This window comes from Aulostomus chinensis, chromosome 16 (assembly GCF_037954235.1).
Source record: "Aulostomus chinensis isolate RoL2024-O1b breed Wild chromosome 16, RoL_Achi_v1.0, whole genome shotgun sequence".
In the NCBI taxonomy this organism is placed as follows: Eukaryota; Metazoa; Chordata; class Actinopteri; order Syngnathiformes; family Aulostomidae; genus Aulostomus; species Aulostomus chinensis.
Genome location: NC_141335.1, coordinates 12221655 through 12350984, shown reverse-complemented (window position 1 = coordinate 12350984; position 129330 = coordinate 12221655). Strand labels below are relative to the sequence as shown.

The following is a 129330-nucleotide window of genomic DNA, read 5'->3' as shown; positions in this document are numbered from 1 at the left end:
TAAGTCCTTAATTTCTCCCCACGGAGATAAATAAATGACGTTTTCTGAATCTGACTCTGAATCTGAATTTGAAGGAATGCAGAATTATTGCACGACCATTCACTGTTTTTAAATGGCTGAGGACTCTGATCGCACAGAACATGAACAACAAATGTACTGCTGAATATGATGGGAGATCACTCTACGTTTGCCTTAAATATATAATAACTTGCTTAGTAAAATAACTTACTAATAACATACTTTAATAACACAAAGTTAATATAGCTAATTTTGCTGAGAAGTTAATCTTTTAGGATTAACAACCTAATAAGGTTTCCCACAGTTTAAAGAGGTGGAGGCCGAAACAAAGAGGGCATCTGCTAATGTATTAAACCCTAGCGTCATAAATAATTAAGCTTTAGGGAGAGAGGAGACAGACTTTTTTGTTTTGGTGTCGTTAATTGTCGAGACTTTCATTTTGCAGCTGACTTTATAACAAGGGCTACTTCCTGATAGAGCTCAGGTGATGATAAACTGGTTACATGTTTGCTTTGTAGAACTTATCACGTCAGCAACAGATGATGGCAAGAAGAATGTTTTTAAAAGTGAGACAAGAAAACAGCCAATTTCCTTAAAAGGACATGCCATTGGAAAACAAAAACAGAACATAACATTTGTAATGTCCGCTGTCCTCAGAGCAAGAGAAGAAAGATTCCATTCTCTCTTCTTTGCCGCATAAGGCAGCTGAGAGCAGTTGATGCTAGTTAGCTTAGCATAACAAATAGTAGCTGGTGATAAAAGTTATCATTCCTCAAAATCCATCAAATACTTCTTTTTCCAAAACCTTTTTGCATATGAATATAAAAAGGCGGCACCGTGGTGCAGTGGTTAGTACCGTCTCCTCACAGTCAATGTGAAAGTCAACTTTATTGCCAAGTGTACTATATGTGCATGACATATGGCATAGATGAAATTTCAGTCCACTTGGACCCACAGTGCAAAAACAGGCAGTGAATAGTATAAAAAAAGAAGGTTACTGGTTCAAGCCCCGGCTGGAGCACAGGATCTTTCTGTGTGGAGTCTCCATGTTCTCCCTGTTCCTGTGTGGGTTCTCTCTGGTACTCCAGCTTTCTCCCACAGTCCAAAGACATCAAGAGGGGACGAGGCTGATTGATACTCTAAACTGACTGTAGGTGTGACTGTGAGTGTGAATGGTTGTCTGTCTCTATGTGTTGGCCTTGCGGTGGACTGGCGCCCATCCAGGGTGAAGCCCACCTCTCGCCTGAAGGCTGCTGGGATAGGCTCCAGCCCCCCCCCCCCCCCCCTTTCCTCAACAGGATAAGCAGAAGAAAATGGATGGATGGATGGATGAAAACAAAAAAAGTTGTGCATATCATTCATACTGCAATATCAATTTTGAGTTATGAAAATTAGATGTCATTTCAGAATAAGACACAGTCAGAAGGTTGAGCTAACTAGCAGTCAGCCTGTTTCTGTAGGCCGCAGCTCTCTAATGCAGCACAGAGGAGAGAGGCACGGAAGAAAAGATGTGAAGTGTCCAAAAGGTTAGCATGTTCATTAAAGGAAACCTGAGCTATTGTTTTATTCTATTGAGGGATCATTAAAGATGCTTTGAAAAGTGAAAGATTTAAGTCATCCATGCTGTCTGGTTGTCAAGCAACTGCAACGTCTCTATTTAATCTTAACATGTATTTCACAATTTTTACATAACCAAAACCTGATTTTCCAGCCCCATCGTGGATCTACAGGGTCTCATCTCAAATAGCTTTGGTATGAGACTCGCTTGTTTCTGTCACAGTGTCTTATACACACACATAATATAGATTTTCACCACAGTCACAACTCATCTTTAATTCATACAGAGATGAGAGGGTATGGAGGTGCGATCTGAAGAGTGCGTCTTCTGTGAATCTTTACAGTTTTGAATAAAAATAAAGCAGAAAAACAATGTTGGATATTGGATCGTTATGATGGAGAAATAATATTTAAAGTATTTGTTCTCACAGGAAAGTATTGCTGTTGCAGTTAAATGAAGAAGAAGGCAATCTTAGGTATACTAAAATCACCATCGCACACATGCGCACCTTCCTAAAATGTTGAAATAAATGAGCGTAATAACCCACCGATGTATGTGCGCAGTTAGACTGAGCTGTGAAATATCTACACCACACAGTAATGTGTTTCACATTGCTCTGGTAATTTCTTCAGATGGAAAACCCAAGTTGTTATTTACAAAACAACGGTATGTTAAATAGGGGGAGAGAAAAAAGGTTTAAAAGACAGAGAGAGAGAGAGAGATAAGCGAAGGCAGCAGGAGGGAAAATGAAATCAGAGCAAATGTGAGACGCTGTGCGCTCTTAATGGTCCTATGTAGTCAACAGGAGATGAACTAAATAAAACATTAAAGCTGGTATTATGTCATTTCCACAGCGCTATGCAACCTCAGTGCATAAGTCAGGGGGTGTGAGAATTCTAGGCCAGCACTCCACTTAGCCCACAGTAAGGCATGTTATCTTGGCTCATGCATATTCAATGACCCTATCACTCTAACCCCACGTTCAGCTGGGAAGTGTTTCTGCAAAGGTAATCCTTCTGTTGTGCCAGGCTTTGAACCTGCTCCTGCACAAAGCATCAGCAGAGCGTTTACTCTGAATTAGCTGTTGTTGTGTTTTACAAAACACAAAGAGTGGTAACTTTACCTCACGTCACCCTGAACAACTGCATCCCAAATTAGTACCCCCGCGATGCGTCTGCCGTTGATATTTTAAAGGATACATGAGCCACAGGGGTCACATAAAGCAAAACGCAGAAGGGAGATTAGTGGTGTTCGATATTTTCTCTTTGTTTAACTGAAGTATTTGTGCACACTGAGTCACCCCTGCTGACAACCGGAAAATGAACATAGAAGAGTGGCTTTCTGGGTAAGAAATAAAAGCTGTTCCCGAATGACTCTTTGATTCAGCTGTTTAGAAGAGCAATAACGTTGACAGACAGCATTTCACTGGAAATGTGGAGCTATTTTTAAATTCCTGTACCCCCTGACACATTCAACTTCCTGCTTTGTATCCTCTCTACCTCCATGGATGACACTATCCCCACCAGTGGCTAGGCTAGCTAGGCTGTTTTTTGATTGGCTACTACCTGGTGCATTCAGGCATGTAGCATGAGATGGATCAGGGTCAGAGCCAATCAGAGAAAGAGTACAGGCAGGTCTTCACAGAATGTGGGTGGAAAAACAGAAATGCTGGGTTCTTTTGATGGAAGATTTTGAGAGGATACAACAGCTTTTGGGAGGGGGGGGGGGGGGGGGGGGCTTGATAACTGTGAGTAGCCCCGGAGGTTCAGGAAAAGATGCAGGTTTTTTGTTTTGTTTTTGCTAAATAAATACACAAAAAGACATTTACACTCTAACTTGACCTATCTGCATGGAAGTGGCTGTTACTGACAGCAATGGTGGCGTGAGCTCAGACACCCCAGAAGCAAAAGATTTCCACTTGGCTGCTCTGTTCCATGCAGCCTGTCAGAGCTTCCCTGTCAAAAATCACTGACACAATTTTGGCTTCACCGCACCCTCTGGTATTCAAGACAGTAGATTGGAGGGTAGCTTTGCCAGACTTACACAAAGAATCCTCCAAATGCCTTCATTCCTGTTCCTGAAGGAGCAGAGGTTGAATGTCATAACCTCGTTCAGTTTAACAAGTAATGCTCAGCTCAACGTGGTGAAGGGACATTGTTGTTCGTTTCATCAGAGTTTGGGGAAAGATACATTTGTAAAAGCATTTTGTGACTGGGGATGGGAATCGAAAAACGATTCTTGTTGAGAACCGGTTCCCAGTGTGTCAATTCCTTGTAATCATTTGCCAATTTTGCAAACGATTCCTTTATCGATTCCAGTGGGCGCGAATGACATCACCACGCACGTTGTGTTTCTTACCCAAGCTATGCAACGTGCATGACAACGTCATTCACCAGTGGAGCCAGCAGGAAACATGGCGCCCAAGCGGCACAAATGCTCGAAAGTTTGGTTATATTTCATGAGAAAGGATGAGAATAGGGCAACTTGCAATACTTGCAAAGTGGATATTTCTTCAAAGAGAGGGAATACCACCAATACGCATAAATATTTGTACACACAGCATGTGATAACTTTGAACGAATGCCGCGTTTTCGATCTGCTCCAGAGTGAATCTCAACCCAGCAGCAGCGGCAATGTTAGCACGTCCTCTGCAGTTAATACTGCAGATAACTAAGCAACGAAAACAGTATCGATAAGAGAATCATGAAGAACCAAATCATGAAGCAGAATCGAAAATGGAATTGGAATTGTAAAAATCGCGTCAGTTCCACACGTGTACTTTCGGAGATCATAGAAAAGTGTGAACCTGTGTGTATGTTTAGTGTGTGTTGTCCTACTGTATGTCCACAGTGAAAGTCCCTGACAGCGGCTGGGAAGACCAATCACTTTCGAGGAGTCAAGTCTCACTTTTTCAGCTGATTTCAGACGGGAAGTCTAATGTGTTTGTTTCTGTGTGGGGAAGAATGAAAGTAGAAGGCTGCTGCCAGGGGGCCTGTTGTGTGTTCTCATTTTGAATGTGACGTAAACAAATAACATGAGACCACATGGGATTGAACTGAATATTGGACATGACTGCAAATACATCCCAATGATTAAACAATTTGAAATTTCATTCAAATAAAGCTACTCGATAAACAATTCACTGTTTAGTAAACAGTACTACTGAGCTACAGTACAATATGAGTCACTGGTTGTGAAATGACATATGATTTGATTCAATATTTGTTTAAAAATATTGTTTAATAGCAGTATCTTATTGTGAAAGCAGCCGAGTGATCCATGTTTGCATTGCAGCAGCAGTGGCTGATTCATCAGTTTGTTCTAATGTCTCACAACAGTATATTTACCTGAAAATAGGTTTATTGTGAATTCAGTCTATAATTAAATAGTAAAAATTATAATTGAGAGTACAGACAATGAGGAAATCTTTCATCTCTTCTCCGTTTTTCAGCTCACATCACCGTCAGCTTTCTATCTTAAATTCTGCTGCCTTGCTGAGATGTTTTTTTTCTCTTGAGATGAACCCTGTTATGTCTCACAAACACAACTGCTGGGTGCAGTCATTTTGTTTCTCCTGCTCCAGAAAACTCTCATGGCAAAGAAAAATCCTTCTCAGATCTATCTGGGGCGCTCCTGTAGATTCTGAGAACTTTATTTTGAACTCCTCAGGACCTAAATAAGCGCAACTCCCAATCAGCTCCCCAGTCTTGTCCAGATATCGTTCTCATTAAGTTAACCACTTTTTGGCATTTTGCTTCCAAGTTTCCACAATACATTTTCCACATGTTACTTTCATCTAACCAAATTCCAAGGTATTTGAATGACCTTCTCCAAGGGTTGTCCATGCAGCTATGGATGATGGAGGAGAGGTAGGGATTTTGATATGAACAGGTAGTTGAGGGTGACATCATAGTTTGGATGAGCAAAGCCAGACTTCGGTTCACTGCCCTGATTAAAAAAGCTGTAAAACAAGAAAAATGTGCCATGTGAATGAGTTGGACTCCCTGAGCTGACCCATATGCTTTACTTCATAAAATTAAATACTGTTTTTTGTAGTTTCCACAACATTTAGATAATAAATTAACTGCAGCAAGTTGAAAACACACGGTATGACTCAGAGGTAGAGTGGCCATCTGGGAACCGAAGGTTTGCTTGTTCAATCCTCACTTCTCCCGGTGACCATGTTGAAGTGTCCTTGAGCAAGATACTGAGCCCCTCAATGCGCCTGATGGCCCGGCGATGGACAGGTGACCTGTCCAGGGTGAACGCCGCCTCCAGCCGAATGTCGGCTGGGATAGGCTCCAGCCCCCCTGTGGCCCTTAAAAGAGGGGTAGACTCCCAGATTTCTTTGTACTTTTTGTTATAATCCCTGAATATGTCATGATGTCTTGATGGCAACCAATAAACTATGATGTTTAAAAAAGGAACACATAAAGGATGCAGGGCCAAATTTACCTCAACCCAATCAAAAAGTTTAGCTGCTCATCAACAGCCGAAACCAGACTGCACCTTGGGCAGCTCGCTGAGGCCAGGATGCCTGAAGCGGCTATTAACGCCTTGTTGGACTGGTGTTGGGTGAGCAGCATCAAGGAGGACGAGCATGGACCCAGAAGAAAACTCTTCAAAAAGAAAAAGATATTTTATAGAACCAGTAATAGAAAAGAGGGAGTACGACAAAAGGCTCGTTGCAACGCGAGTGATTCTTGGGGATTCATTTGCTTGCCGGAGGAGTCTAAAAGAATCAAAAGGTTTAGCTATGGATGCATAAGTAGCAGCCTTTCTTTTGGACAGGTAAGAAACCCATTTGCAGACTTTGCTAGCTAGCTATAGAAGCTGTATATGCAGTAATTTATTGTCAATGTAGGTTGTGAATGTAGGTTGTGAGTAGGTTGTGTGTGTGCGTGGGGGGGGGGGGGGGCAAGTGGGAGCGAGGAGGGAGGGTTCCTGATCAGAGTATGATTCAAAAACCAATTCAGACAGATTTATGCCACATTATTTTCATATCCTGTTTCTTTCGTTAAATTAAAAAGAAAGAAAAAAAGCCAAAACAGGTGGCGCCTCCTGTACTGGATAAGCGGTATAAGAAATGGATGGATGGAAGCTGAGAATACAATATTGGTGCTTGAGTGTGTGCGGAAACTGACTGTTTTTGTTCATCATGTATGTCTTAAACACTTGATGTCTGCTTGCCCACCCGTTTGGTCCTGTGAGCTCTGCCAAATGTAGGGGTTCATGGGGGAGGATGACAAAGCCGTGCTTGTTCATACGCGAGGCCATGATTCTGTCACTGCTGACAGTATAAATCTTTTGCTAGGCTGGGGCCAGTATGACTTATAGACATTTGCCAGCTGGTTGTGAATGTGTTAGCTTTCCCGTGCGTGTATGAATGTGCCAATGTAGCCAGCCTCTGATCTGCACCCAAGCCAAGCCCCAAGTTCACTCAGGGTTCTTTGGAAACTGACCAAAAATATAACATTTTTTAATTTTTCAACTAAAAAATATATCAAATATTTGCTCTATCTGTTCCAAGATCTTCTTTCTTTAAAATTTTGTCCACAAATATATTTATTTCACAGGTGCAGAACATCAAGGCGACGAATAAATCCATGATCACCCCACAGGTGTTCCTGATGAAGGGGTCAACGAAAGGTCAGAAATCCCCCATATTTGACTCATCTCACTACTTTGCTGATATCACGAGTCAAGAGGGAGAGGACGAGTAGTGTGACTTTAACAGTAAAGCAGCAGTTTGGCGTGAATTGACTGCATACCAGAAGTGTCATAACACCTGTTCAGCACCAGAACCTTCAACTGCTGCATCTGCGTGACATCTAAAATCAACTTTGAACAACCTTTGAATCTTTGTGGACCCACTTTGACCTGACTGCAGTCTGGCAGGAACACACTTCAGTGGGCTCATGTTTGATGGACTTTTGCACGTTGGAGAGTCTTTACAGTTGAATTACCTCTTTCAAGGCAGCACATCTGCAGTCATGCTGGTGAGTGACGTGAATGTCAACAGAGTTGCCCACAGTGCTGGTGGGGTTTTGGGTCGGGGGGATACATATGTCACTGATAGCACACACAGCTGCAAACACATCGAAGGGACATGCTGGATGAGTTTCTGTGTCTTCATCTGTTAATACTCGTGTTGCTATGTTGTGCACACAGTCTCTAAAAATGAACCTGTTCTCCTGAGGCTCCCTGTACACCAGACATGTCCCCTTTTGAGCATCTGTGGGATGCTCTGGGCTGACCGGTACCTCAGTGTCTTCCTGTCTGGAAATATCCATGAAGCTCTTCTACAAGATGGTATTCCCTAAACCTGCAATATTAGGTAAATTTGGTTTGTGTTATTTATGCATCGAGTGTGTTTGTTCAGAAAATAACGTGCCACATGTTGCAGGGAAGAAAAGTTAAAGGTCGGACGAATCTGAGGAGGAACAGCTGGAGAAGAAGTGTGTATTGAACTTGTGGTGAATCAATTTTATCTCATTCTCTGTACTACTAAACCCTTCATCTCAGGCCTGTGTCTTATCGTGTGTAACTGTGTGTCTTGGTTGTGCTGTGGTTCTCGTGTACCTTGTGTGCATGATTCAAGTGGAGGTTCTTGCAAGTGCGTGTGATAGCTCCTGTTTTGACAGGTGCATGAATCAGGGATTAGAGGAGGAATGAGAGTTGCATTAATAAGAGGATCCATCTTCAGCTGCGTCTGTCATCCCTAAATATACTGCAGGCACGCAGCGATGAAGAGGGTGGGGCCTGCCATAGTGTAAATGTGTTCTCCAAGCTGTCAAATAGAGGTTTAATACAAGCTTCTGTGGGTATTCCAACCTGTGTGGGTTTGCATGTCAGGCAGCGAGTGTGTGAGTGAGCGCTTTTATATTTTGTTTTTTTTTTATAGACCAGGGAGCTCAGTTGTGAGTGATGAGTGTGTGAGGTTTATCTTCAAGTGGTGCTCTCTTGGAGAAAATCTACAGCTCCTAATGCACTAATGCAAGAGGCAGATGGCTCTCTCAGTGTCTCTCAGGGTGCCTTTCCTCTCCCACAACGTACAGTTCAAGTGTGTGTGCGTGCGAGGTGGCGACTTCATCTCACGGTCTAATTGAGATGACATTTTCACTCTCCAAATTAAATTATTCAGCTCCTCTATTCATTTGTTCTCCTCCTCCTTTGTTCGTCGTCCACCAACTGTCACTCTTCCTCTTTAGCTAAAAATCTGTGCTCAAAGTCTGTGACCCTAAAAACAGAGAGAACTTTTTACTGGGGGGCTTTAAGGAATTGATGGATTAGTGTGAAAGTCAGGGAGTAAGCAACTCTCCATCTATGATCATCGGTTGGCGAGTTTCTTTCCCCACAATATTTAGGAAGTGTTTGCAACTCTTTGTTGTTGACATCTATTGTGGACCACTTGCAACTATCAATCACTCAGGTTTGCAGACTTGGATAAAAAAAATCAAATTGTGTGTATGAAAATTTCATGAATGAAAGACCCTTGAGCACTAAAATCTGTCAGTGTCAGGCCTGGAGTCTAATCAAGAATTCTGTTTGTGTCTCTATTACACAAAGGTTTTCTCATCTTCCTTCTTGAAGGAACTACTAAGTTCTGATCAGTTTAGAAACACAGTGCAGTTTTGCTCAAGTTGGCTGACGTGTCAGGAATGGGTTAAACAATCCATCCTAGAAGACGTCTTATTTTGCTGCTTGGAGCTCAGCCCTGTCCTCTCCTGTGTTTTGTTCTCCCTGGCATGCGTTTGATGTAAGAAGATGTGGGACAGGAAGCCAGCACGATACTTTTGAGATAAAGGAAATACTCCAGTGCATTCTAACATACACATAAAAACCCACACGCTAGCGCACACGTTCACACCATAAACAGGCCCATATTTTTTGGCAGAGCGTGTGCCTCATTTCCTCAGAAGAGATTTGATATGTTTGTAAAAAGAGCAACTGATTAGATGTTCATGATGTGTTTTCATTTTCAATACAGAAGTGCTATTTGCATGTGGAGAAAAAAGTTTTAGACATCAAATGAGCTGTTGAGGGGCACTTCTCATTAATTCCAAAAAACAGCTGTTTTTCTCACTATTTTTTTTCTGAATTAAAAAGATGCTTTTTTCTAAAAAAAAATAAACAAAAAATAAACAAAAACTGCTCTGCACCAACATGCTTCATTAAATCAGAAAAAGTGTTGATGGAAAAACTTTTTTTCTGACATTAGCCGCTGTTTCTGGTTTTTTTATTTTTAATTAATTCAGTCATATTTTTATGTTAAAAAAAAAGAAAAAAAACAGCTCAGAATTGAGATAATGAATTTGTTCATTCAACAACAAAAAAAATAGGCGAAAGCAAAATGCATCCATACAGTTTAGTCATTATTGGTTTTATCGTCATTGTTTTTTTCTCACAATTTTATGGGGACCAATCATTCACTTTCGGCTCTCTTCCAGCGGCAGCTCTGTCCTAATGAGTCTCAGGTGTGTCTAATTAGGGATTCATATGCTGTGAGATTTTAGGTTGGGCTCCTGTTCCTGTAAATTTAGATTTTCTTTGTTGCTGATGAACTCATTTCATTAACTGTGTCTGACTGCTCTCAAATCAGCATTTGGGTCCAATTTTCTTTGATGTTGGTTCACACTCACCACAACACACACAGGCATTGTTACGTGACGCTGTGTTTCAGAGTTGCCGAGCGTTGGCGGAGGTTTTTGCTCTACCTTGTGCTTTCTAATTCATATTTGAATGTGCGGGATGAGAGTGTACAACATGTGGGAGTTGATATTTGCATGTGTGTGGAATACAATGGAACAATGGAAATAAACATCAGAAAATGACTTAGTGTGCCACATTTACTACATTTGATCAATTAATGCAAGCAGAGCGGCGATTACTCCTGAGCGATGTTTCTGGAAACCAAAGAACCTCTTTAACTGCAAAAACTGCTGTTGTACACAACGCATTGCGCATAACGGTGAGAAGCAAATGCAAATTTCCTTTACCTGTGTATTTTTGAATGGAATATTTGAATTTTGCTGAAGGCTCTGGTAAGAGACTGAGCAGTCAGGATGTGTTTGGAATCCTCAGAGTTGCTGCTATGTCAGGTTACGTTCATGGCAGGAACATGAGTTTGTTTAAAATGTGCATTCTTTCTCTCCGTCAGACTGCTCTCACGCTGTAAATAAAGTGAGCAAACACATCTGTCTGCAACTGCCTTGTTTTGAATCTCTGAAATTGTGTTTTCATTCATCAAAACATTCTTTTGATCAAACCAGCAAGAGAGACTCGCTGACGTTCATGTACGCTGGAGAAGAAGATAATGGACATGAAAAGATGAAATCTTTTAAATTGAGAAAATAAACAAGTTCCAGAGGATAAAAGTTTCTTAGTGTTATAGATTTTCATGTGGAGAATCACCTTGTGACTTTGATATGGATGGTTTATCTTAATTTATTGCTCTTTATACACAGGAACAGCACAAACTAAAGACTTTCCAAATGATATTAGCATACTGACAAACTGACTTTAACATAACCACATAAACCTGTCAGATCAGCCTTCTTCCATCACCCAAGGCCTATTCTCAGTCCCTCTGTCTGAAATGACAAGCACAAAAGGAATAGTAATGATATTAATATTAATATTATAATATATCTACAAGTACGAGGGGCAATCGATAATCTTGGTTTTAAATAAAGTTAACACCTGTTCGATGACTCTAGAAAAATCAGAATCATTATGGAAGAGTTTCATAAATGCAGCTGGAACCCAGTAGAAATGTAAAAGTACGATCTGCTTTAAAAAAAAAAAAAAACAATCAAAGAAAAGACCACCTTGAAATATTATGATAGGAGCTGAGCTGCTCTTCGGAGTGCTGGACTACTATTTGATGGCTGCCTGTGCCATAGTAGATGATCATTCTGTGAACCGTAGCAATTTCACAGAGGTTTTAGTCCAGTTTAGTGTATTTTGTCACAATATGTAATAATTTCATCATAATCTGAGGCAATAGAGTACAGCTGGAGTTCCCAAGTCGCAGTCTCCCAACACCACTGGCCAACTAACAGCCTGCAAACATAGACGCATGATGGCACGATACCAAGGTGACCAGCCACTTCACTTTAGAAACCTATGTTTCCAATACAAGGCACTGAAGATGGACTGAAATACCTTGAAAACAGCAGGGACAAGTCAAGAGTAGACATGGCTGTATTAGTAGTGCCTTTCAGGATGAATATAACAGAAAGGTAAGGACTCAGCTTTAAAATTTCATTGTTGACTTGTTTGTTGATGCCTGGAATCAGCAGGCTTTCACTTTTAATTTGAGACTGTTTTTGCCAAATGCCTATTTAGTTGCTGGTTGGAATTATTTGTTAAAGATAAAAATGGCTGTTTGCCTAGCTTTTCCCTATTCTGAGAATATGTAACATTCTACATTCACATCTCATCAGGCTGAGCAAAGACTGTCTATTGCTGAAGATGGCTCCCTTGCCCCCAGGAGTGAAGGCAGTTGTTCTCAAGAGGGAGATGAGGCCCCTGAAAATTGGAATGCGCTTGTATTGTGAGCTGTATGGTAGGTAAATTCAAAACAAGCTAGATAGCTACCACTGACCAGGGATGGTTACTGATGACCTTCATATCATATGGTCAAGCCTTCATTTGCAGCTATGTCACATAGGCCAAATCAATCCTCCTCTGAAAATTAGAGTGCACCTCTCATCCAACATTTACAGTAAAGCATGGTGGAAAAGAATAATCAAGACATGATTGAGGAAAATGCTTTTAATAAAAGTAATTAAGGAGTATCACTACATATTTCACTTCCATTGTAGAATTAGTCTAAACAATATCTGCCTGCTTCCATCCCAAAAAAATAGCCCTCATCTCATATGGTTGCAGTTGTCTGTGCCTTTTTCTTGAGTGCAGTGGGCCATTTCAGGGGTTAATTGGATAATCCAGTCCCGAGCCACCAAAGATTAGCAGCTACTCAAACCCAGGGAATTGGTATGATAGTGTTTGACCTGCGTGACCATTGCGGGTTAAGCTTTTGCATGCAGCAGCACTGCAGGGAAACACAGAAACATCAGAGACAGTGGAAGAAACTTTTTTTAACATACTTTCATAATCTGCAGATATGAAGTTTCTGCATGACCCCAGTGCTAATCACATCACAGCCTTCTTGAAGTGTCAACAGTACGTCTCTCAGCCTTCAAAGCGTCCCACCCCGTGTATTAAACTGTCTTTGTCTCCTCTTCTGATCCCGCAGTGGAGCCTTCAACATGCGCTGTTGAATGTGCTCATCATTTCTGCAGCCGTGGGTCTGTGTGCACAGTTTCCACACATGCCCAGTTGTGTGAGTGCGTCTCAGAGTCTGGCAATGCTTTAAGACCCCGAATGTGCATGTGTTGGAGCTGTCCCCCTAATCCTTACAGCAAATAAAGGGAGGCTTACTCAGTCTGGTGCACACACACACTAGAGCAGGCAGGCAAGCACAGCTACACACACTTCACACGCACTAGCATGTGCACAAGAGGCACATGCGCTTGCTTCCTTTTCATATCTTTCTTTCCTCTTTCTCCCCTCCATCTGGCTGACGCTTCATCCTTCCATTATTCCACCGCTCGCTCTCAGTCCCTGACTAAGATGCTCTCTCTCTTTTCTGGAGCTTTGTACTCCCTCCATCCCTCCATTTCTCTTCCTCCTGCTTCCCTCTCGCCCTTGCTCATACACTTGCACACAATCCCCGCTGCTCACAGTGTCTCTAGCCTTTCGCCAAGCCAATCAGAGGGTTGGAAATTGTCTCTAAAGGACATGGATTACCCTCACACTCAGGGGTGCAGCATACAATTTTGGGCTCTATTCATTGCCAGTCACTTTAGGCCCCCTCCCTCACTTCATCCATGTCTGTCAGCCATCTTTAATTTTCCTTTTTATGAATAATTGAGGCTACAGTACAACTAGTACTGTATGAATCTCGAGATACAATTGATCAGTTGATAGCAAATATGCTGCCTTTGTCTCGCATTCTCAAAAACAAGTGAAAGAGCTGCTGCCCCTCTTTCTGTGAGGGTAGCTGAAACGAACGTTTCATCTGGGGTCCGTTTATTTACTTGGGAGTTCACAGAGGTTACACAGAAATCAATGATCTTTGATGTGTTTGTGAAGTTCCCCCTTCCATTTAGTTTTTGGATTGGGGTTTACTTGAGTAAATTAAAAGTTTTGAGTTCAGATAGATAGCGGACAGGCGGCATAGCGGTGCAGTGGTCAGCACTGTCGCCTCACAGCAAGAAGGTTCAAGGTTTGAGCCCCTGCTCTGTGTGGAGTTTGCATGTTCTCCCTGTACCTGTGTGGGTTCTCTCCAGGTACTCCGGCTTCCTCTCACAGTCCAAAGACTGTCTCTATGTGTTGGCTCTGTGATGGAGTGGCGACCTGTCCAGGGTGAACCCCAACTCTCACCTGAAAGCTACTGGGATAGGCTCCAGCCCCCCATGACCCTTAACAGGATAAACAGAAGAAAATGGATGGATGGATAGCGGACATTGTGCTAGAGAAAACAAGCTGGCAGGCTAAAAGTGAGTTAAACAACAAACTTTTGCTACTTCTTAATTGTTCACAGCAGGTAATCCACACAAATATGCGCCAGGTAATGTTGATATTTCATTGTGTTGTTCAACCACTTCATCTACCTTTTGGGATCTACAAATTTCCACAATGTAGCTTTGATGGCTGTTAATTTGTCTGATCCAGAACATGAGATATACTCATCAGGCTTGTACGAGGTCCAAATCAGCATACGTTTTTGTGTATCTCAAGAGTTTTTCATCTCAATTTCATCCTGGAAATGTTTGAGTGGCACACAATCATGCACAAAGAAACAGAAACGATCAGCCAATTAGCAACTGACCTTCACCCTGATAGTGGCATCAATGTCCTTGAAAGAACAGGACGAAATCAGTGTGTGTGTGTGTGTGTGTGTGTGTGTGTGTGTGTGTGTGTGTGTGTGTGTGTGTGTGTGTGTGTGTGTGTGCGTGTCGCGCATGCTGCATGAATAGGCCCGCAAAGAGTCTGGACATCCTTTCTTTGTTTTTGACGTGTTCATGGTGACAGCAAAATAACAATCCCCTTCTGTGCAAAGTCTGTATGTGTGTTTTGTCTAAATGCTTCATCTGGGGCTATTTATTCCTGTGATTAGGTTGTGTGAATTCTAACATCTTCATACCTGCCATCAGCATTTCAGTGTGTGTGTGTGTGTGTGTGTGTGTGTGTGTGTGTGTGTGTGTGTGTGTGTGTGTAGGCACTTGCAGCAGTGTGTATCAGTCAGTGTTAGTGTAATGCGACTTGAATGAACAAAACCCAGAGGACAAAGTTGTAATTGTCTTCATCCGACACTCCACTCCATTATTAGGTGGTATGATATCAGTCTGTGTTCTCATTTCTCATTTGTCCATTGAATTCGGAGGCTCGGTGGCCTTGCTGGTGCTATTGTGATTAGCTGAATACACAGACTGCAGCAGACTCCTCAGTAGATTACAGCTGCTGGATTAACCCATCGAGGCCACAGCAAATCCATGAGCAATATACCGAGGGATTTAATCTGAGGTCAAAAAGGAAATGAAAACATTCAAACGACAATTAACTTGTCACCCCAGGTTCACCTGATCTGTCCTGAAAACACAAACATGGAAAATGACAATAAAAGTGCACATGATGGGATTTTTTTTGTTCCAAAATAAGAGGTTTGCATGGGTGCTGATTTACAGCAAGCCACCAAAAAAGGTGTCCAGTGCTATCGTTTCGTGTTGCTTATGCACATATACACACAGATCCTGTCTTGTGCTCCGATTGCTTGACACGGCAGAAGCAAGTTTCAGACGGATCTATCTGCAAGCCGATTGATATCCACGATTTGTCCGTGATGCATCATTGTAGCGATCGGCTCAAAACTCTGACTATCTCCTATGACGCCCCAGTGCCAACTTCCCCCTGAACTTTTTTTCAGCAAGCTCCAAAACCTTTCTGTGATTGTAAAATCAAGAGCTAAAACTGTAGCCTGAATAAACCACGAGAAACTAAAAGAAAAACAAACAAAAAACAGAGGCAGCAAGAGCAGCAAGGCAGCAGCTATGGCTACACGTTCAATACCATAGATATCACTCAGTTTGCAGATGGAGGTGTATGTGAGAGGAAACAACTTTGACAAAAAACATTAACCTTCAGTAGAATGTTCATGAAAATGAAAATACATTTTTCTGTCTTGCTTGTAGCTTTATGTATCCATTAAAATTGCATTTGTTGCAGCTTCATGTAGCTGTTTTTTTCTTCAGGCTGGCCCCCCTGCCCTTTTTTTTTGTCATTGTCTATTGGGGCAGTGTTGGGGGGGAGTGCGTATAGACAGTGCAATGGATTGTGATGTCTATATGCACTATCCTACAATATAATCATTGGAAATATGTGGAAAAATAAGAAATTGTTGAATTTGGGGAATATTAGCTGAAAGGATGTCTCGTGCATGACATTGCCCATAATTGCAGGTAATGGCTGTTGTTTTCTTTGTTTTTGTTTTTCACTTGTGCAATCAAAGCGTTGCCTCAGCCTGAAGTGTCGGTCAGCTGTGATTATCTGGAGTCAACCCAAACAAAACCTCAAAAGTCTCGGCTGCAGAATGACTCTCTGAATGTCAACGATGTGTTTTCCTGTTGAGTTGGAATCACAACTCTGTTTTTTCAAAACTGTAAAGTTCTTCATACACCTCATGTTCTAAAAGCTAGTAACTTCAGTGCAGACCAGATTATTTTCCATTATACCCAACAGCATCATTAGAGTTAAAGGTTCAATTTACTGTTATTGATCAAAGCGGTTTTATGAGCTCATGCTTTGAGGTTGCACTGGGCTAGTTGATAGTAAGCATTTAGTGTTTTTGGAGAGAACTGCAAAAGCATCTGAGCTCCCCTGCTTGTCACAACAGATCCAAGTGAGAGTGAGTGTTTTCCCCTCTGTGTCTTTCCTAATTTCACTCCTGTTAAGTTCATCCACATGCTCAGACACACACGCCGCCTCTTCCCATTATCCGAAAAAGGAAAATGCGAAGCTTTTGAAAGTAAATACGTATTCATTGTAATAACACCAAGGGCGAGAACTTAACGTTGCTCTAATTTTCAGCACAACAGTGAACGCTGCACACGCGCCACAGTAAGCCGCAGCTTCTCTGTCTACAAGGAGAAAAACTGGTCTCTGTGGAAGTCAGGGAGCTTCTTTGTTCAGCGCTTCATAAAAACAGCTCAAAACCAACAATCTGTTCATTTTTGTTTTAATTCCCTTGATACTTTCTAGCTACTGACTGAAAGTCTGACTCCGGTCATCTGTCATGAGCGCTGCAAGATCAAGAGGCTTGGTTTCTCAACAATTCAGCCAATCTGTTCTCCAAATGCTTTTTACTGGCCCTCTTCCAGATTCAATCGTGTATAACTACTTTTATAATATTTGATCTTCTTCTTTTGAGGCTCAGATCATTCTGCATAATACAATATTTCATATGCATATGTTTGAACCAAGGCGTTTTAGTGAGCACACATTTATTCAGCACTACTACATTCCCTTATCATTTGGTAGACCCTGGAATTCATTTCTTTTATTTCAGCATGTTTTTAATTTTCAGTGAGGCATGAATATAAATTCAGCGTCATTCCATTAGAAACCAGAGTATTTGGCATTTAACAAGTTGTTAATTTCTCTGAATTTTGAATAAACTATGTCTGAATTCCAGAGCTTTAGGGTAGATTCATGTGCAAAATGTACCTTGAACCCCTTTTTGAGGAAGCTCTGATTGAACGCTGGGTCAGCTTTCGGTGTGCAGCCCATTGCAGAGGTTTTTAAGCTTCTGCATTGGTTCTGTTTGTTCTGCACATCCTGTTGTAAAAATTGAACAATATCTATGGCAATCTTGCTATTTTTTAATGCCTGGAGGACTGTTTTGTCACATGCTGAGGAAAAAAAAAGATCTGTTGTGAAAAAAATCAAGATGTGTTGTGCGTCAAATGTGGTTAGTGTAACCGCTCCAAATGATTACAGTGATTACCAACTGCAACAACTGTTATGGTTCTCATGTTACACACAGAGTGTTTGGGGCATAACTCACATGACTGACTAGTTGTGTCCACTGGCGGCGTTTTCCTGGACTTGATCTCGGTCTCCAGACGGCTGCGACGTGTCCAACACAAGGTGCCACGAAAGAACAAATGTCCAGCTGAAATTCCTTAAGAGCTCTCTCCATGAACACAGCTACTCTGTCACAGCCATTTGTGACTGTTCCTATTTTCAAAGTTTGCTTAAAATGTGCTTGACAGATGAATGGAAACACAACTATTGATCTGTCAGTGAGGATCTGAAAATGAGTTTGCACCTCTGACGACGTGTTGGATTTTTGTTGAAGGGTGGATGATTGTTACCTGTCACTTGCATTCTATTGCTGTAAAGTTTTGAGAAAATCAACTTTGTAAATAACACCACATTTACTTTCTATGTTTGAGGATTGTTGATTGCAATTAGAGCAGGCCAGATTATTATGGAATGGATTCAGCTAAAGACGATTTGTCAGCTCAACATTTATTCCACAAGCGCTCCTCCAGCGCAGAATTATAGGGACCAATTTTAGTGATGATGTTTACAAGAATTCAGTGATATGAGGCATCTTTTGTCCTTTTCTGCGTCTCGGGAGTGGAAATGAGTCATCCTCAATATTTGTGGTGTAATTTTTCAGAATAATAAGGACAGCTGGAGAACAGGAGAGAAGAGGATGGAGGCTACACAGGGTGATTGGTTTTTTTTTCCCTCCTGGGCAATTATCAAGGCATCCCGAAATACAGGACAGACTTTTAGATTTCTATCATATGAAATGATTTGAAAAATAACGAAACTGCTTAAATGATGTCAGAAAAATCTCCCCGGAGGGAGCATGGCCCTGACCATTGTTGGATTGGGCTCCACTCCTGACTAAACACTCAATTACGATAATGTTGTTGTTCCTATGATTGATTTCGACTATCTGTTCCAACTGAAGGACCCGACTAAAAAGTTTCCAAGTAAAAGTCAGACTGGCAGCGTGAAGTTTTGATATACATGCTAATCTTCTGCATGCTCATTTTTGGCGTGGGCTCAGACTAAAGTCTGAAGTGGTGCTTCTCAAGGCTGTGTTTCGTTGACTCATCCTCTCTCCTGTGCTGTCAGATTAATCTCTGTCGGTTTAAGCCGTGTAGCCTCATTAATGATAGGTGGTGTTATGTGAGAGATGAAGGGGTGGGGTTTTTTTTTTTTTTGCCTGTGCTATTACTCCCTCTGTTAGAGCGAAGCAGCGTGAGCACCTCACAGCTCATCTTGATAACTTTAAAATTTGCCTCAAGCAGGTGCGACCAATGTCACTGAGTCTGTCACGTGTTCCTTTGTAGAAGTGTTTAAATATGACTTTGTAGAGATCAGAGTAAACTATCTGTTGTTACATAGTATGAGCTAACCAGGAAAGTCCTAGAAGTTTCTAACATGCATGTGTGAAATCTAATCGCAGTGTCAGATCCTATTTATTCCTCATATTGATCTAATCCTGGTTCTCTCTCACTCACACACGAGTAGAGCCCTTCCCTCCAGGGTTTTGCTGCTCCTTTCTGACCTTCATACAGCTCCCAAGTCTCTCTTCCCTCCTCTCTCTCTCTCTCTCTGGCTCACTGTGTGTGCTGGCATGGGGCTGAGGGAGCAGCCCTCTAATAGAAAGTCTATTGACGGGGCCAGTCACTCATTGCTGCTATAATAACTGCTGGGGCCCTCTGGACGCCAGTCGATAAATGCGCCTTGTCTCTGTTCACTGGTGAGAGGCCCCTGTCAGCACTGGAGGAAAATTAAATGTCTGATCGACCACCTTTAAGAAGTAGTTCACAGTGTGTGTGTGTGTGTGTGTGTGTGTGTGTGAGAGAGAGAGAGAGAGAGAGAGAGAGAGAGCAAGGAAACTGTGCACTTGGTGTTTCTTATGTTTTGGGGACAAATGGGTATACACTCACACTATGGGGACTCATTTCACTTTAAAAAACCAAAACAAGCCTGAATAATGTAGACTGTTAAATTTAAGACTTAGGACTTGGGCCCTGTGCGCACAACACTGATTTTAAAGTCTTGGTATTGATTTGAGGATTATCTAACTTATCAGATTCTTTAGATCCTCAGCAGCTGTGGATCAGAAGGACTTAATTTCCATGGACTTTCTTTTTAGCCTGACCTTAATTAATGTCAGTTGCTGCCTGAGTCTTAAACACTGCCTTTAATTATTTTTTTGTCAATATCCTGGTTGTGCAGCAACCATTTTGTACAAACACATGCAGGTGAGAGTCCTGTATGTGTCTTGCTTGAAGCATCACCTAGTCTCATCAGCTGGGGTGCCTGTATGGGGGGGTTATCCCTGAGGAACCGCCCCACTGTCAAGTGAAGAGATGCATTCGACGACTCCATTCGTTCATGGAGGGAGCATGCAGTCATCCACAATGCTCCCAAGAGCAAAGGAGGGCTTTTATTTATATTGTTGTATGCTATTATTAATTTGAATTTGTCTGTGTTGCTTTAATCTTGCTTTGGCTGCATTTAATATGAAATGTTCGAAATTAAAAAGCTTGAATGGAGTTTTTGCTCATTAAGTCAACACAAACTTTTTCAGGCTACGTTCAGAGAGTCCCTCAAATCTTCTAACCAACCCCGATTAAAAACGTAGATCAAGGATGTGAAGGAAGATCCACGAGGACGCATATAAACAGCATCATTCTAAAATAAAGGTGATCTTTGTCATTACAGCACATTACAGGCAGTAATGAGTCTAATAGGCACATTCATCTTTCATTATTACAGCAATAAGCTGAGCCAAACGCGTTTCCATTTTGAATGCAGCACAGCAAATGATCTAGGTCAGCCCACCTCTCTTGGTTAAGCTTTGAGCTCCACCAGCACAGTCTCACTTTCCATGACTGCCTTACACTGGGATACATTTGACTTGCTAGAGTCACTATAGGCAGGGAACAATGAAACATTTTCGGAATTCATTAATTCAGCAGCCAAGGTCTAAGGCATAATTTATCGGTGGTGATATACCCCAGTGATAGGTGAACTCATTGAAATCTGCAGTTCTCTCTTTAACCCGTAAATCCTGTGCCATGGTGCAGGTCCTTGGTATTTGGGTAAGGTCAGAGTTCAAATAGGGATGGGAAAATTAGGGTCAGGGTAACAGATGGCAAAATTAGTGGAAGTTAATGTGATGTCCTTTCAACATGTGTGTTCCTGTACCTGCAACATCATACGGATCAGAACACATTTGGAAAGTGTGTGTGTGTGTGTGTGTGTGTGTGTGTGTGTGTGTGTGTGTGTGTGTGTGTGTGTGTGTGTGTGTGTGTGTGTGTGTACCATTTCTGGTATTAATAGTAACCTTATTGGGACCTCCAGTGCCCATGGGGCCAAAGACAGCCTTAATGTGGCACAACGTATTCTCTGAGTTCTTGGTTAAATTTAGAGTTATGGTCTGATTTGAGGTTTGGTTAAGGATAGGGTTAGGGATCAAATGGGTAGTATTAGAACCAGGATTAGGGCTTTGTTTAGGCTGTCCATGTGTGTGGAAGACAATGGAATGTCCTAATAAGGATAGCTGTGCAAACTTGCGTGTTCGTGAATACCAGTGTGACCACTAACTCTCGCCTGTATGCCTGGACTGCAAACAGCTGGCACCACTCTCTTGCTGTTGTTGCTGCAGATCCACAAACACACGCTCATGCCAAGTCTTTCTAAATAAATTTGGCAGCAGAACTTGAGTCTTAAAGGCGACAAAGTGGCAGCAAATTAACTTTGCATAGATAACAAATGGACAGAAGATGTGATGCTTATCATAAGTGTTCAGTGCTGTTTATTGAACCTCTATTCTTGACACGAACTGAAATGAAAACAGACAAATATGTTCATTTTATCAAAAGAATTCAAGTCCTCTATTAGCGGAATTCCTCAGCAGGGAAAATTCTTCAACTTATCTCCTGAGCCACAGGACCAAAGTTCCTATAATTGTCTCCACACCTTCTCAACACTCACACCTTGTAATGAATGTCCTTGTATGAAATTATCTCAAAGGGAGCCTTTTGTCCCATAATGCCAAAATGTAGCTAATTAGAATAGTCCCCACATGCTGGGAGAGGTGAGAATTGTTTGATTGACAGCTCTGGCATTTAGTTTTAAGAGGTGAGACAATGTAGAAACGGCACAGCAAGGTCACTGTCAGAGGAGAATAAATATGGAGGGAGCTGCTACCTCATATATGTCTACAAATACACACACACACTTTTCTGCAGCTATCTTTGTGAGGGCATTCACTAGCCTAATGCACAGTTCCTTACGAGAACCTCAACCATAACAATTAACCTTTTTCCACTGCACACTCCTGTGTACATGCCAGTTTTTCAAACCCAGGTTCAACAGGAGTGCTGTGACGACATGACTGATGTCAGTATGAGATTGGAAGCACCAGGAGCCAGCTAAAAATTACCATGTTCACCCAGGTTTTGATTGAAAAAATACTCATCTCTTTTGCAAGTCTTAATCTCAAAACTGCCCACCAAAGGTGTCCCAGGAAACTTTAGTCTGGATCAAAATATTCTTGCTTTTCCAAAATGGCTAAGGGGGTTTTAAACTCAAATTAAACTCAAATTGTTCCTCACAAAGATGGCTGTACTCGAACACATACACACACACACACACACACACACACACACACAGCTTATATACCAAGGCTGGAGGATGAAGGATCAGACCATGGTATGCATTCTGGATGTGTAAGTGACTTTTGATAGATTGAAATATGTAACACCTTCCTCTGAACCACATGGTCCTCCCTCAGGGGGGTTCTCCTCTCAAATGCCGCTGTCCCGCCACTGACCTCTGACACCTGGTTCATGCCGTTACTGAGCAGCCACTGTGACAAGTCGAGACAAGGTCATCGCATTTGAGCGGTAATTCTTTAGCATTCAATTTCAGTGTCAAATTCCGAGTGTCAACCTTGAGCTGTCTTTGTCAGCCCTTACGCAACCTTTAAGATTCCGGACTAAAGCCACAGTTGTGGTCAGAGGAGTTAATCACAGGCTTTGCTGATGCTGTCCCACATTTGTGCTTGAGGCAGACATATGTGTGTTTGTGTGTGTGTGTGGGTGGGGGGGGGTCTAATACGATTATAGCTAATTTCTGCCAAACTGCTGGTAATGTGGCTCTGGGAGAAACCCGTCCAACTGCATAAACAGAAACACACACACCCCTGGGTCTGTGTGTGCACATGTTGCAGAGAGACAGGCAGCTGCTGATTGAATTAAGGTAAAATTAACTAGAAACTTTGTGAAAGTAGAGCTGCTTCCCCGCAGGCGACAATCCGATTAACTTCATTAGCATACCTGGCTAGAGCGTTTGTGCTTTGGAGGGAGACGTGCTGACAGGGAAATGACAATGTATGGATCTTGGTGCTGTCGGTGGTGCGCAGGGGGTAAGTGTGATGAGGCGGTAGCCAGATGGAGAGGAATAGCAGGAAGGAGGGCTGTGCAGAGTGATATCTGCAGTGTGCAGTGTGGGAAGCATGTCATCTCTCATCTAATAGGAGGCCGAAACGGAAATGGGAAAACAGACTTTCCTTTCCCTCCTTGCTTTCTGCTGCTCTGTGTGCCCACAGGGTAGCACACCCAATCAGTAACACTTCCTCTGCTGTCTCCATCCATCCGTCTGCCTCTTCCCTCTACCTGTCACAAATCCTGTGATTGGAATCTTAAGGATTCTGCGGCGGAGAAGTTGATCGGAGGCTGTTTTTGTGACAGGTCTTTAATGCAGATTGTTCAGACAGGGTAACAAACCTCTCATTCAGACGAATGCATCTGTTTACTGCTTGTTGGCAAACAGCTATCATAAAATGAAAGGCAGTGATTGGTAAAAGATGCTTGCAATTAGACCTTTGTGTTCCAGAAAGAAGGAAGTAATTACATAAACATGGCAGCACTGATGAGTACTTTTTTAAATTGGTGCAAATGATGATAAGGAATTTCACTGAGGAGAATTTTAGAAATCAGTCACGCATGAGATCAGCTCAACTTTGCAGCTGTCGGTGGAGGTCAGGATGGAGGCTTTGAACCATGAGGTAGCCATAATGCCTGTAAAGCTGCCGCTTCAGATTTAGTCACTGGGGATTTTTTGCGCCGAAAGACACCACCTGTCATGAAGTACATTTGAATGACAGCATGCAGGGTTTTAATTACATCAGTGGTCACTGTTTAGAACAATTGCCTTGTGTCCTTGTTGATCCTGCTCAATAAAGTCTTTTTTTTTTCATTTTTATTTCGATTTTTTTTTTTTTTTACTGGTGAGATTACTATTTGGGATAGGTCCCAGTTGTCATGAGGGTTGGGCTCATAATGCACATCATATCCAACTTAAGAAGGTCCACACTATTTTAAAATAGTATTTACCTTGACAGTTAATTAATGCAATATTTAACCCAATCCTGCATCATATCTTTGTGACTCCAAAATGCAGAAAGAGTCAGCCATGTATATTTAGCTTGAAGCTAATGCTGAGAGAAGGCTAACACCTACAGCAAGTACAACAATTGTGGTTCAATGCTCATTCACGGTAGCACAAAACCGGAAAGGTTATAGTTTGATTTCAGTTTAGATAAAAATGTTTTTGGATTACCAAGAATACAACTGGATAAAGGAGACGTGGATTATGCTGGACTATGAAACATTTTTGGACAGTTTTGCTTTTGCTAGCTGGGAAGCAGCATTAAAAAAAAAAACATGAGGGGCACAAGATACTTAATTTGTGAGGAGTTGAAATGCAAAATGTACTTTTTGGTATCGTTTTAAGATGGTCCACAGGATCTTAATCGCTAGAACACCTAGTTATCTTGACAATTATTTTTAGTCATCGATAATTGCAACATCCCAAATTGGGTAGCACACCTGAACACCTTCCTGCTGTTCAGAAAATGCAGTTTCCCTTAGAGGTCAAACACAAGCTGCTCAATAACGTTTCCAAATGATCACATGGTCATTTTAATATACTATAATAAAATAAATCTGAAAAAGGGAAAAATATTATTAGTTTTTGACAGCATTTATCCTATCTTACAGGTTGCATTTTTTAAATTCAAAAATGTGGTAATATGTTGTAACTGTATGTCTTCTGTCATCTTGCAAGGAACAACAGGGACTGGGGTAGAAACTAGTCCTGGGCTTTGTCGTATAATCCCTGACAATAACACCTCCAGCTCTTTCTTGTAAATTGCTGTATTTGAGTGTGTCAAATAAACTAAACTTCTGTCCAGAACAGAGTCACAGTTTGTTTTGTTGACTCTTGTGACCCACATCTGCAAAGTGTCCTCTGCCTCCACACTGATGTCAAAACAGCCACAGATTTTTGGGACAAATGACATCATTCACCCCAGGATATGTTAGCAGCTGATTCAAACCTGTGCAGCATTCTTCATCCCGCTATGATGTGATGACAGCCGCCCTCTGGTTTGTGACCTAAAAGATTATTGCTTCTCATGGGGCGTTCAGCCTAGTTAACTCCCGAACCTTTAACACTTCCCATCACAAACCATGAGTGCCGTGCAGTGATTTCCTACTTTTACCTCTAATGAAGGCTAAGTGCATTTTAGTGTCTAATGGCTCTTCATTTTCTCCCGTGTCATCTGGTTCTCTAATACGGCAGTGCCTCATTAATGCCAAGACCCATTAATATTCAACTTTAAAGTGAAGAATGGATGTGTATCGTTTAGAGAGGAGTATGATTCATCCATTCCACTGTTTAATAATTCATCTCCTGCTACCTTTCACCCATTTAACACATTAACCGTATATTAAAGGGCTTCACACTTAGTCACTAGAATGATTTAGTTGTCAAAGTTTGATACAGATACTACAGCAAGCGCCAGAGAACCACTGTTGTCACAGTAAACTCTATAGACTCTTCCCAAAACTGTAAAGCAGCATCTTGAACACATTTTTTTCCGTCCCCGATGCTTTTAAATGTACCACTGCAGAGATGCTAAAACAACAGAAAATGTGTCAGTGAGGCTTTTACACATTACTCTATTACAACATGGCTATATTTTTCTCTTTGTGACCATCTCCCCTTTCTCTCACATAATGCTGATGTATTAAAAAATGGACATCTTGTTCTGTTACTGTGCGGAGGTAATTTTCTGCTCAGCTGAAACTTTTAATTGAAATTGTAGCTTTTGTTTCTGCTTAGGAATCAGTTTTTGTCTGATTCGTCTGACACTTTACATGATTTGTAGACAGAGGGCCACCAAATGTACCTTTAAAGAACATTATATTCTCTCACAGCTCGCGTCTAATGCTACGGTGTTGGACTCTTGCCTCTCCATTTTTGTAGTTCTGTTCTCATATATTAATTTTTTTGGTTTCTTTGTGATTGCATCCTAATATAGATATTTTATCTTTGTCTATGTAAGCATTACCCTTGAGTACATACAGACATTATAGTCTTTCACTTGCTGGATTACCATCTCTTAACAGTGAGTTTTCCTATAATTCAGTCTTGGCCATAAACTTGGATCCTCTCTTTTACAGACAGATTTGAGAACTTTTTTCTCTCTGATCCATTAGTCTCTCAAGTCCCTGGTTAGTGTCAGACTCCAAATGTGTTGTGTACATTTTGTTCAGCTGTAGAAAATAATGGACCTAGCATCTTTTCTTGCGTTTACAATGCAATTCTATTATCAGAGAACATTTTAGCATGTAAAACTACAAATAACACTACTTATTATTCAAGTAACAATAGAAACGCAGCAGCTGTGGCAGCAAGCAAAAATCGGTGGACCATGAAGCTCAGAACCAGTTCACACATAGTACTCCAGCGCCAATTTGCCTCAGATCTGGCGCTACTTCTTGCCTGCAGCTGAGTTGAAAATCAGGTGCACCCTTTACATTTGATGGCATCCCAGACAATGACCCGTATAACCTATGGCCAGGAGTACATGACTTGCTAAAATGCTGCATAATATGATCTTTACTTTATCAACAGTCTTTGAAGTTTAGTTAATGCTGCCATTTTTTTGGCTGAAGAGCAGTTAAATATCATTCTTAAGAGAGAAATCAACAGAGACTAAACATTCAGCATCAGTGTGTGAGTGTGTGTGTGAATGGGTGAATGGGTGAATGCGATGACACTGTAAAGAGCTTTGAATGCCGCTAAGGTAGAAAAGCGCTATATAAATTGAGTCCATTTTCCATTTACCATATTTTAAAGAATTAAGTGTCATAATATCCTGCAATTGCAACCTGCATATTTAAGAGCATCATTTGCTGTATCATCATTTATCTCGAATGGGAATGAAGGAGCAGTGAATTGATGGGGAGACAGAGAACTACCCTCAAGCCTCAGCAAGCTAATTTCAGCTATAGACAGGTTGTCTGCGTGTGTGTGTGTGTGTGTGTGTGTGTGTGCGTGTGTGTGTGCGCGCGCGTGTGTGCACGCGCTTGTGTGTTGTCACAGATTTAAATTGCTGGTTTGGGGTTCGCTCTGCAGGCAGCAGGCAGGATGTTGAGATGACAGCAGTCACGAGGGGTGGGGGGTTGGATGGGGTGGGGGCACATCAGATGTAGCCGTCAGCTGACAGACAGACTTATTACACTGCCTGTCCCCCTCCTGAGTCGAGGCCCAGATACATACAGTATTAGACCGAGTGCTGCCTCACTGGCCCAGTTTATGACTAGCCTAGTTTGGAAGTCTGTAGGTATTCTTGGGACATCCCTGGAATGTACCTGCACCAGGCCCTTTTGTTTCATGTAAGCCAGAATGTGACAACTTCAGTGTGCCAAGAGGGGCAACATCAGGTGAGCTATTTATAGTGAAAGGTAAAGTCAGCCTTTCTTAACCACGTATGGAATTGCCTGCAGCCTGTTGATGGGTTTTATTCAAATCAAATGACTCTTATGTTGAACAAAATAGATTGATTCATTGTGAGAGTCTCCAGATGGTGAAACAGAGTTTAGATGCAACGTGCATCTTGTAATGAATTTTTTAGGGTGCAGGCACATGGCAATATATTTGCCTAAACAGACATAAATCTCCAAGCACACATACACACTTAGATTTATATCAATATGCAAATAATAACCCACCTGTACGCACACAGTCATCTACTAGGAATCCACACACACTCACAGTCACACACTCACAGTCACACACACACACACACGCACCCACCTACCGTTAATTGTAAACTGAAAGTGTCAGATCGGGGTTGTAATTAAAGCTTCTCTGGCCAGCCATGGAACAGGAACAGCGAAATGCTTTTTACTAGAGGCGCGTTTGGCACTCAGCATAGCTTCCTCATTTGAGAAACAGCAAGAGACAGAATTGGATTATTGCAGAAGCAAAAACAATATCTCTGCGTGACTGCAGCTACAGCCTTGTTGTCTTTAGCTTCTAACAAGTTTGGAAATAGTTGAGTAAATGTCAGGGTTACTTACTCATGAGATCGTTTCATCATTATGTAACGACTAACCCCGATCACAACCGCAGAGAAAACACAGATTAACACAGGGATCGATTTAAACACTGCATTTATTTTTCAATTACCATTTTACAGAGAATTCCCCTTGCGCATATTCTGATGTTTAAATTGGTGTGTGAGTCACACAAAACATCTGACCCGCAGTTCAGTTTTCAATTTATTTTGCTGATGAAATCTGTTTGATTTGAATATTTTTTCACTATGTTAGCATTATGTAAGTGTTCATAATTGATCATTTGCAGGCATTAATGGTGCCATGTCAGACTGATGCATCCCTGGACCTTGATGATAAACTTAGTGGAATCTAAACACTTTTCTTGCAGAAACTGGTGACATTCTCTGTGGTTTTGCCACTAGAAGTGGGTAGAACCAATTAGAGTTTGAGAAAAAAAACCTGCAATGTGATCTAGAGTTAGAGGGCAGCACGTCAGTAATGTGCAGCTACCAGTAAGGACAAGTCCCAGCGGAGTCATCGAAGAAAACTCCTCCAAAGTTTTTGTGTTCATTGCAAAATATGTTAATTGGTTCGAAAGTAACAACTAACTTTGCTGAGGACATCCATTTTTACTGTTTTAAAAAGCTCTCCATGTTACAAAGTGATTTGAATGTCATTTACATCAGCACAAGCCTTGAGCAACTCTACAGCCAGATATGTCTGCTAAGCACGGAGCAGATCATCCCATGCACATTTAAAAGATCCCGTCTTCAACAAGACCTGCAGGACAGTGACTGGTAGCATAAAAAAACAAACAGTACACTGCCAAGGCAGGCCAGTGACACCCAGCACTCACTCAGTGAGCACCGCGCTGCCCAGAAACAGCTCTGTTGGGGATTCCCTTTGTCCCGAGTGTGAGACTCAGTTCCTGATCACCCAGTTAGGGTAGACTGAGAACAGACACGCAGTGACAACTTCTCTTTCAAACAACAACACTTGCAAGGGGAGAGCGAAGCTTCCAAGTCTCTTCAGCAAGACGACTGGAACGGTCTCCGAACCCCCAGTGGTTCGTGTGTATCTTTATTCAATTTCAAACAAGAGGGTGTTCACCAGTTACACAAGCATATTTCAAACACATCCCTTCACGTGACTAATGCAAGATAGTTACAGGCGTGATCGAAAACATGTGGTTGACGTAGAAGCTCCTCTATTTCCATATAAGGTGTTAGCTATGCAGGAAACCTGTCTGAGACACAGGTGGTTCTCTTCATGTGGGGTGTTGGGTTTTCGTTGTTTCCATATACGGTGGATGTCCGAGATGTCCGAGATGTCCGAGACCAGCACTTGGAGCCTCGGACATAAATCTTAATGCATACACAAACAGTGTGTGTGTGTATGTGTGTGTGTGTGTGTGTGTGTGTGTGTGTAGTCACTTAAGAAGGAAGTTCGTTACAAATGTGAATATATAATGAGATAAAATATGAATCACATGTGAATATATGATGAGATAAAATACGAATCACTCTAACAAGCTCCACTTCAGTCGCAGTGTCTTTGACATCTCTGAAGTACTGGAGACCTCCCCAACTGATGCGAGGATCACTGAATGTCACAACTTTAGCAGCTTTTCTTCTGCAGAGGGAGACACTTTGCGATGTTAAAATATCAGCACCTGAATGAAAAACATTAATAGGTGATCCATGTGCTCCAGCAGCCTCTATTGCTTTGTCGATGTTCCAAGTCCTGACCTGAGAAACACTTCATCACACTTTCAAAAGGTGGAAGTGCACGTCATCCTTCTCTGTAAAGCTGAGGAATCTTGCTTGCATCGGTCACATCGGGTCGAGTTCAGGTCTAATTCTGAACAACCTATCCTTCGACCAATGAAGTCGATGCACTAACGTATCTAAAATTATATAATACAACAGCGTGCAGGTGACTTGTGGATGAGGAGTGGATCCTTTGAATTTTTTTTCCGTCATAGTGCATCAAGAATTTCTTCATCTATATCTTCCCTCCATATATTTTTGAAATGGTTTAGGAGGGTGCAAAGGAACGCAATCAGAATACGAAGCACAAAAATCCCACAACTGAGGGCATCTTTTAAAAAAGGGACCTTGGGATATGAAATCTGTTTACCAGTTGCTCAAAAGATGCAAAACTGTTGTCTGCATAGAGATCCAGCGGTGATAGCATCCTTTTATGTCAGTCGTCAAAGGCTCTATCCAAAACTGAAGGGATACATGCAGATGATTGTTAGTTAATGGAGCAGAGAGGGAGAGACTGCAGAGGCCTAATGACCTCCTAAACAGAGTCGATGGAATGACGTGAGATTGGCTGTAACAGTGGATGTTCGCAGCACAGTCGTGCTGGAAAGAAGGTTGATTGACAGGATGGTACGCTCCGAAATTAACCATTTAGAGATATCAAATCCGTCCCTATCACTCTTCCAGTATGTTAAAGCCCTGACATTAGTAGCTTAATAATAATGTAAGGAGACTGGAGACAAGGCCTCGCCCGTATGCCTTTACATATCGTGGTTTTGTTCCAGATGAAGGAGGATATGAAGTAATTTTGGGGGGAAAAAATTGGTTAAAAAAATAGGAAAACTTTGGAACAAATAAAGAAGTCTATGTTGTACACTCATCATGATGTTAATCCTTGCCCTCAGAGAACAACAGCATGTCTTAAGGTTTCATATCCAAAAAGGCAATCAAAGAGAAGACATTTGCTTCGTAGAAGTCTTTATAGGATAGTGTATCGTCTTTATAGCGAGTATTTCAGATTCCCAGGTATTTGAATTGTTTGTGTGTGTTAATTTGAATTTATTCGATTTGAATTGAATTCCATGGCTTTTTTATTGTGTGACATTTTAACTGAAGTGTCATGACTTTTTTTAGATGGTGTGACGTGCAGCTTGTTACAAGCATTCATGTCCCTCTCAAGATGAAGTCATCAGTAAAGCAGCATTGTCATTGTGAGCCACCCTGCTGTGCAAATGCAACACATTCTTTTTCAAACCACTTAAGAGCAACTTTTAACATCTTTCGGATGTAGCTTCATTTACATAAATAATCCTAAGAACTCTGCCTGGGACTTGGCTCCCATTCTTTTCCTGTTTTGAATGTTCTCAGTGGAATCTACCAATGAGAGCCAAACATGTAGTTTGATATGGTTTCAGCTGATCCTGTTCTGTCTCTCTATGCATGCAATCTTTGTCCCTCTCACCGGGTGCAGCTTGACATTTAACAGGACAGTTAATGTGTGCCGGGTCAAAGGTCGGCCCGTAGCCTTGTGAGAATAAATTCACATGGACAGGTCAGGCATCTCTGCACCACTAGCCACACACAAGATAGCTGCAATCTAACGTCCTAGCTCTCTCTCTATTTTTGTCATCAAGGAGTTTTAAGCGTTACTGCAGATTGGTCCTTCCTGTTATACAATGGCTGTCTGTCCCTAGTCATATCCTCGCATTCACGTTTGCTTTTTTGCTCTTTTGATTGGTCTTTGATATGTGCTTTTGTCTGCTGAGTGTATTTTTAGATGTAGTATCATGACATTGGCTGGATCATCAGGATTTTCTGCCCCACCAATGAGAGACTGTTTACCATGTGTGGAGGAATATTGGTCTTTGTTGACTCTGATGACGATATCTCTTTGTCTAAACACCAGAGGTGTGAACTAAGATGCAAAAATAATTGGTAACAGAAGTACAGAACGGCCAGAGAGATACTGTAAATGGTTCCAGTTGGAGTTGAATTTCATTTATTAACAAGAGCATAAACAAACAAGCAAAGATCCCTCTCTGCCAGGAGAAGCCAGCCCCAGCCCTTTCTTGCAGCCACATTATATATTATACATTTCATCTGAATATATCATTTATTATTAAATAATTTTATTTTTTTAACTCCTTCTAGATCAGAATGCGGCTGCTCAGGTAGTACAGGGTCTAAACCTTCTTTAAAACCAACAGTTTGGCTCACTAATGTTCAGGAACCATGTTTGTGGTTGAGCAGCTGGGGGGGCCGGGGGGGCCGGCGCCGGAGCTTCTGCTCTCGGTGGCGGATGATGGGGGTCAGTCTGGGACTCCTGGGACTCAGCTGGTGTTTTCTTAGGTCGTTTTGGTGCAGCCGCTGCAATACCAACACTAATCAGTCAGCTAATTTCACAATAAAATTCTGTTCATTAAACCTGCTCTGCACAATTAATAATCCATTTAAAAATACATATCTTTTGAAAACATATTGAAATGCATACAATAAATCCATTTGCATTTTCATGATGTATTATGGTGTAATTAAATCCTGTACGGTCACATGGTATTTGTTTCCATTGCATTCCTAATGAAAGCATACCTGTAACCTGCACCCTAGTGGCAGCTTTCTTCTGTCCATTCATTTTTCCCTACACAAAAAAAAAAAACCCACATTAAAGGAGAAGTCATACTTTGTCCGTGTGTGTTTGTGTGTCTGTGTGAGTGCATGTGTCTGTGTGTGTGCCTGTGTAAATGTTCCCGTATGTGTACACTGTCCTTATCTTCTTTGATTGTGAATGTATGGTAACTGGGAAAAAAACAAAAACAAAAGGAAAACCAACACATAAGACCTCCCACCTGAAATCAGCTGATAAAGAGAGATTTAACTGGGAGACATGAACATGTGACTGTTGGAAGTGAGCATTCTGGACTCACATAATTGTCCCTGGCTGTCCAGGTGGGGTAACGCTCCAAGTGGCGGCGACGCTCCTCTTTGGCTAAATCTAAATATTTGGTCCTCTCAGCCTCAGTCAGGGACCTCCACTGTGGACACATGACAACACAACACAGTAGACACACACACAGGTTTCCACTTTTCTATCAACTCTGACCACATTTGTGTCATAAACTGCTTTTGAAAATCTGTTATTTTCCCAACTTTGATGAAACTTTAGCAAATGTACACACTTACCTTCAGTCCCAGCACCACATTGAGCTTAGCATTATTTCTTATGTTCAACTCGGCAATGACATTCGGTCTCTCCTGATTACTGAAGATCAGAAAGCCATTTGGTGGCTTCTTTATGTGTGTTTGACCAACTTGCTGCTGATTCTCAGCCTTTTTCTTGCTATGGAAACATAGAGGAGAACAGTGAGACCATGTGTTATTGTGAAACTGATCAGAGACTGTTTTATGAAAAAAACAATAATCAACAGAAAACAACGAGAAGCATTAGCACAAGCTCAAATATCCCTACATTTAATGACCAACTTGTGTCCTCAAGCTCAGCTCTGGGTACCCAGACGGTGCAACAGTTAGCTTGTCGGCTAAGTTCTACATAGTGACATGCCATAACAGATGTCAGCGGTGTTAAGGCGTGTTCAACGCTGATCGGCTTCCGGGCATCGCATCACGTGGACTTTCCCAAAAACTTAATATCTGCAACTTGTGTGCTGGAGGCAGTGCAACATGAAGCCTGTAATGAAAAGGGTGAATGGTATCGCCTGCTGTCAAATCACATCTTCGCATATGACTTTGTCATCGATCCACTCGATCATGTTTAGCAAGAACTCACCTTCATTATATTAATCCAGTGTAGACAAATAAGAGACAATTGGAAAATATTTTGAGTGAATTGAGGTTGATCAGTCACTGCTCATGAGCAAATCACAAAGGTAAAATACTTTTTTGTCCAACCTGAGAAACCTTACTTTGATTGGTAAACAGGCGCGATGGAGGGATCTGCCCCTCCATCCTCACAGGGACTATCTTCTCCTGAGTTATGAACCGCAACAGAATGTGCCGGGCGGCCTTCACACCCACGAGGCATGTGACACACCTCGCACACACACTGCTGGCACCGCTGTGAAGCTTCTGCTATATTAAAAAACAAAAAACAAAACAGTGATTCGCAAAAAAAAAAACCTGTTCTAGATGTTATCTGGTGTTGTGTGGTAACAATATTTGTTCATATCACATTCCAAAAGAAAACATACCTGTAACAGGTACTATGATGACATCTTTCTTCTTTCCTTTCATTTTTCCCTACACAGAAACCAACACATAAGACCTCCCACCTGAAATCAGCTGATAAAGCAAGATTTAACTGGGAGACATGAACGTGTGACCGTTGGAAGTGAGCATTCTGGACTCACATAATTGTCCCTGGCTGTCCAGGTGGGGTAACGCTCCAAGTGGCGGCGACGCTCCTCTTTGGCTAAAACTACATATTTGGTCCTCTCAGCCTCAGTCAGGGACCTCCACTGTGGGCACATGACAACACAACAGGATTGTAAATGCACAGGTATGAACATGAAAGAACTCAGGTCGCACATTCGTGAGTCTGCTTTCCACCATCTCCTTCAGTACTTTTGTGTCATACGCTGCTTTTACACATACATCTTTCACAAAACACTGATGAAGCTGTCTCGAGTATACACACTAACCTTCTGTCCCAGCACCTCATTGACCCTTGCATTATTTTTTATGTTCAACTCGGCAATGACATTTGGCCTCTCCTGATTACTGAAGATCATAAAGGCGTTTGGTGGCTTCTTTATGTGTGTTTTTCCCCTTTCCTGTTGGTCCTCAGCCTTCTTCTTTCTATGGAAGCACAGAAGAGAGCAGCAAGACCACATTGTTTAATGAAGAAACGTTACAAACAGCTGAATATGATTTTAAAACATGAGTTCATTTAGATTTTGTCGGTCCATGATTACCACTAACAATACTTGTTTCGTTCAATGTGAGCATTCTTACTGTGACTTGGAGGCCTGAGATGAGGCTGCGAGGTTGGGAGGGTCATCATCGTCTTTCTGTCCATTCCTACATTGATGACAGAGAGAAAGCCAATAAGACAGACTGGGTTTGAATTGAAAACGTCAATATCAGTGAGTGTTACTTACATTTTTGCAGTAGGTTGGATGTATTTGTTGTAAAGATAACTTTTGAAAGCCCTGCAATCGATTTGAGCTGCTAGCGTTTTGGTAGCTACCTGTACGTTGCCATGGTAACTAGGTTGCCAACCGAACCTGCTTCTGACGTGTATTTTTCGGAGTTTAAATGAGCCTGTCACCTCGGCAATGTATCACTTTCATTCTTTCTTTTCACGCTCTCACCGAGCAGTATCTTCTTTTCTAAGGATAAATTAAATTATATAGTAAAGTATGTCGCAGGTTTTTTGAGCTACACCTTAAGGACTCTAACGAAGTAATTACAGTCGCGCAAACTGTACGGACGCGAACTGAACGGTCAGGGAGCTACTCTTTTTTCTTTCTTTTCTTTTTTTTTTACAAACATTTTCATAGAAAATATCAAATCCAAAGTTTTGTTAGGAAATTAACCCATCAAACCTGTCAATTCAGTTTGTGTCTGGGTGTGAAAGCTTAATGGTTAAATGTCACGTACGCCACAGTTAATTTCAGTTAAATCAAAAGTATCGCCATTCTTCACGATAAATAGCACGTGAACACGAACACAAACAATTCGTTAGTTGAGTAAGGTTTCAATGAAGTGTCACAATCTATCAAAAGCAGAATATGTCCTGCTAAACTGAAGAAGAGTACGCGATAGCTTTGCTCGGCGATCAATTAGTTGTGTCTGTGTAAGTCCAGGAGAGGGAGCTCTACCCGCGAAAGCCTCACTCTCGCCAAAGACGCCAGAGTCAACAGTGTCATCTGAGTCCAAGTTTTATTTTGAAAACACCCTATCCATCCAGCCATTTTCAGGTTAAGCTGGTTCGTCCCTATCATCCATCCATCCATTTACTTCCACTTATCCTGTTAAGGGTCGTGGGGGGGGGGGGGGGGGGGGGGGCTGGATGCAGACTCCACACAGAAAGATCCAGTGCCCAAGCCAGGACTCGAGCCTTGAACCTTCTTGCGGTGAGGCGACAGTGCTAACCACTGCACCATTGTGCTGCCGAAAACACACCATATTTAAAAAATGAACAGTGTTTTTTTTGTTTGTACACTTCTGATGCCATCAAAATGACAAATCATACACCATAATACTTTCACAGATGACATTTAGGATACAGGGAAAGGCTGAAGTTTTGTCTGGTAGTTACCACCTGAGTGGGGCCTGAAGTTCTGAACCAAAGCATTTTTAATAGAGAAAGCTGTTTTTACAAGAGCGGAGAGACCTGCTGTAGGCGAAGGGGAAGTAATACAGTCAAAAACAAAACTACTGTGTTGACGTGGCAGCGGTGCACACTGAAGTATTGCAGAAAACCTGCAAGCCCAGTCAGTCATACAGTATGTACCTTACGGTGGACAAATGGCTCATTTAGCAGTCACTTATGTAATTCTTGCATTTCAGTATTGGAAAGATTTGAATGACTGGAGTCCCTGTTGGTTATGTAAACACCCAGATACAGAAAATAATCAAAGACAGTTATAAAACTTTCCTGTCTGGTGCTTCATCATTACAAGTCACACCTTAGATTTGACAATGTTAAATAATGAGGAGAGCCACATCAAGCAAAGTTACCCTGGTAGCTCTTCCGTTCATATGCTTCACTCAACAATTTGTGAACAGCAACATGCTGAGAAGAGTTCACTTTGGACCACCTCCCTCTCCACAAAATATGGGCACGGCCAACAATTGCAGCTGTGGAGATGTATTTTTTAAATGTATTGCTGCAATTGTTGCGAAAGGAGAAGCTGAAAGACTGTAAATGTGTGTTGCAGTTCCTCTTAGTCAACTCAGCAAAGATGTGAGAAGACGGCTCATTTATTATTTGTAAAAACCCAGAAGTGATATTCATTTTGCATGCTCAGGGTAATAAACCGAAGTGCCTGAATTTACACAAAGGATTTAAGTTGTAATTCTGGCAAACTTAGCTGTTATGCTGAATCTAAATGAAACAAAAGAAAAGCAAGAATTTCCAAAACTTCTGCTCCAGGTGGTGTTATTTTTTATAGATATAAATTGAAATTTTCCTGGGTGTTTACTGTAAAATATGCGAGGTTTCTCGGGGAGAAGGACAGAGCAGAGAGAGGGACTGATTTCAGGACTAAAACGAGCCCCCAGGCCTCTCCAGATGCCTCGTCTGAATGAGTTAGTGCTTTCAATCAATAAGTCATCTACCCTCTGTGAAGAGTACTGAGGGTACACCATCGTCCATAATAAAAACACAATGCATGTTAGCGCGCCAGTCATAGCAGTGCGAAAAGTCTAACTGTTTTTAATCAGGCTATATTTCTGGCACTTTCAAAGTGTCTCATCACATCACATACATACATACACACAATTATAATAAACACAAAATTGTACACAAAAACAATGAGTTAATGCCCCATTTTAAGTAAAAGTCCAGTGGACAGTCTGTTGGAGTCTGGTGGAGTTAATGGACTGGTTTTCCAAATGTCTGAGTGTAAATTGCTCCGGTGCATATCATATAATTAATGACGGTTGAATTTCATTTTGCTGCTCCCGGTTTCAGGGTCCAGGTATTGTGCATTCAGGTGATGAGTGATAAAGCATATGTAGATGTGCAGGTAATTTAGCTAGACCGAGGAAGAGCAATAACAATATCAGTACCATTCTAAATTTGTTTCTTGCACTGGAAAATTAACACAGACATTCCTGTTGATGAAAGCTGCTCCTCTGAACATGTGCAGAATCCAAAAATAGCTTGTGATTCTCATCAGTGGTTGACGTGTAGGGAATATGTTGGCCCTCTGCTTTATTTTATGGTCATTTTAGTCTTTATGCTGTAAAATACACAAGAAAACCTTCCTTAACAAGCAAATGCTATACTTGATTGTTCATTCATCCATCCATCGATTTTCTACCACTTATCCTGTTTAGGGTCGCGGGGGGGCTGGAGCCTATCCCAGCTACGTTCGGCGTGAGGCAGGGTTCACCCTGGACAGGTCACCAGTCCATCACAGGGCCAACACAAAGAGACAGACAACCATTCACACTCACATTCATACCTACAGTCAATTTAGAGTATCAATCAGCCTCGTCTCCTCTTGATGTCTTTGGACGGTGGGAAGAAGCTGGAGTACCAGAGAGAACCCACACAGGAACAGGGAGAACATGGAGACTCACACAGAAAGATCCTGTACTCAAGCCGGGGCTCAAAACTGGGACCTTCTTGCTGTGAAGCGACAGTGCAAACCACTGCACCACCGTGCCACCCTTGATTCTTTCATTTTTTGTTCCAGGTTTTTTTTTTTTTTTGTGCCTTTTTTTTTTTTTTTTTTGCTTTTTGGTAAAAGTAGCTTTCAACTGGGGCACAACATGGCTTGGAGGTAGAGTGTCTGTCTAGCAACCAAAGGGTCGCTGGTTCAATCCTCACTTCCCCCGGTGACCATTTCAAAGTATCCTTGAGCAAAATACTGAACCCTGAATTGTTCCTGATGGCCCTGCTACGGACTGATAGATGGATCCCTTTCTCTCCTCTGTACTGCATAAGGGAGCAGAGGCCAGCTGACTGCTACTTAGCTTAGCACAATGAATGGCAGTGAATGGGAAATATTAGCATATCTCTATCTTGCCTGCAAAGCCTCCAAAACCCCTATGTCCCCCTCAGTGTATTCTGGGTCAAATAAATGAGCTTCAGGGTTCACAATTTGTCTAAAAGTAATCCTCGCTTCCTCTCTTATAAACATGGCCATTAGTAGCAGCAGTTTCTCTTCCAGTTGTTAACAGATTTTTTCATTTGTCGCCCAGTTGTAGCAAGACTTTTCAGGTCCTGCATCTAATCATTTTAAATGTTCATTTTGGAGTGAGTCCTTGTTATATTAATGCAGGGCAAAACTTTTTTTCGGAGAAAAGTTTGATGACCTTTGACAAATATATGCTGACTCTTCTCACCTGCCATAATTCATTGTGCTAAGCTATCTGGCACTAATTTGGTCTCTGGGGGTAACGCAGCACAGATGAACGAAGAGCATTCATCTTCTTGTGTGGCTCTGATGAGGATGGACGGTATGTGTGTATTTCCTATAAGGTGGGAGTCTTTCTTTAAAAACGAGCTGCTTTAACTCACAAAAGTGCAAGTACATTTTTGCCGACAAGCTTTATTAATATACTATATACTTGCTTCAGGCTGGAAATGATGCATAAAGAAAAAATATATGTAATAATAATAAAAACAATAAGAAGAAGAAGAATGTTGTTGTTGTTATTGTTGTTATTATTATTATTATTATTATTGTTATCACAGAGATGTGATTCTCATGCTGTCAACTGATTTAGATTCAGGCGGCTCAGTGAAATAACCCAGTGACCAACGCTCACTGACTCTGGCAGTGTTCATCTCTGTTACCATCACCGCATTTTGGTGTGAGAATTGTTTGGGCATCCCAAGACTAAAGGATGCTGTGTTCATCACATGTCAGAAACACGAGAGTTCATCCTTCGGTTTAACTGCTTAAAAATGCATTTATACAGTCTTTGTCCTCCTTGCAGCATCAACCCATGACTTCAAAGCCTCTCTGCATTTAGTTTACCTTCAGTTTTGCTAGCTAGCAAAGTCTTTTTTACTCACTGCCAGAAACATCGCCAACCATGTTGAAGTGACAACCCCCAGAGGAACAGAGAGGAGAGAGGCAAATGGCACAAGACAGACAGTTTGAAAACACTTATTTTTCTGTCTGCTCTTTGGGTCCGAAGAGCCAACAGGTGCAAGGAGAGTGCAGCTGTCCTACCTGAGGGGAGTATGCTATGAAAATTAGGCTGGAGGCTTGTGTAAAATGACAACTGTAAGTTTCTACATCCTCAACTCTCTCTCTTTTTCTCACTCTCGCTCTTGCTCTCTCTCTCCGTCTCTCACACACATAAAGTCATGAATATTTAATTTTCATACTTCTGGAAAAGAGAAGTGTGCCGTTTGTACTTGCACTGCTCTGCATACTAACGAAGCTCTTTCCTTTTTGAAGAGAAAAAAATCCTCTTGTGAAGTAAATGGATGTGATGGGGAATGAAGATGTGGGATGGAACAGGAACGAGGAGGCTGGCGAGCTTCATCAGCAAAATCAAATTTGCGCTCTGTGCCGCTGATTGAACAACTTTGGAGCGTTAATCTCACTTTATTTTTAAGCCAGCCCTGAGCGAAAGCCTCCGTTACTGCATAGTGGGGTTATAGTTTTTGATGAAAACTCACACCTTGTACTTCTCACAGACAATGAGCCGCATACCAGCTTTCACTGGGGTGCTGGACACAAGGACACCCACAAAATATTATATCCTTAGTCAGGATTTTTAACAGCTGCGCATAAGTAGGATTCTTTGTTTTAAGTAGTACAAAATAACGCAACCCCAATTTTTTCCATAGTTTCCGTTGATCATATGTGAAAATGGTCCATCAGTCACATTAATGGATCATTTCAGACTGATCTAGGTGCTCCAATATTCTAAATAATGACAACTCATTACTCATAGTGGCCTTTGAAGCACTGGCCTACCTTTTGAGGTCAAAGTCACATGTTCACTGTTGTCCCAAGGCCCCAGTGAGCAACCTGCTATGAGTCTTCGCTGTATCAGGAGTGCATGTGATAATATGACTGGATGCACACAAAGATAATCAACATTACTTGAGGATGAGCTCTCCCCCAACACATCACATGATATTCTGCAACCCAGTTTGGCCTGCTAATATTCAGAAAGTTCAAAAGGGCGCACAATTAAATTATCTTAACGTTCAAGGCCATATGTCAGATTTAGCGGACAGCTGATACTTTTTTGGAGCATCACCCAAGTAGTAGGATATAACTAGTTTTAATACCATAATATGGTCCATTAGGTCTGACAACATACAAGGGTGCTTGAATGAATTATTTATCTACATTTGTCAGCAGAGATGGCACGCTCTGCACATTTAGGGCTATTGGCTAACATAAATGCTAATCAATACTTTATTATATGTATGATTTTAAGAAGCACAGACTCACAACATGGGAAGAGGTACTAGAGAGGAAATAACCATTCTTACACCAAAAAAAGAGTTTCACGCTTTGGTTTTTAAATTGCACACTGCAAGTCTTCAGCGCTCCTCCATCTCCTCTCCTCTCAAAGGATCTGTCAGATGTACAGACTGAATGACAATTGCTATTTTGATTTGGCACTTGCTTTTTTCACTTAATTTACGCTCACAATGCTCACTACCTTTCCATTATTCCCTCAGTCACTGAAAGGAAAAGGACAGAATTTTGAATAGAAATAAGGTTTAAAGCACCATCTTATCTCTCAGATCTACCTCTCCTCTTCCTCTCTGTGAACTGAGATATTAGGAGCGTGATTCATAAAACATCCAAGGACGTCCCTGTTCCTGCTGTGCGTGTGTGTGTGTGCGGGGGGGTTGGGTGGGTGGGTAGGTGGTTGTGTATGTGTGGGTGTCCATGGAGAAGACCAGCATGGTGCTGGCAAGGCCTAAATCTGTCTCTAACTCTTAATTAAACCCTAGGCTCCAGTGGCCCTAACTTATTAAAGACCCAGAGAAGGTAACACCCCCACATACAGTACACACACACACACACACACGCGCGCGCAAGCACGCACGCACGCATGCATGCACACATGCACGCATGAACACATCACTTTTAAGCTAACAACATCCCACCTTTAAGCTTCAAATGATTTAATACATCTCAATATTTCACCTTCAGCTGCTGCTTAGTGACCCACTTGCAGAGAAAAAAAATGATTGGCTAGAATCTCTCTGTCCTGGCTTGAATGTGATGAAGGAGATGTAGGTGGGTAGTGGGTAGTGGCTCGGTAGGTTGCTTTTCAGCTTCGTCTACAGTTTTATATTGCTGAAATCTATCTATCTGTCTATCTCAGCAGATTAGCTTTGAAAGCTTGGATGTATGTCCATCTAGAGCGTAACGAGATTAAAAACTATTTAGTTTATTATTTGGACAGTGGGGGTTTTGTTTGATTCCTTTTAGGTTATCCAGGGGCGTTTACATGCACACCGTGTTCATGACATGAAAATAGTCAGATTGCATACGAGTCATGTAAACACCTGCCATAACCCCTCTCAAACCATATTCCAGTTACTAAGAAGCTGAATAAAACACCTGGCATTTGCCTGTATTTATCAGGACTATTATTTTACATACGCACAAACATTATCAAACCTTTACAGGAGATGGGGATTTTCTAGCTGCCGCTGATAAGAGCTTTATTTTTACATGTTGCCACGGCAATCCAGGTCGAGGTAATATATCCATGAAGTAGTCTTTATGTGATTATGTTGCATGTGCCTGCAGCATTTGAGACTGTTTTTACTTTGATGCCTATGAATGAGTGTAACCCACCTTACATGAACCAGAAGTTTAGCAAAGTCACCTATAGAGACAAACTGGAAGTAGAACAGCCCCATCGCATGTGTTATTTCCCATGCGCAACTAACCGTGTTTACATGCTCCACAGCTGCAACGCATATATTGCATCCTTAGTTAATTCCAAAAACCACAAACCAAATTCCATTCCAGAAATTACACACACAATGTAGAGTGCATGTATTAGAAGTTGTTGAATTCCACTTCCCTAATTTAAAATGGAGACTGAGCAGCGAGGGGGGAGGCAGAAGGGTGTCAGAGGCGGGAAAGAAGACTGAGAGACAAGAGCTGGGTCCACGAGGGAAACTGACACACACAGAACGATTAATCATCTTTGCACTGAAAATGAATTGGCCATTTAGCTTCACATGCGTGTGTGTGTGTGTGTGTGTGTGTGTGTGTGTGTGTGTGTGTGTGTGTGTGTGTGTGTGTTGTGCCAGCGCTAAGGGAGACAGCAGCATTTGCCCTGTTAAGAGGCCGTGCAGATTGGTGTGAAGTGAGGAGCCAGTTCAGATCTGCTTAGCTGCTCTGAGCGTGTCACATCGGATCTGATGGCACCAAGTTAAAGGGGAAACGGCGCGGCTGTCACATTCAACAACCTCTCTGTTGGGCTGATGACGAAGGAAGGACGAGCTCAGACGCCCTCTCTGTCCACCAGGCCCGAGGCATCATCTTTAATGTACTTCTAATACATTTGTAAGGCATACTTGCATGTTTTACTGCAGTAATGTAATGTTTTGTTTCCGCAATTACATCCTTTAGCTCCCGTCTCCCCTGCCCTTGTGTTCCCCGTCATCACGATTACCTGCCCCGCCCCTGATGTCACTCACCTGTGTCTTATTATCCAACCTGCCTGGGTCTATTTATTCTGTGGACACTCTTTTGTCTGTGTCACTTCACCTTGTTTCAAACCTCCTTGTGAGTCTCTAGTGTTTTGTTTGCTCCCTAGATTAGTATTCTGTTGCCACTCTACTGGCTTGTATTTAATTAGAACTTCTCCTTCGGACTGTCTCCCTGTGTTGAGTCATGCTTTTGAGGCTTGTTATTGTCTAGTTTAACAGATTAACTTTGTGGGCATTATAGGCCTTTGACATTGTGAATTCAGCCAATATTGGAGTGAATTAATTCCCTTTAAACCAGGTAATAACACGTGTGCTCATCCTGCCCAAAGATCTGGGGTTTGTGTCGTCGTCAATCACTTGATGCACTTAGTGAATCATGGTAGCAGCGATCGGGTACATAGTGCAAGACTTGGCACAGCGCAAGGCTCACAGAGTGCCACTGCATGCACCAGTCTTTCTAAACTTGTTTCTTCTTTCATCCATCATCATCCACTTATCTTGTTTAGGGTGGTGAGGGGGCTGTCACTGGGTGACAAGCAGGGGTACATCTTGCACAGGTCACTAATCCGTTGCAGGGTGATTATAATGGAGACGTACGACCAGGTTATACATAATTGCTGTGGTACTGGTACTGGATAGAAAATGATATATAATAACATCAAAATAAAAAACGTAGGAGTTTATATGTGTGTGTATATGAATGTGAAGAACACAGCATTACAAAAAAGTCACATAACAGCAGTTAAGTAGTCTTTTAGCCATCTTTGGCAACATTTTATGGAGGAACAGGTTTTTGGCACATTTACAGTAGAGATATAGCCTCGCAGGAGTAAGAAATTATGATGCAATCCTATGAAAGTTGTCTCTCAGATGTCAATCACACCGCTGTCAGCAAGGCCGAGCTGGTGAGAAGCTGATCAAAGCAATATAATGGAGAAAGATTGAGGTGGGAGGGGCAGCGAGGAGAGGGGAGCATCAGGTGCCGCACTGACTGTTCAAAGTGGAAAGTGATAGAATGTGAGCGTCTGAAATGAGGTAGCGGATCCTACTGTGATGCAATGGAACACTGGTGCAGGAAAACAGCTGGGTCTGCACTGCTGCTGTCACTGATCAGGACTCAAAAGCTCACTCAAAAATCCAGGCAGAAGAATACCATAGGCTGCAAATGCTTGTTTTTCTTCGTCCTGGAAACAAGGTTCTCTGTCTTATGAATTCACCTGTAAACTTTGTTTTGTAAGTGTCCTTTAAGCTGCCGGCCCCTGTGTTGTGTTTGTTGTGTTCTGTTCACGTCAACCCTCGCGTGTGATTAAAGGATAATCACAGCTGGGAATGAATGATGCTAGCTCCCAGGAGAGAGCTAATGAGCAAAAAAGTTAAGTATTCATGTTTGCTTGAAGACCTGCGCACCCCTCATCCATCATTTGACTACATCAGAGCTACTACACAGATGGGGGAGGGAGGGGGTATAACAAGTTTCCAGAAATTTTCCTAGAAATCTGTGACATTGAATTAATCTTCATTTCCCTCCTGCTGCTTTGTGCCGCGTCCTCTTCTCTCATCTCTCTCTATCTCTGAGAGGTACTGTAATCTCATGCGGGGGAAATGCCCGCTGAGAGAGGTTGACACAGCGGGCGTGCTTGTGTTGTGAAAACACCGGCGCTGTCAGTGTGGAACAGTCACTGAGACTACATCCATACTATCAAAGGAACACTCCTACTTTTTGGAAAATTGGGGTGTCACTGTTCCATTTGGACCATGTTTAGCTGTGGACATTCTGTTTTGACTTAAGTTTGTATTATCATGGAATCTTCATGTTTCTTTAGATCTCACTTCAGTTCTGTTTTCCTTCGTGTGTTTGCAGTTTGTGTTTCTCCTTGTGTTTTAGTTCACTCTGTCCATGCCTGTTCTTTTTTGTATTCATTTTTCTCCCGTGTCTTTGTTTGCATTACCCATCCCGTCTTTGTCTGTTTTCCCACCTTTTTTTGAGTCGCTCGCCTGCGTCTCATCTGTTAATCAGACCTCATCAGTCACAGCCCTTCTCACAATGTGAAAGCATTCAAATTGTACCAAAAAAATTTCAGAAATACTTCTTGTTTTCCATCTATAACTGCACTGATGATCAGAGGTTGAATAGCATGATAATGAATTTGGGTGTTGCTGATGGTGTTGAGTTGTTCCAGAGGAAAAGTGATCAAACTTTTTTGCAAATTGCTCATGCTTGTATACGACCCTGTCAAGCTGTTTCAGTCGTCACTTGGCATGTGAGCTCATCACCATCTTCCCACGTTAAAGTTACACTGACAAGTACAGAGCCTGAAGTGAAGCATCTTGTTGCAGTTTCTACAGTATCCCACACTTTCCTTTCACTGTGGTTTTACCCCTTCAGTATGTTTGTGTGTGTGTGTGTGTGTGTGTGTGTGTGTGTGTGTGTGTGTGTGTGTGTGTGTGTGCGTGTGTGTGTGTGTATACGCCTTTCAAACTGCCACGGCTTCTTCAAGAAATGAATGACACCTCTGTTACAGCTCAAATACAACATATTTGGGTTGCAACCTATAATTGAATATGTTTCTGCCACCTTGACCTCCACTCGTACTACTGAAGTAACGCTTCCACTTCATCCTCAGTCCAAGCTGGTCTTTTCCTTTGAAGTATTTCTGCAACTGACATCTGTTTACACAGGTAGGTGCATGCACAGATGACGTCAGCAATCTTGAAATGTTTTTCCAGCTATTATCATTGACGTAAATTCATCATGACATGGTTCTCACACTTTTGTGAGGGTGGAAATCCTGTTATGAATAATAATATGAATAGTGAAGCCAAATTAATGTGAATGTAGCCTGAGATAAATACTCGGTGCTCTTTGAACTGCATAGACACTCAAACTGGGAGGAGCTTATCATCCCTTGCAAACACACATAGCACCTGTCATCTAAGTGAATGGGTTTTAGTCCCAGCATCAATATGCATGCTTTTCTTCTGGGCTCAGAAATCTCAACCACATTTACTGTGAGGATGAGCACATTTGAGAGAGGAAACCTTTCCCCCTGACACCAAACATCCCCTCTATCCTCATCATGCTTCCTGCCATTTCACCTGCATGTTTATCACCACAGAAATACTCACCACATGTGATTTACAGTAAACATCCTGCATCCGTCCCTCTCGCCCTTTTGGCCTCTCGTTACTGTCTCCAGTGGAGCACCAGACTGAATAATTGAACAGTGAGCAGAAGATTCATGAAAAGCTTGGCTGCCAGAGCGCTCCGGGGGCCAAAATGCTCAACACTAGTCTCTAGAAACTGTGAGAGAAGCTACAAACTCATCCATATTTACTCTCGCCACACTGCTGCATGCTCAGGGAGGGAGAGCCATGCACACTTCCAGGCTACTGTGCATGAACTTACTGTACAGGTGATCTGATTGGAAGAATACAGCTGCGATTGAAGTGATACTTCAAACACTCATACGGAGCGCGTGCGTGTGTGCAATATTTAATCACTGAAGGTCTGTTCACTTTATGTCTTTTCTTTCTCGGTGTGTTGATAACAATGTTAGGGGGCCCGTATGCTTGTTTTTCTGCTTGTTTTGCACTGAAAGTGAGCCACTACACTCGTTCAAGACAGTTACCACTGATATAGTGTGGCAAGTCAAATAGCATTTCCTTGGATTATTAAGTCCTCCTGCTCATACAGGCGTGTAAGTTTTTGTTTTGTTTTTTTTAAGCACAAGCTTGTTAGACTTGGGAACAAAAGCATTTGGTTATGTTTAGTAAAAGTTTATGGTTTGGATTTAAATCAGTACTGGTTTGTTTGGGAGATCGAAGCCAACACTCACCACTGTAAACCAGCTAGCTCCCATTCCATCCACTCCTATAGCCATATATCCATCCAAATATCTTGCCAAAACTAATATTAGCAGCCATCGAAAACCTCTTTTTTACTCAAAATCACCACTGTCTCTGTTATTTTTCCATCTATCTCCTTAAACTGATTGTTTTAATTGCATGACATCATGTGGTTCTTCCTAACGCCCTGTCGTACTGCAACTGTACACGGCTATTAGCTGGAGAAAGTACCAAACACAGGCAGGGAATAATCAAAAGTCATTAATAATGAGAGAGAAGAAGAAAGCATGTTCACTAGAACTGGAAGACAAAATCATTTAAATTTATGTGGAATAATAAGAGTTTGAGGTTTGTTTCTCACTACCAAACAGCAGGATGGATTTGGTTGTTTGAATTAGAATAGAGGCATGAAAGCAGAGAGATCTTTAGGAAAACATGATTGGTATTTAGGATTTCCAAATTGGGAAAGCCCCCATAAAAGAGTACTAGTTTGAGGGTTGTTTTTTTCTAAATACAAATTCAGTGCAAAGACCATTTGTTATCTCCGTTTTGAACGGCAGCCTGACGGGATCTGCAGGCTGGATCCCTTGTTACCGTCAGTCTTGGTAATCTCTTTCGTATTCCCAGGAGACTTCATACCTGGTGGGCGGGGGGAAAAAATTGCAAAGTGAGAGTGAAGCTTACAGGGAGCCAGGCTAAATACTGATGATGTGCGATCAAATGATTACTCAGAGAGCACATATACAGTTCCTCCATTGAGGTATCAAGCACTACTCTCTCACGTCATCTCGATATGTCTGGCTGCAGCTGGCGAGAGAACATTTGATCTGGAGTGAAAGAAAAATGTCTCATATTTGGAACTATGTGAGGTAAATGTAATAAATGGCGTTTTAATACCGTAAGACTACAAGTAACGAGTGAGCTTCTGTTATTCTGTAGTCATAGGTGGCAATCAAAGCACATCAAACACAAGAATTAAACCTTCCTCCGGCTGAGTGGAGTAGAGGGAGGTATATCAGATAATACAATTAGGGGATCTGTTGCAGCAATTGCAAGCCACGATTAAAAGGCGTGTGTTAAATGATTGCAAAAAAAATCAATAGAGTAGGTGATTATGAGAGTCAGTGAATAAAGAGGCTAAAAAAGGAATATGTGTAGACAGACAGAGAGAGAAGAGACAGAAAGAAATTTTGGATCATCAAAAAAAAATGTTTTCTGGGTACTTCAGCTCTTTCTCTCTTCCATCCCCACCAATGCACTACTCCACTCAGCACTGAACCCCATGATCAAAGTTCTGCCCCCCCCCAGTGTAATCCTCTACCATGCAGGCCTGCGATGGAACACACACACACACACACACACACACACACACACACACACACACACACACACACACAAACGTATGGAAACCACATCAAAACTCTGAGCCTCAGTCAGTTTCCTCTGAACATTCACAGGCTCTAATGAACCATGATCTGAGCACTATAACATTCTTGCACACATACACGCACGCACGCACGCACGCACGCATGCACACACACACACACAGAAACATATACATTGGTATTTTTATGCATAATTAGAACAGATCTGGTGTGACATCACAGTAAAGGAGAGAGGAGGGGAGGAGCGGAACTGGTGACAGTCTTTTACAATGTGATTACTTGTAGGAACACAGCAGCTTTTTGGGCATTGCACTTATTTGCCATCTTCCCCAGAGCCAGAATCCAAAACATAGTCTGAACTAGTTTTGATGTGGTTTTCCAAACAGTTCCTGAGAATGTCGGTTGTTTCTCAAATGTCAACATTTAACTGTCAGAGTCATGTGATGACCAGCAGGCCAGAGGAAGTGGTCCCAGCAGCTGATTTAACAGGCCCTCAGAAAACTTTTAATTCCTTATTGCTTCCCAAGATTTATGTTCCCTGGGCCCTGTACATGGCTGCCTGCTGCTATGTAGTCACATGGTAATCTGTGCAAATACAAGAAATACTTAATTCTTCTTCTGTTACAAATTTTGAATTCCTCACATCTGATCCATATATTATTCAAAAAGTAAAGTTTGTCAGAGTACAACCCCTGGAAATTGACAAAAAATATATAAATTCAGTGCAATATTTAGTTTCCCAAAAGTTCAAATGATAGTTTGAAGGAAAGAAAAAGAAGAAGTCACAAACCTGACGTAAACAAAAACACAAATAAATTCACCCCTCATCTTTCAGCGCATCATTGAGTGTTTTGCTTTGAACGAGCAGGTGCTGCAGATGTTCCAGCTGTGCTGTTGAAATAGCCGCTAGCACTCGTGGTTGGCTCACTGTCGACAACTTTGGATTCAGTGCTGCTAGACATATTTCCCACTCCCCACTTCTCTTCCTGATAGCTCGTGTGCACAGCCGCGTTTGAAGAGTATCCGAACCTTCCATTTTAATGCTACGTTAATATCACCGGTTTAACCATGGATGACATCGATTTGCATAAATATTACAAGAAAGACAAAACATAACGCAAATACCAAATCAGTTTCTGTACCTCTCCTTAAAAAAAATTTAATGTTTGATGGTATAATTTGGTTTAAGGGTTCTTTACTATTTTCATTTTCAAAAAAATATTTCAGGGCTTTTTTCATGTACTACTAGAGGAGAATTGATATTCTCGGGTTGTGTGGGAGTTGCATTTTTAATGCATGTTCTCTATCTGCTGAAAGATGCTGCAGGAAAATATTTCTCTGTTTATGACTTTATTTTGAAATCCTTAAAATCACAATTTTTCTCCATTCAGTGAGATTCACACATAATGCAATATTGTCTGGAATTGGGGGGGGGGGGGTGTTCTTGGATAGCCTGCAGCAAACATTATCAAAACATTTTAAATGAAAGATACAAATTTCAGCTAAATGTTTGAAATTACGTACTTGCAACGGTTACTTTCTATTCTTATGTGGTCTGTCTCTGATGTGTCTCTTTCATATGTTTGAAGGCACTTGTCATCAAGTCAAACCCCTGTCAGGATTGAGAAATACAATGACTACTGTATAATATATTCAGAGTGTAAAAATGCGGTGTCATTTAGACTTGTTAAAGCCCTAAACCAGCCATTCTAAAAGGGAAAGTATGTATCCTTGGGTAACTGGAACAAATGAAATATGTTATTCACAGTATTTTCATATGAAAAGTCCCTGGGCATGAGGCCACTAACGAAGATAAAACAAAAGCCAACAGATGATGAAATCTACTAAAATCCTGCATCATTCCCCATAGTCACATAATCCCATCATTCCATCCATTATTTCCTCAAAACAATACTAAATTCCCACTTGGGAATGATCCCAACATCATTAAAATGACAATTGTCAGTCTGATCTGAAATGTCCTCCAGGGAGTACATCATCATTGCTATTCATCAGAGAGATAACCAGTAATCTTTTAATGCTGGATTAAAGAGTATGGAATTCAAACATCCCAGCAGCAGCAGCCCCTACCCCCACCCTGGCATCAGGGACTCAACCCAGCAGTAGTTTTACTGAAATGAATACAGACTGGCACTGAACAAGTAACATTAGAGTTACGTAACTCTTTCGGAATCCTCCCAAGCTTCTGTTTTCCCCCAAGTTTCATCATTGTTTATTCTATGTCAAAGTCTTTTCCTTTTCTTCTTTTTCATGAAAATGAGTGAAAATCCCTATTCTGAAGTCTCGAGTAAACTAGCTATTAACTAATCAATGCAGCATCTCATTTCAGTAATTGTGTTCAGCTCATGAGCCGCCTCCTTGTTAGCTCCAGCATGAAAGTATATAGCTGTCAGCCACGAGCTATTGTTTTGCTCCGCTCTATTCAGAAACGTTCAATAACAATCACAAAATGTTCTTTTGTAGCTTTGACAGGATGAATTAAACATGACTAGATTTCAGAACAAAGAAGTGCTCCTATTTAGATGCTGCAAGGAGAGAACACAGTAATTGCTCCAGTTGATCTCAACACAATAAAACTCTATTTTCACAAAAACGAAATAAATTCTGCGCACCTCTGTAGCGTGGTGGATGTAGCTGACACCACAGAAGTGAAAGTCTGGTAACCTTGAAGCAATTCTTCAACCACGAAGTGTATTTTGTCTTTCAAGTACTTGCAAATAGGTGTTTTGAGTTGAAAAAGACTTTTTCCCCTTTTGAATCGCTTCTTTGAGGCTCCAGAATTCTGAAAGAACCAACCGTATAGTTGATAATCCACATCTTCTTTATCAAGTCATTTGCTCTGTAATCCACAAAAACTTGGAGTTGTGCTAAAAACAAGCAAACGAGAACGCTCCGGTTTGCCAACTTCCACATTCCTCTGAACCATTTTGCTAATTCCGTTGCACAAACCAACGTGTTATTATTTTTCGTTTCATTCAAATGAAAGCATTTTGGGATTATATATCATTTGGGTTTATACAGAAGATGTGGATTATACCAAATGATGCTATTGAGAGCTTGTAATCGCACGTTTTAGGAAATGTATGCTTTTTTTTTTTGCTGTGGCTGTCATCAGTCTCCATTAGCTTCAAGCTAAACATGTGTGGCTGGCTCTATCCTTGTTCTGGAGACACAAAGAAGCGATGCAGGAGGGAAAAACATCTTCATGAACCCAAGACACCTATTTGTGAGTACTTGAATGTACATTTTTTTGGGTGAAGTGTCCCTTTAGAAGTAGTGAGATGACAGTCTCCCTCTTCCTCTGAAGTTCTCTCCCCCTAGACATCTTCCTGCTAATGTCCTGATAATGCAGTCTAATATTGATGTAGCTCACTAAGAGCTACAGAATGATGAAGTTACACTCATAATTGATGCATAGATCCATTAGGGCCATCTTTAAGTGTCACAACACATCATGACTGGCCAGAGATCTGATGCATCGCATCGGTCTGCTCCCACTAAATGTGAACTGGGACGTGAATCACTGTCTTTGTAAGTGATGACAAACACTTTCCCAAACTCATCTGCATCCTGAAAAAAAACTGACAGCAAACTTCAAAGCTGCTTGGTTCATTTCAGGTTCTCCTTTCTCAGTTATTTATGACACTGACTTCTCTTTATGACACAATCATAACCATTTATATCACCTGTAAAATATATATGTCAGCCGTTACTGTTTAAAAGCCATGTTTGTCATCACCTTGTCTTCTGCACTGCATCTCAAATAAGTTCTCTCTCTTTCTCTCTCCAAGCGTCAACGACTGCTGGGAACTGTGTTCAGAAATTTGCATTTGTGGCGTTTGAATTATCCCCTTTGAAGCACGTCATGCAAATGCAGAGTGATAGGGAGGTAGACGTCTGTAAAGGTTTGCGGTATTATCTGCCACACGCATTCTTTGTGTCCTCACATCAGATTGGAGTGGGTTAGAGGGCTTCGGCGGGCCTTTTTCCATTAAGGAGCTCATTCGTTTTAGCCCTCTCTTGCATCCTGCCAACTTCAAAGGTGTTGGTGGAAACGGTTTTAACGGGGTTCTATTCTTGGTCCTCCATCCTTTCAAGTGCTGGATGAATGTGTTATGCAAATAAAACACCCTCAAACCTTTTGCTCTTGTTCTAATTTATGAAATTGCTGGATGATGTGTTTGTGACAAGCATAAAATTCAGTATTATTTAGCTACCTGCATGGGTGGAATTAACTACAAACACTCATGGTGGGCTATGTTTATACCTTGGAGAGTGCAAGAAGTGGATGGAGCAGTATGACAACAACCAGAGGCAACGTTGGTCCTCCAGAGACCTTGTCAAGGTGTTCTTGTGCAAATTACTGATCTGTTAACTGCTCCTGATGCATTCACTATGACTGTATGAATGTGTGTGAAGTTAGCACCTTCCTTAGCCTCCCTCTGAAAATTATGTATGCATGTGCTAATGTGTTGTCACCTGAGTTGCTGGTGGGCTACCCGTCCATCTATCCATCGTGTTGCGTTATCAGGGGGCTGGAGCATATCTCAGGTGTGGTGAGAGGCAGGGTGTACCAGGACAGGTCGCCAGTCCATCACAGGGCCAACGTACAGAGAGAGACAGGCTCCAGTTATCCTAACTTTCTTTGGTCCGTAGCTCCAAAACCTTCTTTAAGGACGGAATATTTCACCACTGCTATGTCATGATATCAGCCAGTCTTTGTTGAAAAACAAATATGTACAAGTTTTCAAAGGCAGACATCCCCTAGGTGCAGGACAGAAGCATCAGTGCGAAATTCAGAAAATTTGTCACAGTCCACTGTGTCTGCTTTTAGTTATGGACTCTTGGTTTTGGACTTTTAGTTTGTTTCTCGGTGGAACCTTTTTTGTTGTTTAAAGTTCATCTTAGTTTGTTCTGATTCTTTGTGTTTGCTTGAACCCTGTTTTGGTCAGTTCCTGTCTTTTGTTGTATCACTAAGTCTTTGTTTGCTTTTCACCTCCTGTCTTTCTTTGTTTTCTAGACAGCGGCTGGCGAACCAAGATCGTTGATGTCTCATCAGCTTATAAATCTTGTCAGTCACAGGCCTGTTCCTTATGTCTTTTATCCAATCAGTTACTCCCCGTCCCTTGTGTCCTTCTACCAGTTTCTTGTTGTGTGATTAGTACAGCTTCTTTTTAAGTTCAGTTCTCATTTGATGTGGTGTTGGATCATTTGTTTAGTTTAGCATTCATCAGCTTTCCCAGTGTTTCTTTCGTTCCTGTAGTTCTAAAGTGTTTTAGTATTTTAGTAAATATATCTACTTTGTTTCACGATTGTGCCCCCTGTGTCTGCATTTATATCCTGATTTCTAAACCTTGGAAACAGTTGTCCACAGATTAGATACTGCTCTCGATCATCCTAACGTGATCTCTCCACATGTAACATTTCAGTTGCAAGCCTTTCCGAAGACATGAAACGGAAGCACACCTCTAAAAAAAAAAATGTCCCTCTCGCCCTTGTAGGGTGGTTCTATGTCAATTTGGGTCCCCTACCAGACGCCTGGGAGTTTGAGGGTTCTACACGGTATCTTAGCTGTTCCAAGGACTGGACTCTGCTCTTCTGGACTGATGTTTCAGTTGTTGCTCTCAGAGTCTGCTGGGGCCACTCTCTCCTGGTTTGGGGGTCTGTTCTAGCTGTTCTTTTAACCCTTGGTACTTCTCAACCTTCTCATGTTCCTTCTTCCTGATGTTGGTGTCAGCTTTCTGGTTTTAATGTTTGTGGCCTCTGTGTCCTCCTTTGGCCAGCTTATGATCCCAGTGGGGTATCTGATGACCAGCAGTGTGTACATGTTGATGGCTCAGACCTTGTTCTCACCGTTCAATTGACTTCTCAGGACTTTTCTTACACGCTGGAGGTACTTGGCAGTGGTTGACTTCCTTGCCGCCTCCTCATGGTTTCCATGGTTAGCCTGTGGGATCCCAAGGTACTTGTAGCTGCTCTGGATGTCGCGTTTATTTCCCTCTGAAAGGTCGATCCCTTCAGTTCTGATCATCTTGCCTCTCCTTGATCCCATCCAGCCACATTTGTCCAATCCGAATGACATCCCCTATGTCATTGCTGTAGATCCTGGTGGTGTGGATCAGTGTGTCAATTTCTCACTCATTCCTGGCGTACAGCTTGATGCCATCCTGTAGAGCAGGTGGCTGATTGTTGCCCCACTTTCGAATCAGTATCTAAAACCACTCCTTGTGATGATCTGACTGAGAAGGTTCAGGTTTATGCAAATCAGTAGCGGTGACAGTGCATCTCCTTGGTATGTGCCGCACTTGATGTTAACTTGGGCTGATGGCTTTAAATTGGCCTCAAGGGTCGTCTTCCACATCGCCATCGAGTTTCTGACGAAGGCTCTCAGTTTACTGTTGATGTTGAACAGTTCTAGACGTTCTAGTATGCATGTGTGTGGCATTGATTCATTGGCATTTTTGTAATCAGTCCAGGTGGTACACAGGTTGGTCCGTCTGCTCTTACAGTCCTGGACTGCTCCGTCAACCAGTAGCTGGTGCTTGGCTCCTCAGCTGTTAGCGCCAATTCCTTTCTGAGCCCTGTTCATGTATTTGTCCATGTGCTTACTTACCTTAGCTGCTATGATACCGGACAGGAGCTTCCATGTTGTGGAGAGGCAGGATATTGGTTGGTAGTTGGATGGGATGGGGCCCTTCTAGGGATCATTCATGATCAGGAGTAGATCAGGTATGACAGTTCATGTGATAAAATATACACCAAAAATGTAAAATGCCTTGAAAAGTGGAATACATACATATAAATGGACGCACGAATGCAAATCCCTATATACATCAGGGAATCCAATAATCTAGCAGAAGAAAAAAAATCAGTGCTTAAAGCATACTGAGAAAAATTGCATGACTGTGTAAAAACGACAGCCAGGATAGCAGAACTCTCTCTGCAACGTCCTATTTTAAACATATCACGCCACTATTTGTAGAAGGCCAGAATGCTATAAAATCACATGCTTGGTTGGTATTACTCTGGCTTTGTTTGATTCTTTGTAAAAAAAAAATAAAAAATAAAAAAGCCAACTGCCACAATCGTGGAGTCATTTTCACTGCAGTATTGCAGAATCTTGCCCTCAAGCAAACCCTGCTTTATCGCCTATTTTACTCTAAATTGGAACATAATTCACTAAATGAACAACATATTCAGTATTGAAGAGGACTCGAAACTGGAGATTTGTGCAATAAAATCATCAGGAAAGTTTAAATTGAAGTGATAAATCAGGTTTTTTTCTCATAAAACACTATAAAGTCAGACTTCTTTTTGCTATCACGGGAGTCGCCCCCTGATGGTCTGTAGAAAAAATGCAGGCACATACACTTAAGCTTCACTTATCAGCCTAGGAAGCTCGTCCCTTTATCATTCAGTTTATAGAGATCTTCACAACCACTGCCTAGCTGTTGTCATTCGCCATTCCTTCTTATATTGACAAAAAGTAATGAACACTAATTTGTATATAACCCACATAATCATGAGCCGGGAGCTTGTCGAGACATTTGCAGCTATTATATGTATTTATTGCCTCAACTTGACCTCAGCATTTTCAACATGATCTTAAAATACCGCATGTTCCTCTGAGAGTAAAGTGGATGACTGGCATTTAGTGTGGAGGATCTCACCACAGGCTGGTCGTTTGTTTCACTGGGATTCTGCAGGAAAAATTGAGCATAACTTTTCGTAAAATATCAAATGAATATTTTATGAGAATATTTTTGCCCCTGCAAGTGCGCATCAAGCTCAGTAGTTAAAAGGCAGGGGAGTGACATACTAAACTATAGAGGACCTCAGATTCAGAGCCTAGGACGAAGATGTGATTTTATTAGAAAATATTCCTCAGCAACAACAAAAGAAAAAAAGCAGACGCCATGACACCTCCACCTCATACATAATTTCTAAACAGTAAGTCTTTCAATGTATAAATCCTATGACAGTCTTCATTTCAATATGCATCTCTTTGATTTATTTCAAGTATCTTATCTACTGTAGGAAAATCAAATAAATACTTTCAAGGTAACTGCCTTCTGACTTTCTGGCAGTTCACCCAAGTAATATGACACTTATATCAATGCAATCTGAAGCTGTCAGATATCTCTGGGACTCCATTTTCCCAGAATGTTTCTATCTTTAGACAAGTCAAAGTGGTTTGATGCAAAATTGCTCAACTTCTCCTGACTCAGGCTAATGATGTTGGATCGATGTCGTGGTGCACAGACGCTGAGTTCAAGCCGTTAATCGGAGCAGCTTGTGATCCTTTTATCGATACGTTCCTTTTCATATCTCTCTTTAACACTCAGGAGTTTGAGTCCGCCCATTGCTCTTCGCTGCTCATGTTTTTTTTTCCCGTTCTGATTGATCAAACCCAGTATGTTTGACAGTTATTGGCGTTTCTGTAAATATTGTGGAGAAGCAGCTTATGAAATGTTGCATGAGCAGCAGCAGCAGAAGCAACTGCACAGTTTGAGAAGAAGCACTGCAGAGAAGGGGGTTGGGGTGGGGGCATAATAAATTCTGAATCAAAGCCTGAAGCCAAACCACATAGTCCCCTCTCATTTTGTCCTTCTGCATTTTTAGTTATTTTTTTCTGTAAATACAAGAAATAAAAGTAACACAAATTGCATTTTTGATTTTTTGTTTCATCTCTGCAAATAAGCAGTTTCTGTGGCTTAACTAAGAGCTCTAGGGTAAACAATCGACCAATTATGTGATAAGAATGATGACATTCATCTTTTACTTCCGTTATTTTCTCTTTAATGTCTAATGTACTGTGATTTTGATGTTTTGACCATTACAAAGATGTTAAAAATGTCTTTTAGAAGGACTGGTTCAATGCTCAGTTGTTCAATGCTGGCAATGGGAATACTTTAGCAGAAGAGAAAGAGGGGAAAAAATTACATTTTCTGAGGAAGGCTTCTTGCATCTGCTTGTAAGCGCTTTCAGTTTTCGCTGAACAGATTTTTTTTCCTTTGAAAATCACCCAAACCATCACACACCCGCTCGCTCTCATGAGAGTTCATGCTTCTGTTGGAGTGATGTTATTTGTCAGTGTGCGGATGGGTCTGCATGCAAGCATCCACGAGTGCATGAGTGTGCATTTGGTGTTACAAGGGTTCTGCAGATGTGACGGAATGGAAATGAAAAAGGTCACTGAACAAACGGCTGTGCTATGTCGTGCTGTCACACGTTAAAACAGATATCATCCTCCTTTCCAGAGAAGGAAACAAAACTTTCAGAAGCCTGAAGTACTTTAAGTATGTGAGTGCATGTCACTGGGTATCATTTCCAAAGGTGTAGTAACTGAATATGAGGTGGAAACATAAAATATTGGGTTTGCCAATGTAGGTGTTCCCTTTTTATGATCACCCTGGCTTCTGGGTACCCCCTCAAAGTACCTTAACCTACATTTACTGTAACAGCTAGCAGTTAGCCCTCCCTCTTATACAGGAGGGAGCCTTTGAAGTAAATAAATACAATAAAAACAGCCTCGGCCCAGAAGCTGAGAAACACTGGCCTATAAAAAACAAATCACTTCCTAATGTGAAAAATCCTATAAGGAATTCTCATACTGTACCCAGTTCTTTGGAATGGCCTGAACAGTTTGTGTAGCATCTCGAGTAAGTTAAGGTTATTGGGATCACTACAGTATACCCAACTAAACACCATCAAGGCGACGTCGACTCTTTTATACAGCCATGCAATTGAATATACATGTCACTGTATGCGTGCAAGCAAAAGTAGGGAGTGTGCATACATGAATCTGTGATAAGTGGGTAAGTCTGCATGCAAATGTGCTCATTAACTGAAGGGTATTGTGTGTATACTGTGTCACTGGCTCAGAGGTCTGTTTGAAACTGAATTATTAAGATGTGCTTTCCCTCTTAGTTCCAACTCACTGGTACATGTTAATGTGAAATTAGTCTCACTTTACCCTTCTGATCTTTATGCGCACATACTGTTAAAACACATCACAATAAAGCAGCTCTCTGGTACATCCATGCAGGTTTGATCAGTGTGATGGCCGACTTTAGTTCTGCTGCTGATGTTCCTCTTCCAGCAGTGCTCAGCTGTGCACATATGCAAAGAAGTTTAAGTATTTACTTCACGGCTGAAGTAGCCAGAAACAAGAACACCAAGAAATGTAGTCATGCTGAAATAACAAGGAATTCCTTCCCTTAAAAAGTTTTATTTGACTCAAAAGGGCACACATCTGTTATGCAAGTCAGGCTAAGTTGTAGAGTATGGTGTCAATTCAATAAGGAATTATAAATGAAGCTTTACAGTCAACACTTCACGCCTTTAAACCACCGCTGAGAGTGTCAATGATCAGTAAGGGGTAACCCAATGTAAAAAAATAAAATATCACATTTTCTTTCATCAGATGTGAAATTTGGAAAAGATCTGCTCATGTCAAGTCCATTTCAACCGATCGATAATGAAATATCAGAATTGATCGCCGTGGTAATACAGTTAAACAAAAACTCGCGATCTTCCCCCGTTGCAAAGTTCTTGAGGGATTTCTGACCAAATTTGAGATGGATCTGGATCTTCTAGATGGACAACTGCATAAGTGGGGAAAGCCTGTCACTTCTGTTGCCACCAGGGGGAGCTCTGTCTAAATTGCCAGCAAAAATTAATATAGCAGTTAACTGAGGAACAACCTATTAAATTTGGTGAAATTTTCGGGCAGATGTGTTTAACATTAGCAATGACATTTAGAAAGTAGGAGTGGGCGGTGTGTTCTCTTGGGTGCCCCTATTGTTCTTTAAATGATACAAAATAATGGGTTTTAATTATACTCTGCAAACTGGGTCGATGGTGAAATCCAGCTACACTAAAATGTGTGTGCGTGTGTGTGTGTGTGTGTGTGTGTGTGTGTAAAAGAGATAAAGAAAGAGAGAGAGAGAGAGAGAGAGAGAGAGAGTAATTCTGTTTGTGATATGGGTTCAGATAAAGGACAAAGAACAAAGACCAACACAATCATCTGACATGTGACCTTACCTATTAAGTATACCAAAGCTGTTTTTATGACCCCTCCCTCCCTTCCCCTTGACTCACCCTAACTCCTGTGAAGAGTTCAGGGGCAGACGGCGTGGCCAGTGCAGCATAATCTGATGTGATTTGAAGTTGGCTGTATGTGTCTCTTCCCAGCCCCGAAGGAGAAAGTCCTTTAACCTCCTGCACTCAGATTAAAGGTATCAGGTTTATACTCGGGTGCACTCGCACAGGCACTCGGTAGCCTTCTCTGAGGCATGATTATCCCTCCTCACCAAGCACACCTCGCTGGAGTGTGCTCTCACATCGCTTCAGGTCTTTGCACTCCTACGTCATCTCTGAGCTTTAACACAGTAACACACTCAGTAGGGGAAGGTGACAAGATCGCACCCCTGCAGAATGACATGTGATAAGGGCTAGCAAAGACTAAGCTTACTAAGAGCTCAACAGGGCCTCTGGTCCTAAATTCATGGGGTGTTCCCAAATTGGACTGTAGGTTCACAGTTTGGTTAAAGGCTGAGTGTTCTCCGTATCATCTACTGATCGGCCAGAATACAACATGTCCTTTATCCATAAAAGCCCACTTCATCCAACTGTGCCAGGGCCAAGAGTGTGTATCGTGCCAGCTTGCAGTATGGAACTATTAGCCTGGACCCTGGAGGACAAATAAGCAAATATATTAGGCTTACGTCCTCAACATATCTGCAACTCCGTGTTGCAAGGTTTTGGAGGACAGATATCAAGGAATGCTTTTTGCAACACTACACACTTCCTGTCATGCACATTATTGTGCCCACCTTTACGCACATGCACCTCTGCATGCACACACGCCCACTCCCCCGTGAACCAACCCCTATGCAACACACACACACTCAAGCACACCATGCCCCTCCTTCTTAGCCTGTATGTCTCCTACACACATCAATCCATAAAGCCATCACGTAGCAGCTGGTTCAATTTTATTGTGTGAATTGTTTATCACTTCTTGTCACTGTTTCAAGACAGTAATCTTTCCTCGTCTGCAGAAATAAAGCAGTTTTCTTTTCTAAAGGTTCAATGAAGGTTTCTGTACCTGAACCCTCTTTCAAATTCAGCCAACTGTAAAGGTGATGGCCCCCGGCTCAGCGGGACCCTACTGTTGAATCATGTTTGATGTTCTGCCTTCACCAGAGGGCAGGGCGGAGAGTGAGGCAGTGCCATGCTTGTGTTTAGAGATAGAAGAAACCAGCGAGAGCCTGAGCTGTACAGTACGGAGAAGAAGAAAGAAGAAGAAAGGCGTCCAATGACACAGAGGAAGGAATAACAATGAGAGCTGTGCTGCAATGTTGTCTGATTCCAGCATGAACAAAGACACAAGAAGACTGTGTGTTCGTGTGTGTGTGTGTGTTCTTGTACTTGCTACATCTTGAGGACTAGAATACGTATTTAACCAACAGAGTGAGGACTTTTTTAGAAAGTGAGGACATTTTAGCCGGCTTTCACATCTTCAAAGGGCTGTTTGAAGGTCAAGACTTGGTTTAAGGGTCGAGGTTAGAATTAGGTTCTGGTTAGGTTTAGGGTCAAGGTTAGGGTCAGGCAGTCAGTTGAGATGGTTGGGTTTAGGGTGAGGGGCTAGGGAATGCATTACGTCAATGAAAGTCCTCACAAAGGTAAGTACAAGGGTGTGTGTGTGTGTGTGTGTGTGTGTGTGTGTGTGTTTGGGATTACTATCAGAGCAGGAGTCCTGTATATATCATTTCACTAATTAGTGCTCCATGCTCTAATTACAATGCAGCAGGGACACACTCTACTCTCAGATCATTGCATATGTTTAATCTCTATACAGCTCCTGTTGTCAATCACACACGTACACAGACACAGAATCAGCTCGTTGCTTCCTCTCCCCATCTTCCTTTTGAAAAGCTGCTCTGCTTCCTTCGCTCTTCATACAGCGAAGACTCCTCTAGTTCTTCATCTTTTGTCAGTTTGTCTTTTCTCATCCTCACAAAATGTCTGGAAAGCAATAGCAAAAGAGGAGGGAAATATAGTTGAAATCTAAGAATACGGTTCTGTTGAAGATCCGCTCCATTAAAAATCCAGTTTTTACCCTTGTTAGCATGTCAGTATGGTGTTTTTCATTCGTTCAAAGAGGATATTCCAGTCGGTGTCATGGCTGAGCTTTTACACTCTGACTCTACCGAGGACCATGTCAAAGGTTTCATTCGTTGCAGATCTGAGGAACTAATGCTGCATTCAAGAAACCTCGGAAGTCGGAAAAAAACAAGTTCAGAGTTGACAAAAATGAATTGAATAGTGTCAAACCAGTCAGAAACTCAACCTCTCTGACTTCTCCAATTTCAACAACTAACATGTTGGCCTTCTTCCAAAACCATATGAACATAACTGTTGAAAACATTTCTACTGAAATTTTAGCATAACATTTGGTGTGCACATACGCAAAATGTGATATATTTGTACGTGTTTTGATTATAGCAATGTATAGAATCTAAGCGCTCATTGAGGAAACTATATATATGTGTGTGTGTGTGTGTGTGTGTGCGCGCGCGCACGCAGTATGATGTTTTATTATTGGTAATTATTTAACAGAGTCCCCCTGAAGTCATGCGGGAGGGGAAAAGTCTTGGTCAGTTCAAACACTGCCAGTACTTTAAAGGTAAATTACACTTTTTGGTGAAGTATTGCTTTGAATAAAACGATGTTGTCTGTCACTTGCACAGTTAGTCATTCTAGGAGCCAGCCAGCAGTGTAAATCTAATTCATGACCGCCACTGTAGAAAATTTAATTAAGATGCAAAGTAGATGCAAAGGTTAATGATCCAGAGATTTTAGGGAGAGAAGCTGTAAACTGAGTGTTCAGCCTTTTGTACATTTTTGTCCTTTTTTCTGAAGAAGCCTGTGCTGAGTAAAAAAAAAAAAAGGTGACTATAGATATTTTTCACAATTGACAAGATCCCTGTGAGCAAAATGTATATTCAAAGAATGATACTGAACAGACCAACATCCATCCATCGTCGTCTTCCGCTTATTCCTTACTAGTAAGGGTCACGGGGGGGCTGGAGCCTATCCCAGCATCTACGGGCGAGAGGCGGGGTTCACCCTGGACAGGTCGCCAGTCCATCACAGCGCCAACACATAGAGACGAACAACCATTCACACTCACATTCATACCTACGGTCAATTTAGAGTATCAATCAGCCTCATCCCCTCTTGATGTCTTTGGACTGTGGGAGGAAGCCGGAGTACCAGAGAGAACCCACACAGGAACAGGGAGAACATGGAGACTCACACAGAAAGATCCCGTGCCCGAGCCGGGACTCGAACCTGGAACCTTCTTGCTGTGAGGCCACAGTGCTAACCACTGTACCACCGTGCAGCCCAAAGACCAACATATGACAGCAAATATTGAACCGTATGAACACAAGCCATGTCACATGTCTCTGTAGATTCAACTCCCTCTTCTTATTTTACATTTTGTCATCAAAATGCTAATTTTTACCGCAAAATGGAGTGAACATGAAACTGCCCCACATTAATGTATAGAAAAGCCCTTTCTCTGTCATTTTTCAATAATACAAAGTTCACCTCATAATCGAATGAACAGAATTTCTCATTTAGATGCACATAAATCTGAAAGCTGCTAACGTGTATTTTGTTCTGCATCTGAAAAAAGTATTGATCTGCTCACCAGGATGAAATAATGCAAACTTGACATCCCCCTGTGAGTCATTCTACCAAATCACTCTCGGTTTAACCCCTCATCACCATTTCCAGTCTCTCTGTTTGAGGCCAACAAACCCTTCTACCATAACTGTAAAGAATAAGCTAAACCACTAACAGTAAATCTAGTTGCGGCTGTATTCCTGTTGGATCCTCATTCTGCATCTCAGCTTTTACAGTCATGGGGTTTAGCCCGCGGCTGAAAAACTGCAATAACTTACTGTTTATGGGCAACAAAATAAGGTCTACCCATGCAACAAGCTTACTTTACACAACAAGGTGAGAAGCTCAGCGTATTGAGGATTACATCACAGTCAAGCTGCTGCATTTGAGCAACGAGGGAGTCGGCAGCTTATAAGGCTTCCCTGCAGATGCCCCCATTTCTCAGAACACCAGCAGGGCACCTCTGAGTAGATGCAGGATACACAGAAAGCTGCTCATCTCCCAGATGACCTCTGATTCTCATGGGCTCAGCCAAGAGGAGCTGGAGGAAAGATGGGGAAGGGGACATCTGCAAGGTAATACGGGACAGGAAGCTTTTCTTGTCTGTCCCGACTCTGAGCAGGAGGTCCTTGCCTGTTGATTGACATGAAGGACCATTCAGAGTAGACAGACGCATATATAAACAAGTCATTCTGATTAATCCATGTCTTTTTAATCGGGAGAAAGAGCCTCAGGTTATTTTAATCTTTAGTTCTGCTGTGATGTAAAGATGCTTGAGGGGCTGACACATTTGCATTAGTGATTAAAAACAAAAACTTCTCAGCTCATTAGCAATCTGCACACATTCAGGTGGACTTGACACAGATTACATGATTAACTATAAAACAAACACAATTAAGTGACTGGACTTTTAATAATGACTCTTTACTTTCAGCTCATGATAACATGCGGAGTTTTAGGAGAGAAAGCGCCTGTGCCTGACATGACTGCTCGACTGCTCCCCTAAAATAAAACATTTGTGCCATCTAGTGAGAGCTGGCTGACCCACATGTGGCTGTTATAAATAATTCTGGCCACTAGGGGGTAGCATTTGTTAATTATTATCAATGTGCAGCATTTCATACACTTAGTTTTATTGTGCGTGAACTTTCGACTGAGATGCCACAAGAATATGACACCAAATAATACTTCATCCAAAAAGTGTATTTTTTCATTAAGTATTTGGATTGTTTAAAAACCATGTGTTTTAAAACATATTTGTTACATACAGTATGTTACCAACCTTGAGTGTGGGAGCTTTGATGCGGCGTCTTCATTTCTCGGTGCGAGCAGGAAGTAAACCCCTCTGATCCTGTGATCATTTACACCTGTGACACCGCATATATTTGGGGGTTGGTCAGTTCAATTTTTTCTGAAAATGTATCAATATTTTTCTTGGAACCTTCTAAACAGAAAAAAAAGTAGTTATTTAAACTAAATTACTAAAACAAAACTGAATCTGATCATACAAATGTGAATTTTTTTTGTGTAGTCGCCTCGGAAAATATTTAACTATATCCATTATTCTGAAAAAATTGGCATTTCAAGCCATTTAAATAGACCTATACGCTACCAAAAGGCAAAAGCCACAACATGAACAAGGAAAGAAAGAGACAAAACATGAATACCAACACTTCTTTATTACCAGAAACCCAGAAATGACATATCAAAATTTTCCAAAAGTTGAATGAAATTGGTCACAAACAAGCGCACTCTACTACAACATGAGGACACCAGGTGTTTGACATTACAGTTATTGCTCATCAGTATCTTGGCAGAGTTGACCAGTGACAGGCTAAGGGTTTCATTTAGTTTAGTTTAGTTTAGTTTAGATTTTATCGCCATTTGTACAGGTTAAAAACAATTTTAAACAAGTACATTGAAATTCTTGTGCGTGATCCTGAGTCAGTTGTAACGATTAAAACCTTATCCTAAAAAAAGTTGAGAATTTACGGCAATGACGTGTTGTGCTTCCAACCTAAAATATCTCTCTTTATACGTGTATATGTGGCTTTAATTTTGGTACAAAAGCTATGTAGTTAACAGTGCAGCCACACATCACGTGAATAATCCAGAATGCTCAGATGAACATTGGACCAGTTTTTAGAGGCATTCATACAGTGATCAGTGAATTACCTGCATGCTCTTGTCTTGATCTACACCATTAAACCACTTAAAATGGCATCACTATTCATCTCCTGACAACTACTGAGGTAATTCTTCAAAGACAGTGTGAGTGGAAGGATGACTGCAGGAGAGTATGTAAGGCAGATCCTCAGAGGCAACCACAATATACACTTTAGAGATACCAGGAGCAGTCACATGTTTCTATGTTCTCACTGTGCAACAAAATCTACTATCCAGCCAACTGACCAGCCAGATTATGGCAGTGAACACTTCCTGGAAGTTAATTCAACCAGTGTCAGGACACATGAGAGCAGCTTAAGGTTAGACTCCAGTGCCAGTAGACTCTTAAAGATCAAAAGTCTCAGGTCAGTGGAGTATCCGGTGGAGGTATCTCTCTGGGTCATTCTCTCCTCCTCTCCTCAGTCCTGAGCCAGCTCGAGCAGGTCTGTCAGATGTCCCTGTCGGACCTTGGCTCTCACTTCGTACCACTGTGGCCCCAGCACCTCTTCCTGTTGACCCTACTGAAGTATGCAGGTGTGGCTCTGAGCTGCTGTGAGCTCCTGCTTCAGAATCACTCTCTTCCCCTGGATCCTTCACCTGGCTGCTTGGTAGGCTCTCCCCAATCCTGATAAAAGAAGTAAAAAACAAATATAAAAATCAACTGAACATATCGAATTTAACAGGAACAAGCCAACTCTTGGAGTACTCTTATTGTCCATCCTCTCCAGGGCCAGAGGATATATCCCCTTCCTTCTACTCTGTCTTTGTTGAAGAGGAAAAGGAGGATTATTTCAAGACAAACCAATATCCTGATCTACGGGAACAGGTATGCTAACACTTTCCATCTACTTTCATCCATTGTGCTAAGCTAATTATTGATCTGCTGGCCTCCGTGGCTCCCCAATCCAACACACAGGAGAGAAAGGTAAATATATTCTTCTCTGGCTTTGGAGAGGATGGCAAATAAATTTATTTCCTAAAAAATTGGTAAGATCCTTTAAAAGTTAGTCGTCTATAATTAAATGTGAATGAAGTATGAGGTCAGCTGTAATTCTACCTGAGGTGATTGAAGGCTCGTAACCAGTGTGTACCCAGTGCCTCTCTCCCATTAGATCTCAGCCCTCTGCGGTGACTTCGGGCCCTTAGTCCAATCAGAGCCTGAGCTAGCTCCGCTTCATCTCTTTGGCCCCAAACTAACTGGGCCCTCTGATCTGCATCCTGGTCACCCGCTGCTCTGAACAGTCTCTGGAGCTGCCACAGATTGACGTTGCTGAAAATGTTCCCTGAGCCAGTCTTCCTACTGCGCCTCTCAGCCAGCCGCCACAGCGAGGAGGGGCCCGATATCATGGAGGAAGGAGGGGAGGCGGGTCTGGTGTCCATCCGGAGAAACGGGGAAAGGTGGCATACACTGTGCTCAACTGTGTGGAGTCAAGGTTTTAAAGTCATGATGTGATTTGAAATAACAAAAGACAACCTGCATCAGAACGTGCGTAGGCAGCCGTCACAAATCTTCTGCTCTGATTCTCTAAATCCTGCTTTAGGCAGCGAGTGACGATCTGCCCTTTAAAGCCCATTAAACTGCAGGTGGTCACTTTGTCTCTACTTTTCTCACATAGACGTTCAAGTGGGACACAAACAGATCAGAATGGGCTGGGGAACAGAGGTCATGATGGAATATGGGTCAGCAACCTTCATGAACTTATTTCATTAAACTCAAAATCCACTTATTAGCTTTCTCCAGAGAGTTCAACGGTATTTGACAGAGTTTTAGCAGATTCCCACTAATAATTTAGATTTAGGGCGGGCATTTTGTTATTTTCATGTGGTGAGTAGCCTTGTATCTCTGCACAAACAATGTTATGCTTGAAACATTTGTCTGTATCTCAATACATGTACAGAGGGGACTATCAACATCATTGTTGTTTAATTGATGAAAAAAGAGCAGTAAAGCAAAAGGCAAGTTATTTTCCATAGAATACCATAATTTGTTTTAATTTTTGTTTTTTGCTCCAGAAGTCACTACACTTTGTGGACATTGAAAATCTAAACTATGTTTAATAGACTGAACAGAATCCCAATTGCTATCCATTCCTCTTACCTCTTGCTCTCAACGGAATGTCTACTCAACAATATCAAAGAAAAAAAAACAAATGAATAAACGCATGTTAAATAACTTGTGAGCAGTGATTAGCAACGTCTAACTCTTCTGACTTATTTCTTGCAATACAAGCATCAGATATCTCCTGAATGGCCTCTTTCTTCAGTATTTCCCATCACACACACACACACACACACACACACACACACACACACACACACACACACACACGCACACACACTTGTCCTGACAATCAACTCTTTGCAAAACTCACTGTGAGAGATGAGAGATGGAGAAATCCTGTGAGTCGTTTGGTTAACAAAGTACGAAGAATAAATCTCTGAAAAACATGAAGCCTTTCCAAATTCGACTGAAACAGCCTGTACAGGATCAGACAGAGTGCAGTTGTTGACCTAACTACTATCCGGCTAGCAATACCCTTGAGCTGCGAGTGCAGTAAACAAGAGTCTCGTGAGAGTCATGTGAAAAATGTACGTACTTACCGAAGAAACGAGGTGGTGCACAGTTTCCGTTTGCTCACAGCATCCCTTTCAAAGATTATCTTCCACTGTGAAGCGTAGGGATGGCGGCTATGGAGTTGAGCAGGCCAGTCTGACCGTTTATTCCCCGTCACCTGCTATCAATTTCTGCCCTTGAGCCGGCCGCCCGTCATAAATCAATGCTGTCCAACAGCCAATCAGAAAAGAGATCTCTCTTCACCCCTCCTATCAGGGGTCGCTAGAGGCTTCGTTGTGACCAATCGCAGATTTGGAGAAGGTCTAAGCCCCGCCCATTAGCCACGTAGGGTGTGTAAGCATAAATCCATTGACGTCAGTGAGCCTGGCTGGCACGAGAGTGTTCAGTCAGTGAGAGAGGCGTAATAACAGAATGACGCAGGTTCCTGTAGTCACATTACACAGACGTTTCCTTTATGCTTTAAAATGACGGGATTGAGTCCGGTTTACATGAGAACAACAAACTTTTGCGCAGTTTGCAGAGAGGCAAAAACTGCTGTTCCACATGTCATATGCTTTCCCAATCTTTCAGAGCATAATCTGTGGGGAAGACACTTTATTCCCAATTCCAGCAGCCAGCAGATGTTGACAATCCACTAGAGGAGGAGCGGGCTTTGAATTACAGGCCGCCCCCTCCTCGTCACACAGCCCCCCGACACAGACGCTGCATTGACCAGAGGAAACGGAAAAGACGAAACACATAAGACGGCTTTTCATTTCAAAACCCCGGGGCTGTGGAAAGAACAGAGAGTTCCTTCTTTTATTTAAACTGATTTAATTCCTGGGTTCGACCACAACCCCGGTCTTCCACGCCCCTTTTCCACGTTTTTGTGCCATCTTATCGCCAGCTGTTTGCAGCTGGCAGTAGAGCACCCGCCCTGCTCGGGAATAAGGGAGCGAGAGTGATCGGAGGAGGAGAGAGATGCCACCCCAAGCTCCCCAGTCGCAGGTGAGGGCGAATATCCTGAAGTTCCTCAAGAGTTTTTTGGGAATCATCCGCATCCTGCAGATCGTGTTTGGAGCCGGGCTGTGGGTCACCATCGCCGCTAATAAATACGAAGGATCCATCCACTTCGTTCTCTTCGTCGCTGTTCTCTTCTGGCTCCTCACCCTCGCCCTGTTCTTCCTCACCCTCCTGGACAAGCAGGACCTGGTGCCGCTACTTGGAGGAGAGCGTTGGCTAGCCACCAACCTGGCGCACGACGTGGCCGCCGCCGCGCTCTACCTGCCGGCCATAGGTGTGATGATCTATAAGACGCATGGCAAAAATTACTGCAACCTGGAGCTGTACAAACCTAGTTGTCTGTACAAGGTCTACCTGGCGGCCGCCGTGTTCGCCTCCCTGTGCTGCCTGGCTTTCCTCCTCTCCGTTATTTATGGAGCGTGCAGGAAGTGTAAAGGAAAGCGAACGGTGATCTGATGGGACTGGGGGTGGTGGTGGTGGTGATGGTGGTGGTGGTAAAAGGGGAGGGGTGAGTTCATGAGGGGGGTATCCACAGCAAGATGAGGAATAGTTAACTTCACTGTAATTTAGCTTCTAATCACAGGTTTCCCTTTATTGTCCCCCACTGCAAACTTTCCATTTTTGGGGATGAGGCAAAAACACTTGTGGCCTTATAGTTAGAGTATATAAAGGTTGTCGACATGAAGGTATCTAATTAGCTCCAAGAACAAGATTCCCAACATTGGACATGGAAGGGAAGTGCGTTAAAAGTGCATATTCACCCAAATGAAGCACGTTTTTGTCTCCTTTGGTGGTCAAAGCTTCTACAATTTAAACCAGCAATTTAGAAGTTCCGTGGCAAAATCTGTCACACGAGTATCCCAATTATGATGTTTTTCATTACTAAAAGTATATATTTTTATGTGTCTACATGTTTTTGTACTTACAACAAACTATAGTGAACAGTTACCAGCGTGTGCTCTTTTTTTGTTTTGTTTGTTTGTTTGTTTTTTTGGGGGGTTCAAATATTTCATACAGTTTTATCAGTGCCTTCTGTCAGAATGCTGTACACTCAACAACATTTAGACAACAGAACTATGAAGTGATTGTTGCTGCCATGTGTGTATTTAACAAAACTCTCTCAAATGTTCTTTATGTAAAACCAAAAAGGTGCAAGAATAAAGACCAGTAAGCGACAGCCAGTCTCTCTGTGAAGTTTAGACTGTTTGAGTGCTTTTGAGTTAAAATTGGACATCATGCATATGGTTTCTTTTTCCAAATGAAACACAGGTTTGGAAAGACGAGCGACGGAAGCCCCTAGGGACTTCCTGTTGGGAGATGAAAGCCAATCAGCAGGGAACTTTTATGTGCATGTGCCACTTAAACATATAAAAGACAGCAGCAGCATGTGTTTCTAACAGATAGCACAAGTGGGACTGAGCAGAGGTATCCTACTTTGTGTGTGTGTGTGTGTGTGTGTGTGTGTGTGTGTGTGTGTGTGTGTGTGTGTGTGTGTGTGTGTGTGTGTGCGTGGTGATGTGTAATGATCTGGGAAGAGGCTTGTTCATACCGGAACAGTCTGTTGGGGTTCTGGAGGTGGGCTACTGTTCAGCCAATGAAAATGTGTCCAAGCTACGAAGGATGATTCATTGTCTCGTCTATCCCAGTCAGCATGTTAGATGTTTCAACAGCACCCAAAGAACACACTGTGACAACAAAATGTGGTTTCCTTTGTGCAGTCAGTCCTGACCGATAACTTATTTAAACTTTGAATAATTCAAAATTTTCCTGTTTGCATCGACAAAACCCCAGAGCTGCAGAAAAAAAAATCAAAAACAATAAGAAGTGCCTGCACACACAAAAGTCCTTTTAAATTCACTTTTTATGATTTCATCCAACATGCTGAGGTATGTGAAAAACTATACTGGTTATTCACACAGAGCATTGCTTTTTCCCCATGCACACTTTCAACTGCATGGAAGGGAGTGTTACATATTGTCACAAGTCCAGTTTTGCAATCACAAACAGGCAACACAAAATCTGCTGAGATCTGAGCGCAAACGCGGCAGCAATGCCGTAAATTAAAGTAATATTTGGGAGGAAAGCAATGAGATATACAGTATCTTTTGGTTGGTAGTTATGATTTAAGTGCATAAAGAGAGAGGAACTAGTACAATCAGATTTATGACCAAGTTTGTACTAAATGGAGTTAAACTGGCTTTTCTATCGCTTAAAGTACTCAAAGTTTAAATTATTACAAATACGAATATTAAAAATTCATATACATGAGGTGGGCATTTGTTGGTATTGTTGATAAATTATTTATTCCAAAAATCTGGAATAAATATTGAATTTTTTCACAGTATTTATGAAAGTAGAGACAGCATGACGGTGCACTGATAGCTTAACAGCAAGATGTTTCTGTGTTTTAAACCACTGGCTGGCTGGAGTCTCTCTGTGTGAGTTTATATGTTCTCACTGTGCCTGTGCAATACCTTCAGGAGTCCAGGCTTCCTCCCGCAGACCAAAAACTCGCACGTTCGATGAAGGAGACTCCAAATTGTCCATTGGTTTAAATGTAGGTGTGAATGTTTATGATAAGTGTGAGCACCATAATGGTCTTGAGACCTGATAAAGGCGTACGTTTTTTTGCCCAATGACAGCCGGGATACGGTGCAGCTCCTCACAACATCATACAGGATGAGCAGTATGGACAATAGATTTTCATTGATTTTCATGATCGCGCTGAAAAAATGCCCGCATATTGTCTGGATCACAAGCCCGCATGCATGACAACAATGCAGAATGACATCTGGGGCCAGACTCTCAGGAGTTTAAGGGTTAATGTTGACCAGCTGCAGCAGCAGTAGGATATAAATCCAGCACTTCTAAAAGGAAAGGAGTCCCTCACCTCCCACCATCTCCCCCTCTCAGACTTCTAAGGAAATGTTGTCCTGTCCACGTGTCTGTGTATGTGGACACACACTACTGTGTACGGCCAAATTGGGGCTGAACACAACAGCTCAGTGTGCAGCATAAACAATCATATTGAGAGCAACTATGGTAAATTGTTTTTGTAAGCTTTGGATGACTCACAAGTATAGCGTATGCTGACAATTAGGGAAGGAAAAGGATTCTCCACATTAACCCTAAATGTCCTCTTCAGCTCACCACATTAACAGGCTCTTCATTATTACAACTTCCACAGTTTACAGATGTCTGGGCTGCTCATATTTGTGAGCCAAATTAACGTTTTATTTCATCCTCAAACATCAGATCAACGGCCAAACAAGAAATTCCAAATGATCACATGTAATTGCATTAGTCTGGAATCCATGTTACCTCCTAGCAGAAGGGTGTGGACACCACAACAGTGAGGTTGTTGTATTTCTTTCCAGCTACAGAGTGAGGCCATAAAGAAAACCCAGACCACTTGGTATAAGAAGAACGCTGAAGCTCGTATAGAGCCAGGCACTTCTCTGGAGTGCCAATTGAGCGAGATTTTCTTTGGCAACTCAACCAAAAAGACATTTCCTGTATGTGCTCTCCCACCCGTCTGAGAGGAACCACCCACTCAAAGGTTCTCAGAACCCCTCCAAATGTCCCTTGCTGAAAGTAGAGCATCATGAGCACTGTTGTCATGACTGATGTCAATTAACTGGAAAACTGATAGTTGTCTGCCAGAAAATATACTGAGGACCGAACGGATAACGATGATGGCTATGATTCATGGCACTAATTAAGTCACTGAGGGAAATCGCCATGGAGACAACAGTCTTTTATGCCTGTCTGAAAAATAAATCTGAACATTTTGTAAACAAAGTGCACATTATTGGCCTGGAACGTGATAAGTTTCAGAACAGCATCTGGTTAGGAGAAGGTCAAAATCACCACTGAAGGGATTCACTGAATGTCAGATATTTACACAACTTTGTTGCTCTGTGCTGAAGCTATAATGGGAGGTCATACATGCCTGGGAGTGGGCATTGAGAAAGAGAGAAGTACGATTTTTTGGCCACAAGATAAAAGTGGTTCCCAGAATCTGATGACGTACTGCAGTGTCCATTGTTTGAGTGGCTGGGCTGAGTTGAGGGTTGAGTGACATCTCAAATCCTCCCTGCCATTCTCCAGCTGACTTTGATCTCAGTTGTCTGTCTTTCATCCTGTTACCTTCGTTCTCTGACTGCTTTGATCACAACATACAGACTGTGCCAAAGCTATCAAGAGTCCTATCGGTCACCTAAGTTTGTCATTGTAATCATTTGACTCTTATCTCTGACCCTATAGACCCTCAGACCCCAGTCCTGTTGACCCCAGACCCTCAAACCTGGCACTGCACCTCCTGACGGTGCCAGCAATGCACACATCAAGTTTGAGGGCGATCGGATGAATGATTTTTGAGCTAATAAAATTAACAACATACAGACAGAGATAAGAGTATGATGACGATTTGTTGCTACTACATACAAGTTGTCCCCACAAATAAATAAAAACATGAGAACAGATGATATCTTTTGGCCACAAATAAATCAAAGCGTGGAAGGGAATTGTCTTGAACTGCAATAAATCCCACCTTTATGAGGATGACAGATTTTTATTGACTCTCTTTGTGAGATGTTGTACTGATTGAGGATAAGATAATGTACATCCCTGACCCTCACGTCAATAGTTTTTACTCCTTAAGTGAGCTACATGATCGAAAGTGGACTGAACAAGGTGTCTATTCTTGGTAAATCTACTCAGCAGCTGTTCAGGGGTGAACGATTTGTAAAACTGTAGGGCGCTGCTCTCCCCTATCTCTGTCTGTTTTCCAGTACTTATTTTTCATGCCTACATGTAAACACATGAAACATAAAAACACACACCCAGCAGCGCCCTGCTAACCACACTTTCATCAGATACTGCTGAGATGCACATTCCAGTGCAGAGGAGAGGAAGAGAGGGGCAGGGACAAGCAGCACAACAAGTGAATGAGAGAAAAAAAAAAAAAACATAAGAAGAGGCGATGTGCAAAACATGCTTCACGCAAAGATCCAGCAGGGATCTCAGACTGACATTTCCTGTCTGTGTAAGAATGTGAGGCCTTGTAGTTTGCCCCTGATAGTTGCCGGTTTATAGTTTCCCAACATGGTGAGTTCTGATTCCACATCTGCTCCTTTGCGTAGACGATATTTGTGAATGGGCACAGTGTTCATGTGTTGCGTGAGGGCAATGGCAGCCAGCAGTGGGAAATGATGATAGCTATTTATAGAGCCTTGAAAATACCACAGCTTCCTTCTCTTTGCCAACCCTCAGCAAGATGTTACAGGCTGAATGAGTTGGAAAGAGTCAAGGAGAAAGAGAAGGAGGAAGGGAGGGAGGGGGGGGGGGTATTTGTGGTCACCAGGGGAACAAATTCACTAATTTCCCATCTGACATTTACCAAGGTACTGCATGTACTTGCGTTAGCAACACCTCCATCATTCATCACCTGCAAATTTCATCATATTAAAAACATAAAAGAGGAAATGCTGTTGCTTCATTTTTCCATGACAAAAATCAAAGTCCAGCAACTGCAAGAAAACAAAAGAAAATCTCTGTAAAATAAGTAAAACTAACATTTCTGAGTTCATGATAACTAATGAACTTAATGTCTAAAAAATCTTTACCAGAAAATGTCTTCATCAAGATGACACACTCTGTTGTGAGGGAGAACATTAAATTCAGCAGTTTTTTTTTCTAATAGAAACTTTATCATACGTTCTGTTTTTACAACTACCAAATGTGTCTGACACCTTAATTATGGACATAAATGAGCACTTTTGGTGAATTGTAATAAAGATAAGACAGGCATCATACTTCGTCATTTAATTACATCAATTTATTTGTTATTTTTCCTTGTCACTGCAGATATGAATAGAAAACCTAAGTGCTGTTCCTTTACTCTTCCTCCTCCGAGAATAGTAAGGAATTTGCTCACTAGGAGGCGCAACATAGCCACATATTTGTCCTGTCAGGCATTCTGAAACAAAAATTTGCTTTTTTTATTTCCTTCCAAAATATATTGCTTATAGAAGACATGCAATTTAAAGCAATTTTAATCAAACAGAATGTTGTATGTTGTATGTAAAAAAAAAAAGGTACTGTTCTTCATGAGCCTGAAGCACAGACTGAAATCCCACATAGAATATTTCTTCCTTTGCCTTTGGTTTTTCCATCTGCAGGTGAACAGTATAAACTGCTGGATAGGACTTCATCATTACTGAGTTCAGCTCCTCAGTCACATGCCTGCATGAAACTCATCACTTGGTCGATTGTGTAACTGTCAGGTTGGAGTCCTCTGAGGTACATTTAGTCTCATCACACGACAGCGGATTACTCCTTAGATGGATTTGTGTGTGTGTGTGTGTGTGTGTGTGTGTGTGTGTGTGTGTGTGTGTGTGTGTGTGTGTGTGCGTGCGTGCCCTGCAACAGGCATTGAATATGCTATTTTTTCTCCCTCATTGTCAGCATTTACATAATTTAGGTTGAGTAGAAGAAGACACCGTAAATTTTGAATCAGATACCTACCAGATAACTACTTTCCTGACTGGGCAACATCTCAAAAGCTCCACTGTATCATCAGTAGAAAAATAAAATTGAAGAGCAACTGCAACTGCTAATCGTGGCTGACCATGAAAGAGAGCATGAGTTCCAACAGAGGTAATGCTAACCCTTACTACCCACTACCATTCATTGCGCTAAGCTAACAAGCAGTCAGCCGGTCTCTGTAGGTCTCAGCTCCTTAATGCAGCACAAAGGACGAAGATCTATATCCTGTGTGGCTCTAAGGAGGATGGCCCGTCAGAGGAATTTCCAGTGTTTTCTAAATTGGTACGTTCCTTTAATACTCTTTTAACATTTTTTCATTTCCCTTCATTACACCGTATGACCTTCACTCCTAAATCTGACTGTTCTCCTATGATACAGTGCTGCCACTCCAATTCAGTTTGGTCCACCTGGCCCATGAAAGAATATGAATGGTGTAAAAAAATTATATTTTCTTGTCCAAGCTGATGTGTTATTTTTGAATTTAAATGGAATATCTTTTGTCCAAAAAAAAAAAATCGATACTGCAATTGAATATTTAGATTGAAAGTTTAATAGCTGCAGATCGACAGCCATCCTCCCTAAAGCAAATTAGAATCAAAAAAGCACAGCCATATTTTAAGCAGTTTTATTTTGATATCAATTTGACATCGATTCAATGCCATATTTCTAGACATCAAATTCATGCCAATTAGATGTCAGGTATAAAGCAGCAACGTTCATTTGATGTCAAATATTTTGACTTACAATGTGTAGCGCAGTAACCTGATGTGGGATTGATCCCTTTGTAGGATCTTTTTCCAAAAATAAGGATGTCTTAACCTCTGCAAGCCATTTATGATAGTAGTCAAAATCTTGACTATTTTTTAACGTCAAATTGACCTCAAGGTGCCCGCTGGGAAGCAACTGATGGATGGTGACAGAACGAAAGATTCTACAAAGTGAGAAATTCTTTCAACCAGTTGATCATCTAGGCTCCATCTAAGAAGTAGGATAAATGATTTAGGAAAAAAAAAATCTTGGGTTTTTGTGGCTCAAATACGAACCAACGTCAACTTCGTCTGTCTCTGTCAAGAGCCTTTTTGTGTTTACAAGGATGTTTCAATAACGTAACGTGACGCTGTTATAATACACATGGTGAAATAGAAAAGTCAATAAAGTACAATGTACAGCATGAAGGTCAGGAAACGGTCCCAACGCTAACGCCCACCGCTCTCAGTGGTGGAGAAATGACAGAGGCCTGCTTTGCTGAAATATGATTGGACAGGAAAAACCCGGAAGTTTGGTAGTAACCAATCCACGGGATAAAAGTCCTCGCCGGTTCGAGTGTTCCAGTCCACTTCTCTGGAGTTCAGAACCATCATCCGGAGACTCGAGTTGATCCATCGGAGAAATCTCATCACCGATCATGGCTGCCTACAAACTGGTGCTGATCCGCCATGGAGAGAGCAACTGGAACCAGGAGAACCGTTTCTGCGGATGGTTCGATGCGGATTTGAGCGCAACCGGAGAGAAAGAGGCGAGGAGAGGCGGACAGGCCCTGAAAGGTGAGGTTTCATTCATTTTCATCCATCAACCACCGGGGTATCTCTGACATGCTACACGGCTTCATTGCATAACCGCGTCTCCCTGCAGCAGCTGGACCAATGAGCGAGGCAGGAAGATGTGACGGATGTGCGAGAGGTGATGGCTGCAATGGTGCACTGTTACTAAAGAGTGCACTGCACGGAATAGAACGTAGAACACCTGGACGACCTATGTCACTGGTTCCATTGTATTAAATGATCTGTTGTAGCTGCAGAACATGGATGGTTCTTGGAGGACACATCGAGGAAGAACATTTGAGAAGCTTTTACTCTTTATGGGAACATTTAAAAGCTATCTGTATAAAACCCTTAAAGCAACAAGTACTAAAATTGATAATGATGACCCAGAGTATTGTTGTGCATTCCAATTTAAATCACAATTCTTCAGTCAATTATATTTGCCAGTATCACTTTTAATTTGATTCCACACTGTGTTCAGATTGTGATTTTGTTCGTTAACACAATCAGTTACTTTTCTGTTATCAACTCAACTCATTCCTAAACTCTAACAAACATGGCAATGAAATCATGAGTGAATTTTTAGCCATCCTCTTCCTTGGTTGACTGAGAGCTCGTACCTTACTAGGAGGAGAGTATAACTCCTTTGTCTCTCCTCTTCTTGACACTCCCAGATGCCAACTTTGAGTTTGATATCTGCTACACCTCAGTCCTAAAGAGAGCTATCAGGACACTTTGGCTGGTCCTGGACAGCATTGACCAGATGTGGGTGCCAGTACATCGGACCTGGCGTCTCAATGAGCGGCACTACGGTGGGTTAACAGGGCTGAACAAGGCGGAGACTGCTGCTAAACACGGGGAGGCCCAGGTGAAAATCTGGAGGCGCTCATTTGATATCCCCCCTCCCTCTATGGGCCCGGACCACGACTACTACACTATCATCAGCAAGGTAAGATATCTGCTGGTTGCTGCTGCAAGATCTCAAACAAGGAGCTTTGTTGGCCTGTTATGCAAGGAGACATTGAGTACATATTGACCAACTTAGCCAAATAACTTGGATTACAAAGACGAGTCACGACTAGAACTGATTCCTGCAGCCAGACTGTGAAACCGGCCGTGTCTCTGTGGATAAGTGAAAGCGTGTTTTGCATTGCTAGAACATCCAGGCTTTTCACACATGCAGCAGCGATGTGTAGTCTCATACTATGTGGTAGCAGGAACTATTACCTAATAGTATGTTCCTGCTGAGTTAATATATCACTGAAATGAAAGGGTTCTTTTAGGTTCAAGTTCAAAGTTCAGTCAAGGTGCAAAGAAACTGATGTCACTGAGAGGCTTCTGATGCATTAAGCACGTTAAAAAGTCAGTAGATGAGAGGAATCATTCGTATTACTTCAAGAAGCTAAAAGTATTACAACAAAATGTTACCTCTTACATGATTTTTAATTACAACAGGGGAGGTCATGGTTTTAATAGCGTTTGTCTGTCTGTTAGGAAGATTATACATAAATTAAGAGCCTGAAAATCCTAAAACTGGCCTTGGCGGATTTATACCCTCTCAGATTGCCTTTATTAAGACAAAAACCAGTAGCCTGAATTCAGCTTTGTGTTGAAATCATTAAAAAACAAAAACAAACAAAGATTATGGAGAAAATATCCATCCATGTAAAATGACACGCTTTCCTTTGTGAAGGATCGGCGCTATGCAGACTTGACGGAGAACCAGCTTCCTTCCTGTGAGAGCCTCAAGGACACCATTGCACGGGCGCTGCCCTTCTGGAATGAAGAGATTGCCCCCCAGATCAAACAGGGAAAGAGGGTCCTCATCGCTGCTCATGGGAACAGTCTGAGGGGCATTGTTAAGCACCTGGAGGGTACGTGGTGCTGTTGTTGTGTACAACGCAATACTTACTGACTCGAGCTGCTTGTTAAGTGTTTTTACAAGTATTCTTAACTTACTTGTACTTCTGTGTGTTTTTTTTTCATGTTTTTAGCACTCTGGTATCCGATCAGTACTCCGTATCGGCCAATACACAAGTTCAGGAATCGGTATCGGGATGGAAAAATAGTATTGGAACATCTTTGGTTAATTGTGGACAGTAAATGGTTTCATAAAATCATTTGTGGAATTGTTCGTAATATTTGATTATTTACTACACCATTTTGTTGTTGTAAATATCAGTGTAATAAGGTAGGGAGATATTTTTATAAATTTGACTGGTTTTCTCTATCATCTTTTTTACAGTTTTTTTTCTCACTGCAAATTCTGGGATTCTTGGCTAACTTATCCCCTTTCCATACACAAGTTATCAGCCAAGGGTTCGCCTCATGCTGGGGCTAAACATTTCACACTGCACTCTTACTGGCCCTGGGTCAGGGCCCATCGATGCATGTGACGACTGTCTCTCGTGACAGCATCCATGATATCAGAAAATATACAAGTTATCTTCACTGGCCAGAAGGATGTGTTATTTTTCTTAACCTTCTTATACTCCTTTTTTCATTTTTTTTTTTAGCTTTTCTTTTAATTGCTCTGGTGTGTTCCGTTGAATTTATCTTCTTTGACTGACTTCTTTGGACAATGCACTCTTAGCCTGAGACTAGTTTCATTGTTTGAATTATTTTCCGGCCGTGATATCAGGTTTCTGAGTTAGATAGCTTGTTTGCGTTAGCTTTTACTGGATGCTGGCCTCTGAATGAAAGATGGAAAACACAAAGCAGAGGCATAATGGTGACAAATGAAAGAAGGACTGTGATTGGACGACAAAATGGTAACACAAATTCTACTTTGTGTCTTACTCCTGTTTCATCCAGCAGCTGTTAGCCCTGGGGTTAGGTGATTTTCTGGCGATAACCCCAAGCAGTCAGGGTTAACCCTGCTCTTGAGCATGGGACAGCAAGCCCTGGTCTACGGGGGTTAGCCCAAACCTTTCTTAGCCCCAGGCACACAGCTGTCTCAGCCTGGGGCTAAGAAAGGTTTGAAAAGCCCATTTCAGTCGACTCAATCTTTGTTGACTTAATGCTGTCTAGAATCCTGATAAAACCATCTGTTGTCTGTGCTGCCCTCCTGTAGGAATGTCAGATGAGGCCATCATGGAACTGAACCTGCCAACAGGTATCCCCATCCTGTACGAGCTGGACAAGAACCTGAAGCCCATCAAACCCATGCAGTTCCTGGGAGATGAGGAAACTGTTCGCAAAGCCATGGCAGCCGTGGCCGCTCAGGGAAAGGCTAAGAAGTAAAAAAGTAAAAAAAAATGTGAATGATGATGTAACTGTCGCTAAAAACTGGCCTCAGATTCATATTTTATTTTATTTTTGATTGTTTTACATCATGAGAATGCTTCATCATACTTGAATCGTGCAGACGTAGAAGATGGGATACTGATATATTAGGACCAAGAGAGCTGTACCTGAGGAGACTCAACAAAAGAGCTCATTAATATTACTTTTAAGAGGATATCCTTGAACTAAATGGATAAAATCACCATTTAAAGCTGTTTCTAATCAGCGCACTTGAATTTTGAAAAAAAAAAAACACATAATAGCCCATTTATTCATTAAATAATTATTTAACCCAGATAAGACTTTTTTATGTTTTAGAGAGACAGAAGTCTTTGGTGTACCAGCTGGAAAATCCAATGTCAGGGTTAATGAGACAACCACACTGGTCAATCTGCTGTGTGAGTGTGTGTGAGTGTGTGTTTTGATGCATCACACACCTCCAAAGTTGATAATACGAGTGCAATATGAGAAGAGACAGAACCCCTCTTGCTCTGGCCTGTTTGCCTGAAACTCTTTTTTTGTGGGTTTTTTTGAGATACTGGTCAACTACAGTGATGGTGGTGAGGAAGTTGCACCTGCAACACATACATATTATCTTCTACCTGATTAAATATGGAAAATTAAGTGACAATTATTTATTGGCTGACTTTAGGTAATATAATATTGTAAATTGTCATAATTTAATTTAAAATGTGCAGTTTGAAGTATTTGCCTCAGTGATCTATCCTTAAGCCCCTACATTTTAATGAATTTAACTCTTACGCTGCAACTTTTTGGATGTAGTTTGAGATGTTTTAACAGTAGAAACGGTGCCCAGCCGTTTTCTCTCTCTCTCTCTCTCTCTCTGTTTATTATCTGCATTCCGTTGACAGATGTCATTTTTGATCTTTAATTTTGATTCATTTACTGAGAAGGGCAATCAGAACGGCTAAAGATTTTGTTTGTATTTGCTTTTTCTATTAATGGCCTTCCTCTGGAAGTCAGTGTTGCTGTCTGTGTTGCGTCCGACTGTATTTTCTCCTTGTATTCCATGAAAATTGGTCCAATGTTAACGGTGCTCTCCATTGCTGTCACTACTGCACTGTATAATTGCCAAATCCAATGTGTGGATGATAATCCTCCAGTTTCACAGTGCCATCATGACGCATAATGATAACCGGTATATTTGTTATACGTGTTTTCTTGGTGTTATGTCTTGATGTGCCTCCAGTTTTATTCGTAAATGTGTAGAAATGACCACCCTGGAGGTAACAGTGTGTAACAATTTGGTATTATGTCCCAAAGTACTGCCATTGTTCCTACTTCCTATATGTAATTGTTCAATGTTCCCTCATGCTTTGATGTAATAAATGTTCAGTTGTGCACAAATTCTCTCGTGTTTGTTTGGCGTAATTTTCTGTGAAGTTAAAAAGAGAAAAATGGGGTCCTTATGCTGAAAACATCACTCCACCTGTATAAATTTGAGTGGAAATAAAAGGTTCACTCAAAGATTATCTAATCCTGCATGGATTCACTTTTAATGCTCTGCTCTTTTGTCCTTCACCTGATCACCGGAGCAGATGCTGAAGGACGGATATGTGGATTTAGTTATTTATTCACTGACATTCTTAACGTCGGTGGCGTGGTGGTGCAGTGGTTAGCACTGTCGCCTCACAGCAAGAAGGTTCAAGTCCCGGCTCCAGCACAGGATCTTTCTGTGTGGAGTCTGCATGTTCTCCCTGTTCCTGCGTGGGTCCTCTCTGGTACTCCAGCTTCCTCCCACAGTCCAAAGACATCAAGAGGGGACGAGGCTGATTGATACTCTAAACTGACGTGTGAATGGTTGTCTGTCTCTATGTGTTGGCCCTGTGATGGACTGGCAACCTGTCCAGGGTTGAACCCCGGCCTCACACCTGAAAGCTGCTGGGATAGGCTCCAGCCCCCCCGTGACCCTTAACAGGATAAGCGGAAGAAAATGGATGGATGATGGATTCTTAACGTCTCAAGATTTGTGCATTTTTGCTCAAACAAGTGTAGATGAGATCTGCAAATATCACCAATTGAAATTCCATCCATCCATTTTCTTCCGCTTATCTTGTTAATTCACCCTATGCACCTCACCATTATGATTTTCCTAGCTGTGATTTTCTTTGTATTTAAATAATAAACTCAAAATCAAACATAATAGTAAATAATTCAACTTAGAAATAGAAAAGCTGTGGAAAATATGAGAGTCGGAACGATTTAAACATATTTCCGCAGAAAATTCCTTGAAACTGTTGAGGTTGGACTTCAAATTCAACGGTAGGGAGACACACAAGAAGGACCCCTAGTGGCCAGAAAAAGAAGAGCGAGGTCCGAAATGATGGCGGATGTTAGTGAACAGAGGATTAATTATATGATTTGTCGAACACTTCATGATAATGATTACAAAAAATGGCCAGAGTCTTGATAGAGGAGAAGAAACTGATCCTGGCAGAAACAATGAGACGGCCTGTGGAAAAGTTGAAAGAAATCTTTGAGAAGGAACTTCATTAATTTAAGAATCTATGAGAATATTTATGTTGTTCTCAAAGGGTAAAGATAATTACTTCTTCTGCAACTACTTTTATTCTAGAGTGAGAAAAATGAGATTGTCCTTTCAGAATAAATGAAATGAAGAGATTCTGATGGTGTGTATGTTCCATTTCAACCGGCTAAGTCTGTGTTATGGTCATCCGGTGAATCTGTCTTATATTGTATTCTAAAGAATTTTTAATCTTTTCAATTATCAGGTAAAGTTGTTGTTGGTTTTTTTTATTTGGTTTATAGAAAAAAAATCTTTAGAATCTCTTCATTTTTTTAACCACTCTCACGCATTTAAAAAAAAGTTTCTGAAAGTTTGTTTTTAAGAATTTTCAGACTATCTGGTATAATTCATGGTCCAGATTCGATTTATCTGTACAGAGGATTTGAATCTGGACAACCTAATCTATATGTCTAAGGATGTAGAATTTTTTTTTCCAAAATAAATTATATCGTTCAAATTTTGAAAATTGCTTTCAGGTTTCACCAAAAGCATCTGAAACGGTTTAACACCGATACGCCGCCAGTCGTGACTGTAAATTAAGATTTATTTATTCTTTATCCGGTGGATGGGAAGTTTATGCGGAAGCTTTGTGTGTGGCGTCAGGCGGGAGATTGTCAAACTGGTGGGATGATCTTAGAAGGGAAAAGTCGTCACTTTGCCTACACTGTGAGTGACTAAAACAGGGTAACCAATCTTCAAAATGAGAAAAAGGACAGAAAATCAAGGACACACTCGGTAAGAAACTCCTCAGTGCTGTAGTAGCGTTAGCCAGCTAGCTAAACACTTAGCTTCCGGGCAACTGCGGTTGTTTAGTTAAAGCGAAAGTTAGGCCACGTTATCACGCTGTTACTACGTTAAATAACTGTTGTTGTTATTGTTGGCAACAATTACGACACCTTAATACCATGTCATCAAAGCTATGTTGTCAAGTGTCCGTTTCCAAACTGACGTTAGCGTGCTGTGTTTGCACAAAGGAACCTGTTAATAATTTGATGCTCTTTGTTGAAAAACTACTTCTCTTTGTGTTAGAGATATTCAGTTGGTACTGCGGAATTATATTTCACTGATACAGAACTCAAGGTAAGTTTAGGTCCCGAGATTCTAAATATTTGCTGCAGCTGGTTCCATGTTGTCATTTCACGTAGCGAGCTTTGATTGGTGACCGAGTACAGGCTCATCTTGTTGGCTACGGCAGGGCTATGGTCTGCTAGCTGGCTAGCTTCCGAGCCTTTATGTTTATGTTAATTTTGTTCTGGAAACAAGAGCATATTTGGCTCTGAAATGATGAAGGGTTCACGTCTGTCTGTGTTTCTTTCAGGAAACTAAGTGAATACTTCTCCCCGAAAGGTAAAGGTAGGTCAATGTGTCAGTTGGCTTCGTTCTTGAGTCATTTGTTAACTGTTGTCATTTTTTTAAGACTGCTTCATGTTGCTGTTTTATTAGAGTTTTCTGTGTTTCCACGTAAACACACTGAAACAAATGACACTTCAATTTTATATAATACCCTGCAGTGTGACATGAAAACGAAGAGAAACTTTAAGAGGAGTAAACGTATTATTGTGTATGAGTCAGAGGGTGTGTGTGTGTGTGTGTGTGGGCATGCATTTTCATGCCTGGAGTAAGAAGCATGAAAAATGGGAACCTGCAAGAAAGCCATGTGCTCTGCAGTGTTGTATTGCCAGAAATACATGTGATTGAAATGGTAACAAAGTTTTAAATCGAAACAATGAGTGACTCAGTGAGGAGGTGCGTGTGGTGAAAATGAAACATGCAGCGGGAGATAACCTGTCACCAAGCAACTACAGCCACAGCAACATCCTGGGCCAAGAGAGAACATCGAACAGATAAACCCCACAACCCACAAGAACACATGAGTAAAAAGGGTAGAAAAAAAGAAAAATGCACGCCAAAAATATCTATAGTAATATAGATCTGAAAATTTCCACATGTGGTATTGTTTCTGCTTCTGAGTGTATGAGAGTTAAAAGTTCTAAAAGAACACACCAAAAGTCAGAAATCAAAGTGAGTGGTTCGATCAATTTCTTGTCCACATCTGCCAAACCTGATTACTTTCACCATTTGGGCTACATCATGAGGCTGTGAGAAACCATGCAGCACTTCTTATTGAAAGCAAAAACATTAAATAAGAATGCCTTCCAAAGCAAATATCTGAACTGTGTGTGTCGTGACATGTCTCATGTTACAACGGGCTCATGCTTTAGTGCAACACAAGTAATGGAATTTTTATTGGCACCAGGAGCGAGACCGTCGTCCCAGTTGTGACAAACATCAGTATCGTTACCAGAATTCAAATCTCCCTTTTTGGGATTTTGGTCCTTGTGAATTATTTTGAGCTGTTAACAGCAGGAGAGTGGCACCGCAATGTCCAGGCTCGCTTAAGTCTGGCTTCTTCGAGTTACTCACCCGTAATGATTTAATTTCATTGTGTCTGTTTTACTGGAAGTCACCTGTGTGTGTGAGTTTTTGATCTGTGTTTTCGGGGTTAATGAGCATCAGCTGACACAATGGCAGATGCGACATGGTTAAAGGCACCATGGTCTCTGGCTAGCTGGCTACTGGTGTTCAGTTTTGTTCAAACTAGAATAGTTAAGGGTACCTTAGATATTAGAAGTCCATAACAATTACACTGCATCTCCTATTTTTTTCTAGTGAAGGACCCTGCACTCAAGCAGAGCCCCCATTCCCATGTCACATCGGAGACGCCTATGAAGCCCTCTCAGGTCCCTAACCGGCTTTTACATTGTCCACCCAGGAGAATGTTGCCCCTTCAAAGCCCACAGCTGAGCCAGAAGGACAGGCCAAGTTCACCTCAGCAACCTCCTCATCCTAGAGGATCAGTCAACTTATCACTCAGTCACCCAGTGAGGAAGCCTCAGCTTCCACAAGAGGAAAGACTAGCTTCTCCCCACTCTGCTCACCACCGATCACCAGTCCGTTCACCCCAGGATGTGCCAACAACAATTGGTACCTCGGATTATAAGTCACAAAACCGGAGTCCAAGTACCCCCGACAGTGCATCATCTTCTCGAAGGAAGGATGTCAGCAACCACTCCCATTCCCCCCATACAAAGAGAGATCACGTGACCAAATCTGTGACCACATCTGACTCAGGGCGATGTCATGCAACAATACAAAGACAAGATTCAACAAAGGTTAGTGACATTTTTTTTTTTTTTTTAAATACGGCTTTTAAAAAATGTTCTGTGTTAGGAAAGGGGGCCGTCTCTGATTGACAGGCAGAGCAATGGTGTAGTTTCAGCCCTGTTACAGTTGTAGGATCTTGAATACAACATTCAGGTTCAGCGGAGTGGATGTTACCATCCTACCAATGCCAGAACATAGAAGCTGCATCAGAGACAGATGGAAACCATGTAAAGATATCCAATGATTTAAGACACATTATATCTTCAAGTTGACACAGAAAGACCTAGATAGCGATCCATGAGTTCATCCGGTCTTGTTGTCATGTTCCTGGTTGTGCAAAAAGAAGCGATAAGCCACTTAAACACAGCCTGTGACACGTTGCTGCAGTGATACTTCTACTGCTAGTTCTATGCTTCCAAACTGAGTTTTGCATTCGACAATTCAATCAATATAAATTGTTTCTTTTCATTAGAAAGGTGGTGTGAGAGTAGACAGTTGTCACCAATCACTTTAATTTACTGTATGTCAGTGAAAGAGAGTGCAAAAAAGAAGTGGAAAAATACTGCCTGTCACCTGATGCTTCACCTGATGCTTCACAATCATACCTGACAGATATGAACTTCCCAACTACAGTCAGAGGTGAATTGTTGCTGGTCTGGTGTCACTGCCGCTGAAGCCACGCTGCTCACACAAGCTGTATGGACCAGGTGTTACTCTGGCAGCATTTTGGTTCTTTGTAAATAAGCAGCACATCATTTGGGGTCATTGTTACTTTGTTCTTGCAAATACGTGCAAAGTCCCCATTCATAATCCTGCCAGCAAACCCTCGCTTGACTTAGTAGCTTTTCCAACAAAAGGAGCAGGCATCGTTAGTCAACTGGTATTTAATTAGATCGTCTTGTAAGTTGTGCCTACGGCAATGAGACAGTTGAATCTTGAGTCTTTGTTTTGTCTTCAGAATTTGACACTTAAATGTTTGGGGGAAGGGATGTTATTGCTCTTGAAAAGATCTCAAGTTGCCTTCCTTTTCTTTTAGGACAAACAACCTGTACGATCATCCTCCAGTGAAAAGCCAGGTAATATATTAATGCTAATATTCCAAACATCCCCCTATTACTGATCAAACTGCAGCCTGCACTTTTGAATGTTTCACTGTCTTCTATCATAATAGATAAATTCACTCATTATATGTGTCATTTATGTGTTTTCCCTACAGTCCTCATAAAAATGACTTCTTTTTTACTTGCATGCCTTTTATTTTACCACTGATTTAGCTGATAGTCTATATATATATATATATATATATATATATATATGTTTATATGATCTTCACATTTTGCACCTCCTAAAAAAAAAAATACATGTAGAGATTGTGAATTTGAAAAATTAGTAGTAGTAAAAAGTATTTCTTAATTTACAAGACATTTGAAAGAGCCCATAATTCATTTATTGCCCTTTTGCAAAGAAGATACCTGCTGATTTTATTGTTCTCCCCCTGAAAGAAAACTTTAAAAATTTTGTCTGTCCGCTACAGTTGACTGCTCATCTCAGAAGAGGCGCAGGCATTCTGAAGACTGCAACACCACCCCCAAGAAACTGTGTGTTCAGCATTCAAACTCAAATAGCACACAAACCCCCACATTAGTTGTTGACACCCCAGGTAGTACATCACTGGTGCCTCAGCCATCATCCAGGCAGCCCTTGGACTTAAAGCTGCTGCCTAATCTTACTGATATAAGCACTAAATCTGCATGCAGTCCATTTTCCTGCTCAGGTTCATCAACGATGTTCAGACACACCCACCCGTCTTCCACATCATCGTCATCCAAGCCCAGTGTGAAGAGATCGCTATCAACAGAGGAACATCAGCCTGTGATACATTCCAGTGAATCAAAACCACTTTCCAAACCAGGTGGAGAACTGATGAAGAAGAGAACCAAGGAAAATGATAAAAGGGATAAATCATACACTGCATTTTCCTCTCGGGTTGACCAAAAGCCCGCTGGCCACTCGCCTCGTGTTCACAGCAGCCACCACTCTGGTTGTGCTTGGCATCATAATACTTCAGACTTAACTGTCAAGACCCTGAGTGGAACTAAGCAGGAGGATGAGACCAGAAATTCGGACAGAGCTCTTCATAAATCAGCTTCAAAATCTACTTCACGGAGCAGTAACACAGTAGAATGGAACAAATCCTCCCGGCAAAGACAACCCGACCTTATCCCTGATAATCAAGATGAGCTCTTCACCCCTGATCCCATGACGTGTAATATCAAACACAATCAAAAGACTGCAAAACCCAGGATAGAACAGGAACCAACTAGAGAGACCAGTTTATGTAGCCCTAGTTCTGTACTTGCTGATCTGAAAGCCAAAGACTCTCCAGAAACTGATTCCCCTCGTCCAAGGAATACCAAAGCCCTCTTATCACCTGCACATCACTCCCAGATTCCCTTGCCAACTGTGTCTTCAACACAGATAAAACTTGATAGCCAAGTATCCCATTGCTCCACAGACAGCCCATTCAAAAACAGTCCCATCACTTCTTGTTCATATTCTCTTTCTTCTACTTCTTCTCCTTCTCTTTCCTCTAAGGAGGAGGATACTAAGGACAAATACAAATCTCTCCATGCCAAGACTGTGATATCATGTGCCCCCAAACACCCTTCGACATCCCCTTGTCTTCCATCTCCACATTTTGAAAGGCGGGCAAGTCAAGATGATAGAAAGCGAGGGAAGGAAGTGGATCCTATGGATGTGGAACTGGACCTAGGCTTAAGTTTTGCATTAGTTTCGGATCTGAATCAGGGCTCCCACAGTGATGAGGAGGAGCTTCTTTCCTTGCAGGAGATGATGGAGCGCGCTACCAAGAGGCAAGACACATCAGAGAAGGGCCCCTACTCAGAGCCAAGCACACCTGGACACCACAGCTGTCAGCCAAAAGCTGTGAGAGCCGCCTGTTTTGTCTGGACAGTGATGGATTGGGGATTGATTACGAGCTGACTGAGTCATAGAAGCTATAAAATGCATGTTGTGTTTTTTTCTACAGCAGTCGTATGCCTCCCCCACAAAGACGAGCAACTACAAGAACAGTCTCGATCAGATGCTGAAGGACATCCAAACTAATAAAAAGTAAATCACGCTTAAATTTTTTCTCCCATTACCAATTTAACAGTAGCTTTACCTGAGCGGAGCTAACCTTCTCCATATGGTTGTCTCCATCAGAGCGAAAGAGAACGAGACCCATCTTTTCACCGCCTGTCAGGAACAGCTGCTGAGAATAATGGAATATGAGCAAGCTGAGGAGAACCAGGAGGAGGGCATCTCGCCCGAACAACAGTAAGACCTGCTGAAGCACACTGACTGAGTCCTTGCACACAACATAATCGTAATTTGTATTTTGGGTTGTTATTTGTCTGTCAGGGAGTTCCTGCAGCGTTACTTGCTGACCTCCAGTGCAATCAGGGATGTGCCGCCAGGAGAAGCAGTGTTCAACCTGGAGAGATTTGGCCAGATCTTCAACCAGGAAACGTTGCAGCTCAGACAATGCTTGGTGAAGCCACAGGGTGCAGCACAGAAGACTCTCCTCTGGTGGGCTGATGATATGCGTATAAACCTTTGTGTGGAGTTAACATGTTTTCTGGGTACATTGGTGTCCTCTGCCATCAAAGGCATGTATGTTAAGAATAGGGATGTTAACAGTTACCGCTTCACTTGGATAAGAGGAGTAAAAAATCCTTAACAGTAGTATTAATCAAAATGTAAGTACAAGGATAACCGTGTTTGTTTACCACAGGTAGAAATCACAGTACAATGTTGGCCAGCTGCTCCCCTCCCCTTCCTTAAAATCTCTTAACATGACTGCAGGTATGGTGTAGACAGTCCTGCTCAGGAGATTGTCGGTATCAATACTGTGGTAATGATTGGACCTTGTTACATCCTCTGTTAGAATGTAAATACTTCTGACTGAAGCAGTGGTATGAAGAACTTGGTCCCCCTGGCGCCTCATGTGCAGAGGATACATTTAGTTGTGATCTGTCATTCTCCGCAGGCATGATTTGGCATAATTTGACCACCCTGATGTTTGCACAGAGTTGTACACATCTGTGCTCCCATGGGGATAGACCCTTTTTTTTAAGATTGACACAACCCACTCTTCTTTTAACCATAAATAGGACAGCGTAATCATTTTGCACTGGAGAGTTTGTACTGTTGGACATATGAACATTTCTCCCTCTTAGCCTATAGAAAAGCTTCCGACTACTGTTGTGCTTATTTATGCACTACCTTACTTCTTTTCTTTCCATCCTCTACTCTTCATCAGGTCCAGCCCGGCTCAGCTGAGATTGCATGTGAATATTGGATTATTTCAGGAAGCTTATGACAGTCGCTCACCCTGTCCAACACAGGTTACCCGTTTTTTATTCAAGGTGGGTCCTCCACACACTCTCTCTCACACGCACGCACACACACACACACACACACACACACACACACACACACACACACACACACACACACACACACTCCAGAAGCATGTTTGTAGAAATTAACATGTCTGTGCTGTAGCCATAAATCTCTTTTATCTTCACATCAGATGATGTCAGTCCACAAGGAGAGGATTGTGTCTGAGAAGATCCTGCAGGTGCTCTATGACATCGCCAGCATGGCTGCATATCAGATAGGTCAGTGTGGGGGTTTTTTGCTCTCTCCACCACAAGCATGTGTTCTGTCCTCAGGTTAAATTTCTTGCTCTGTGCATCTTTGTTTCCACAGTGAAAAATGGAAGCCAGGAGTTTAAAGTGTGGGTGCCAGCATTGGCTGATGTCACTCTGGTCTTGATGAATATGGGAGTTGGATTTGTTACTCTCTTCCCTTTTGAAAATATACAGCCTCTTTTCAAAGAGGGAGATTTGCTGTAAGTTGTATTACTGTTCACAGGATTAATCATGCAGGTCCCTTATGTCTTATTTGAAAGCAAGATATGTAAGCTGGTTATAAATTATTTGATGTTTTTCATTGCGTGCCATTGAATCTCTCATTTTTGTGTAGGGACGACATCTATATCACAAGTGAAAGTCCCTCCAGCAACACGGACCTGAACGATTTCCCTGAACACAACTGGTACAACATCTTGAGGGTGAGAAGAAGAACATGTATTTCTCATATTTCCCTGCCAGAGAAATCAGAACATTGTCTCTTGGCTCATTGAGTGCTTGGCTGTGTCTGCAGTACCTGTCTTACTGCATGGGCTTTTGTACGCGGGCGTACAGCGATGACGAGCTGCTGTTGCTGCTGACTGTTGTGGCTCGGGTGGGCTTGGACTCTCGACTTATCCTTCAGTCCAGTGTGGAACTTTACACTTTGCAGTATAAAATTGTGAACAACATCAGAGACTGGGACACCATGGTCAGTTCACACTTACCTCTGACTACTTTTAGAGAAATACTGACAGTTACAGATTAGATAATAATGTAAAACCTGAACAAATTCATCTTTTATTTATTTGTATTTTAGCTACCCAGAATGTGTATGGCTCTGACTGGTCTGACAGATGATCACCACAACATGTGCCTACTCGTTCAAAGGTTGCCCGACCACACCCGGGGAAAGTAGGTGTTGGTTCCCTCTTTCAAATCAAATTTTCAGATTTTTCATTTTGCTTTTACATGTTTTTTTTTTTTTTTTTTTTTTAAACCATGTATTTTTGTTGTGTAGGCAACTGCGACAACATCTCAGTCTATCCATGATCTCTAAACTCTTGGATGGGACTTGCAAGTACAAAGCTACAGAAAAAGACTTTCAGGTAACATTATAACCAGAATTGAGACAGTTTCCTGTTGATGTATACTTATTTTGTAATGAGATTTTTCATTATTTGTCCCTTTTTAAACTGTCAATGACTTTCAAGATTATATTTTGAGTATCGTTGAGTCCCCTTCTTCTTCCATGCCATGATTAGCTCTCTGATCTAAGGCTGTACCTGCCTCATATGCAACCCTCCTCCCTTCTCCGGGCCATGTTGAACTCATCCGCAAGGAATCAGAATGACAAAGAAGACGATCCGGTTGCTCTAGACCAACAGGTGAGCATCATGGTGTGATCAAAGCAGAGAAATTTCTGGCTATCTGTGACTCCATTGATATTGGTAAGGGATCTTGTTTGACAGGATTTGAGCTGAGGAAATTTGATATTTTTCTGATGTTCATTTATCTCCTGTGTTCAGGCCTACTACCTCTGCTACAGCCTGCTGACATTGACGAATGAAGCTTCCAATTTTCAGGTCTTCCCAGCTCAACAGAAGGTACTACTCGGCCTAAAATAAAAGCACACATTGCACGGGTGATAGACCTTAGCTGGTTTTATTGATATTACTTTGCTCTGTTCTGTGGCTGTCAGGACCAGCTGCGGAATCTATGTTCTGAGCTCACAATGCATGTGAAGTGTGACATCAGAGAAAGCCAGAAGTGTCTCTACCGCAGCAAGGTGAGTTGGCTCTAAAACGGATGTGTGCTAGTGTGATTAATCACAGACAGTCACATATCATCAGTTACATTAAACAAAAACAAAGGTTAAAACATTCTTGCAACATAGATGGCTCATTTAACCTTTACATCTCCAGGGCTTGAAGAAATTATTGTTCGGCTGTCACCGTCCGTAATAGTGCCCTGAAGGAAGGAAGTCAGAGTGAGCCTTCCCACCTTAAACATTCCAATTAGAAAACAAAAATCAAAGGAGGATGCAGTGTCTTGGGAGTATTGATGAAGATTCCAGTGAGAATATTAAATATTGGAATGCAAAACTTAAACTGTTCAACACACAACCCAGGGTTCTCTTTGCAATGAAGCACAATTTTTCTGGTTCCCAAAGGAACTGTTCTGCCTTCGTACTTCGTAGTGCAGTGGTGGACATAAATGACGGTAAATGTGGTGGCAAATATGTCCATCTTGTTTATTCATTTGAGCTCAGTATGAGTGTCTCTATGCTTCGCTGTCGTTTGCTGTTGATGTTTTTCTTCTCCTTGATGTACAAAATGAACCAAACCCAATATTTTTTTGTGGGTGTAGAATGTCAGTCTGGCATCCTCAGTGCTTTTACCTGCCATTTAAGCAAGTTGGAGTGGGACTGGATGACATTGCACCTGCCTCAATACCTCCTGTTCAACCTGTTTCTAAGAGCCTGTCATCATAAACTGTCAAGCTTAAAACCACCCCGTTGGTGTCCTTAAACATGTTCTTAACAGGGTCATCTAACTTATCAGATTTATTTGTAACAACTGTTGTTCACTCTTTTTTCTTTTTTTTTTAAAAAGATTGATGAGACTTTAACCAGCTGCTTATTGTGCTTAGCTTAAGTAACACAATGTACTATATGCATGTGTAATATCTGTGTAGATTTCTCATGAAACTGGCTTTACATTCGTAGTTTCATCTTCACACTCCTGCTTTCCTCTCTCTTTTCCCCTCCACCTCTCTTAATGATTTCTGCCATCTAACATCAAGTGCTGCCCCGTATGGCTCGCAGCATTCCCAAAATGGCAAAACAACAATGAAAATTAAAGTTTGTGTGTCGATTTTTAGCACAGTAGCTGAGTCCAAATTGAAATTTTCAACAGGGGTGGCAGCCAAAAAGGCAGAGATGGCCTACCATTTGTCTAGATAGGCAGGGACAATTGTGGCGTCTCACACACACTGTGCCAAAGATTCATTTACTACTGTGGTAATGCAAAAACCAAACATTTTCATACTCCGCTGACTTGATGTCAGATGCAGGAACTCAATCAGGATCTAGATGTTGTCCATTCTGGTGATTGGTTTGGTGACCTCATCTGTTCTCTCCAGGTGAAAGACCTTGTGGCAAGAATCGACACCAATTGGCAGATGCTCCTGCAGCGCACCAAGCCTCTCCATGTACGGTAGACACAAACAATTGAAAACCTTTTTCTCTCAGTTTCAGTTTGTCTTAATAAATGCTCATGTTCAATTTTGTCACTTCCTGTGGCAGGATAAGCTGTATGACTATTGGCAGCCTGTACCTGTGCGCATATTGAACAGCAACAAAGTCGACACTGTAGTGGAGGAAAACACTGCAATGGAGGAGGAGGAAGAACTGGGAGATGCCATGGATGACACGAGTGAAACAAGCAAAGCTACAGACGAAGTACCGCAGGAGATTCGGGCTGAAGTGAGGGATGAGCAAGCACGTGCTGAAACTCCTTCTGAGGAGGATGAGTCGGAAACTGTGTGCAAGACTAGAGGAAGTCTCCAGTCCAGGTAGCACCATGTGATTTTTGTGTTTTTTAACTTATTTTCATGGCTCGAGTTTTGATGGTAAACTCAAATTGCACTGTCTACAATTCCTAACCTGTTTCATTGTTCTCCACAATGAAAAAAAATGCACAAATACTAATTGTTTGTATTTCCTGTTTTAGAAGTTATCCACTTCTTTAGGGCCAGAACCATAGCTATTTATGATTAATGCTGCACACAAGAGAAAATATTCATTGAATGTCATTTTTTTGATAATACAACCTGATTTTAACATAATTAGCATTTGCCATTCAATTTTTATGTTGCCTTCCGTGTGTTAAATTTCGAGCACTACATAGCAACAGCAACCTGTGGTTATTAATTTTACCACAACCTTGTTTGTTGCTTCCGTTCCTTAACTGAAGTCTTTTTTACAAAGAAAGAAGGTTAAAATATTAGGCATTTGCTGCTGGCACTTTGAGTAACTTAGAAAGAATTACCTCTCTATACGCAGTTATGCCGCAACTCCTCCTCCAGAAGAATTTCAGAATAATTTTCCAAGATTGGATGGGGATATATCTAATCCTCAATGTTTCAGCAGGAATTTGGACACTGATGTTATGGGAAAACTTCTCGAACGCAACAGTAAAACCTGCTTGAGTATGCAATTATTGACTGGTAGTTATCACTTCATGGATGGCAGCTTGTCGTTAACATTTGAGCTGTTATTGTTTCATTACAGTAGACAATGTAAAATTATATAAACCTAAGCACACAGATGTACATGACAAATATCTCTGTAATTACTGACACCAGGACCCTGCAACTATGGCAGCAAAATGCCACTGTATTTTGTGCTTTTCCTGCAGTCACGCGTCAAAATCTCTGTAAATATAAGTAATTTCTAAGATGAATACATTATTTGTTATAAGTCTAGATCCAGACTGTTCCCTTAATGCTATAATTTCACTGTCAAAAGAGTGTATTTTTGTTATGTTTCCCTTTTGGGAAAATATTTTTAATGATTAAAAAATGCTTTTTTTACAGTTGTCAGATGCATAAAATAAAAATTGTTTACATGTTACAAAATGTGTGTTCTACTTGAAATTGACACTCGGAAAAAATTCACACCAACAAGCAATATTGATGCATAATAGTTAAGATACTGCAGTGTATTTCATTATTGTATAATAACTCATTTAATAAAGAAAGTATAATCTTGCAAATACAAGTTCAGAATTGTGTAATTAGATGGTTTAAAGTAAAGAAATGAACTTTTTAGTCATTATAGGGAAAAGTTAACATTTGTGAGGAAAACTGACTTTATGGCAGATGTTATTAAGATACTCTGTGTCATGGCACCAGTCAAAAGAAGAGGACCCGAGAGAAGTTGTTCAATTTGTGTCCTCTAAACAATTTTGACATTTTTAACTGCCATTGATAAGTTAATGGCTGGAAGGTAAAATGAAAATCTCGAAACCAAGTTACTCTTATCGATCTGAATCAAATCGAAGCACACATTTTTCACAACCTAAAGCAAAATCCACAGTCATCATCCTCCCCCCATTTTCTACTGCTACATTCTAATTAATCAAAATCAAACTGGGTTTTAGCTGCACATAAAGTATGTACTGTATCATTTTGTGATTCACTTGTGCTACAGCCCAAAAAAGTGAGGAAGTGGTGGCTTCCGTAACATTTTAGGCACAAACCGTACATGATTTGGATCAAATCAGCAGTGGAAATTTGCATTCTTTGATCATGTGGTTTGAGTTGATTCCGGCTTCGGATTGGTCAGGCAGACATGAGAGCACAACACTACGGAACTGTAAAGATTCAATGATGCACTTTAAAAGTTGCGTCTAATTTGCATTACAGTAATTTTCTGATAAGAATTGATTAAAAGATAATTCTATCCCCTTATACATGAAGTCCATCTGTTTTATCTCTACCGCCATAACTAGGGTGAAACCTCATGATTCAATGAGCCAAAAACATTAGAACATGACTGACAGGGTCAAGTGTCTTTTATGGACAAATAGGACACTGTTGTTGGTTTTGTTTTGCTTTTGTTTACAACTTTCTGGATACTTCTATTTTACATGAAAATATTTCTGGAAAAGCCCCAGTGACCATGTTAAAGTATCCTTGAGCAAGATACTGAGCCCCTCAGTGCTCCCGATGGCCCTGCGACAGACTGGCAACATGTCCATCCCGCCTCTCGCCCAATGTCAGCTGGGATAGGCTCCAGCAACCCGCCCCCTCATGACCCTTAACAGATTAATGGTATAGAAAATGGATGGATTTGTAGAAACATCCTCACTGCTTTTTCAATGGCTTCTATGTCATGTGACCAAGTGGTGCCATGCTACATTTTATAACCAGAAAGGACATTTTACTATATTTTCTGGTTCCCAAAACATGAGTAAGGTCATAGTCAGAGTGAGCAATAGTCACTTTACAATATTCTTATTTTTCCAAAAGTAAACAAATATAACCATTGTGTAAAAAAATGTTAATAAATGGTATTTAGAGTGCTGTTATTTTTTTATACAAAGTAGAAGAAATGTTTAAATTGTATAAAATGAAGTGTACCTCATCTGTCTATTGTAATAGTTATATCTGGAATGAATTAGTTTTCAAATGACACAGGGACTCTTGAAAAAAAAAAACTATATTCCATTTTCATTAAGAATGTACATAAAATAGAAGACCGTAAAGTTTAAAGAAGTGGGTCTTGTGCAACCAGTTATATTAGTTTCACTAAAATACTTATTTGGCGTAAATTGACCAAAAGACATGGAAAAAAAAATTATTGTCTTGTAAAACGTGTGTGTGTTTCTATAAAATAGGTGTAGGTGTAATTTCATCCTATTTTTCACTAATTCCAGCTATTAGTTGTTGTTGACGGTCCCTAAGCGAAACGCCTGTTGATATGTACTCCGCTTTAACAGACACACCAGCTGTTGTGAATAAACAACAAATTAATGTGGGAATTAATGTGTGCAAAACAGCGAGTCTGTTTGAAGCGAGTCGAGACAAAACATCACGAGAATGGCGACTCTGAGTTGGGTGGTTTTGCTGCACTCGGATGGATAAAGATAGATAAAGTGGGTTTCAAATCGCTGAGCTATCTGGGAAAGCCAGCTGGATAATAAGTGAGGAAAAACTGAAATCAACATGCCTCTTCGGAAAGATTACTTTGTTCCACTTCGTCCCACTTTCCCCTGGTTGCTAAGCAACGGTAGTCAGGTGACTGTCTGCAGACAGAACATGGCTGACCTGTCAGAAGACCAATGAGGGAAAGGCCAAATTTAGCATAATCGATCCTATTTTTTACGTCGTTTCCTACCACATTTCACCACCGTGGACATCAGCTAACCTGAGGCTGTCAAGGTAAACATAATAACGGTTAAATTTGGTTGAATATGAGACTCTGTGACGCTCGGAAGAGCTCCAGCTAACGTTTACGTGGGCTAGCTAAGTTGAGCTAGCTGCTAGCCAAACACTCCCCGTTTTCCTTTATAGCAGCAATTATATTAACATGTGAATACTAACGCAAAGAAATAAGATTTAGGCAACCTGCTGTAGACGTAGCAATTTATCTTCTGCATATTTGCAACGTTTAAGGCGTGGACTATATCGCCTTGGTGTATCGCAAGTGTAGCAATGAAACTTCATTAGTTAATGGAGAGGTATGATTTAACAAGTAAATGCAATCTATTACGCTGCCAACTATAACAGTCACTTCGGTAAGCAAAATTAAAACCCTAACGCGCTTGGTCATTATTCTTATGATTTTATTTACGAGTAGTAATCAACTTTTCTTTTTTATTTTATACCATATCTTGCTTTGAGCTTTATTCGGACTTTTTTTTTGTACTGATAGTAGATTTTAAGGAAATATGGTCCGTAACATTACAGAAACAAACACAATCATAACAGGCACTCCTTGTTTAAGAGAAGGTCATTCAGACCTTTGACCAGAGGGCAGCAGTTTATACTGGCTGGTTGTTCATCTGGACCACAGGTATTACTGATGTTATGGACTTCTGTCGCAGACCCCTCTGTCTGTTGGTTGAGTAGTTAGATAATCGTGATTCTCTCATTTTTCTGTTTGCTGTGTTTGTTAGTTGTTTTGTTTGTTTGTTTGTTTTTTGGCGTGAGTACAAGCAGGACATCCTTTAGCATATCAGAGCTCTTCCTTTTTAATCGTACCACTATTATCATTTTTGTTGGCACGATGTTTGTTCATGTTAAATCGTGCAGCTGCAATAAACCACGCAGCACTACTTTTTACTAGAGCAAAAACAAAACAACAACAAAAACTAATGCATTAAATTGAAACATATTCCAGAACAATTTAGTTGAACTGTATGTGTGGATCAGTGTGTCACAGAATAATTAGATATACTGTGATGTAGTTTTTTTTCATGTGTAAATAAACATTGCATAGAATTGGAGGCCATGAAAGTTTTTCATGGAAATGTATTAGTAAAATGTATATAAACCCTGGAATGTTTGATTCGTGAAAAAAGTGATATGATTTTAGATGAGTGGGTTGCCTGATGGGATGACAAATGGTCCAAGTAAAGGGGAACACATCAGAAAAGATGCTCAGATTTGGGAGAGACCCTGGACTCTTGAAGAGATGCGTCAGAACAGTGATAGCTGGTCTTTGGCAGCTGACTCGGGGGTAAGTTAGACAAGTCAACAGTCTTTATCACATTTTTTCAGGTGGCGAGAGAAATGCTGCTTGAGTTGTTGAAACAATTTTGAAATGACTTCTGCTGAAACTCCGTAACTGTCATAACTGTTTTTTTTTCCCCCCACAAGCTCTTCCTGTTCCTTCAAGACTTCTCACAGCGAATGTTGTCAAAGACACATGAGATTGAAAAACAGTTGGACGGTCTGATCCGCGACACTAAGGCCACAGACAGCTGTTTACACTCTGTCTTTAATGACTTCCTCATGCTTTCCAACACACAGTTTATAGAAAACGTAATGTATAGAAAATTTAAACTATTACGTCATCAACATTGATTGTTTACACACTGGTAGAAGTGAAAATGGGAATTATTCTATGTTCTGTTTCAGAGAGTTTATGATGAAGAGGTAGAGGAGACTATTTCCAAGGCTGATGCTTTGGAGAGGCAGCCTGAACAGGTATAAGTATCCTTCCTACTCCTAATGGATACTTTCAGCACTGGCCTCTGTGGCTATATCACTCTTTCTGTATTGCCTTGTCATTAATATTTTCCCTAAGAAGAAAACACGAGAGCAGAAAGAAGCAGAGTTGATCCCCAAGATGCAAGAAGCAGTGAATTATGGGTTGAGAGTGCTGGAGTCTGCCTTTGAACATCTCGACATCAAAGCAGGAAACTCTGATTCTGAGGATGAGGAAGTCACAGACCGGGTGGAGGCAATCTTGGAGCCCAAGGTGCAGCAGTCATTGTGTGATGGTGATATTAATTCAAGCTTATTTAGAAATATTTTGAGTTATCCATCATGCATCTTTGTTTTTTAGGATCTTTATGTGGACAGACCACTTCCATACCTGATTGGCTCTCAGTCCTTCATGGAACAAGATGATGTTGGTCTTGGTGACCTTTCTAGCGATGGTAATATACTGTCTCAAAAAAGGACACATCAGTAATTGTACAGGTTTGTTTCCCTCATTTTTCTGTATTATGTATGTTTTGCAGAAATGTCCGTTGACAGTGACAGAGACAGTGTCATCGAGAGCGAAGACGGCAAAGACACAGTAGTAAGACGATTTCTCTTCTTCTGTCTCAACACTCGCTTGCTCTTTCTTAAAACAGCACCCCGTTTCTGTATTTATTTATCAGCATTCAGATGAAGACTTCATCCAGGAGGAGGATGAAATTCACAACAATATTAAGAAGGTACACTACCTTCCTATCAGTCAGTCACATCGCAACTTACAACAGCTTTAAACTGAAACGTTTTATGATTGTGTATCGCACTCTCCTAGAAGTCATCCATGTTGAGTTATGAGGAAGATGAAGAAGACGAAGACGACGATTCAGACATATTTGGAGAATCGGATAAAGACGATGATGATGAAACAAAGGTACATCTAATAAAACTTTCCACATTGAAAAAGGCAAATAAAATTAGCTCTTTATTTCTCCTTATGGGAATGTGATGGCTGTTTGGTTGATCCTCTCGTCTTCAGAGTACCGGCCCGCCATCCTTCGCCGACGAGCTGGCTGCTCGAATCAAAGGAGAACCAGTGAGCAAACCAGAGGGAGATCGGGCATGTAAGTCACTGTCGTCCTCAACCAGATGTCCACACATCATCTATCCTTCAATCTTCAATCTAATCTTAAAGCTATAGTATGTCATAGGCTCTGCTGTAAGCTATTCTGTCATTTAAGTGCGTAAACCGTGTCAGCACCTACACAGCCCCCGAAAAAATGTCTCAAGTCGCAATTTCATCCAAGTTGTCAGCTTGAACTGGAAAAGTCAAAGGAGCCATATAGTTACATTTTATTCACATTCAAGTTAGCAGAGGGCTAACAGGATGTTGTAAACTGTGGATATGTTGTTCTGTGCGTCATGTAATCCCTACATTATTTCACTATTGGACATAGATGCGGATTCAATCAATGTTTGAGAAGTCTAGAAGAGCCGCACGACTAAATTATTTATCCACATTCAAAGTTGGCAAAGGGCTAACCGCAGGAGTAGCCGTCATTGAAGATAACATTTGAGAGTTACATCGAAAGCATGTCAAGAAGGAGCTCCATCACTTCATGTGCATGCTCATGGTTATATTCTTTCATCATTTCATGAAAGCATTGACATCTAAGAAGACAAGTAAAAGCCGAAAAAAGCCAAAGTCTGCAAAACCAGAGGGTAGGACTTCACTCATCATCATTGATATTCTGTTTTTTCGTTTTATTCCACTGGAGGCTCGACTGTGTTGCCTAATTCTGTTCTGTTTATGTTCTCTGTAGCAACAGCTGAAGACGACAGCGACGACATGTTCAAGCCACCAAAGATGGATGATGACGACTTCTCTTCGTTTGGAGGGAAAAGCGGCCTCTTCAGTGGCGGGAAAGGCTTGTTTGATGATGACGATGAGGTACGTTGATTCTGATGCAGTCCTGTTCCACTTCCCAAAAATGGTATGTCATTTCTACGGTATGGTTTTATGTCATGTTCCAGGGTGATCTTTTCTCTGAGGCTCCTGTGTTCAAAGAGGAAAACTTGGTGAACGAAAAGATGAACAGCGTGGCTCAACCTGCAGGTAAAACTGAATTTTACCAGCATGTGCTGCTGTGGATGGACACTGATGGTTGCGTGTGAAAGAAACACAAGATAACTGGTTGATAAATTGGTTGTATTGCCCCCCCCCCCCCCCCCCCCAAAAGAATCTGCCAAACCTGGGAAAAAAATTCCAGCAGGTGCTGTTTCAATATTTCCAGGTACTGGCACTCACTCGCAACAGCAAATACTTCTCCATTGTGTTCCTTAAGATCCTCCACCAAACCGAGTTGTTCTTATTTTAACAGACAACAGCTTGTTCAGCTCAAGGAATGACTCTGAGTCCACTGAGAGCAAAGAAAACGGATCATTAGCTGCGAAGACCTCCAAGCCGATCCCTAGCACAACTGGAAGTGGTGGCGGAGGGTTGTTTGATGATGAAGACGATGATGATTTCTTCAGTGGTAAAAGCCTGAAGAAGTCTGACGCTGGTGAGTGAGATGTGGTGAATCAGTTCTAGTGTTAAGATTCCAAGGAACCCCACCACACACACACACACGCACACACACACACACACACACAGACCCTTCAACCTTTTGGTGTTTTTTTTTTTTTTTTTAGCAGGACAGGAAAAACCCAAACCCAAGAAGGCTGTTGACCTCTTTGATGAAGATGATGAGGAGGGTGACATATTCAGTGAAAAGTACAGTGTATCAACTCCCTCCAAGAGTGAGAAGGTGGTAGCAGAAGAGCCGGTCAAACCACCTGAGAAGAAGGTAAAGACAAAAACAATGGCTTCCCCCCACGTCCAGTTAGAATACGGCAGTGTGGCCCTGTGATGATTTATAATGATATGATACATTTAGATGCCAGCGGGGGCTATCTCCATGTTTGGTCCTGGGACTAAAAGCCTTCTCACCGAGGGTCTGAAGAAACGCCAGCTGTCTACCAGCGAGGAGTCTGAGAAATCTGAGGAGGTCTGAATGGATCATTGTCTAACAGTAATCTCCTGACTAAATCACATTTGGTGTGTTTTCACAGGGGGAAAAAATGGCACATTTTCTACCAGAAGTAGTTCTTAAAAAGCCACTGTGTTTCCAGACTGTCCTGCTAGAATGTTCATTACATTCTTTTATTTCTTGTTTTGTGCTCATTTCTTCTCCTACCAAGGCTAGAGGGAGGCTAAGTGCAATTGTCTAGCACGGGGGCCATTAACGGTCCCATAGTTACATCCATTAGATGAATGATAAAGTTTGGAGTGCAATCTGAGGAAAGGTTGAATCGCTGCTCAGTTCCACTCCCATCTACATACTCTCATTCAAACAGAAACTTCACAGTTACAAAAGCTGTTTATGTTGATTTTTGATGGCGTGTTTTAGAACGGACTTGTTCCAGACGTTGGGAAAGCGGTTGAGCAACCTCAGAAACTGCAGGCCAGTTGTCTCTTCTCTGATGATGAAGACACACAAGTAAGGCTCAAAGGGTTCACTTGACAGAATAAAAACAGTCAGAATAGGTTTTTAAATACTTTGATTGTATATTTTCCCTTCTGCAGGTATTTCCAACAATCCCTAAGAGTCAGTCTAAACCTGAACCTACAAGCCAAGGCAAAACTGGCAAAGCGCCTCTGTCATTATTTGATGATGAGGAAGAAGAGGTGGGGGGAAAAAAAAAAACACTTTTCTACACTCGTGAATAAAACTAGATTTTTCTTTTTGTTGACTAAAGTTGTTGTCTGTCACTTGCAGGATCTTTTCGCATCTACAGCTAAATCCAAGGTAAAACCTAACCAAGCTAAAGCCTCCACACCACAACCCAGTAAGAACATCTCCAGCTCCCTCTTTAGTGATGACGAGGTATGTGGAGGGAAAGCAGTCATATTAGAATTTAATGGAATGCGGAGTATGATATCATGTTTCTACTAATGTGTGCACCGTGATAGGACCAGTGGATAAGTAGTGCAGCCAAGCAGGAGACCAAGACAAGTGGAATGAAGCCCAGCATCAGCGCCCCCTCCAGTCTCCCCAGCGTCAGAACACCTCAGAAAAACAGCCTCTTTGATGAAGACGACAATGACCTGTTTGCTCCAGCAAAAGAGTCAAGGTACTTGAATGATTAAGAATTACATCCAGCCAAAAACATGCATGCTGACATTGGAACTGTGTTATTTAATTAGAAATCAATGAAAAATGTATTGCTGGGGATTCTTTCGTAACCATGCTGTTCTCTTCATTTAGTCAGAAGAAGCCTCAGAGAGTTGCTCTTTTGTTTGAGGATGAAGATGATGAAGACAAAGGGTCCTTCTTCGGCATCAAACCTGCTGTCAACACAAACACTGCAGCCTCAGCTTCTAAAGTGAGTATTTTGATAAAAAAGCTTCTTTTTTTTTCTTCTAAAAGCTGAGGAAAAACACTTACGTTAAGAGCTTCCCTTCATGGCCTTTAAAGAGCTTTTATGAGCTCAAGGGAGGAAATATTCCCAGCTCTCTTCAAGATCATCTTGATCCTGAAATTAAACACAAAACCCCACATTTGAAAATAACGTTGCTCAAGAGATATTTGTATTAGAAAATCACGTCATGACCTCCTCATTTAAACTGCCGCTCAGCAACAAATAGCCGGATTGGATTGTCCTATTCAACTGGAAAAATAGACAACCATTCAACACACCAGTGGCTGAGGACATCGCAGTGGAACGACTCACAGCAATTTCTAAAAACAAGCCGATCCCCTTTATCATCATTGTGCCACGTTCCTTTTGATAGACACGCCACTGGGATTAACACAGATTTACGCAATACACTGTATATGTTTACATAGACGGCAAGAATCCAACTGTCAGCTTGATTCTCAACAAGACAATATTTCTATGAAGGTGTTCTGATCTGATGGAGTATTCCATTGATATTCCTCTTTACATGCCACTGAGCTAATTCTGGCTAATGATTGAGCCACAGAATATACACCCCCCCCCCCCCCCCCCATTTCCAGGCATTTGACCTGAAATTTTGCGTGTTTTCCTGCTATTAATGCAGAACACGGACTTTTGGCGTAAACAGGTTTATGACACACTTCAGAGTTAACCAAGCTCAGAACACCCCACACGTCTCCCATCTAATTATTGCTTACTCCCCACTATGACTTTATTCCGAAGAAGATTAGAAGATGAAGATTAGAAAATACTGCTTACATGGCAGCATCTTATTCAGAGTATTATCTTCAATTACTTTAATAACAGAATATTATGTTCATGTAAATGTAGCTATTTATGAACCAGGAACTACGCTAACACCATCTTCATAATAACCCCAGGGAGTACTACCATTCACATCACTGTAAGAGCCATGAACATCCATTAAAGATGCTATTTTTCCCTCTAAACTTGTTTGTTTGCTTGTTATTGTATGTTACCACCAACATGAGAAAATTACTTATCATTTTTTGTTTTACAAATGTATATTTTAGCACAAGTAGATTCTTGTTTTCCTTTTTAATTCATCCTTCATCTATTTATTAACTGACCCGAATCATCTCCTGCTGCCTTAACTTCTTTCCCTTGTGGTGGATTCTCAGCCCAACTCTCTGTCAGAGAAGACACAAGCGGTTGACATCTCGAAGACCGCAGCAGAAGATAAGTCGTCAGAGCAGGAGAAAGCAGCAGTGACGGCCTCTGAGACCTCGCCAAAGAGCAGTGACGGGAAAAAGAAGCCTGTTGGAGCAGTCAGTCTGTTTGGGGGCATCAACGTTCTCGCCAGCAAGCAGACAAAGAGCCAGTTGGATGAAGCTGACAATGACGACAGCTTCCTCTCCAGGGACAGCCCGCCTCCAGATGTTAAAACAGAGGAGAAAGTCAAAACAAACACTGTGAGTCTGTTTGATGATGAAGACGAGGATGAATCTGATTGGAATGATCCCATATTTACGCCCAGTAAACCTAGTGCCAGTAACACAATAAAGGTTTGTACGATTTAGTTTTATTCTTGCGGACTTCTTCCTGCATCCAAGATATCACAGTGTGTGTTTACAGCCCACAGAGGAGCGACCACAGGCGAAGAGCACGGGTGTGTTCCAGGATGAAGAGTTGTTGTTCAGCCAGACACAGCAGAAGGACAATGACCCAGACGTCGACCTCTTCGCTACCTCGGGCACAGCTGCAGTCAGTATACTATCATCTTTGACTGAACACCTACTGGTTTTCTTTTCTGCAGGAATACATGACTGTGTTTCCTCTCTAGACGTCTAAGCTCAGCTCAGTGAAGCCTGCAGCACCAAGTCTGTTTGAAGATGAAGATGAGGATGACCTCTTCAGCGCCATGAAGCCTAAAACTGCCCCTCCGGTAGCAATTGACCCCTGTTTTCCAATTAGAATATCATACGAGGGATGTGCGATATTTGATATGCTGATATTTCCAGATGTCAGTATTATGATAATTACATTTTACACACATTTTACAGACTAAGTTGACAATTTAAATTTAAGCTTCCCTTTTTTTTTTCCTGTTACTTTCCTTATTTTGGGTTTGTTTTTGTTTTTTAATGTCCATCCTCAGAAAGTAGCAGAGAAGCCCAGTAAGCCTATTGACAAAACACCACCAGCTAGTCTAGAAACTACGTCAGAGCTTCTGGTGAGTGGATCCCGTAATGCACATACCCCTGTTGATTTTGTGGTTTTGACACTTTTTTAAAAGTCATTTTTATACTTACTAAAGGGCACAAGAGATCGTTCAGCTCCTCCAGTCACTGTCATAAATACTCAGGGTTCATATGGGCATGGAAAACCTGGCAAAGTATTGTTACATTTGAATATAGTCATTTCCAGGCCTGACAGAGCTCTTTTTAAAAAAAAAATAAAGCCTGAAAATGCTGGAAATGTCCTTTTATGAATGCCTGAATATGAAAGCATGTGTGGTTCAGTTAAGATCGACAAAGGAATATGTTGTGTTTATTATTGATTTACTTTAATGTTGCATGTTTATGTTGTATAAAACCATGGAGAGCATACGGTCATGATCATTTTCCTCACAGGTGTGGAAATGTCATGTAAATTCACTAAAGTGTGTCAATACACATGAGAAATGCCCTTTGACTGACTGAAATATTGAATGTGCTGTAATCTGACTATACAGAAACCTGCAACAAGTCCTGTAAAACCTAAAGAACCTTCATCAAGGATTGGGAAACTTCAAGTAATTTTTATTTCTTTTTATTGAATCACAAGTCTTTGTTCCTCACATCTCATTCTTTCTCTCTACTGAGGAAAGATTTTCCTTTTCCCTCTTCTATTTTTTTCTAACTTTCTTTTGTAATGACTTTTTTTTTTTCATTTCAGCTGAAAAGCTTGGCTACACTAAAGCACTGAATTGAAAGAATTTCTCTATTTTGATTTGACTGAGGAAGAGTTCGCCCACTCTTTCTGCTTGTTTCACAAGATATTACTCATGCATCTGGCTCTTGCCTCATGTCCATCCACAGTTCTCATTTTCCTCTGAATGATCTGATGCTTTGAACATTGAGAAACTTGAATAGCGACTTCTTTAACTTCCATGCTTCATTATATCTTCTCATTTGGTGGGGTTTCTTTCCTTTTTCAAATTCAGGCCAGTTTGATGATCAACCCTGCTGTCTTGCTTCCTGGTGCTGCCCCCACTATGCCAGGAGCTTTAAGTGTAACCCCCTGCTCAGATCCCAGTTCCTCGTCTGGGATATCCAGCTCCAGCTTAAGCCCCAGCCCCGCTACAACTCCTGTAGGAACCCAGGGGTACAGCGAGGAGGGAGTGAGCTTTGACACCCCGGTACAGGTCTCAACACTGCAGAGTGCACACAAGGTAGGGTTAGATTTCTGGAGTATTACGTCTGTTGTGTGGAGTAGTAAATCACTTTTTAGTTGCTTTTGCATTGCGTGGATTCTTGGATGTTTATTTATTTTTGAGTAAACATCGTGTCTCATCCAGGGACGCGTTAAAGGTTCTCAACATCGAAGACCTCAGTCCAGAGCAGCGAGGCAGCAAGCAGTGCAGAGATCTGTGCAGGATAAAGAAGAGAACCAGGCTGATGAAGTCTTGCCTCCACCAGACAAGTCCCGCCAGATAGGCACGGTTGTGGTGCCCCCGGCCTCAGCTGCAACCACAGCTTTACCCAGTTCCTCACCCCCTCAACCTCCCCTCCCGGAACACTCCCCCAGACCCTCTGCACTGACACTGCCAGTATTCTCAAACGCTGCAAAGCAAGACTCTAGTAAGGAGAGCAGTAAAACCAAGGTGCTGCCGTCTTCTGATGACGATGACCTTTTTGGCTCCGACAGTCTGTTTGGAGGTGTTCACACCCCCTCCACTAGACACACCACAAAGACAGCACCACATCAGGCTAGCAGCAGATCGGCGCTGAATAAAGACCAAAATAAAAGCAGTCCCCCATCCATTTTTGATGACAACAGTGATGACCTTTTCCAAAAGGTCAAGCCAAGGTCAACTGCAAAGAAGGTCTCATCGTTTATGGAAGACGACGATGACGACGAGGACATCTTCGGAGTGGGCAACAACTCAATTGCCACATCGAGTAAAAAAGAAAACAAAAACAGCAGTAGTATTTCAAAGCAGGATATTTTCAAGGTAATATCTCATTCCATCTCTCAGAAACCATATTTAATACCTTCCTTCATCAGCTGAATATCTTTCTTCCCAGGATGACGTCGCCACTGTGCCTAAAGTTCACAAGAAGGGCAAACAAAAGCCCATCGATGCCTGTCTGTTTGATGACAATGTAGACATTTTTGCTGACCTGTCGGACACTTTAAAACCAAAACAGAAGTCCAACACAAAGGGAGAGACTAAGTCGATATTTGACGATGACATGGGTAAGCAACAAGGTCTTTAACTGCACGCTTTCACTGATGTCCCTCAGTGTCACGCTGACCTGCTTCTTATGTCACTTCTGTTTTTTTTTTAAAGATGATATCTTCTCACCAAGCACAGTAAAACCTGTGACAAAGCTCCCCACCAAATCAAAGAAAACTCCACCGTCCCAGGAGACCACCGCCACGACAGCAACGGATTCAGGCAACATATTTGATGATCCACTTAACGCTCTCGGCGGGAACTGAACTGCTGTTTTTTTGAGTATCCGCATTTGTACAACTATGGATCGATTCTTTTGTCCTTTTTGAAGGTTTGGAGATCGGATACACTGTTGATAGAGTATTTATTCATTTAATTCCTTATAAATACAGTGTCTTAATTTTGCGTGATAAAGATCACAGTCATCTGAATCATCTGAAAAGCATTTTAAGAATCATCCTGGCATCAGATCATATGTAACAATTATTAAATACTGTTAATCGTTATTATACATGATTGCACTTTATAAGCATACCATGTGCTTAGCCTCAAAGCCTGAAGAAATTAACAGTAATTGTTTTGTTTTGAAGATGTTTATCATTTTTGGCTTTGCCATGTTGAGATTTCATGTCTTTGGGTTCGTGCCATATCACGTGTATGAGGAATCATTGTGTTTACCTATTGTTCTAGGCATTTTGCATTTTGATGATGTTTTTATCAAATAAGAGATTCATCCATTTCTTAACTTTGGCTGTGATGAAAAGGATATTCATTTTTAATAACTAAAAAGAAACATATTTTATGCTATCTGAAATGTGTGTGGTTATTTCTAGCTCTTGCTTTTTTGTGTCTGCAAACATTAAGCAATGTGTGTTGATTCCGGCAGATTCCCTGAAAGGGAATCTTAGATGTGTGCTTATTATGTTTACACTCAAATGTTCTTGCTAAAAATCAATATTATTAAAGTTAATTTTCTTTTAAAATATGGAATTGAAGCTGCTCCCTTATTAGAGTAACTTATTTGCTAAAAATCTGGTTATTTTTTTTTCAAACCATCTTGCAACTTTCAACTTTTACTGCACACATGAATCCTAAGGGAAAAAATATGCCCCTGTCCTCCAACTGCCTCATATAGGGGACCAGCTTCAGTCTTTGTCACAACTTCCAAATAGGCACTCATTGCCACAATTTCAACCTTTTAAATGCCAGACAGGATTCACAATTTAGCCTGATACTAGTAATAAACTACACTTTTGAAGGCTTCAGTACTGGATGAATTCCTAATATCATCGAATTCACAATTGACAAGTTTTTATGCCTTTCCATGGGCCTTTTTTTTTTTTTCCTGTACGTATTTGAGTATGTCTGTATATTGGTAACCCTTCTGCACATTTTACAATATACACATGTATATTGCACTATGATATCCCTACCAACCCATCCATACCATTTTATTTGAAATTGTTAATTTATTTATCAATATGCAAAAATCTGAAAATGGGTCAAATGGGGGAATTGGTTTAAAGTATACAATTTGAAGCCTTAAATCCAAAATGAAACATGGCGAGATTATTGATTTCAGGTTGTAATAGTTGTGGGGTTTGGGAGAAAATTTCATAAACTTTGCACACAGACTGTACACAGCCACGGTGCATTATTGAGAGTGCCACGTTGAAATCCTAAAAATGTAAGAAAATAAAGCTTCCTTTTGGCAAATTATATTTTTTCAGCATGAACACTGCCAAAATTATTGAAAATCATGTAATGAAAATTCAGATCAAATGTACAAAAAATATCCTTGTGTAGCATGAACCTTGTGGAGGTTAAAGTGTCATTAATTCATCACCTTGAATATAGTTGGTCATGGACTTGCAGTTTCAAAACAATTCCTTTATTTCTGTTGTAGATTTTTAATTAACAACGACTCAATTTTGTTTAGGATATATGCCTTTAATTACTTTGTCTTGATGCTCTATTCTATTGCAATCGGCGTTGTAAAATGTCGAATAGACTTCTTGCTTTGGCCGGCTGTTATAATTTATGCATTTCTTTTATTTTAGCTTTCAAAGTTTTAAAATAAACTCCAGAGTGTATAATTATAATTTAATAGTAATAATTTCCGAGAGTGAGGTGTTGTGATGTTCAGTCTCCAGACGATATGCCTGCCTTATCGGTCCCGCCTCGCCATCCGCGATTGGTTATTTTGCCTGTCAATCAAATTAAGTCACAAAGGTGGTGTTGTTCAACGGTCGTTGACAGGTATCATGTCGTCGCCAAGTAGATCATGGCGACCTTTGGTGTATATAACGTTAGCTTGTATCGTGTGTAGGGTTTAACGTGATGAAATGCTGTTTGGTGTTGGACGAACCGCCGCCTTCGACAGCTGCACCACGGACGGGACAACAGCGGAGCCCATGGATGTAGCCTAGCATCCTGCTAGCTAACTGGCGTTAAAGGTAGGCATTCATTGTTTGAGTTGTTGGCTAACATGGCAACCATAGCTAATGTTAGCAGGGTCGGCTAGACGCGCTCCAGCGCGGTGTTATTTAGGAAATATTGGTAAGAACGTTTATCTATACGTGAATATAGCTTCTGAATGTATTTTTCTTTTACATCTGGAAGCAATGCTATACATTTAGTTTGACCTTTATCGGCTAGGCGCTGGAATTGTGTTGAGAAGGCTGCCAACTCCATTCATCATAGTTGTCTTTAGGCAGCTACCTCATCTATCATTAGTGTCACTTTCATGATTAATGTAGCTGAATTTTTGATCGTCTGAACGGAGCTTCACTTTTGAAGTTAAACCGAATGGTGTCGGTAGAAAATGGCCTGTTTTCCGTCCCCTCAGACTGAGTATCAGGCCTCAAATATATACATTAATATTACAGAGCAATAAATGGTGTCGTGTACTTCGTTGTTCAACTCGTGAGGTTGCTGCTGTTCTGGAGCCACAGACAATGGCTTGATAGGGAGACCGCATATGTAATAATCGGTTCTCATCTGCCCCAATTCAGAATGGTCCCAGGAGGAAAACTCATCGGTATACCACTGTGTCCCGGGGTCTTCATGTTTATACAGGGCGTGTGTGTATGTGTGTGTGTGTGTGTGTGTATATATATATATATATATATATATATATATATATATATATATATATATATATAAGCTGTATTCTTTGTATGAAACATGCTGTATAAATATTCTTAATATCATTATGAGGAGGTTGCATGTCTTTTTCCAGTTTTTCATCATTTTTTGCCATGAGTCCACAATTATTTTTATGACATTCATTATCATGTGTAACCTTGTCTGTTATATAACACCTCATTAGATACATAACCCAATTAGTGTAATATTCATTATGTAATTATACCCATGAGTCATGTAGTACTTCCTTCATAAGCATTTATGTCAACCATACTCACTGATTTTTGCCCACCTAAACAGACCTTTATCTTTATATATTCTTTTCAACTGTCTCCACAAACATTGTTGAATCCATAATCTGGTTAAAATGAATGTCACAGAAACCAGCTTGCATCTTAAATGAGACTCAAATTTCAAGTATCACATTTCCAAAGTGCATCGAATATATTGAAGTAATTACACTGCAAGGGTCAGGGGTGCTTTAACTAATCAAGTATCTTTCTATGATGATACGGTGTTTGTTTTAATTCTCAGTTGTCGTCATCCTGCATGATGTGTGACGGTTGTGAGGCCAGCCAGCAGAACCGGACCCTCTCTCCCTCATCTTGGGCCACACCCACAATTTGGTTGTTTTCCTGAAGTCCCTCTCTCCCAACCGGCAAGATGACGGACAGGAAAGAGCCACCCTTCTTCAATGATGACAGAGTGGGAGCGTTTCACTACAAACTTCCTCTCTATGACACAATGGAGCTTTTCATAGAGACCCTAACAGGGACCTGTTTCGAGCTGCGCGTGTTGCCTTTTGAGGCAGTCATCTCTGTCAAGGCAAAGATCCAGAGGCTTGAAGGTAAAAAGTTCTCTCATTTTTAGTTGCTCATGGTAGTCTGCACGTTAGCAAGCTCAAGATGATTGCACTTGAGTAAATTGTATTAATTATTTTTTAGACTGAGAGGATGAGGATTACATGATTCACTGCCTCCGGTGAAGAACTGCATATTTAGAAGTGTAAGCATATTTCTTGGGGCTCCCATATATGTTTTATAATAACAGTGAATCATTGAGAAAAAACAAGAAAAAGGTACTGTATGTACACACATTTCCACTGTTGTGCAACTCTATTTTGAATGAGGCAAATTCAGATGGAATGGAATTGGTACCCTCTGGTGAAACTTATTTTGAACTGTTAAATGCCTTCTCAGCAACATTTCTTTAGTTCAGAGCCCCCATATCAGTTTTGCAGCACAAACACTGATAACACCTCGCCTTCCTCACATCGTACAGTATGGTGACAGATTTGATGAACACATGACCACACGTGACACGTGCAATTCAATTTCCACCCAGTCCTGTTGTATCATCCATGTGAGCCAATGAAATGAATGAAGCTTGATTGGGTTTTATTGCCCCTGTCTCATATATTTAGTCTGTATATGGGGACTGAATTTGAACATTTACCCACCTTTTTATGACCATGTGGTTGACAGGTGTGTGCAGAGTTGGCTCTGCATAGGTGTCTGAATCCTGTTGTGCATTGTGCAATACCCTCAGTCAATGATGCAATCGTTCAGCTCAAAATGGTTGTGAACAGAGGCTAGTTTTGTAGATGAAACGGAGGATAAGAAAATCTTGGATGGCACAGGTTCAAAAACCTGCAGCAATTGGGTAGGAACACTTGTTCTCTCATTACAAATTCATCAGTGTTTAGTTGGCCTGTCTTTTTTTCGTATTCATATCAACTCTTGTTCTTCGATAATAAAATGTATATTTTATAATATGTGATGTCCGTGATCATTATCTTCCTTCTGTTCAAATTCTGCGTGGGAACCCTGCTGGCCAAGCCTTGTGCTCCTCTAGTGGATGATGTCACTCTGAAATAGTGCATGCTGCTCTTGTGAATTAGACTGTTGTTTTTGTCTTTCACACAATGTGGAGGAAACCAGGCAAGTGTGGTGACTGAATCATCTTAACATAAAATCATTCGCGTATGTATTTACAATTACTTTGGATTCACCTCTATATGTCAGGCTGAGATGCAAAATCCAGCTGCCATACAATTTTTTTCGGTGTCTTAAAAAAGTGTCCTCACATCAAAATATAAAATTAAATTCATTCCCAAACTAATTTATTTGGGGTGACCTTTCAGATTGTCACCCCTGTTAAGCAGCGGAGGAACTGCAAATACAACTAACCTCAGTCCATCAGTTCTGCTTGGTTAAGGTTACACACACACATGTTCGGGACAAGCAATGAACCAAATTAGAACAATTATGAAAACAAGAAAAACATTGCACCGTGTATTTCATAACAATGTTCTCATTTGTCTAGTTCCCTTTGTCTTTTCTCCTTCAAAATCCACAAGATAAACAAAACTTTTGCATGTATTATTTATTTTGGCTATCCCCCCTTTTTAAAACATTTCTAGAATTTGTTTTTCAGTTGAAGTAATTTTGAAATTCAAGGAAATCCAAGTTTAAAGCTCAATAAATACAGAATGTTTCCAGTTTCTAAGATTAGGAGTGATCGCAATCAGTATTGAACAAAATATTGTAATTGTGATTTGAATTTTTGCCATAATTGAGGAGCCAGGATATACAATGTGTAGGGATCAGCTTAAATCATTTATGTAGAGGTAGTAGTCAGTGTTTCAATGTGTAATTACTAAATTGTTTGTTTGAATATTTTTGACATTGGATTTGCTCGAAGGTTGCTTTGTTGCAGACTAAAAGGACCTTCTGTGGTTCCATTCTTCACTGTTAATGGTCAGATACACCTCTCCTTGTCTCGTGTGTGTCTGTGGTAGTTGTGGGGTTTAGCTGAGCTTGTGTGTTTGTGATGGAACACACCACTGCTCCGTCACAACCCCTGGTTCACCTCCAGCACCAGGTCAGCCAGTTCACTCATCAACAGCACAGGCAACACACACTCCCATCTTTTAAGGAGATCCTCTTGGTGTTTGATGGGCCCACTATCTTTTTCACCACCTCTAGTGTATTTCTCTTATATGCTGTAATATTGACACAATATTAACATGGTTAATAATGTTGATATTAGTTAATAGCCCAAACTACCTCATGCATGTCATGGTTTTGTCTTTAAAGTAAGCTGACCGAAAGATTTTATATCACCAAGGCAGGTTATCAGGCATTTTTAATTTAATTTTTTTTGTCTCAAAGAGGTTCTATTTTACCTAAGAATAAATCTGTTGCCCCAGCCCCCACCCCCACCTGCAGTGTCACAGTTCTGTCATTAGAGGGCAGACATGAACCATCTTCAGTCTGCTGGCAGCATCCACATATACCTGTTGACAGATTAGAAAACCTAGTCAATGAAATATGAGCAAGTCCTTCTCAACTTGGGTTTTATTTCTCTCCTACCTCTTTCTCTAACTGTCTGTAAAGGTATCCCTGTTGCTCAGCAACACCTCATCTGGAACAATCTGGAGCTGGATGATGAACATTGTCTTCATGACTATGGGTAAATCTATTCCTCCTGACCCTTGTTCCACTTCAGAGCTTTGAAAATCAAGTAAAATCACGCAGTCTTGTTAAGAATGTTGACAACCAAAAATGGTTGAAAAGTCTTTAATTTAGAATTGTTTGCATAAGCAATTTAAAATGTTCCGGCAGTGATTTGGGTGACTCAGTCCTAGTTTAATTCAATATGTAGTAAATGAGCCAGATATGAAGAGTGGATGAGGCGAGGGACATACCGGCCATATTTAGAGAGCTGGCTCTTCCACTGCTGTCAGCTTATGAGATGCAGACCTCACCCTCCACTGCTCTGCTGCCTGCAGATGGTGGCATTGTTGTGAAAGCTTGTCACTTCATTTTCCACATGAACAGCCTCTGGTTAGAACCTCCTTGGCCCACCTATCACACTACAGCAGGCTTTTGAAGCTTTAGAAGCAAGAGGGTTTGAGTACACGTCGAAACATCTGCTCACAAATGTTCCAGTTGAATTCCCAGTCAAACTTGAGGTCATCTGGAAACCATCCTGACCCTCAGAGGGCTGTTTGCATTTGAATCTCAACCCTCAGCATCAGAAGTAAAGCATTTAACCTTCAATCTGCTGTCATTTGTGTTCCTCCCATTAGAATCTGCCACACAAAGGGAAGAGTTATATCAGGGTATCTGCACCCTCAGGCACACATGCAAGCATACTGTTTTCACACATGCAGGAAGTCAGGTTTTTTTTAAAACGTGTAAGTACATCTGAACCAAGTAATTTTTCAGAGCTATTGGCCATCTTGCTACACATCCACTGGAAATAGCTCTTGGAGAATTTTAGCTGTCTGAGGGACATTTTATCAGCTTTGCTGACAGTGGATCAACAAATACTCTATGAGCCGAATATTCGTACTCATTAAGAGCGTTCTAAGCTCATCCTACAATCATTTGACTATTGAAGATCACTCTGATGCTTGGGTGCAACTTGAAGTGACTAAGCATGATCCGAAGATAACGGAGCCTGGCAACAAAACCAGGGCCAGGGATGACATAAACTGTTAGCCGTGTGTGTAATTGTAGCACACAGGAATTAGTGTTATAGAGCTTAATATCCTGGTCGCAATGTGTGTTGTCCAGTTTTTCAATCATAGAAATGGATGTTTTCAAAAATATTCTCAGATAATAGTCTTTTTTCTTCTTCTCCTAGTTCCCTTTGACCTTTGCAGCCATCGCCACACTTTTAAATGAGGGAATGTCATGGAAAGCACTTAGCTAAAATGCAAAATCCATATTTATAGCTTCAGAGGGTTAGAATACAACTCTTTAAGTTTATTGCTGATGAACCAGAAATGGTGGATGGTTGGTGGGTTCATGATTTTAACTCAAGGATGGTACCCCTAATGCATAGTGCCCTCATATACAGTCATCTGGTAACATTGCTTTTTAAGATGGAATATAATTACAGATCCATTGATTAAATATGCGATTTGATTTCATTATTAACCTTGATGTTGACATGGCACACTGATTAACAAGATTTTAAAATATCTCCTCTCTAGAGAAAATATTGATGAGGATTCTACTCATGCTTCTGTATTGATTGTTGATATATTTGTGTCCGCAGCATTGCAGAGGGCTGCACTTTGAAACTAGTCTTAGCTATGAGGGGAGGTCCAATCAACACCCGCAGAGGTAAGAAAAAGACAAGGAAATGCCATATTTGCAGGAAAGTGTCATCAAATCAAGAAATGTTCAAGCCAAACCCCCCTCTCCCATATCAGTAACCATGGAGGATCCTGTCAAAGAGGTGGCTGACCTGATGGAAGGAACAAAGGATGAGAGTTGGGAGAAGAGCCTGACCAACAAGCAGGTCACGTTCGTGGTCTATCGTGAGGGTGACCAGTTTAACTTTTTCCGTGTGGTTGACAGAGGAGACGGCACCCTGACTCCTCTGTCGGAATCCCTGAGGTCTGTGTAACACCACAGTGTCTACTTTGTTCTAGTATAATAGTTGCATCGTCATATTAGATCTAAAACTATGAGTGCTGATAAAAGGAGTGGGTGAAGGGGTTTAATCATGATTTTAAGTCTTGATAAATAATCTTTGATTTAAGTGTTATCTGATGGGACTAATGTGAAGCCTGTTGCATGGGTGTCATGAAGAACAGAACAAGTGGGGTAAAAAGACTTGGATGAGGATCAGAGAAAAGCTAATCATAATAAGTCAATAAAGTACTCTACTTTGAGTATTCTGTTTTAGTGCAGTTGAGTGCATGTCCACGGAGGTCGCAGTAAGCAGTGCACCAATAGGAAGTGTTCTTGCCTCTCATATGTTCCAGCGGTGGATCAGTGTACAACCTGTACACAGAGGCAGAGGAGGATGGAGAGAGTTCTGCAGCTGCTCAGCAGAGCCTTGAAAACTCCATCACTATGAACAAAATGAAGCTACTCAAAGCCAAGATGGAGGACATGAACCTCAACAAGAAGGTAGGAAGAGCAGGCACAAAGATTCACATATGCATCGAAATGCACCACCTCGATGTAGCACTTACTTCACTTGTTGTCAAATTTGTTCAATCCTTGCTCTCTATCCATCAATGTCTCTTTGAGTGGGAGACAACACCCTCTCCCTTCCAGTACAAAACTCTCCGCCAAGCTATCTAAAACATATTTAGATGGATCATATCATTGACCATATACAGTACTTAGATGATAAGGATGCACATTTGACAAACTAACAAACAGATAACATTTTGAATTTAAAAAGTTTGTTTTTTTCTTTATTTTCAAAACGTTTGTGAAAGCCTATAAATCGTATGCTTTGCCTTGTCTTTAAAGAAAAAAAAAAAAACACTGAGAGTTCAGCAAAACTTGGCTGATACATTAAAATTATGTCCATCAGATGGATGCGATGTATTTCAATAAGACCCGTCTTCCTATACTGATGACTTACCAATATTGTTGTGCATCTATATGAGATGTGTATGTAACACTCCTAATAGAAAGCCAGGGAGATCACATAAACTTATTAAAATTGTATTGAAAGTTAGATTGCACATATACAGTCGGCGTAATTTATTTTGACCCATGTTTAAAAACTGTATAGTTGCTTAATGAAAATTTCTCTGAGGTGAAGACGTTCTCCAGAGCAGTCATTTGGAGAGAATTAAAGTACTCAGACAGAAAGGAGGTCCTTAAGCAGAAAGACTTTTGGTCTTTTAATTTACTGATACCTGTATTGGACTCTTGTTTTAACATCTCCCAAAATTGGATCTTTTGACTCCCTCCTCCTTAGGACCTTATCGTGGATAGAGTTTCATAGCCAATAAGCGATAAAAACAAATTATGTCTAATTCACTTCTGACTATCAGTGGCTAAAAATGGTAGTTTGCAATTATATTGCCTGAACGCTAATTTGCTTGTGTTTTTAAGAGGATTTAATAAACATTCATAACGGATTAATATAAGCAGTTTAAATCAAGTGCTGTGATAACCACTATTATCCAGTCATTTTATTGGATGGGAACATTTTTGAAATGCACAGTATAATAAAGAGGATCTGCTATATAATTGAACTGTCTTTGTTTCTGTTTATCATCAAAGAAGTCAAGTAAGGTAAAGCCCCGGCCCCCTGTCAGCCTCCATCCCTGCGGTGGCTCCCTTGGTCCTTCAAGCACTCGACACCATCATCGCCTCTTTCGTTCATTCCCCCAGATCAATCAGCCTCGGCAGGCAAATGCTCAACTACCTCCAATTGCTGACCAAGAACCAGCAGACTCTTCCCTGCCCTCTGATGCTGCAACTTCTGCCCACTTGTCCTTCCCTAGAAGGCCCCCTCCCTCTTTCTCCTCTCCCTCTTGTTATATGCTTCAGGAGGAGGAAACATGGGAGACATGCCCACTATTTGCAAAGATTCGTCCTCCTCCCAAAGTATCTCGTTTGGACATTGGCAGCACAAGGGTTATGAGGGATTGTGTGTACCCTCAGCTACCCCCACTGTGCACCAGAAGGCAACCCGAAGCCCCGTTTGACCCCAGCCAGCCCATAGGGGAGGCAGTTGGACTGACTTTGTTAGAAGAAGCTGCTGGACTGGTGGCACCAACACAAGCAGCAGCCTCATATGGGGAACTGCCAGACCCTCTGAGTCTGGATCTGTCCAATCAGCCTGAGGGAGGTTGTCGATCCTTAGACGTCGGGGCTCAGCACCAGCTGCCACTCTCCCCCTCTCCACTCAGTACCTGGACACTTGGGACAAGTGATGCCATCACCAGCAGAGCTGATAGAACACAGCTTGGCACATCATTTCATATCAGCCCCCCTCCTCCATCAGTTGCCTCCAGTTCCCCATCCACATCTACCCGGCCGTTGCCTCAGCCTTTTGACTCCACTGTCTCCTGTTTACAGCCCAACTTGCAAGCACAAGTGCAGCCAGGCAGCACATCGCCTCACCCCTCCACCATGTCGGCAACTCACGTGCCACGCCTTCGAGGAGTTAAAGTGGAATCGCCTGGCAAGAGACCAGAACTCATTTCTAAAAGAGAAGCAAGAGGTATCACAAAGATGGCCAACCAGGCCTGTAAGGAGCCGCTGGGGTCCCTGAACAACTCTAAGCTCTTGGCCTCTCTGTCCACGAGGGCTTTGGACAGCAGCAGCAGAAGCAGAAGCAGCAGGGATGGCCTTGGAGAGAGCTTGGGACTGGCTCTGGCTTTGCCTCCTGCTACTGCCTCAGGACAGGCCATTCTTGGCTCCAGGCTACCTTCTATCTCCAGTAACAGACTCCTTCAGGAGGACGGCATAAGACAAATGTCACCATTGCACCGAGCAGCAGCCTCATATATGGTGAGCACAGATGAATCCATGTTTGAGCTTAAGAGCTGGTGTGTGTAAAATGTGTGTTTACATTGTCAAAGAACGTGATATATGTATCTCTTTACACACAGCAGTATATTCTCTGTGCTGCCCTCCATTTAAATTTGACTGGTGGAATAAGTAATATCTCATAATCAAAATCATGGCTTTTGAGTGAAGGTAATTGTGAAAATGTCATTTTTAACGTACATTCTCATGCAGAACAGAATGAATTGCAATGTGAACAAGAGAAGCAGAACTGATTCATCTTGTTTGATTTTAGATACTTTGCACATTTTTCTTACTTTACCCGTGTTAGTTACTACCTTTACATAATTTGTACTACACTATTGAAATCGGGTGTTCCTAATGACTGCAGTATTGAATTCCATGTTGTTGTTTTCAGGCTACCAACAGTCTTGCATCAGCTGGGGGAGTCATGGCTTCATTCGGGAGAATAGGTAAGATGTACACAAACATCTTTATATATTCATATAGCGCTAGTGAATAAATGAATTGTTGCATTGAGGTGGTGTTAACACACAGCTGCCAGTTCCATCTTCAAAGTGTGAGCAGCCAAATTAGATTACAGACATGATAGCCAAGCAGTTCTTGTAAGGTGCAGTCACATGCAGGAAGGATGTTGGTATGTGTAAGCTTCTCTGGAAGGCTTTTAAATATTCATTACTGCGACTAGTTCAGAGGCAGCACATGCAACAGAAGGCACGAGCTCACACTGTTTCGCACTTGCTTATTTATTTAGCCACTGATCTGCTTTAATCTCTCCCAGAGAATACATGGATGAATACACATGGATCTGTTGACCAATAAGTGAGTCAAAGTATTCAATTTCTCTGTATCAGTGGACAGTTTCCCATTCTCTGAGAATGTACTGATGGCGGTCCAAAGCTGGCAGCAAACTGCAGTAAAGGACAAGTGATGAATGACATTACAATTAGTACATTGTTGTTTGAAGATTATAAGACAACCCAAAAAAATGAGGTTAGTGGAGTTAAAGTAGGAGACAACTAATTAAGACCAAATTTCTTCTAAAGTTAGAACATTTTTGACTGAAGCAAAAATGGGAAGCAAAAATGGGTAAGCAGTAAAGACAAGCCTTACTGGAGACGTGGGAAGTGCTGTATAGATTTTTCTCTTTCACCAGCCAATATTGATTACATGCCTCTCTAGGAAGATAAAATACTGAGTTAAATTCCATGTTCTTGGTTTTTGAAAAAGAAACTCATAATCTGTAACTTCAACAACTGAAGGTAATGTCAAATCAGAGGAATCGACACAAAAGAATATTTAATTGTAGACGCACTGACCTTCAACAAAAGGCTCTACCCCTCTTTAAACTGCATATATTCTGTTTGATTAAACAGTGATGTTATCTGCTAGGTTTAACCCAACAAACGCCCTCCACATTTGGATGGATTTGACTGGCTGTTAGTGTTTCTAGTTGATCTGAATGTGCTCCCATTGACGTCATTGAAAAGTGAAAGGCAAATGTCCGATTTGATCCATTAACATCAACAATTTGATTGATTTCACAGATGTTTAATTGAACCGAAAAAGTATCAGGCTGTACTACGTTGTGCGGTATTTGCTATCGACTTTAGCAGGTGTTGTTATCAAGCTCTGCAGCAGCTGATTACAGTCATTTATCTGAATCAGGTGTTAAAGAGAAGGAAAAGATCTTAAACATGCAGGATAGCATGTCTCAAGAACCGGAGTTGAGAAATATTCTGTTGGAGTGTTGTGCTTGCTCTGGATTTTGTTTTTGTGCCCAGGAGCCCTGCCAGCCAATGTGGATCTACTGGGTAAATGTGTATATTCAAAGTCCCCTACAACGTTCCAACATGTAGTGACTCTGGTTGTGCAACCGACTGGAGAATGTTCCAAACTCATCAACAAATTTGGACTGGCACAATCAAACTATATTTGTGTATTTGAATAATCTTTTATTGAAAAGTCTGTTAAAAACAATAGATTTAGAAAAATACCAATATCGAAGCCTAGAAATGTTTTTAAAAATGTAAACCAATCCAGAAAATTTTTGGAAAGTCGTTGAAATTTGCCTCTTGATTATCTTCAGTGTTTGCGATGTAGTTCAGACAGACAGAAATAAAATGTCTTTTGTTTCATATTCAATATATGTTAATGTTGGATGAAAACCACTTCCTTTCATTTTTTTCAATGTAATAGATGCTGGTCAATTTTGACATGGATTTTTCAGTTTATTTTATTTCAAATATAAACTGACATTTCAGAGAATGTGTGGTAATGAAAATGACCCTAATAGCATACTCAAGTTGAGGTAAAAATGTGTGCGAGTCCTGAATTGTTCCACATATCTTGGCACCCAACAAGGTAGAGCGCTCAATTTGAAAAATGTAGGATCTAGAATTTTGACATCTTGTGTTTGGATTATTGTTTTTACAAAGTCTTTAATATCTCCTGCATTTCCACATTGATTTTGTGTGCCTCAACATGGTATGTTGTTTCACTGGTGAGGGGGAGGGGTGGTAGAATAATGAGCGAGGATGTGCCACACTATTATTTCCTTCAAGTTTCCCTCTAGAAGAACTATGCAATTTAGTGCATAATTACCGGGACATTGTTCAGTCAGATAATGTTTCATTATAAATGAAAGAGAAAGGGTACATTTTATCGGATTTAAATGGAGCTTTTTTATTTGAATTGTATTATGAAGTAGCATGACAGAAGAAAACATGACAAAATAAACTGTAATCTAGAAAAAAAAAAACAATAAAAGGACAAGGACATGTAAATAGAGTTGTGTTTGATATAATGACATGAGGGCGGCACGGTGGTGCAGAGGTTAGCACTGTGGCCTCACAGCAAGAAGGTTCCAGAGTGGAGTCTCCATGTTCTCCCTGTTCCTGTGTGGGTTCTCTCTGGTACTCCAGCTTCCTCCCACAGTCCAAAGACATCAAGAGGGGACGAGGCTGATTGATACTCTAAATTGACTGTAGGTGTGACTGTGAGTGTGAATGGTTGTCTGTCTGTGTGTGTTTGTGCTGTGATGGACCGGCGACCTGTCCAGGGTGAATCCCACCTCTCGCTCAAAAGCTGCTGGAATAGGCTCCAGCCCCCCCCGACCCTTAACAGGATAAGCGGAAGAAAATGGATGGCTGGATAATGACATGATAGTAGTCCTTGTATGCAGCCTTGATTGGCGTGTCTAGAGTTGTCCATCCATTTTCTATACTGCTTATCCGTCAGGGGTCGCAAGGGGGGCTGGAGCCTATCCCAGCTGACATTGGGCGAGAGGTGGGGTTAACCCTGGATGGGTCGCCAGTCTGTTGCAGGACCATCTGGAGCAATTACGGGCTCGGTATACTTTACTTTACTTTATCATGGATCCCCATTAGCACTTGCCTGGAAGCGTGGCTATTCTTCCTGGGGTCCAGGACACAAAACACAGTACATCATTCATACAACACAAGACAATACAGACATACAATGGCTCACTTACAAAGGATAATAGATGCAATTGCAATCACATTTTCATCATCATCATATCTTGCTCAAGGATACATCGACATGGTCACCAAGTAAGGATCGAACCAGCAACCCTTCTGATGTTAGACGGCCACGCTACACCTCCAAGCCATGCCACCCCTGTGCAGAGATATATTAATAATCAATATATGATAAAATATCAATGCTATTGTGTCAATACGATCCTATGAGAAAGCGCATTATATAATAATCCAACAGTTATTAGATTATTACTGCCACAATAATGAAGCTGTTTTGAGGGAAAACCTTTTTTCCCACTTTACAATTGGACACGTTTAGGAACACTCGTGACTATAATAATAATAATAACAGTAATTTAAAAGAACAATGTTTTTTTAAAGCTCTCGTATTGTACGCCATTAAAACTCAGCAACCCTCTCCTGTGTGACCAGTGGCAGCGCTCCTGAGCAACTCAAACAACTGTCATTGAAGATGTCAACGCTGACTGCAAATGAAAAGAACACAAAAGAAAGTAAAGAATGTACCTCCGTCCCTTGTCGCAGGGCTGCCGTCATCCTGTACCCAATAAGATCCTCTGTATTAAGCTGGGGAAGCTCTGAATGAGATGTTATTACTTGTGGGTCACATGAGTCTGTATACATTTGAACCCCATGTATGTATGTGTGTGTGTTTTGTTGTGGATCAAAGTGCCCCAAAAAAACAAATCCAATCCCACGCCCAGCAGCTTGACAGCCAGCTCCTGGTACCTTCCTCACAGAGCTGTCAGTTTTATCTCTTCCTCTATCCTCACAGCTCTGAGAGCGAGCCGTTCTGCACGCTTCCTCACACACGATTATCACGGCTACAAGCTGACATACACTGCTGCTCCCCGGCGTGGGAAAGGAACAGTCTTTTTATGACATTTGTCCTAAAATTATGGCAAAAACTCTTCCCTGAGTCCCCTGCTCAAATGGCAACATTGATCATAGACAAATGTATTTGCATTTTTCACAAATGTACTGCTGCTTATAAAGTATAGGATCCAACCACCACCGCAGCGAAGATTGTAATTTAATATAACATGATGGGTTTTCTGTCATTTGAATCGTGAATGTTACCAGCTGAGCTTGAAATGAACTGTCATCGCAAGCAAAGAAAACCCTGATATGAAGAAACAAAGACGGTTTGTTACCCGTTTCTTCGCCTTAGAGTTTGTTCTTGCGGATATCGGGTGATTGACATAAAACATGATATGATGACAAGAAAATACCTATTGTGAGAACAAAAATGTAAACAAAATAATACAATGTAGCCTGACTGACAGGATTTATAAATCTGCGTCCGTGTGCTTGTTCTTGTGCAACTGTCAAGCATATTTCCTGAGGTCACTTTGGGTGTGTGTCGCCTTACTTACCAAAACCACATCACAACTATAAAATGCCTCCAGTAATGAGCAGAGAACAGTGTTGCCTTCTTCCCTCCTGTGGTAATCAAATCTTTTATGGCTGCAGCTTGGGTAAATGTTTTAACAAGCAAAAATGAAATCATGAGCCTTTGCTAAAAAGTGGAAAAGCTTGTAAAATCTATGTGACATTTCCAGTTCTGCTGCATATAAACACCAGGAATACTCAACTTGCATCATATGAAGAAGAGGGCTGAGCTAAACACTCAGCCAAACACTGTTGCATCTCTATGATCAGATGTTTCACACAGGCTCGTCAACAGTGAATTAAAAACCTCTCCAAACTCTCCTCTCAGGAACTCCAGCATGCCACCTACCTCCAGTCAAAGCTCCCACGGGCAGCAAGAAGAAGAGCTCCAAGCACTGCTTCGTGTGTGGCAAGAAGACTGGCCTGGCCTCCAGTTATGAGTGCAGGTACAAGAGCCTTCAGCAGTTGCCCAAACACTTGCACTCGCTGTCTTATTCCACATTAAATTGTTGACCATTTTCCTTGCACACCTTCAAACGATAATTCACCAAAGTTTGCTTTTCAGTAACTCACTGTCAGGGGTCTTCAAGTTTTTCCCCTGCAAGACTTCTTTAGCTTGAGGCGATTTGAAATGGCCTATTTAAAACAGCAAAACTGTCCAAAAAATGTGAGTTTACAAACTCTCAAAATACATTGGCCTCTTAGTAGCCAATATGATCCATCTCTTCTTTATCCAGCCATAAATTCAGGATTCTACAAACACTTTGATTTTAATTCAAACCAAAGTAGAACACTTCCGTGCCTCAACCACAAGCTTGTACCATGAAGCAGGATCCACATATCCGGGATATTACAAGACAACCTCAGTCAGAAAAAACATAATAGGGCCTTCGTCTGAAGGTACTTCAGGCTCAGGCCCTAATAAGCGGTACCGTGACTATCAACTTGCTGCATCAAGCCAGCGTTTTGTTTTGTTTTTTCCTTGCTTGTTTGCGTGTTCACATGAGAAGGGCAGAGCTACAATTTGTCACGATGTTGACAAATCACCAACATGGACAGATGGATAGCTGCATATTTCACTGTAGAGGACCAAACTACAATTTAGACAAATACAAAAAAAAAAAGACCCTACAAAATGTAACGGTCAAAACAGGAAGGAGAGCTGGCAACAAATGCCAACTCTTGGAATGTATACATGTGTACGGACTGAAATTTCACTGTGACATTGTCTTAAATAGATCTGATGGTAATCGCTTTTGATTGAGATTAAATTATTGGCTGGTGTAGATAAATAATGTCAGTAATGCGGCTGCAACTGACGACTATTTTAATAGTCGACTAGTCACCGACTATTGAAACAATTAGTCGACTAATCTGATTATTGTTCATTTTTTCTTGAATTTAGCATTAAGTAGATTTAATTATGTGGCAAATGATAATAAACACAAGAAAGCTGGGTACAATGAAAAATACATCTTTTATTGAACATACAGCGGATTCGTACTAAAATTCAATAAAAATGTCCTGTCTAAAACCAATTAGGCACAGTGCTCGGACTGCATGCATTTGATTTCAAATACGTTTGTCAGGCACAGTCTGGCATAACGCTCAAGCTCTCTTTTATAGCGAAAATACGCTTATAAAATGTACAGTGTGTGTCATAAAAACCGTATTGGCTTGAATGTTACTTGAATCTCTCCGTTTCGTTCAACTGCCCGACGTGCTTTCTCTTTAAATGTTCGTGCATCACCGATGTGCTGCCATGAAACTCAAGGTCTGCGTTGCAAACTTTGCAAGCAGTCTTTTTATTCGCCGTATCCGGGCTATAATGCTCCCAAACTTTAGAAGTTTTGGTTTGCGTACCTGATGTTGACGCCGCCATTTCTGTGTGTTCCCGCGCAGAGACGGAGACGCTATTGCGCATGCGCGACTCTTTGCAGAGATTATATTCAAGTGTGATGCCTCACTCTGTTGGAAAAACGCGTCTGGCGACGACAGTCGACAATGGAATGGAATTCATTGTCGACTATTTCTATTATCGATTTTTGTCGACAACGTGGACTAATCGTTGCAGCCCTAATCAGTAATATCAATATCAGTGTCATTCCTACAGCTGCAGCTGAGTCTTAATGCGTAACTGTGCCAATTATAAAAAAGGAGGCGGAGGCACAGTCTGACAGTCAGGCTGTGCTCTGTCTGGCTATTTACGTACGTCCTGCTAACAGGTTTTGCACCTAGCCAACATATGTGTTACCTTGGTGATTTATTCTGCTGAAATGTCAGCCACGTTTATGATAAAGAAAATCGTGCCTTGAGTCCGAAGTAATTTAACAAATCCTGCTTTATAACAGTACAGGCTCCAGAAATAGTTTGTTCTTAACTAAATCATAGTACTTCAACATTAATGAGCACACAGCTGGATAAAGAGGACTTGGAATATACTTGATGAGACACTCAAGATTTTGAAATGTGATATTTTGCAGTCATCCAATGTTAACTTCAAATTAAATATATGTGGCTGGCATTATCTGACTTCTGGAGTCACCAGGGTGTGGGAGGAAATGTCTTTGAGCTGAAGACATCTAACTGTGAGTCATTGAAAGGCAAGTTACACTTTCTAGGCTAAGTGAGTACTTTAGTTCCAGGTCTCTGCCCCTGTAATTTGACTCCACACCAAAACCTATGAAATGTGACATTTGTTAGTATGGTCTAAGTTGCATCCGTATCATTTTTGGTGGCCAACTTCCTGTAACAGCCGTATTATAGTATTGACTTACCAAAGTCTTTAATTTAACATGCCTTGATGGAGTTTCTGAGCTATTTGTTTCCCTGGTGAGGAGCAGTTGAATTATGGCCGAAGGATGAGCCTGCTGCTTTGGGCAGACACCCCTGACAGTTGAAGCAACTGCCCATTCATCCCGTGGCCCTTCGGCCAGCCATGTCCCCTGTGAAACACGTCTCTGTCCACCACTTATTCTGCAACAAGTTATGAGCTTGTTCAAAGTTTACCCCCACAACATCAATCTGGATCACTTCCTCTCACAGGCCGAGTCATGAGGGTACATCTGATGTAATGGTGTGCAACTGTAATCTGCTGGAAGGGTAAAGCTCCCTACTGATACCAGTTTAGTCAATGATTAAGAGCAATATCACAGTCCTCATACATTAAACATGCTAGTGAATTGCTCTCTTTATGAATGCTCTGATTAAAAGAGAACAACTTGAAGAGGCGAAGCGACTAAAAACTGCTTTATTCCTCTCACTGAACTGATGTTTGTGAGCTGAATAAACAATAAACCAAAGCACTGTTTTTTTCTTTATCTGCCTGTAGACCAGATTATCAGCTTGTTTTTTTTTGTTGTTGTCGTTTTTTTGTAATCTTTCAGGTGTGGTCACAACTTCTGTGCCACTCACCGCTATGCAGAGACTCACGACTGCACGTACGACTACAAAAGTGCCGGAAGACGATTTCTGCAGGAGACCAACCCTCTTATTAGCGCTCCCAAGCTGCCTAAGATCTAGACCCTGCAACCCTCAGACATGACGAGTTAAAGATCGTTTAACTGACCAAACAGACAAGAGTCATCTATTGTAGAATGAAGGATATTATTCACCACTGTGTGCTTTTTTTCTTTCCTTAAATCAGCCAAGGTTGTCTCAAATTCAAATATTCTGTAAAGCTAAGTGTGAACAAACAAGTAGATTGAAATGGCGCTGAACTAATTATCACCTCTTGACAATGTGAAGTTGGTCATCCTTTTTATTTGATATTTTCCATCGCATAAATAACAAAACAAGAAAAAAAAATCAGCTGTGCATGTAAGTAGGTAGGTTTTTTTTGTGCAAAATATATCTGCTGCATGTCCAGACATTTTTAGTTTTGTCAGCCTTTTTTTTTTTTTTTTAAGGAAAAAAAAATAAGGCCGCTGATGACTTTGACAAGTCTTTGACAGATGCACTTTAGAGCTCTCATATTTATACTTCAAACTTCCCTTATTGTGGGAATCTTTACATGTCTGTGTTTTATCTTATGAAGTGTTCATGTTGTCAATATTTTTATATTCTGCACCTCAAGTCTGTCTTTCATCGGCACATACATCACTAATGAATCTTTCTTAAAAGAGAACAGTATACCCACTTATTGATTACATATTTATTATTAATGAAATACTGCTTATTTAAATTCAAGGTTGGTTTTGAATAGCAAGTATGCAATTGGTGTAGGTGTGAATGTCAGTTGTAATCTGTATGCCTATTGAGTCAAGTGTATCGGGACGGCGGGGAGGGTGGGGGGGGGGGGGGTCGGTATTTATGATGTGTGTGTAGTAAGGTGGTTGCCATACAAAATCTTTTTTGTAAGTCTTTTTTATTGCTCAGCTGTTGCAAAAACTTCAAATGCTGTCATAGTATCTACAGGGGTTTGATCTAATAAAGTTTCTTTCCATACTTACAGTATGTCAGTGACTTGTGTGTTTAGATTATTTTACTGTCAGCAGATCCGGTTGAAGTTCGTGTCAGAGGTTCTCCTTCTTATTTCCTCTCATTCTTTGCTCTGTTCTGTTTGCTCTCCCTCTTTATTTGCACTTTCACTGAACTCGTCTCTTATTAGTTCTCACGTATCTGTCAAGTATGAGCAACGGTCTCATTCTCTTTGTGTGTGCATA

General features: G+C 41.3%; 7 protein-coding genes and 1 long non-coding RNA gene across 24 annotated transcripts; 5 read left to right on the top strand and 3 right to left on the bottom strand.

The window, feature by feature from the left end:
• Positions 1-31842: 31842 nt before the first annotated feature.
• LOC147247523 (uncharacterized) lies at positions 31843-35359 on the bottom strand. 2 transcript variants are annotated; one of them, XM_086180377.1, is made up of 10 exons: positions 34976-35359; positions 34830-34895; positions 34517-34673; positions 34226-34333; positions 34067-34115; positions 33782-33944; positions 33042-33198; positions 32786-32893; positions 32451-32499; positions 31843-32228 (listed from the first exon to the last, which is right to left on the bottom strand). In XM_086180377.1, coding segments are annotated over exons 1-10 (1032 nt in total). In that variant the 5' UTR covers positions 34978-35359; the 3' UTR covers positions 31843-32055. The 2 variants fall into 2 exon arrangements, with proteins under 2 accessions (XP_086036503.1, XP_086036502.1); XM_086180376.1 differs by having other exon boundaries at positions 33782-33947; positions 34976-35351.
• Positions 35360-61283: 25924 nt separating this feature from the next.
• On the bottom strand, positions 61284-64505 carry LOC147247522 (uncharacterized). Its single transcript, XR_015109604.1, has 4 exons — positions 64444-64505; positions 63644-63794; positions 61588-61727; positions 61284-61493 (listed from the first exon to the last, which is right to left on the bottom strand). It is a non-coding gene; the product is annotated as an uncharacterized LOC147247522 (long non-coding RNA).
• A 322-nt stretch (positions 64506-64827) lies between these two features.
• On the bottom strand, positions 64828-68555 carry avpi1 (arginine vasopressin induced 1). 2 transcript variants are annotated; one of them, XM_086180965.1, is made up of 4 exons: positions 67929-68555; positions 67700-67805; positions 66385-66745; positions 64828-65952 (listed from the first exon to the last, which is right to left on the bottom strand). In XM_086180965.1, the coding sequence occupies exons 3-4, from the start codon at positions 66705-66707 to the stop codon at positions 65694-65696; spliced, it is 582 nt and encodes a 193-aa protein (XP_086037091.1). In that variant the 5' UTR covers positions 66708-66745; positions 67700-67805; positions 67929-68555; the 3' UTR covers positions 64828-65693. The 2 variants fall into 2 exon arrangements, with proteins under 2 accessions (XP_086037091.1, XP_086037090.1); XM_086180964.1 differs by lacking the exon at positions 67700-67805 and having other exon boundaries at positions 67929-68545.
• Positions 68308-70081, top strand: marveld1 (MARVEL domain containing 1). The gene has a single exon (XM_086180966.1). It carries the CDS (start codon positions 68863-68865, stop codon positions 69358-69360), a length of 498 nt encoding a protein of 165 aa, XP_086037092.1. The 5' UTR covers positions 68308-68862; the 3' UTR covers positions 69361-70081.
• Positions 70082-76730: 6649 nt separating this feature from the next.
• Positions 76731-81638, top strand: LOC147247519 (phosphoglycerate mutase 1-like). Its single transcript, XM_086180792.1, has 4 exons — positions 76731-76997; positions 77669-77943; positions 78688-78868; positions 80068-81638. The coding sequence occupies exons 1-4, from the start codon at positions 76859-76861 to the stop codon at positions 80235-80237; spliced, it is 765 nt and encodes a 254-aa protein (XP_086036918.1). The 5' UTR covers positions 76731-76858; the 3' UTR covers positions 80238-81638.
• A 1750-nt stretch (positions 81639-83388) lies between these two features.
• Positions 83389-95290, top strand: slf2 (SMC5/6 complex localization factor 2). Of its 6 annotated transcripts, XM_086180929.1 has the most exons (21): positions 83389-83562; positions 84146-84180; positions 85498-86000; positions 87029-87068; positions 87527-87652; positions 87767-88938; positions 89042-89124; positions 89218-89331; positions 89416-89583; positions 90317-90422; positions 90590-90677; positions 90769-90910; positions 91045-91132; positions 91225-91401; positions 91510-91604; positions 91711-91798; positions 91955-92077; positions 92219-92296; positions 92392-92478; positions 93834-93902; positions 93997-95290. In XM_086180929.1, the coding sequence occupies exons 1-21, from the start codon at positions 83528-83530 to the stop codon at positions 94267-94269; spliced, it is 3690 nt and encodes a 1229-aa protein (XP_086037055.1). In that variant the 5' UTR covers positions 83389-83527; the 3' UTR covers positions 94270-95290. The 6 variants fall into 6 exon arrangements, with proteins under 6 accessions (XP_086037055.1, XP_086037054.1, XP_086037060.1 ...); XM_086180928.1 differs by having other exon boundaries at positions 87527-88938; XM_086180934.1 differs by having other exon boundaries at positions 83442-83562; positions 84146-84174; positions 85601-86000; positions 87527-88938.
• A 1978-nt stretch (positions 95291-97268) lies between these two features.
• On the top strand, positions 97269-109288 carry washc2c (WASH complex subunit 2C). 6 transcript variants are annotated; one of them, XM_086180737.1, is made up of 31 exons: positions 97269-97637; positions 98794-98937; positions 99078-99242; positions 99339-99407; positions 99508-99681; positions 99769-99862; positions 99947-100008; positions 100091-100147; positions 100237-100335; positions 100441-100525; positions 101064-101123; positions 101231-101352; positions 101436-101517; positions 101642-101695; positions 101783-101965; positions 102096-102250; positions 102341-102451; positions 102854-102943; positions 103030-103131; positions 103223-103330; positions 103417-103577; positions 103712-103829; positions 105047-105430; positions 105501-105629; positions 105709-105810; positions 106024-106098; positions 106600-106659; positions 107071-107298; positions 107425-108081; positions 108155-108326; positions 108421-109288. In XM_086180737.1, the coding sequence occupies exons 2-31, from the start codon at positions 98794-98796 to the stop codon at positions 108570-108572; spliced, it is 4254 nt and encodes a 1417-aa protein (XP_086036863.1). In that variant the 5' UTR covers positions 97269-97637; the 3' UTR covers positions 108573-109288. The 6 variants fall into 6 exon arrangements, with proteins under 6 accessions (XP_086036863.1, XP_086036862.1, XP_086036864.1 ...); XM_086180736.1 differs by having other exon boundaries at positions 101225-101352; positions 102099-102250; XM_086180738.1 differs by having other exon boundaries at positions 99511-99681; positions 108421-109287.
• A 1234-nt stretch (positions 109289-110522) lies between these two features.
• Positions 110523-128942, top strand: zfand4 (zinc finger, AN1-type domain 4). Of its 5 annotated transcripts, none has more exons than XM_086180499.1 (11): positions 110523-110565; positions 110636-110762; positions 111988-112300; positions 114852-114927; positions 116524-116591; positions 116681-116867; positions 117239-117386; positions 118503-119738; positions 120154-120208; positions 124995-125112; positions 128053-128942. In XM_086180499.1, exons 3-11 carry the CDS (start codon positions 112117-112119, stop codon positions 128186-128188), a joined length of 2208 nt encoding a protein of 735 aa, XP_086036625.1. In that variant the 5' UTR covers positions 110523-110565; positions 110636-110762; positions 111988-112116; the 3' UTR covers positions 128189-128942. The 5 variants fall into 5 exon arrangements, with proteins under 5 accessions (XP_086036625.1, XP_086036626.1, XP_086036624.1 ...); XM_086180502.1 differs by lacking the exons at positions 110523-110565; positions 110636-110762 and adding exons at positions 112398-112458; positions 114254-114336 and having other exon boundaries at positions 112156-112300; XM_086180500.1 differs by having other exon boundaries at positions 110529-110762; positions 118506-119738.
• The last annotated feature ends 388 nt before the right edge of the window (positions 128943-129330 follow it).

Excerpts from the sequence above, each read along its gene's own strand:
- zfand4 (XM_086180499.1), top strand. The coding sequence starts at position 112,117 with ATGACGGACAGGAAAGAGCCACCCTTCTTCAATGATGACAGAGTGGGA. Across the intron at positions 119,739-120,153 it reads GAGCAGCAGCCTCATATATG|GCTACCAACAGTCTTGCATC; the intron begins GTGAGCACAGAT and ends TGTTGTTTTCAG. Across the intron at positions 120,209-124,994 it reads GGCTTCATTCGGGAGAATAG|GAACTCCAGCATGCCACCTA; the intron begins GTAAGATGTACA and ends CTCTCCTCTCAG.
- slf2 (XM_086180928.1), top strand. The coding sequence starts at position 83,528 with ATGAGAAAAAGGACAGAAAATCAAGGACACACTCG. Across the intron at positions 86,001-87,028 it reads AAAGACAAGATTCAACAAAG|GACAAACAACCTGTACGATC; the intron begins GTTAGTGACATT and ends CTTTTCTTTTAG. Across the intron at positions 91,133-91,224 it reads ACTGGTACAACATCTTGAGG|TACCTGTCTTACTGCATGGG; the intron begins GTGAGAAGAAGA and ends CTGTGTCTGCAG.
- marveld1 (XM_086180966.1), top strand. The coding sequence starts at position 68,863 with ATGCCACCCCAAGCTCCCCAGTCGCAGGTGAGGGCGAATATCCTGAAG.
- washc2c (XM_086180734.1), top strand. The coding sequence starts at position 98,794 with ATGAGTGGGTTGCCTGATGGGATGACAAATGGTCCAAGTAAAGGGGAA. Across the intron at positions 100,148-100,236 it reads TTCACAACAATATTAAGAAG|AAGTCATCCATGTTGAGTTA; the intron begins GTACACTACCTT and ends GCACTCTCCTAG. Across the intron at positions 108,327-108,420 it reads GATATTTGACGATGACATGG|ATGATATCTTCTCACCAAGC; the intron begins GTAAGCAACAAG and ends TTTTTTTTAAAG.
- LOC147247523 (XM_086180376.1), bottom strand. Across the intron at positions 33,199-33,781 it reads GCGCCTGTTTACCAATCAAA|CAAGAAAAAGGCTGAGAATC; the intron begins GTAAGGTTTCTC and ends ATGTTTCCATAG. Across the intron at positions 32,229-32,450 it reads CACTAGGGTGCAGGTTACAG|CGGCTGCACCAAAACGACCT; the intron begins GTATGCTTTCAT and ends TTGGTATTGCAG.
- LOC147247519 (XM_086180792.1), top strand. The coding sequence starts at position 76,859 with ATGGCTGCCTACAAACTGGTGCTGATCCGCCATGGAGAGAGCAACTGG. Across the intron at positions 77,944-78,687 it reads ACTACACTATCATCAGCAAG|GATCGGCGCTATGCAGACTT; the intron begins GTAAGATATCTG and ends TCCTTTGTGAAG. Across the intron at positions 78,869-80,067 it reads CATTGTTAAGCACCTGGAGG|GAATGTCAGATGAGGCCATC; the intron begins GTACGTGGTGCT and ends GCCCTCCTGTAG.
- avpi1 (XM_086180965.1), bottom strand. The coding sequence starts at position 66,707 with ATGGACACCAGACCCGCCTCCCCTCCTTCCTCCATGATATCGGGCCCC. Across the intron at positions 65,953-66,384 it reads CGAGCCTTCAATCACCTCAG|GATTGGGGAGAGCCTACCAA; the intron begins GTAGAATTACAG and ends TTCTTTTATCAG.